Source organism: Pithys albifrons, chromosome 30 (assembly GCF_047495875.1).
Source record: "Pithys albifrons albifrons isolate INPA30051 chromosome 30, PitAlb_v1, whole genome shotgun sequence".
Taxonomy (NCBI): Eukaryota; Metazoa; Chordata; class Aves; order Passeriformes; family Thamnophilidae; genus Pithys; species Pithys albifrons.
The window spans coordinates 1,650,369-1,758,898 of NC_092487.1; the positions used below are offsets into that span (position 1 = coordinate 1,650,369).

General features: G+C 57.4%; 11 protein-coding genes across 39 annotated transcripts in view; 6 read left to right on the forward strand and 5 right to left on the reverse strand.

Annotated features, from left to right (window-relative positions):
* Window positions 1-1,668, reverse strand: part of TPM3 (tropomyosin 3) — a 16,047-nt gene extending 14,379 nt beyond the window's left edge. For all 12 annotated transcript variants that reach the window (XR_011699837.1, XR_011699838.1, XM_071579535.1 and 9 more), the window contains exon 1: window positions 1,468-1,668. Coding sequence is in view for 10 of the 12 variants with exons in the window: in XM_071579535.1 (XP_071435636.1) it covers window positions 1,468-1,599 (132 nt within the window). In the remaining 2 variants the exon portion in view is untranslated. The remainder of the gene's footprint in view (window positions 1-1,467) is intronic.
* A 6,302-nt stretch (window positions 1,669-7,970) lies between these two features.
* Window positions 7,971-12,390, reverse strand: C30H1orf43 (chromosome 30 C1orf43 homolog). 4 transcript variants are annotated; one of them, XM_071579530.1, is made up of 9 exons: window positions 12,224-12,390; window positions 11,716-11,817; window positions 11,423-11,531; window positions 11,204-11,257; window positions 10,753-10,919; window positions 10,572-10,630; window positions 9,985-10,179; window positions 8,297-8,429; window positions 7,971-8,135 (listed from the first exon to the last, which is right to left on the reverse strand). In XM_071579530.1, the coding sequence occupies exons 1-9, from the start codon at window positions 12,290-12,292 to the stop codon at window positions 8,034-8,036; spliced, it is 990 nt and encodes a 329-aa protein (XP_071435631.1). In that variant the 5' UTR covers window positions 12,293-12,390; the 3' UTR covers window positions 7,971-8,033. The 4 variants fall into 4 exon arrangements, with proteins under 4 accessions (XP_071435631.1, XP_071435632.1, XP_071435634.1 ...); XM_071579531.1 differs by lacking the exon at window positions 7,971-8,135 and adding an exon at window positions 8,553-8,593 and having other exon boundaries at window positions 8,263-8,429; window positions 12,224-12,389; XM_071579533.1 differs by lacking the exons at window positions 7,971-8,135; window positions 8,297-8,429; window positions 12,224-12,390 and adding an exon at window positions 12,067-12,209 and having other exon boundaries at window positions 9,895-10,179.
* A 24-nt stretch (window positions 12,391-12,414) lies between these two features.
* On the forward strand, window positions 12,415-43,103 carry UBAP2L (ubiquitin associated protein 2 like). 4 transcript variants are annotated; one of them, XM_071579525.1, is made up of 29 exons: window positions 12,415-12,477; window positions 16,297-16,426; window positions 17,002-17,079; window positions 18,238-18,348; window positions 20,783-20,951; window positions 21,227-21,322; window positions 22,030-22,075; window positions 22,353-22,465; window positions 23,991-24,050; window positions 27,787-27,839; window positions 29,225-29,310; window positions 29,756-29,927; window positions 30,794-30,995; window positions 32,180-32,457; window positions 32,736-32,908; window positions 33,907-34,096; window positions 34,687-34,741; window positions 35,188-35,362; window positions 35,542-35,614; window positions 36,254-36,449; window positions 36,553-36,641; window positions 37,303-37,356; window positions 37,966-38,047; window positions 39,195-39,412; window positions 39,502-39,607; window positions 40,675-40,742; window positions 41,027-41,224; window positions 41,667-41,717; window positions 42,219-43,103. In XM_071579525.1, the coding sequence occupies exons 2-29, from the start codon at window positions 16,337-16,339 to the stop codon at window positions 42,312-42,314; spliced, it is 3,378 nt and encodes a 1,125-aa protein (XP_071435626.1). In that variant the 5' UTR covers window positions 12,415-12,477; window positions 16,297-16,336; the 3' UTR covers window positions 42,315-43,103. The 4 variants fall into 4 exon arrangements, with proteins under 4 accessions (XP_071435626.1, XP_071435627.1, XP_071435628.1 ...); XM_071579526.1 differs by lacking the exon at window positions 41,667-41,717; XM_071579527.1 differs by lacking the exon at window positions 23,991-24,050.
* A 1,047-nt stretch (window positions 43,104-44,150) lies between these two features.
* Window positions 44,151-45,885, forward strand: HAX1 (HCLS1 associated protein X-1). Of its 2 annotated transcripts, none has more exons than XM_071579404.1 (8): window positions 44,151-44,261; window positions 44,347-44,549; window positions 44,637-44,755; window positions 44,890-44,935; window positions 45,033-45,148; window positions 45,244-45,394; window positions 45,467-45,616; window positions 45,756-45,885. In XM_071579404.1, exons 1-7 carry the CDS (start codon window positions 44,209-44,211, stop codon window positions 45,583-45,585), a joined length of 807 nt encoding a protein of 268 aa, XP_071435505.1. In that variant the 5' UTR covers window positions 44,151-44,208; the 3' UTR covers window positions 45,586-45,616; window positions 45,756-45,885. The 2 variants fall into 2 exon arrangements, with proteins under 2 accessions (XP_071435505.1, XP_071435504.1); XM_071579403.1 differs by having other exon boundaries at window positions 45,467-45,612.
* Window positions 45,886-46,525: 640 nt separating this feature from the next.
* Window positions 46,526-48,507, forward strand: AQP10 (aquaporin 10). Its single transcript, XM_071579356.1, has 6 exons — window positions 46,526-46,630; window positions 47,283-47,409; window positions 47,505-47,642; window positions 47,728-47,846; window positions 47,928-48,145; window positions 48,213-48,507. The coding sequence occupies exons 1-6, from the start codon at window positions 46,526-46,528 to the stop codon at window positions 48,505-48,507; spliced, it is 1,002 nt and encodes a 333-aa protein (XP_071435457.1).
* A 736-nt stretch (window positions 48,508-49,243) lies between these two features.
* ATP8B2 (ATPase phospholipid transporting 8B2) lies at window positions 49,244-60,299 on the forward strand. 9 transcript variants are annotated; one of them, XM_071579515.1, is made up of 27 exons: window positions 49,244-49,364; window positions 51,196-51,254; window positions 51,828-51,941; window positions 52,116-52,214; window positions 52,367-52,428; window positions 52,545-52,617; window positions 52,994-53,103; window positions 53,224-53,303; window positions 53,500-53,658; window positions 53,731-53,819; window positions 53,898-54,094; window positions 54,774-54,982; window positions 55,185-55,228; window positions 55,304-55,469; window positions 55,539-55,727; window positions 55,920-56,035; window positions 56,195-56,359; window positions 56,438-56,549; window positions 56,688-56,793; window positions 56,920-57,064; window positions 57,149-57,332; window positions 57,522-57,745; window positions 58,039-58,122; window positions 58,291-58,536; window positions 58,623-58,761; window positions 58,850-58,980; window positions 59,058-60,299. In XM_071579515.1, exons 1-27 carry the CDS (start codon window positions 49,334-49,336, stop codon window positions 59,343-59,345), a joined length of 3,621 nt encoding a protein of 1,206 aa, XP_071435616.1. In that variant the 5' UTR covers window positions 49,244-49,333; the 3' UTR covers window positions 59,346-60,299. The 9 variants fall into 9 exon arrangements, with proteins under 9 accessions (XP_071435616.1, XP_071435613.1, XP_071435617.1 ...); XM_071579512.1 differs by lacking the exon at window positions 49,244-49,364 and adding an exon at window positions 49,470-49,555; XM_071579516.1 differs by lacking the exon at window positions 49,244-49,364 and adding an exon at window positions 49,471-49,555 and having other exon boundaries at window positions 52,994-53,067.
* An 87-nt stretch (window positions 60,300-60,386) lies between these two features.
* IL6R (interleukin 6 receptor) lies at window positions 60,387-63,875 on the forward strand. Of its 2 annotated transcripts, none has more exons than XM_071579522.1 (10): window positions 60,387-60,544; window positions 61,234-61,485; window positions 61,550-61,691; window positions 61,976-62,160; window positions 62,240-62,400; window positions 62,477-62,621; window positions 62,704-62,747; window positions 62,865-62,934; window positions 63,025-63,133; window positions 63,207-63,875. In XM_071579522.1, the coding sequence occupies exons 1-10, from the start codon at window positions 60,454-60,456 to the stop codon at window positions 63,391-63,393; spliced, it is 1,386 nt and encodes a 461-aa protein (XP_071435623.1). In that variant the 5' UTR covers window positions 60,387-60,453; the 3' UTR covers window positions 63,394-63,875. The 2 variants fall into 2 exon arrangements, with proteins under 2 accessions (XP_071435623.1, XP_071435624.1); XM_071579523.1 differs by having other exon boundaries at window positions 61,568-61,691.
* Window positions 63,876-64,382: 507 nt separating this feature from the next.
* SHE (Src homology 2 domain containing E) lies at window positions 64,383-68,932 on the reverse strand. Its single transcript, XM_071579524.1, has 6 exons — window positions 67,930-68,932; window positions 67,195-67,321; window positions 66,077-66,385; window positions 65,487-65,637; window positions 65,263-65,382; window positions 64,383-64,851 (listed from the first exon to the last, which is right to left on the reverse strand). Exons 1-6 carry the CDS (start codon window positions 68,320-68,322, stop codon window positions 64,665-64,667), a joined length of 1,287 nt encoding a protein of 428 aa, XP_071435625.1. The 5' UTR covers window positions 68,323-68,932; the 3' UTR covers window positions 64,383-64,664.
* A 2,811-nt stretch (window positions 68,933-71,743) lies between these two features.
* On the reverse strand, window positions 71,744-78,860 carry UBE2Q1 (ubiquitin conjugating enzyme E2 Q1). The gene is made up of 13 exons (XM_071579471.1): window positions 78,477-78,860; window positions 77,693-77,797; window positions 77,406-77,510; window positions 77,063-77,113; window positions 75,177-75,317; window positions 74,561-74,645; window positions 74,082-74,142; window positions 73,464-73,554; window positions 73,315-73,373; window positions 73,015-73,063; window positions 72,770-72,865; window positions 72,581-72,647; window positions 71,744-72,166 (listed from the first exon to the last, which is right to left on the reverse strand). Exons 1-13 carry the CDS (start codon window positions 78,759-78,761, stop codon window positions 72,135-72,137), a joined length of 1,227 nt encoding a protein of 408 aa, XP_071435572.1. The 5' UTR covers window positions 78,762-78,860; the 3' UTR covers window positions 71,744-72,134.
* Window positions 78,861-79,153: 293 nt separating this feature from the next.
* On the forward strand, window positions 79,154-82,892 carry CHRNB2 (cholinergic receptor nicotinic beta 2 subunit). Of its 2 annotated transcripts, none has more exons than XM_071579362.1 (6): window positions 79,154-79,593; window positions 80,303-80,448; window positions 80,548-80,592; window positions 80,849-81,003; window positions 81,111-82,071; window positions 82,644-82,892. In XM_071579362.1, exons 1-6 carry the CDS (start codon window positions 79,551-79,553, stop codon window positions 82,812-82,814), a joined length of 1,521 nt encoding a protein of 506 aa, XP_071435463.1. In that variant the 5' UTR covers window positions 79,154-79,550; the 3' UTR covers window positions 82,815-82,892. The 2 variants fall into 2 exon arrangements, with proteins under 2 accessions (XP_071435463.1, XP_071435464.1); XM_071579363.1 differs by having other exon boundaries at window positions 80,894-81,003.
* A 1,948-nt stretch (window positions 82,893-84,840) lies between these two features.
* Window positions 84,841-97,714, reverse strand: ADAR (adenosine deaminase RNA specific). The gene is made up of 15 exons (XM_071579402.1): window positions 96,937-97,714; window positions 94,186-95,689; window positions 92,711-92,897; window positions 92,484-92,632; window positions 91,946-92,087; window positions 91,538-91,755; window positions 91,170-91,326; window positions 90,010-90,181; window positions 89,302-89,395; window positions 87,869-87,997; window positions 87,630-87,763; window positions 87,004-87,186; window positions 86,446-86,558; window positions 85,876-86,003; window positions 84,841-85,575 (listed from the first exon to the last, which is right to left on the reverse strand). Exons 2-15 carry the CDS (start codon window positions 95,631-95,633, stop codon window positions 85,335-85,337), a joined length of 3,495 nt encoding a protein of 1,164 aa, XP_071435503.1. The 5' UTR covers window positions 95,634-95,689; window positions 96,937-97,714; the 3' UTR covers window positions 84,841-85,334.
* Window positions 97,715-108,530: the final 10,816 nt, after the last annotated feature.

The following is a 108,530-nucleotide window of genomic DNA, read 5'->3' on the forward strand; positions in this document are numbered from 1 at the left end:
CTTAACCCACAGAGAAACCACCCTTGTTTTTGAGGAAGTGCCTCTTCCCTGCTGCAGAAGGCCCCTTACACCTCCCCTTCTGTTCTTCCTCCCTGGATGCAGCTGAAACTGTCAGGCTTCCCCAGAGCACAGGGTGACCCTCCCAGGCAGCCCTGCCGCAAGTGCCACATTCCAGTTACTCTGGGCTTCCTTCAGGAAGGTAGCCCTGAACCAAGGAGCACCCAGAGCCCTGCAAGCCAAGGGAGGAGCTCATTCTGGCCTTTGGGACTCATCATTGCTTCCCCAGGCCAGAGATCTAAGAGAACTCCCCAGGACCAGGCAAGTACTGGTTCGCTCCCCAGAGGAGTTTCAGGGCGCTGGGAGAAGCACGGGTGTTCCCATGACAACACTGCTATTACAAGGAGAATTCCTTACTGGCTGCGAAGACAGAGCCCAGCTGAGGCCCCCGAGTGTCAGAGGTTTGTGCCACGGGCTGGGCAGCAGAGTCCGATCCCTCCCCGGCAGCGCTTCAGCACCGTCAGAGCCGGGGCTCGGGCAGTGAGCGTGGAGGGCTCAGCCTTGGCAAAGTCACGGCAAATGCACCGAGAGCCACGCTCAGATTCAAGCCAGAACCTGCCCCGTGCCACCCCATCCCTGTTCCCACAACGATGCCAGCCTTGTCTGTGTCCTGGCCCAGGGGAGCCGGTCCTGCCCGTGCCACCCCATCCCCCTCCCCAGCCTCGCCGTGTCCCCCGCCCAGCTCAGACCCTGCCGGGGTTGCTCCGTCTTTCCTTCCTTGCAGGCAACCCCAGCCCAGGCGCTCTCTCTCCCCCGGTGCCGCGGGATGCGGGGGGATTCGGGGGGGATGCGGGAGGGGATGCAGGGGGGATTCGGGGGCATTCAAGGGGGATGCGACGGGGATGCAGGGGGGGATGCGGGGGGGGATGCGAAAGGGGGTGCGGGAAGGGGTGCGGGAAGGGATGCAGAGCGGGATGAGAGGGGGATGAGAGGGGGATGCGGGAGGGAATACGGGAAGGGGTGCGGCAGGAGATGCGGGAAGGGGTGCGGGAGGAGATGCGGGAGGGAATGCGAGAGGGAGATGCGGGAAGGGGTGCGGGAGGAGATGCGGGAGGGGATGCGGGCAGGGAGCGCTCCGGGGGCTCCCGCGCCGGCCGCGCCCCGAGAGAGCTCCCGCCGTCTCCTCCCGTCCATCTTCCCCGCGCAGCCCCGGGCTCGGGGCCGCACAAGATGGCCGGGCCTCCCCTTCCCCCTGCCGCGGTCAGCCCCGGGACACGGTAACAGCGACACAAGGACCGGCCGGTGCCCTCCGGCCCCGGCCCCTGCTCAGCACCACGGGCACGGCCATGGGGCGGGACCGCCGGGCCAGAGGACACCCGGGCCGGGCCGGGCTCCCGCCAGCGCTCTCGGGGCGACCCCCGGGCCCGCCGCCTGCCCGGCCGTGCCCCGGCGGGGCGGTCCCGGCGGTACCTGCTCGCGGTTGCGGCGCTCGGCCTCCACCTCCCGCTGCAGCCGCTCCGCCCGCTCCTCCGCATCGTCCGCCTGCTGCTGCAGCACCTGGATCTTGCGCTTCACCGCCTCGATGGTGGTGGCCCCGGCCATGCTCGGTGCCCCCGCTCCGGCCCCGCCGCCCGCACACACCGGGACCCCGCCCGGAACCCCCGCCCGGAACTGACGTCACTTCCGGCCCGCCCTGCGGGCGCGTTACCGGAGGGACGGGGCGGGGCCCTGGACCGGGCGGGCCCGCACACACCGGGACCGGCACTGGGACCGGGCGGGCCCACACACACCGGGATGGGCACCGGGACCGGCACTGGGACCGGGCGGGCCCACATACACCGGGATGGACACCGGGACCGGGCGGGCCCACACACACCGGGATGGGCACCGGGACCGGCACTGGGACCGGGCGGGCCCACATACACCGGGATGGGCACCGGAACCGGGCGGGCCCACACACACCGGGATTGGCACCGGAACCGGCACTGGGACCGGGCGGGCCCACATACACCGGGATGGGCACCGGGATTGGCACCGGGACCGGGCGGGAACGAGGATACCGGGGCCGGACAGGGGCACAGTAGATTCGGCACCGCGGGCTCCTGGGTCTATGGGGACCTGCCCCGTGTGGGCACCGGGACCGGCCCCGGCGTCGGGGGCCGCAGGGCCCGGGGGAGCCGGGGCTGCCCCACATGGACCCCCTTCCGTGAGCCGGACCAGCCGGTGCCGCCCGAGCGCCCTCGGCCGCGTTTGGGCACGGCCTGGCCACGGGGGCTGAGCTCGGGCTCTGTGCCCCGGCGCTCCCCCCGATCTCGCTCCACCTCCCACCCCGTGTGCCCGATCCGTGCTCCGGTCCGTTTGCCCGGTCCGTGCTCTGCCCCGTGTGCCCGATCCCGCGCTTCCTCCCGCTCCCTGTGCCCGATCCACACCCCGCTCCCTGTGCCCGGTCCGCGCCCTGCTCTCTGTGCCCGGTCCGCGCCCTGCTGCCTGTGCCCAGTCCGTGCTCCGCTCCCTGAGCCCAGTCCGTGCTCCGCTCCCTGAGCCCAGTCCGTGCTCCGCTCCCTGTGCCCGGTCCGCGCCCTGCTGCCTGTGGCCGGTCCGCGCCCTGCTCTCTGTGCCCGGTCCGCGCCCTGCTGCCTGTGGCCGGTCCGTGCTCCGCTCCCTGTGCCCGGTCCGTGCTCCGCTCCCTGTGCCCGGTCCGTGCTCCGCTCCCTGTGCCCAGTCCGTGCTCCGCTCCCTGTGCCCGGTCCGCGCCCTGCTCTCTGTGCCCGGTCCGTGCTCCGCTCCCTGTGCCCGGTCCGTGCTCCGCTCCCTGTGCCCGGTCTGTGCTCCGTTCCCTGTGGCCGCGGCGGGGCCGGAGCGCTGGGTGGACCCGCCGGGCTCGGGGCAGCCGGTGGTGCAGACGGTGCTGCCCAGCTCGGCGCTCCCGGAGCCGCGGCCGTGCCCCTCAGCGCCACCGGGCTTCGAGGAGCCCCGCAGGAACTCGACAAACGCATCCCCACGGAGCTCGTTCAGCAGCGCTTCGAGCACGTGGGTAGAAGGGAAAGGTTCGAGGCCGATGGCCGTGCTGCCTCCCGGAGTCCTCAGCAGCTGCAGGGCTGCATTTGCCTGCTTGGCACACGCAGCGTGCCGCGTTTCCAAGGACCAGGTGGGAACAGAAAGGGCTCCGAAGGGCTGCAGGCACTTAGGAGACAACTCTGCCCATCCAATCCCTCCACTTCCTGGAACTGGTAGGGATCTGGGGGAACCCTAAGGGCCACCCCGGGGGGCAGCAGGCAGGAAAAGGGGCTCCGGGTGCACAGAGAGGGATCCATGAGGAAGGAAGGGGGGAAGTGGTGGTGGCAGGGAAAATGCCAACAAGGAACAGAGAAAAGCAAGAAGGATGCAAGGGAGGGCAAGGGCTCCCAGAGCTGTGCATTGCTGCACTCGGCATGTGCTGACTCCAGTGCAGGGATGGCACTGCTGCACTGCCAGGATGGAGCCGCAAGCAAAGCTGCAGGGTGGAAAATGTCACAGGGTGCCAGGAGGGCTCCAGAGCTCCCAAAGACAGCCGAGCCCCCCAAGTGGAGTCAGAATGTGCCGGTGAGAGCAGCCCAGATGCTGTGCCAGGGCTCAGGCACCTCCCCGTGGTCACAGTGGCAGAGGATGGCTCCTTGCTGGGCCGTCGAGGGAGAGGAGCTGGGGGATTTCTCCTGGCTGCCACAGGAGGGAAAAGCTGCATTGCCGTGACACTGGACCCTTAGACATCCCAGCCCCACAGTGAGATGGCCCCTGACTGCCAGGTCCTGGCAAGTGATGAGTGGGGTCAGGTGCCTCGTGATGGCCGGAGAGCAGCCAGAGGGTGAAACCCTGCACCGTTGGTGCCATTGTTCTCCTGGAAACAGCAGCCAACAATAGCCAGGCTCCACAATCCTCACGCTGCCTACCCTCCTCCACCTGTCTTCCTCCTCCTCTGCCCACAACCATGACTCAGAGTTCCTGGGGACATGTGAGTCCCATGTCCCACCCTCAAGGGGCTGCCCAGCTCTGCCCTCAGGATGTGTCCTTCCCAGGGTCACTTTCTGCTCCCAGACACCCACACAGCTTTGTAGCTTTGCTAGGAATGCTCTGAGCCAGTCGGAGACCTTCCTGTGTCACCAAGGCATAGGGAAGGGCTGCAGTCCCACCAGACCAGGAAGGCAACGAGGGGAAGGGAGCCCTCAGCTTCCACCTTGCACCCCATACATACATCCGCCGCCTTCTTCTCTGCCAGCTCCAGCTTCTCCTGGGCGTCTTTCAGGGCCTCTGAGTATTTGTCCAGTTCATCCTCTGTCCCCTTTAGCTTCTTCTGCATGGCAGCGAGCTCATCTTCCAGCTGGAAGAGCAGCAGTGTCACCACAGGTGGACACCACTCTGGACCCCTGCAGTGTGAGAGACCCCTGCCTGCCCCATCCAAGGTTCAGCTCTGCCTCACAGCAACCCTCCTGCCCCATCCTTGTGACCAGCTCTGCCCCACAGTGTCTGTCCTTTTTCACCCCCCATCAACCAGCAGGGGCTGAGCCCTGGGAAGCCCTCAGGGTGCCCTTGAGCTGCGGGACAGTGGCATCCTCATGCCTCATCCAGAGTCAGTGCTGGGTATTGGGTCTGGGCTCAGCATGACCTGACACAGACTGAAGCCACTACTCAACACCCCTGGGCTGGGGGGCTGCTGCCACCCACCGTACCTGCTTGCTCCGCTCCTCTGCCTGCTTCTGCTCAGCCTCTGCCTGCTCTGCCCGGTCCAGGGCATTCTCCTTGTCCAGCTTCAGCATCTGCATCTTCTTCTTGATGGCCTCCATCTTCGGCAGGACACGGGCAGCGGGTGGCTGGATGCAGGACAGGCAAGGGGTGGGCAGCGCAGCTGTGCTGCCTGTGCCCCACTGTCCGTTTTTCAGCTCTGCCCGGCATGAGGGCTTTGCCTTTCTTGGGCTAAGCCACCTCCCCACCTTCCCAAAAAGACTGTGCTCGGGACCCATTGTCCGCCCCAGGGGGTCTGGATGGCCACAGCCTTATTTGGGCTCCTGAGGACAGCTGGTGTGTTATAAAAAGAAGTGGCAGGTCTGTAAGCAGGGGGTCCTGTATTGTCCCCATGCAACAGGACACCCTGGCTGGTGCCACGAGGACACTGTGCTCCCACCCAGCGCTCCCTCAGGATGTTCAGCTGGGTCTGCGCAGCACCGGTGTGAAGTCTTACCCTGCTGCATTTGCCCTCTGCCAGGGGCTTAGGGTGTTTTGGGGGCCCTGAGCTGACATTTACCCCTGCCTGGGGGTGGCATGGAAAAGGGCAAGCTCAGCCTGGCACTACTCTGGGAGTAGGGGTTTGGCAGCAGCCCCTGGCCCAGACTGAACTGAGCCCAGGACCAGGGCCAGAGCCCCCCAGGAGCAGGAGCCCACCGAGCCCAGAGCCCAGCTCCAGCCAGGCTGGTGCTTGGTGTTGAGGCCGAGGATGCTGTTGGCAGCTGGAGGAGCAGATTCCCAAGGTGCAGGGAAGAATAGTTAGAGCAAGAGGCAGCACTTCATCCGCAGCCATGAGATTCGCAGCCTCCTCATGCTGGCCCCAAGGTCCCATTGGCCCCATAAGCCAGGTTAGGATCTCCCATGGAAAAGTCTCACTGCTCCCACCCAAGGACAGATTTTGGGCACTGAGGGGGTCAGCACCCAGGGACCTGGTGGCAGCTCCTGGCACCCTGGGCAGGGTGCAGGGGGAAAAATGCCCACCAAGAGCCCCGAGCAGTGGCTGCAACTCCATAAATAACCCCCTGTGCTGGGGCAACAGAGCCAGCAGTGGGCACGGGGCCACGAGCCTTTGTATTGTCATCATCCCCAGCATGAGCGAGGAGACAGGTGGCGAATGCTGACCTTGCTGCCATCCCAAACCTCTGCCAGCCCCCTGGACAGCTCTGAGTTCCCCCTCTCAAGCCCACGGAGTCAGGCAGACAGGTTTTATTGCAGCAGCGAAAGGGCTGGCAGGGGGTGCAGGATGAGGTGCAGAGGGACCCCCCAGCGTGGGGCAGGGCACAGGTACCATCTGGCCAAGCTGGTGCTGGGCATCCCTGGCGCTGTAAGAATATGTTTGATATTTAGTTGGTTTTCTAATAAAACAACCTAATATCAAACATATCAGACAGAGGCAGGGGCAGATAGAGGCGAGAGGAACCAGAGCTCTGCTGCCTGCAAGAGAAAGAGAGAAGGAATGGCTGAGAACTGGGGTGCTGTGGTATCCAGGCATAACCCCTGGGGCACTGCAGAGGCAGCACCCGGCCTCACCACACTGCCTAGAGCCTACTGGGCAACTGCACCAGCACCAGGATGCTCAGGATGCAGTGCCAGAACAGGAGGCATCCTGCAGCTGGGACGAAGCCGGAGCAGGACAGTGCAGCCATGGTCTCTTGGCATGGCATGGCATGGCAGGGCAAGCCATGCCATAGACTGGCATGACACAGCATGCCATGGCAGGCAGCGCTGCCCACCCAGGGCCAAGGGAACCCCACATCCATCACCATCTTACCTGGGCTGGCGTGGGGACCTCCGCAGTGCTCTGGCTCGGGGGTCGCCTGGCCGCCGTTTATAAGCGTGCTCTGCTGCACCGGGCGGGGGGATGCGGCCAGAGAGCGCCCTGGCCCTGCACACGTGGCCTCGTTCCCATTAATTACCACCCATTGACATGCCCCTGCCCCCTCTGCAGACCCCCGCGCCCTTGCAGCCGAGCACTGCTGGTCGATGCGGTCGATGGCCCCGCGCCGCCTGCTCCTGCCCGCGGTCACACTCCCCATCATTAACAAGGCTGTCAATACCGGGGGGCCAGCCCCGGCCCGAGACACCGAGGGGCTACACATGACCCTGCCCAAGGACGAGCCCCATCAGCACCGGGGGCTGTGCCCCACATCCCCTTGCTTTGGGAGAGCTGCTGGGACCCAGAGGAGCATCTCCTCCATGGGGCAGCTGGAGTGACTGACTGCCTGGCCCCCTGCCCTACCCATGTTGGGGATGTGGCCCCTCTCATGCCGTACGACAGAGGCAGCACCCCACCCCAACACTGGGGTGGCCATTGGGACCCAGGGGGTGACAGCCAGCCACAAGGGCACATGGAGTTTCATGGGGTGCTGGGGGCATGTGTCTCCCCATGCCACAGTGGCACTTGGCTGCTGCAGGATACACCAACCTTAGGCGATGGCACTGGAATTTCCATGGGGGCCCAAGCTTTGGGGGATCAAAGGATGTGGGACAGCCAAAGCCCAGAGCATCACAGGGAGGACAGGGGCACAGCCTGGGCTGGGGGTTAGGGGTTTTGGCCCCATGGGTTGGCCCCACGGTGAGGTAGCAGTGGGGACAGCAGGGACACACGTGGCGACAGCAGTGCCAAGACCGGGGGTGCGTGTGCAGCAGTGGCTGATGTGATGCAGCCCGACAGCCGAGCTAATGAAGGGCTGTGGGTGGGGGCTGCCGGCCCAGCGGCCCCCAGCCCTGTCAATAAGCAGAGCCAGGGCAGACACTGATGGGCCCTGGGGCTGGGAGACACCAAGGTCGGGCACAGGCAGCACGGACAGGAGGCGAGGGACATGATCCCCCCTGACTGGGGAGCAGACAGGGGTCTGGGGGTGCCTGGATGGCAAGTGGGTACAGGGCGCATCACATCCAGCTCGGCCAGGCTCCTCTCCCTGCTGCTGCAGGGTTGTGCCATATGGTCAGGAGCACCGTGGCACACAGCACAGCACGGCAGGACCTGTGCTAGGAGTGAGATCCAGCGTGGAGCACCGGGGCTGGCAAGGCATGCTGGCCATGCTGCCATCTCCTGGTGCAGCCACGGATGGGAGCAAGAGTCCAGGATGCAGCACATGGAGGGTCGCAAGAGACATGTCTGGATCCCAGCCACAGGAATCGTGCTGGGCTGTCTTCCCCCCACCACTGCCCCAGGCTGTCCCACACCCCACATGCAGCAGACACAGCTCCTCCTGTCTTGCTCAACATGTTTTATTCTCATCCAGAAGCCAGGTGGTACCACATGCTGGGCCCAGCGGTCAGAGCCGCTCTATGTAGAAGGCTTTTCCCAACTGGCTCAGCTCCTGCTGGTGCTGCTGATGCTCATCCAGGACAAGCTGGCACAGGGCGACTTGGCGGACCTGCTGGGTACAAGGGCTGTGCTAAACCTCCACATCTCCCTGGTTCACCAGTGCTGGAAAACATTGTCCCCCAGGAGTTCGTGGAGCAGGCTGAGCTGGGCACCCATGCACAGCAGCACAGGGCTGGCAGTGCCCAGCTGCACCCCAACGCCCAGGCTCACCGCTGCCTGCTCCCTGCCTGCCAGCTGCAGCTCCAACGCCAGGCGCCGCTTCAGCCGCGACTCCATGATCCACTGCAGCACCCCGTGGGCTGAGGCCCAGCACTGGGGGTGTTCCCTGGCCCCCTGCCCACAGCTGTGGAGACAGAGTGGCCAGGTCAGGGATGTCCCCCCCAGACTGCCACATGCTGGGGCTCTCAATCACCCATGCACCCCCAGCATGATGAGTTTGGCCCCCAGGGCTCTTTGCCAACTCTACCTCTCCAGCAGCCTTGCACCAGCAGTCCCCTTCTGCCAGACCTGCAACCAAAGAGCATGTTTGTGGGGTCTAGGGTTTAACCTGCACCAGGGGACACTGCACCCCATTGTTCTACTTGCTCCCAGGAGCCCAAGGACAGCTCCCACCTTCCCAGCCCCTGCCCTGTCCAACCTTTTCCCCCTGCAGCAAGGAGCTCTGGCTGTTTGGCACTGCCATGGCCGGTGCCACAGGGACTCTGCGACCATCCTCTACATGGGCCACACCCGTTAACCCATAATACCGTGGCAGTAACGGCAGCCTGGTTACCATGGCAGTAACAGCACCCTGGTTACAGTAACAGCATTTCAGTTACTGCAATGGTGTCATCCTGGTTACCGTAACTGCATTCCCCTTACTGTAATGGCATCCCAATTACCATAGCTGTAATGGCAGCAACGTGGCTACCATTAACAGCATCCTGGTTACCTCTGTAGCCACACCTGCAGGGACACAGCCCCAGATCCGGCAGGGATGGGCCCCCGCAGTCAGACGCTGGTGGCACATATCCTGCTCGGGCTGAACTGTCATTTTATTAAACAGTAATTAAAAAGTGCCGAGGCCCATGCGAGATCTGTGCCCTCCACCCCGTGCCAACCGTGCCAGTGCCAGGGGAGCTGCCGGTGCTGCCCTGGGCCTGGCAGGACACACACTCAAGGTGGGGGCCACGAGCTTTCAGCCCTGGGGGCTCGGCAGCCGCTGGCACACGAGGCGCTGGTGAGAGTGGGAGCAAACACCCCCTTGGCAGTTCAGATGGGACATTTGATGCTGGTTTGTCCACTCGAGATGTCCCCAAATGCCCAGTTGCACAAGTAGCAGCTGCGGCCCAATGCAGCAGCTTGGCCACGGTGCTGAGAACAGGCACCAAGCTATTTACAGTCCGGCTGGGCACACAGGCAGGCTGGACACACAGGGCTGAGAGCAGGAACAACGGGAACATGGGGAAAACTGTTCACCCTTCAGAAAGGACAAGTGGCTCCAGAGCCCAAGACCCACACAGACAGGACGGACAGACATCAGTCCCTGCCAGCCGCTGTGGACAAGGATGGGCAGAGGGAGCGCTGGCTGGGGTCTGTGTCTTTATGAATAAGCTCAAGCTAATCAGTTTATTCACAGGGTCCAAGACGGTGCAGGACTCAAAGCCTGGAGTGTCACAAACCCGTGGCAGAGGAGATGGTGGGGCCAATCCCCTCGGCTGCAGGCAGGCACATGGCTCTGGAATGGGCTCCTGGCAAGGGCCGAGTTCCAGCAGTCAGAATGGAGCCCTCGCTGAGTGACCACCTCCAACATGGTGTGAGGAAGAGATCGGAGAGCGCAGCCACTTCCTCCCAGTGCTGTCTGCACCACGGCCCAGCCCCGCCCAGCACACCCTCTGCACCAGGCCCCCACAGCTCACAGGGTGCTCTCCAGTGTGTTGTAGTTGTCCTTGAAGCTCTTCAGCTCCAGGAAGTGTTTGGCACGTTTGCTCTTCTGGCTGGAAGGCAGGTAGGTGACCTGGATGGTGGTGGGGTTGGAGACTTCAGGGGACAGGGTGAGGTCCTTTGCTGCTGACTGGTGCTGCCGCTGGCTGCTGCCCCCACGGGCCTTGGTGCTGCGGGCAGAGAAGGGGCACCATCAGTGCTGCCACCACCCCACAGGAGCTGCTCCCCTGCACGTCTGTCTGTCTGTCTGACAGGAAGCAGTTCTGCCCTTGGGATGATGGCGCTCACTGAGATCTTGAAATCGAAGGGCAGGGGTTCTGTGCAAGCCCCTGGCTCAAAGTGGCTGGGGACAAGCAGCAACGTGGATTATGCCCATGGAACAAACCCAAAACTGCATTAACAGACAGGATGCAAGGAGGGAGTGAACCCAGAGGGATGGTCAGACACAAACTGCCCCCATCTCAGATGCTGGATATGCCCCAAAACCTGTCTCTGTTCATATCTCCCCCACAGGCTAATATGGCCCAGGAAGCTACACCTCCACCCAGGCAGCAGCACTTACATGTTTGCCAGCTCATTCAGAGCTTCCTGGTACTTCAGATATTCTGGTTTCCCAAACACCTGGATACAAACAGAAAAGACAACGAAAAACCCAGCTGAAGTTACAGTGTGCCTTCAGCCCTGGCAGTGGGCTGGAGCACAGGCACACCCCTCAGGGCCAGCAGTGCCACACCAGCACTCACCCCGGTGCCATAGCGGGCACTCTCGTACCCATCCAGCAGAGTGTCAATCAAGGCTTTGCGGATGCCTTTGAAGGAGGTGCTGGAATTCCGCAGTTCCAGAAGGTAGGCACAGAAGTTCTTCCCTACTAAAGACTTTGGGTACCGGCCCTCTGCTTGAAATGGGATTTCTGGAAAAAGGCACAACACAACTGGCTGACGCAGAAGTAGAAATGCTTGTGCTCACTTCCCCAGTCAGGAGCTGTTCTGTTGGCTGGATACACCTCCCTCCACACCTGCTGCCCTCATGCACAGGGCGGACTGACCCTCAGGCCACCAGCCCTGGGCAGGAAAAGTGCCCAGGAAAAGACTGCTACTCCTCAGCAAGGACCTGGAACCTCCCCACAGGGCTGTTGGCACCCTCATCAACCCCACTCAGGGTCTCTCTGCACCCTCCAGTGCCGAGCTTCCTTACCCGATGTTCTGATTGCATCCAGTGCCTTCATCCTGTACAGGTAGTTATAGCAACCTGGGAAAGAACAAACTGAGAGCTCTGCAAACCTTGGAGGGGGGGTGGGGAAAGGGAAAACAGGAGCAGAGACACCATCTGGTGTGACAGGACACCAACATGAGCAGCCAAAGCCAAGACTTGGCCCCAGGGGGACAGGTGGGGCGGGTGGCTCTGGGGCAGTACCTGGTGTCTCCAGCTGCAGCAGCCGGCCATCGTCCTCAGCCAGCAGCCGGGGCTCGTACCTGATGTCCTGCACCCTCGACAGCCGAATGTCGATCTCCTCCTTTAAATCCTGCACAGCAGCAAAACCCCCAACACGTTCACAGAGAGCTCGCTTTGTTTGTGGGATCGTAAGGGTAAGGACAGGCCTTACAGAACCCGTCCCGTCCCGTCCCTGATGCCCCTTGCCACTCCCGGGGGGCAGCTCTGGCGCTGGAGCAGCCCCTGCCTGTCCCTCGGGGGACGGAGGGACTCACCTTGGGCGCGTGTTGCCCCACGGGCACGTGGGGGCCGCGCCGGGACTTCATGGCGAAGCGCATGATCTGGCGTTTCACGAAGATGAAGAGCAACACGAAGACCTGCGGGCCCGCAGCGGGGCAGGGGCTCAGAGCCGGCCTCCTCAGCCCCAGACCCTCCGAGCACAAGGGTCAGCCCAGCAGGAGCCTCCCCGCCCCCCCAGCCCGGTCCCGCTGCCCCCGCTGGGGCTCCCACGGCGTCCTGTCCCCTCCCCATCGGCGCCAGGAGCCACGGCCGGGCCAGCGCAGCCCCTGAGGGCCCCGAGCGAGGTTTCGGGGGGTTCCCCACAGACACCCCGGGACCTGCCTCACCGGAGCGCTGTGGGCTCCTCGGGCCCGGCTCCACGGGAGTCCGACGGACAGGCCGGGAACGGGCTCACGGGGGCCCCACGGACACGCGTGGTCCGGCTCCGCGAACACCCCGGGCCGCGCTGACACGCCAGCCCCGCCCCGCCCCAGCGGCCCTCACCAGGCTGCCGTAGGCCATGACCAGCACCACGTTGACCCCCGAGAGCCAGTTGCTGCCGGCCCCCGCCATGCCCGGCCCGGCCCGGGGCCGCACAACATGGCGGCCGCGAAGCCGCCCTGCGCCCGCCCCACGTGACCGGGGCAGCGCGGCGGTCACGTGTCCCCGGCGGCGCCAGCGCAGCGCGCGCGGCCCCTCCCCGCGCGGTCACGTGCCGGGGGCGGGGCCGGGGGAGTTGTCAGTGCGGGCGGACCCAGGTAAAGTTGCGGCGGCGGCGGCGGCGGCTCCGGTACCGCGCGGCCCCCGAACCCACCCCCTCGGCCCCCGCCGCCGCCCCGAGCCCGCCCGGCCCCGCCGCCGCCCGCCCTCCCAACCGCCCGGCCCCGCCGTGCCCGCTTCCCCGGGGGCGGCTCCGTGCCCCGCCGCCGGGCCCCGCGCGGCCTAGTGGGCCGGGCCGCAGCCGGGGGCTGGCGTAGCGCGCGGCCGCCGCAGGTGAGGCGGGCGGGCGGGCCGGGTGCGGGCGGGGGGGTGAAATGGCGGCCGCGGCCATGAGGGCGGAAGCGGCCCGAACTCGCCCGCCTCCCTGGTGCGGGCCCTGCCTGACGCCGCCGCAGGGGCTCCCGTCCGGCCCCGCCGGCGCCCTCCGGTTCGCTCCGGCCGCTCGGCCCATTGTGTGCCGCGGGCTGGGTCGCGGGGTCGGGCGGCTCCGGCCCTGCCGCGCTCTCGGGGCCCGCCCGGCCCCGCCGCTGCCGGCGGTAACAATGGGAGCCGCGCTCCCGCCCCGCCGGGCTCCTCGCGAACCGCCGCGGCCGCTGCCGGCACCGCTCCTCGGCGGCGCTCCGGGGACCGGGGCCGGGGTGGGCCTCGCCGCGGGCCCCCGCGGCCCACGTGAGATTCCCGGGCAGCGCCGGTGCGGGGGTCCTGGAGGAGTCCCGGCCCGCGAGCGTGGCCTCCCTCCGGGTCCCTCCATCCCGGTCTTGGGGGCTCGGCCTGCGCCCTCCGACCAGGGAACCCCCCCGGTAAACCGCTGCCCATCGATGCCTAGACGGGATCTCTGATGGCATATCCTGGGGCCCATCCCCAAAAGTTCGTGCTCTGCACTCGTGGACTGCCTCGGTTTGCAGCTGCCATGGCTGTGTTGGGGGGAAAAATATTCTCCCACCAATAACTCTCTTTTGTGTGCTTGTTCTGCCTTACAGTGCAGGAAAATCTTTCCAAATGCTCTTTGCCCTTTCTGATCTCTTTCTTTGGGGCTTCAGAGTCTTCTGCGCTGGTTAATTAAGTTTTGTTGGAATGGGATGGAAATACCATTTTTTCTGTATTAACAGATAAGGGAAACTGAGGCTGGGATGTGCCAGCACTCGCCCAGCGGCTGCCAGCAGATCTGGCACAGCCATGGGACCCACAGATCCTGGTTCTGAAACTGTAACTTACCTTAATGTTTCTAATAAAATGAACAGTTTGTTACGTTTTTGTATCCCCTCTTCTTCTGGAGACTCAACACTTCACTTGTGTAGCTGAGACTCTCCTCCCTAGGCCTGGCAGGCGGGCAGTGCCGTGGTCTGAGAAGGAACCGGGGCAAGGGCAAAGCACCTCACGGTTTGGTGCAGCGTCTTTGACCAGAGGGTGTTGTAACCTGTGGCTTTGTTTTCCCTGAGCAACACTGGCCAGTTTACCTGTAGCATCAGTGCTGCCCCATTTAATGCTGGTGCTCTGGTGTGAATTGGCTTTTGCTTTTGAGAAGGACACCTTTGGAAACCTGAACTATCTGTGCAGCTGCAGGGCCAGCACAGGTGTCAGGGATAACCACGTTCTGTGATTTCAGTGCTGCCCATTAGTTGGGTTCAAGTTCCCCCACTGAGGAATAAATTACCACTAGCCAAGTTCTCTTTCCTCAGAGGAGCTGTGGGGTCTGCATGGTACTCCCTCACTGGGCAGCCTCAGCCAGGTCAGGTCCTGGCTGAGATTTCTATTGTAGATGTTTTTCTTCTGTATTTTTTGCATGTTAAAGGACAAATACTTGTGTTGCTGGTGGCAGCGATGCAGCTGGGCAGAGCAGAGTGTGGCAGCTGCTGAGCAATGCCTGGGTGCTGCCCAGGGTTTGGACTCAGCCTGCTGGACCTGCAGCCCGGGGAAGTTGCAGGTTGGGTTCCTGTGGACATGCAGGATTGATTCCCTCTGGGCCCATGGTTCTGCTGCCAGGTTGGTTTAATAGGATAAACTGTGCATGATACTTGGAACTGGAAGAGGCATAGCATTGGTGAGCAAAAATAAATGACATGGGGAAGAATCCTGCATGGAGGGGATGGCTGGAGGCTGCAGCTTCCCCCAGGCTTGGTGTGCTTCCCCCACACCTTGGGGTCTCCTGGTGGCTGCATAGGCAGCATGGATCGTTTCCTGATAAGAGATTTTGGCACTGTATAACTGGAAAGCTGTGATGTTAGGTTGCCATGAGGCGTGGGTGACCACAAAGGGGGAGCTTTGGAGGTTTTGTGGGAGCAGTTGCACAGAAACTTGCCTACAGAGGAAGGCTGGGCACTGGTGGGAGCAGCACGAGGGATGTGCATCTAGAACAGAGGCAATGTGAGGGTCTTTCTGCTCTGGGGAAGGATTTCCCACTCAGTTGAGTACTTGCAGTCTTCAACAGGAGATTCCCCAGTTTTTCCCAGGTTGTTTGCCAATGCTGCTGCTGAGCTTCCCTGCCTGGCACTGGGTTTTGCTCCGTGCTGCCCTGCTCGGGTCGTATCCTGCAGGGCACATTGTCTCACTCAGCTTTTCTCCTGCTCTCACGCTCTGTCCCCAACTCCTTCCCTTCCCCCAGGCCCTGCTGTTTTGGGGGAAAGCTTCACAGTCCTGGTAGTGAAATACAAAAATGTGAATTCTGCAATTGAGCTTTCAGGCGCTTGGAAGTTGTGAGTCCTCCCAAGTGCCATGGGATGTCTCTGGCATCCCTTGTGTCTGGAAGGCACTAGGCAGGGTAAAACTCAGTGCCAATCCCTTTCTAAACCACCTCCCCTCACCCCCAGCTTGGGCTCTGCCTGAGGCCTAGAGTGAGGTTAGGAAACTCCACTTGCTTTGGACATTTAGTGGCCTGAACTCTTCCTGGGATTTTTTTGCCTCAAGCAGTTATCTGATGATGTTACTGGCTGTTCTTTGTTGACATCTAGTTTACTTTTTTTGGTATGTATTTAATCCAGAAAACTCAGAACAAGAAATCTTTACATTTCCAATTTTGGGTAACAACTGAAGCAAGCAAAAATAGGCAGTTCTGAAAGGGCAGGTTTTCTTTAAAAAAAAAATTCCACAGACCTGTAGCACCACTTACTGCTGGAGTGTTTTTGCTTCCCCTGCTCTGCTTTGAAGACAAGAAAGGAGAAGAGGAAGTAGTTGATGTGTCTGAGGCTCTGAGATGCTCTGTTCTCCAAGTGAAGTTTCTTTGGAGCTTTTTTCAAGCATTCCATTTGAGGGCCAAAGCCTCAGTTTGGGCTTGTGGCAAATCCATGCCCATTCACACATATTTTCAACAGCAAGCTGTTAAACTTGTTGTCATAAGTCTGGGAAATGGCTTCAGATTGAGGGAGTCGATCTAATTAGCTAAGGAGGAGGTTTTTTTACAATGAGGGTGGTGAGGCCTTGGCAAGGGGTTGGTTGTCCAGAGACTCTCCCATCCCTGGAAGCATTCAAGGCCAGGCTGGATGGTGCTTGGAGCAACCTGGTCTAGTGGGAGGTGTCCCTGCCCATGGCAGGGGGTGGGACTGGATAAGCTTTAAAGTCCCTTTCAACCCAAACCACTCTGGCTCTGATTCTGCTTCTGTTCTTGGGGCCCGATTGCTCCCACCTGGATGCAGGTGGTGGTTCATTTGGAACACCCTGCCATGGAACTGGGAGAGAAACCTCAAGCAGTGCCAAGGGAGGACGTGGTGATGGCAGCATGGCCTGCCAGGGGTTTAGGGAAGTGGTGGGGAGCCTGTGAGGGTGTTCTCACTGTGTTGCCCATGCAGTTGTTCAGTCCTGGTGCTGCCTTTTGGTTTTGTTTTCTAACAGTCTGTTCTCTCTTCTCCCCTGACCTACCACAGAGTTCTACCTTGTAAATACTGTTATTTGTATATACTGTAAATGATGACATCGGTGGGCACTAACCGAACCCGGGGGAACTGGGAGCAGACACAGACACAGAGCCAGACGCAGCACAAGCAGCGGCCGCAGGTAAGGGCAGCGTCCATAGAAACCAGGTGGCTTGGAGGTGGAGACCTGACTGTCCTGCCTGGCCTGGTGCTGATGGCTGGGCTTGCCTAACAAACTCCCCGTGTGCCCCAAGGTGCTGCTGCCAGAGCCAGGTTAATTGGGCAGCCACTGATGGTGGTATTTCTGTGTCAGTGTCTCCCAAGTGGGACCTGGTGCTGAGGTTTGGGTTGGCTTCCATCTGACCATTCCCTCCTCACTTTAATGAACCCAAGTGGCTGAGAAGCTGCCTGCAGTGGGTCTTGGTTTGCTGGTGGTGGTAAGGTTTGCCTCAAAATAGAAGCGGTTTTGGTGGCTGCTGCTCACTTGGTGTTATAAAGCCATCCAGCAGTACCTCCCTTTCTTCCAAACTCCCCTTGCTTACTCCTTTTTAATCTCACTTTCCCCCTGGAGCTGTCCTTTTCTGACCCTTGTTTGCAGCTTCTCTTTGCCATACTGATTCCTTTTTGGAGATCTCAGGGGAGTGGAATGGCCTTTAGAGGAAGGTTTGGAAATTGCCCACTCTGACCATGCCCTCTCTCTCTCCATCTGATCTCTAGGCCACTGCAGAACAGATTCGACTTGCACAGATGATTTCGGACCACAACGATGCTGACTTTGAGGAGAAGGTGAAACAAGTGAGTGTGGAAAGTGCAGATGAACTCTGACAGGAAGGCAAGATCAATATTGGGAGTACTGTGAATAGTAGGGGTGGCAGGAGGGACACATCTATCTGGCTGCTGCCTCAGTTTCCTTGGACTGGCTTCATGGAGTTGTATCATACAGTAGTTTAGGTCAGAAGGGACCTTAAAGACTATCCAGTTCTACGTGTGTGCCATGGGGATGCCTTGACTAGACCATGTTGCTCCAAGCCCTGTCTAACCTGGCCCTGTAACACTTCCAGGAGTGGGGCAGCCACAGCTCCTTTGGGTAATCTGTACCAATGCATCACCACTCACAGGGAAGAATTTGTTCCCAGTACCCAACCAACCTCTGCCCTCTGTCAGTGGGAAGCCATTCCCCTTCGTTCTGTCACTTCAGGCTCTTGTGTAAAGTCCATCTTCAGCTCTCTCGTAGGCCCTTTAGGCACTGGAAGGGACATTAAGGTTTCCCTGGAGCCTTCTCTTTTCCAGGCTAAGCACCCCCAGCTCTACCACTCTGTGTCCAGAGCAGAGGGGCTCCAGCCCACAGGGCATCTCTGTGGCCTTCTCTGGACTTTCTCCAGCAGCTCCATGTCCTTGCTGTGTTGAGGGACCCCAGAGCTGGAGGCAGCACTTGTGATGGGGTCTCATCTGAGCAAAGCAGAGGAGCAGAATTCCCTACCTCAAGTGCTGTCCACACAGCGGGGTTGAGCCTGGGGCAGTGTTGGTTTTCTGGGCTCCCAGTGCACATGACTGGATCATGTTAGCCCACACCTCCAAGTCCTCCTCTGGGCTACTCTCCATATGTTCTTCCCCAGCTTGTGTTTCTGCTTAAGGTTGCCCTGATGCAGGTACAGCACCTTTTGCCTTGCTGAATTTCTAGTTTGTTCCTGCAGGTAACAGTGGTGTCCTGAGAAAAGGGGTTGTAGGCTGAGTCATGGTGAAGCAATGATATCTCAGAAAATCAAACCCTCAGTTACTTCTCATTGAGGGGCAAAGTTAAGCTGAGAAGGCTGGGGAGACTCCCAAGCCCTGAACATGTTTTTGAAAGATTCCTAGTTTGGGATTCAACATGCTTTGCCTCCTGAAAGACCCATAGGGATTTTGGTGCCATCTTGGTATGGAACATGCTGACTGTGGTTGTCTTCTGTACAGCTGATTGACATCACAGGCAAGAACCAGGACGAGTGTGTGATTGCTCTGCATGACTGCAATGGAGATGTCAACAGAGCCATCAACGTGCTGCTGGAGGGCAATCCAGACACGGTAGGATTGAGTCCTGTAAATCTGGTGAGGCCTAGCTCAGTGTAACTGCATATTTGCAGGTGAGGCATCCAGTAATGTCAAGATAAGGAGAGCCACGAAGACTGACTAGTTCCACAGGAACATACACAGTGTGACTGTGACCTGACTGCTGAACACTGCTCTGCATGGGCTGCAGGCATGGCCCTAGGCTCGAAGGAATAGAGGGGAAAATGTAATAAGTAATTTCCTTCCTATTCATTTTGAATCCAAGCAGTTTGGCAACAGTACAGTGGCATCTGTATGTGCTTTCACTCCACTGAGTATGAAGGAACTTATATTTCCCATCAGGGCTGAATGACCTGTGTTGAAAGGCAGGTATGTGTCAGCTGTGGTTCCTTTCTGTCAGAGTAATGTCTTTTTTTTTATCTCTGGCCCTAAACATTCACTTCTCAGTGATGCACTGACTGGTTTGTGTGCTGCTCCCTATACCACAGTTTTGAGGGTCTTTTTGCTGTTTTCTGTGGAGTTGGGCTTGGCTGCTGCCCTTCACACGGGTGCCTGTCTCAGGCAAGCCAAGGTCAGCTCTGAGAACAAGCAGGCACTTGTTTTGGAGGAACCTTCTGCCTGTGTCTGGGGTGTCATTCCTTTTGTGACAATGGTGGCAGATTTGCAAACTCTGTTACAGCCCAGGAAAAAGCCTGTAAATTTCAGATCCTTCCAAACTGCCACTGATGACAGGTATCCTTTCAGCACCCAGTTTGGCTGGAACGGACTCAACTCTTTGTAGAGGCTCTAAATATCACTGCACAATATTATTAGATTTTTTTTCTCCCGTGATGAGCCCTTGGGGTCAAGTGGGTGAGCTGGATGCCCCAGACTGTATTATGTGTATTGCAGCTGCTCCCCAGTGTCAGGTGCTCTGCCTGCCTTGGCACTGTCCAAGTTCAATACAGCACATGTACATGTTCCTCCTTGTCTTTAGAGAGCCCTTGCCATTGACAATTGATCAAAATAGCTGTTATAAAATCGTTTTAGAAAGGGGGATAACATGTATGTGCATTCTTGAGGCACAGTTCTGACATGACTGTATTTTCCTCCACATATCTTGTAACAAGTGACTTCTAGTCAGAGAACAAACCTCTGCTATCACAACAATTTAACTTCTAGAGAAACATTGCTCATGAGAGCACCATCCAGGACAGGGCACAGCACCTGGCATTGTGTAGGAACACTTCCTTTATGGGAGTATCTGAGAGGCCCAGCAGCACGTGATCTGCAGGCAGGGTATGGAGAGGCAGGTGGAAGAAGCCCCAGGCTGCCAGTGCTCCAGCCCCATGGCCCTGTGGCCACTGCAGTGCTGAGCACAGGCAGTATCTGCAGTGCCACTGGTTGAGTGTTTTGGAGCTGCTGCTGGTCTGGATTCAGCTTGTGCAGCAATCCTGGAAAGAGGATATTTTGATAGGAAGCAGACTTGCTAATTGTTTGGGTTCTCTGATGCAGACAGCTCACCTGCTGAGCCAGTTCCTGGTGATGTGCTGTATTTGCAAGAGTAAAGGAGCGGGTGTGATCTTAGCATGGGATGAGATTTGGTTTAAAATTACAGCATTCCAAGTAAACATTTCCCAAGTAAGCATTTTTGTAAGTTTTCTTTGAAGCCAGGTACATATGGCAAGAAACTTTGAAAGCCTTGAGTTTGATGGCAGTTTGTGCCACTGTGTTGTTGGGGTTTTTGTCATTGTCCCTGTATGCTGCCATACAAAACCAGCTGTTGACTTGCCTTCCAGTTGTGTTTTCAGGTGCTCATCAGTGACTTGTGTCTATTTTTGGTTGTTCTACCAACTTGCAGCATCAATTTAAGAGTATGAAACCTCTGCAGACTGTCATAAAGCAAATGGGTGCAGGCCCACGGCAGTGAGCTAGAGGCGTGCTTAACTTCTTGCAGTTGAACTCGCCTGTAGGATAAATTCTGAGATGCTTCTCTCCATCTGAGCTGCTGTTTAGGGAGGAGTTTTGTTAATCACTCTGCATGTGAGAGACGAACTTACCCCAAAATGTTGACTGTGGAGCACCATGGAACATTTACCTGAGTTATTCTGAGAGCTCTTGGTCATCTGTGTGAAATGGCAGCGTTTATTCCCCTAAATTTATCCATGCTTTGAACTCTGGAAGTATCATGCTCTCTCTGTTGAAGAATTTTAGTAGATCTTTGCAGAAATAGAACAAGTAATCTCCTTTTACTTCAAACTGCATGCCAGTCAGCTGAAAGAAAGCTTTTCTTGAAGGAAGAAGCTGTGCTGTGTGTAGACTGTTCAGACTCATCAAAAGAAAACCGATATGGAAACCATTTCTTCACAGACCCTTGTTATATTCTCTTTAGCCTGTTTGGATCTCTGTGTATTTGCATCGTGCATTGATCAAGCTATGATTGACTTCCTTTCCCTCTGTCATCCTTCAGCATTCCTGGGAAATGGTCGGGAAGAAGAAGAGTGTCTCAGGACAGAAGGAGAGTGGACAGACAGAACCCAGTGAAGAAAGCAAAGAAAACCGGGAGCGGGAGCGGGATTTCAGCAGACGGCGCGGGGGGCCGCCCAGGCGGGGGCGAGGTGCCAGCCGTGGAAGAGAGTGTATGCACCTGCCCTTTAGTAACACCTAAACCTCTTGCATGCTGGGTAACAGCTGTCTGCAAAGCTTGAGCAGACACATCAGCCCTGTGTGTGTGGATGTGATGCTCCCCTGCCTGAGATGTCCTCACTGTCGTCAAATTAAATCAGAAGTTCTGGGAGTGTGTGGTGACGTGGCCCCTGTGCAGCTGCCGCACTTTGGGGTTGTAGGTCTGGTCCTGTACTCCTCTAAAGCAGGATAAGTATTGAAATTGTCTTTGCATTGTTCTGTCTTTCAGTTCGGGGCCAGGAGAATGGACTAGATGGTAGTAAGAGTGGAGGATCTTCTGGAAGAGGCACGGAAAGAGGGAGGCGGGGACGTGGCCGAGGCCGAGGTACACACAGGCTTTGAAGTCTGAGGGGGTGGGAGGAGAAGAGTGACATCAGTGTATTAATCTCCCATGAGGTTCCAAAGAGTTTTTTTATGGGAGGGATTGCCAAACTGAAAATACACAGTTGATTTTTCTGTCCTCGTGCTTACCTTTAGTGTCTACATGTTACCTCCCCATCTTAAATGTGCTAGAAATAGCACCTAGTTCTTACATCCCATCTGCGAAGTTAGAACAAAAATTGAGCTTTCTTACAGAGGTGAGAAGTTAAAAAACCCGAGATGACTGTTTGGCAGGTGGGCCAATGGTTTGTTAGCAACAGAACCTGCATCCTCATTCTTACACGTGTCTGAGCACCATCGCTGGCTTGGGCAGTAAATACTCAGTGCAAAAATTAATTTTTTACTACTGCTTAGGAATTGTTGCTGAGTTCACACCCTGCAGAAATCAGGACCTGGGGTTCAGCACTTATGGTTTGTGCCAGCTGGAAACCTCATCTGAGCCTGGAATCATGCACTGCTAATCATGCTGCCAGCCAGCCGGGGTCATTCCCATATATCTAAAGATGCTGCTGGAAATCCCATCAGCTCAGGAAGATCCTCTCCACTTTCATATTCTGGCTGGGCATCAGAACTCCATGTATCGTTCAAGTGTTTCTTTTTCCAGTGACATAGAGCTGAGAAATGCTCAGCAGTCTGTGTGTGTATTTACAGGTGGCTCTGGACGGCGAGGGGGAAGATTTTCTGCCCAAGGCATGGGGTAAGTTTCTCTGGCACAAACCACAACAAAAATAATAATCTGTGCATTAATAGTACTGTTTGTGTCAGTCATTTGTGTTCCTACTTTCTTTTGTTAATAAGGCCCAAACTGCATCATGCTAACTTAAATTTGGGATGGCTGGTACAGCTGAAACATCCCTCTGCTGAAAGAACTGCCTTGTGAGAGACTGAGATGTGTCATGGACTGAACAAAATCAGTTGCTTTCCAAGTGTTTCACCAGAGAGAGTGAACATTTCCATCCTCGTATTTCTTACAGAACTTTCAACCCTGCTGACTATGCTGAGCCAGCCAGCACGGATGAGAACTATGGGAATAGCAACAACAACACGTGGAACAACACTGGGAGCTTTGAGCCAGACGATGGCACAAGTAAGTGTCTTGAAGCTCGTGTGTGCTGGTTTGTGTTGAGAGGGTTAGTGAGTTTTTGCATCTGTCCAATTGCACTGAGAAGGTTCTGGGCAGGTCTTCGGCTCAGGGAATGGATTGTTGGTTTAGAGGTGGATTTCAGTGATCCTGGTTCTTTGCACCATTTACCATGATTGCCCTGGTGTGAGCTTGTGGCTGCTGTTGCACAACAGAGGCACAGGAACACTCGCCTTCCTTTGTTTTCCAGTAGAAAACCATGCTACTGTTTGGAAAAGTGTTTTTTTATAAACCATAGTGTAATTAACAGGTCCAGGTGGTCCTGATGTTAGGTACATCCTCCATAGACTATTACTTGGAGTCAGACGTCTTGCTCTTGATTTTGATATTGGGAGCATTCTCTCTTTCATGGTCATCTTGCTCAAACTGTGATGAGACTTTATTATAGAAATGAGCCAAAAGGAATTCCTCCTTCTTCCCTTTTTGAAGCAAGCATGTGTTTGGTGGGTGGTTCTGAACACCCAGCAGCTCCTGCATATTCTTCTGCATTGGAAAACTGGTGCTCTGGGTTTTGTTTCACATACACACAGTATTGTGAGATACAGGTGAACTCGGATTTTGCAGTGTGAGAGTGGAGCAGTGGCAGGAGACAGTCCTTAACCATAAGTAGCCTCTTTGTGGGGATGGTTTCAAGAGTGGTGGTTTGGTTGTTTTTTTTATGGAGCGATCTTGCACCACTGTGAAGTCAAATAATTTTTCCCAAATTACTGAGTATTCAAGTAAATAAAAAATCTTGGGTGTAAGAAGAATTCATACCTGTGTTGATGGTGCTTTAGGCCACTTCCATATGTGCTGAAAAACTGCTTTAGAAAGAGAGAATTGTAAACTTGGATACTTTTTACTGAACCTTGTTAGTGTCAGAGAAGGGGGTTTTGTTTGGGTTTTGGTTTTTTGTTTGGTTGTTTTTTTTAACAAAACAAAGCTGTGGAAGGGGGTAAAAATAAGACTGTTTAGAACACAAGCAGATTGAGTGATATCTTCTTGGCAATTGAAGAAGGGTTTTAAATACTGGAGGGAATAGTGTGGGCATGTGTTAAGGGCAGTGGGTGTGTGTGGCTCTGGAGGAAAAGGGTTGGGAGTGGACAAGCTCTGTGTGCTGGCAGTTTAACTGTCTAGTGGGAACAGGCTTCTGTGTGGATGGCTATCTTTTTTTTGTGTTGGTGTTCTATGGAATTGTGGATCAAAGTGGATTAGAGCATGGTTGGGGGGAATAGAAGATTTTTTTGACAAAACAAGTAAAATTTGCTCTAGTGCTACAGTGCAGCTGTAAATTTTATTGTGCAATGCTGCTGGTCAGCTGTGTCACGCATGGTCATTTTGTTTCCAATTTAGTAGCCGCAGGCATCTCTTTAAATTAACAATATCCACAGGTACAATGTGACTGGTGTATATGGGGTCAATGAAACTCACCTTCACTTCTTTACGTCAAAATTTCACTGGTTGTCTTTCTTTTCTTTTTGTTTTGTTTCAGGACTTGATTTCATTGGGGGTGAGGGGTCAAATTATCCCCGAAAATTTGCCACTGCTCCTGGTACGATACATCCAGGCGCACTAACTGCCCCGGATACCTTCACTTTATAGCTTTTTAAAAAAACTGAAATATCTGTGGATATGTCATTCTTCTCTCTCTTAATTTGCTCATTTTAATGAATATTTGACATTTGTTCTGACTTTTTGCTTTTACTAATGCTGACACCTTGAATGTCATTGGGAGAGGCTAACCCCAGTTCCTGTGAATTGTGTAAATTGTAGCTTCAGCCACTGCTTCTTGGTGCCCCGAGCAGCTCTGTGGCCACAGCGCTGGTGACAGAGTATCCCACATGAGGGCAGGAGGCTTGAGGCAGCTCAGTCCTGTTCCCTTTGTCTTGCCCCCTGAAAGCTGTGACTTGCTGTTGCCTCCCTGCCATTTCTGCCGTGGTCCTGTGCTGGCTCCTGCTGTTCCTGCTCAGGGTCACGATGCTGCTGCAATGGGAGTGGGTCTGGCTGAGCTACCTGTGCTGTGCCTCTGCTTGTGGCTGCCCCTGGGCCAGCAGTGCCTGGTGGCTGCTCTGGCATGCTCCTGCTGCCTGGCTGCTCCCCTTCACCTCCCTGCAGTTGAAGATGATGGTGGATTTTGTGGTGACAGGGATGCTTGATGGCAAAGCTGCTCAGTGCCTGGCCGCTTTCAGAGAATCATAGAATGGAATGGGTTGGAAAAGACCTCTGAGATCAAGTCCAACCCTTGGTCCAACTCCAGTCCCTTTACCAGATCATGGCACTCAGTGCCATGTCCAATCTCAGTTGAAAAACCTCCAGGGATGGGGAATCCACCCCCTCTCTGGGCAGCCCATTCCAATGCCTGAGCACTCTCTCTGCAAAGAATTTCCTTCTGCTCTCCAACTTCAATTTCCCCTGTCAGAGCTTGAGCCCATCGTGCCCCCTTGTCCTATTGCTGAGTGCCTGGGAGAAGAGACCAACCCCCACCTGGCCAGAACTTCCCTTCAGGCAGTTCCAGACAGTGCTGAGGTCACCTCTGAGCCTCCTCTTCTCCAGGCTAAACACCCCCAGCTCCCTCAGCCTCTCCCCACAGCACTTGTGCTCCAGTCCCTTCACCAGAAGGGACTTTCTGTTCTTACACCCTTTTATGCCTTATGAAGCCAAGAGACACCCATGGGATCACCCAGTTTGCCAGATCCCATTGGTGTCCATAGCAAGGCCAACATCATGTTTGACTGTCTCCTCTGTCTAACCTGAGGTCTTGAAGTTGAGGCTAAGGAACCTTCCAGAGGAACTTGACTCTTGAAGGTCAGGGCAGGAGGAGTGTTGAGGCTGAAGAGTCTCTCTCGCAGGGGCCCAAACACAGGCAGACATATGCTGGAGTGTCTCTTGGTTCTCTCCTCAGGGTTAATCTTTAACTTCCACAGGCATCACAAGGTTATCTGCTCCAGAGCTGCCATTGTGGTTTTGCTGCCCTTTGGCTGTGTTTGGATTTACATTCCTTTGAGGTGTAGAGTGAGGGCCTTGGAGTCTGTTGCCCTTCCAGGCTGAGGCAACAGGCCTGGATCCAGTGGTAGACTGCCTGAGGGGCTGTAGGAGGAGCAAGTTGGGTGCTCAGTTTAAAATGAAGAGACTGTGTTTGAGGACGGATGTGGAAATCCTGGAGACACAATGAGATTTTTTTTTCCTTTACCATAGTCATATTTGCATGTGTTGTTGGCTTAATTGTATTTTTTCTTCTCTTCCTGATTTGAGAAGCTTAAAGACCAGCAACTCTTTAAAGGGCTTTCTGAGAGCAGAGAGAAGACAACCCTTCTGAGATGGTATTAGAAGGGTCAGAGTACTGGTTGTGATGTAGCTCTCCAGCTCAATGGAGAGCAGCAGTACATTTGGTTTCTTTAAAAAAAATTCCCACTCTTTGCTGGTTGGAGGCTTTCTGGAGCATTCCTGGTGAATGCCTGATCATACATTAGAGGTCTTTGTTTTTCCATCTGCTCCTCTGTGTGCAGGGAGCACAAGCCATGCTGAGTCAGTGTCCAGCACTCAAAGAGTGGACTTGCTGTGAAAGCCCCATCAATGGGTGCTCTTCATCTGCAGGGTTTCCTTCTGCTTTTTCATGCTGCTTTGCTTTTCTTCTCCTTTTCCCCAAACAAGCAAAACTTAAGAGCCCTGTACTGTGTTCCTGCATGCACAAGTAATTCTTGGGGCAACTCTTCTGGCTTCCTGCTCTCTGGGCCAGCTGCAGGTACATCCAGCTCCCATTCCACCTCTTGGGTAAGGATTGAGCTGGAAGGATCTTTCTGATCCGTGAAAATCTGGAAATCAACCTTCCTGCCTCTGCTATGAGGGCACAGAAAATCTGAGTAAATGGGGGAATCTGAGTTTTTAAACTCCAGATGTGTTTTGCATTGAATGTGTTGAACTCCTGATGCTTCTGGCTGGGAAGGAAGGGGTAGTGTGCCTTGAGATTCCTGGCAGTCTGGGAAGTCATGTTGTATTAATATCTGTATTTCAAACTTGAATATAAGAAAAATAAACCCTGGAAGACTTCTTGAATTGGTGCAACTTGTCAAGCAAAACAAAACAACAGTTTAAAAAGAATAATTCACTGATAAATATTTCTTGTGCTAAATTCCCCACTTCTGGACAGGCAGTTGTTTAGATACACAGCTAAAGCTTATATGGGGAGATTTGTGTCCTGCAGAACAATCCAGTGTTCTCCTTCCCCACATGCTATGTTTGATGTTGTAAAAGGCTTTCAGCTTATGAGAGGGCTGATGCCAACTTGTTCCATCCCTGTAAGTGTCTGCAAGATTAACCCCTGTTGGTACTGTCATGTTTTGTTGATCTGGTTTGTGTGGACTAAAAACAAGCTCTGCAAACCAGGCCTGGCATTATGCTCTGAGGTCTTTGCAGATGTGAAATCTCCTGCGCTCCTTCCAAACCAAATTTTAGTTGTTAAATGGATTCAGAAGTTGCCACATAATATTCAGAGTACTGTGATGAAAGTGAGGGTTGGAACAAGTTGAAGATGCAGCCAGGCAAAACTATTTTCAGGTAAATTTTGCTCTCTTAAATTGTGCTGTGGATTGTGCCTGAGGTCTCCAGCTTTCCTTCCCAGTACTTTGTGCTGCTTGCTTTGAGCATATCTCTGCAACTGCTCACAAAATGCAGGAATTCCTTAGTCCCTTAAACTTTCCTTTCTGAATCCCATTTGCCTGTGCACAGGAGGTCCTGGTATGCTGGGGTTTTCAAGACTTTTTTTTAGTGGGGGGGAGAAGATGAATCGTGGGAATGGCTCAGTTGTCCCCAGGTTTTACAGAAGCTTGAGGTTTACCTGGGTGGTGAGATCCTGTGCCAGAGCTGGCAGGAAACCTGTGAGGGAGGTGCTCTGTCCAAGCTGCTGGGGTAACACTGACTGCTTCCAGGTGCACAAACCTAGAGCTGCTGCAGTACAAGGGGAGGTCAGGAAAATGGTGCAAGGAGACTGGGGATGATGCCAGGGCTTCTTTGCTGGGCTCAGCTGCCCTGTTTGGTGTCAGGAGGTGTGTTGCCCTATCTGCCAGCCCAGCAGGCCCTCTCTTTCAGCCTAACCTATGCCAGCAAGGTGGAGGTGACCCTGTTGTGGTACCTTGCCCAGGAAGCATGGGTTGGGGTCAACAGCTTTACCCTGCTTGGTTGGCAAATAGAAATCCTCCTGGCTACCTGCAAAACTCCCCAGTGCTTCCGCAGCTCTTGGAGGCAGAGCTTTGATGAATGCATAACTTCTATACCTGTTGTTGTCCTTGTAGGTGCGTGGAGAGCAGCGACAGAAGAATGGGGCACGGAGGACTGGAATGAAGATGTAGGTACTCTCCAAACCCCTCTCCTCTGTGCATCTGCCAGCAGGCTGCTGTCCTGTCTGCACACACAGCTGTGAGGGGAACTCAAAGCTCATCCTTCCCAAAATATGGGTAGAACTCCAGCCAGGCTCCCAGTTGCCAGAGCTATGATGAATAAGTAATCATCCCAGCTTCTAAAGCTTATGTGTAGCACAGCTTGCCATGGGAGCCCAAGTCAGGAAGGGATCTCCTGGGACACTGAGGCTGGTCCACTCATTTCCTGTAACTGCATGATGGAATTCTTCCAAAAACTGGCCTGACTCCACACAGGACTCTTGCTCTGTTCCTCTGATGCAGTGGCAGTTGGGGAAGGTTTGCCTTTGATCACACCTCATGCCATGGAGGAGGCCGTAGTTGGTTCCATGTATGTCATGTGCCTCTGCTTGTCCTTGTGATTTGGATGGAACAGAAGCTCTTGACTTCACTTTCTGACATGCTCCTTGGCTGCCTTTCCTTCTCTATTTGAGGTCTTCTTCAGGGGCCAATGGGAGCTGTTGGCACTGGCTTTTAATGCCTCTGTCAGTTTCTTGGGAAATGGGCTTCCTCCAAATCAGGGGAGGACTTCTGTTACTGCAAATGGGTGCAGGGTTGGGCTTTTTTAGTACAATTGTTTGCTTTGCATGCTCATTTTGGCTCAGCCAACAGACTGGGCAGGAAGGAGAAGCGTTTGCTTTCCAGTCACCGTCTGAGGGAGCTGCTCCTGCTGAGTTTGGAGACAGGAGCAGTTCTCTCTGTTCAGTCAGGTCTCTGCTAGAAGAGGAGAGCCTTTGAGAGCCTTTCTTTCCTTCACTGTATGTGAGATGCTCCCAAGGGTTCCAGATTTAGTTTTAAACTCTGGCACTCGTTTTCTGGCTGTTCCTCAGCCTGGAATAGAAGCTGTTCATGTTCAGATATATTTTGGGCTAAATCACTAACCCTCTTTTTCATCCATTTTTGAGCAATGTCATTTTCCCTTCCACACTTGATCTGTTGGTCAGATCATCCAAGTGAGCCTGTATCTTTGGAAGCTTAGGTGTGGATCCAGAGTTTCTTCCTTTGGCTTCTCTACCAGTGCTTCCACCTACCTGTGCAGGGGCTTTTGCAGTTCCATCCTGTGTGCTGTCGACTTGCAGCACCAGCCCAGGGCCCCAGTGGGTTTGTGGACTATGGGAAATTTGTGGAAGGATTTGAGGGATTTGTGCACTTGCCTGAGAAAAACAAATGAAACAGAAGCTGATTCTAAACATTTGAATTTCTTCAGTTTTTCTGTGGCTCTTTTGTCTCAAATGTTCATGTGTTTTATGTCACAGGCACTGTTACAAAGCAGTGTTCTCACTTTTGAATTCTTTTTCCCTTTTTTATCTTTCAGCTGTCAGAGACAAAGATCTTCACTGCCTCCAACGTGTCTTCAGTGCCTCTGCCTGCTGAGAATGTGACAATCACAGCTGGACAAAGGTGAGCACCCATGGTGATGCAGTTTACCTGGGAAAAGTGGCATACAAGTTCTGGAGCAATTTGCCATCTTTGACTAAACCTTGACAGCTAACTAAAATGCAGCAGCTCTGAATGAGATGAGCTGGATTTAAATGGAAGAATTGAGTAAGGAGTTTCTGAATCCTGATGTTGGATTAGAGTTTTCCTAGGCTCTGCTGCTGGTTCTTCAGGTTTGGGGGCATTTTTCTGCATTATATTAATGAAAAACATGGTTTAAAATCAAAGGCTATGCAGGGTCTTGCTAATCCTTCTCTCCTTTTGAGGTTGCTACTGGCAGTAGCAGGTTAACTTTCTGTAGGTTCCTTCAATTTGTAAAGTTAAAGTTGTGAGTCTGGAGTGGGTTTACTGCTGTCATGGAAGTGAGAGCTCATGGTAACCTTGGTGGGTTATCCTCTTCTCTTCACAGAATCGATCTTGCAGTCCTGCTAGGAAAGACACCCTCTTCTATGGAGAATGAGTCAACAAACCTGGAGTCAACCCAGACTCCTTCTCTGGCCCAGCCACTGGTGTTCAGCAATTCCAAGCAGACTGCTCTGTCCCAGCCTGCCTCTGGAAACTCCTTCTCTCACCACAGCATGGTAAGGAAATGCTGGTCTCTGTCAGTGGAAGTTTGACTGGGGTTGCTCATCCCCTGACATTCTCTGTCTGTTTGGGTAGTATGGGAAATGCAGTCCTGACACCTTCTTGCTGCTTGGGACTGGCAGAGCAAGATAATTTGCCAGCCTGCTTCAAATGCAGAGGCCTGAAGTTCATTGCTCTGTTTGAAATAACTCGAATAATTCCCCCCTGTTGCCCTTGTCTGATTTGCAACACTTGTTCCTTTCCTGCTCAGTGGAAAGGAAAAACTCTTGTGGTCCAGGGCTTGCAATTTCAGCGATTTGAGAAGTGGAAGTGGTTGGGAACTTGTATGGAACTGGAGGGTGGAATGCTGTCATCTACTGGCAGGACAGGGAAGGAGGCACTGAGTAGTCAGAGTTGGGGATGTGCAGAGCTGGGCAGATGTTGCTTTGTGGAACTTTAGCAAAAAGAAAGAAAAATTGTGCAGTTAATGGTGAGATAGTCGAGAAAGGATTTTTAAAACCACCTTAACATAAAGGTGTTTCTTTTTTAGTGCACCCAAATGCATGAGAATAATTTAGTACATTTTTAAGATTCTGTCTGTTGACTTTCTTTGTAACCCTCCGTGGTACTGTACATGCTGTGGGCTGGGTAGAAGATGATCAAACCTGCACTCACACGTGATGAAGGCTGGGAGAGAAGCACCAGACCTCCCTGCCAGCAGTGTGCATGTGTTTGGAGCTCAGGGCTGTTAAGCTGATGCACCCAGTGAGAAGCAAGAGGGTACAGTGCATTCAGGCTTATGTTAAGAGATGTACTTGTCCTCTGAGCCAAGTTCCCAGTCATGGGAGGTGTTGACTTCGTTATCTCCTTGCTGAAATTGCAGGTGAGCATGCTGGGGAAAGGGTTTGGAGACGTCGGGGAGGCCAAAGGCAGCAGTACCACAGGGTCTCAGTTTCTGGAGCAGTTCAAGACAGCCCAGGCATTGGCTCAGCTGGCAGCTCAGCACACCCAGCCTGCTGGGAGCACCACTGCTGCTTCCTGGGACATGGGAACCACCACGCAGACCTCGTCTCTGGTGCAGTACGGTAAGGAAAAGCAGTGTGGCTCCCCAGAGTGGGGGGAGTGTGACCCCCCAGAACTGCAGAGGCACACTGGGAGCAGTAGGGAGAGGGGTGCAGCAGAAAGGCTGATCACAAGTTCTCAACCAAGCCAGCTGAGCTGGAGAAATTAAAAGAACTGTAGGTGCAATGTTGTGAGACCAAAATGTAGTAGAGTGTGTGAGTCTCTCCCTATTCATTCTATACTTTGAACAGTTGAATCCATCATTCCAACATGCTTCAAGGCCAGGGATCTTGCATTCCTGAGCCTCTCACAGTGTGCAGAGCTACATCCTGGTCTAAAGTTGTGCTAGAAAAAGGTCTGAAAGGGCACCTCTAGAGAATAGCTCCCAAATACCAACACTTGTCAGTCTCCTCTCCCTGCTGACCTGATGTTATCTTCTAAGGCAATGTGATTTGCTGTTAAATGCAAAAAGTAACTCTACCTCTGGGCTAGCAGGAGACAATAAATAGCGATTGAGAGGCTCTTTCCAGATGAGATGCTGAGCTCTGCTTTGGTCAAGTGCTAGTGCCATTTTCTTCATCTTGTGTTTCTTCCAGGGAAATGGCTCTGGTACAAATCTAAGCTGAATGAAAATTGAGCCCGCCCCAGTGACAGTGAGTGTTGGCAGCTTCTGATCTCAGACAAGAAGCCACAAAGGAGAGTTAGTGATAACAGAAGTTGGTTTTCAATAAGCTGGTGTTAAGGCTAAGTAGAAAGAGGAAGGTGGTGGAAAGACCTGAGGGTGGCAGCCCTGAGCAGTGATGTTGCTTGGGGGATACCCAGTTCTTGCAGAGGAAGCAGCAGGCAGTGGAATACTGAAATGTTGACAGAAACAGGAAGGAAGCTGCATCAGGCTGGTGCAGGACTCTGACATGCAGTGTCTTCACACAAGGGACTCTGGAGCCCGGCTTTTTTTGGAGAATGGAGGACTTCTGCCATGCAGGCTGGCTTCATCCTGTAGAGATGGGGAAAGGAGCTCAGGGGAAAAGGGCTTAAAAAGGCTCAGCCCTGATGGTGGTCAGAGGGCAAGGTGGTCAGAGTCTGATTTTAACAGGCTCCAGAACAACTCGTAGTATGAAACAAATTTATTTATCTTGATAAGTGCCAGAACTTGATTTAGTTTTAAGACAGCAAAACCTGCTAACTCACCTCTGTCTCTAACCCACAGATCTCAAGAACCCAACAGACTCTTCTGTGCATAGTCCCTTCACTAAGCGTCAGGCCTTCACATCAACTTCAACCATGATAGAAGTGTTCATGCAGGAGAAACAGCCTGTAGTGACTGCCTCCACAACCACGCCGGCACCCCCATCCTCTCCTCTGCCCAGCAAAACCAATCCTGTGCCCCAGATGTCCCCAGGGTCCTCAGATAACCAGTCCTCAAGTCCCCAGCCAGCACAGCAGAAGCTGAAGCAGCAAAAGAAAAAAGCATCGTTAACATCAAAGGTACAGATTGATGGTGGGCAAGGAGGTGTTGGACTGTGTTAGAGCTGCAGAAACATCCCTTTAGGCTATTGAGGGGAGGTCTGGGGTTGGCTTTCCTGCTGTTAGCACTGGGTGGTTTTGGAGGTGATGGAGTTGTGTGCCAGCTTGGGTTGAACAGTGTTAATTCAGAGGCTGCAAGCCTGTAACTGCCATCAAGTACTGGGAAACATGAGCACTGAAATAATTCTGTGTGCTGCTCCCAGGGAGTGATTGCCTGTTGTGTTGTTCATCCCTTGCAGATTCCTGCACTCGCAGTGGAAATGCCTGGCTCGGCGGATATCTCAGGGCTAAACCTGCAGTTTGGGGCGTTACAGTTTGGTTCGGAGCCTGTTCTTGCCGAGTACGAGTCGACGCCCACAACCAGCGCTGCCGTTAGCCAGTCTCAGAGCAGCCTGTACACCAGCACGGCCAGGTGAGGGCCAGGAACCGGCAATCTGAGCAGGCAGCTTTGGAAGGTCATTGGTCCCACGGACTTGAGTCGTGCTGCATACTAGTAGACCCTTTCTGACTCTGCTGTGGTCACCAAGGGGGGACAATGTATGCAATAGCAAAGCATAAGTTGCCAGCAGACTCATCAGGCAGCTCTGTGGCTGTTTTGGCCTGCGGTACTTCCACAGAAAGCAGAGTTTTCCTGCTGCCCTTCATCTGTGTTGCTGGAAACACAGGTGGGGAATACTCAGCGAAACTGTTCCATGTCCCTGGTGAACAGATTCTGAGTGCTCTGTCCTGCTTTTTGCCTGGTAAACTGGGTTACAGTGGGGTAGGTGTAGCTACGTAGGGTGATGGTCCCTTGATAAAGCAATGTCTTCTCTTGGACTGAACCTTAGTAACTGGCTGTCCCTTGAGTGCTAGGACCTGAGTAAGGCAGTTAAATGCCACTCTGATACCTGATCCCATCAGGTCTTGGAAGCTAAGCAGGGTCAGGCCTGGTTAGTACTTGGATGGGAGGGAAGACCTCCTGGGAATACTGGGTGCTGTAGGTTCTAGTCCTGAGGACTTCACTGTCACTGTCCAAGCTTGCTCAGCCATGGCAGGTGAACCTCAGGGTGAAAGGGTGGGGCCAATGTTGCACACATTGTGCCTCACCTAAAAAAAATCCACTGCCCTTCCCAAATCTTGGTTCACAAAGCCTAGCCATGATGAGGACCTGAGTGGTGGCAGCTCATGAAATGTTACCTAAGGCAGTGTGTGAGGCAAGCCTGTGGCTGGGTGCCAGCATCCTCCTGTGGCTGGGCTACCCCAGCTGTCTGGGCATGTTTCTTGGCTTGGCTGCTTCGTGTGGTGCCATTATGCTGATGGTTGGGGCCCTTTATCTTGAATATTTGAAATTAAGAGCCCAGTCTGGGTCAGCAGCTTACAACAGGGCTGTTTTGGAGGAACACTTACTTTTCTTTTTTTTTCACTTTGTAGTGAATCTTCATCCACGATTTCGTCCAATCAAAGCCAGGAGTCTGGTTACCAGAGCGGCACAATACAGACAGCAACATTTACCTCCCAGAACAGCGCTCAGGGACCACTGTATGAACAGAGATCCACCCAGACGAGGCGATACCCAAATTCCATCTCCTCGTCACCCCAGAAAGATCTGACCCAGGCTAAGGTAAAAGAAAAACCTGTTGTGCTGAGTGAGCTTTCTGTGTGAAGCAATGTCTCAGGGGAAGCTGAGTGGTTTATCAAGTGGTTCTCCAGCCTCACTGTGTGGCTTGTGGGCTCTCACGAGAGCTCTCATCTGGCTGTCCCCAGTGCCCTCAGCTGTGTTGTGTACTTGAGGCTGGGCCAGTGGCATAGACTTGATTGCAAGGTGTGTGTTGGGTCACATACAGTTACCCTGCTAGAGAGGGGCATGCTGGAGAAGGATTTCATTTCATCTTAAGGATTGGTTCTTGTATGCTGCCACCAGTTCACTAATGTCAGGTTTGAATAATGAACATGAGTTGAGGATGTTGAGGCAGTCAAACTACCAGCAGCAGAGAAACTTCTTGCACTGATTTCTCAAATATACACTTGGGGGCTGTACTGGCATGGGCTAATTGACCTTGGAATTGACCACAGCACAGTCTAGTGACCTGTGTTGGTAGAAGGACCTTTCCATAACTGAGGAGGGAGTTTGGGAGAGGGAGCTGACATAGCTTTGCCCCTAGAAATGCACAGCTGTAATGCCCAGTACTCCTTTTTTCTCTTCTTCCTCAGAATGGTTTCAGTTCTGTACAGCCCACGCCATTACAAACCACACAGGCTGTTGAAGGTAAGTGTCTGCCAGCACAGCAGGTGACCTGCATCTTTTGTACTGCTCATGTTCTCTCCTTTGGATGGAAAGCTTTATCTGTGCTAATAGCAAGTCCTTTTCCCACTGGACTAATTGCTGCCATTGAGATTATTTTCCTCGAAACATTCAGCTTTCTGCTGATGGATCCACAAGATCCTTGGTGGGTCACCAGTAACAATCATTTATTCTGCTTTGTTTGTGGAATGCACCTCATCTGTAAGTCTTGAAGCTCTTTGCTGAGTCAACGGCAATGTGTGGGTAAAGTGAGACATAGAACACAATCACAAGTGTGTAACTCGTTGACAGCAGTGAGGGAAGCCTCAGACCTCCTGACTCCTCTAGCTGAGCATTTGCTGATCCTTGTCCCTGAGTTGCCCTCTGTAAGTTGCCAGTAGCTGCCGATAACCCAAAGCTTTTGTTTGCAGGTGCTACAGGCCCCGCAGTGAAATCAGACTCCCCCTCTGCTCCCAGTATCACACCTCTCAATGATGGGGTGTCTGCATCATCCTTGCTGACAACAGCCAGCCAACACTCAACAGCTCTGAGCAGCCTGAGCCACAGCGAGGAGCTTCCCAGTACAACCACTGCCCAGCTCAGCAGGTGAGTGAGCATGGGGACTGCATTTCTGGAGAAGCAGAACGAGAAGAAATAGACTATAGTGGACATTAGAGACCGTCTCAGGCAGTGAGGAAGACAGACAATGCATCCCATTCAAGCAGATGGGGAATGAGATAGTGCTACCAATAGTGGTTCTTACCTTTTTATTTCTCCTCCTGCAGTGCATTACCCACGCAGCAGAACAGTCTGTCCTCATCCACATCCTCTGGGCGAACATCAACTTCAACTCTTCTGGTGAGTCTGGGTGTCCCTGCTCAGCTTGGCCAGGTTCACTGGGGTGCCTGACCATGGGGCTGTGGTTGTGACAGGAGCTGCCAGGCTGGCTGGCTTGTCCTGCTGGAGTTTGGATGCTTTGTGGAGATAACCCCCTGTCCTGTCTCAGAACGCTGTGTCCCTGTGGCTCGAGGCTGTTGACTCCCTGCTTGTCTCCAACTGAGCAGTGCTGCTTTTGAGCCTGTAGCAGCACTTGAAAGTGCTGCAGACCTGCAGCCACGTCAGAGCAAACTGGTAGTTGATGCTGTGTTACCAAATGTCTCTTCTGCTGGAGCTCTCATGTACAGAGTCCAGGGGTATCCACTTCTACAGCAGAATAGATCTTCCTGCTTAAGTGCACTGTCAAGCCCTGCTCCTCCCAGCAGGCAGATGTGTTGGGACACAGCCACAGGAGAGGCTTGAAAGCATTAGGGATTGGCTGCTGTCGCGATTTTGGACTTAAACCGGTGCAAAGCAGGTTTCTTTGTAGCCTGCAGCAGTTTGCTGCAGAAACATCCCTGTGCAGACAGAGTTGCACAGTGTTCTGCATAGTGTCCTGTGGTACCTGTTCACTCTGTTCCATGTGTCTGGTTCTCTGACTTTCCTCCCTTCCTTCCCTAGCACACAAGTGTGGAGAGTGAAGCAAGCCTCCATTCTTCTGCTAGCACTTTCTCCACCTCCTCCAGCACGGTGTCGGCTGCCCCACCTGTGGTCAGCGTCTCCTCCAGCCTCAGCAACGTCAGCAGCCTGGGCCTGAGCCTCAGCAGCAACTCCACGGTGACGGCCTCGACTCGCAGCTCTGTTGCAACAACATCAGGTACTTCTGCGTCCTCTGTACAGGGGTGAGGTGTGGGAGCTAAGAGAGTGAGCTTCTGCTGTTTGCTTCACTGTGGAACTTTTCCTTTCTCTCCCTTTTTCAGGAAAAGCCCCTCCCAATCTCCCTCCTGGAGTCCCACCATTGTTGCCTAATCCATATATCATGGCTCCAGGCTTGCTACACGCCTATCCAGTGAGTAGAACAGTCAGTTCTTTGCAGTTATGTCATGCCACCAAATCCCTCCCAGCTTCCTCTGCAGACAGGAGGGATGTAGCATAATGGGGAAACCAAAAACTGACATAGCCTGGCAGGGCTGCTTTGGACAGGTGGAGTTTGGACCTGCTGTTTTCTGTAAAATCCATGTGCCCATGGAGGTAAATGTCTCTCCTGGTGACCCTAGAACAGAGTCTGTGTGTCTGTTCTCTACAGCCTCCCCAGTCTTTGGGGAGCAGCAGCCCTTGGACAGAGCACAGCACATGGAGGTGTGAACCTGTGTTAGAAACATGATGTGACAAAGGGCAAACAGGGCAAGGGTGGTGACTGCCACAAAGTCTGGGGGTGTGTTACAGCCTTCTCTTGAAGGTGAGAACAGATTTCAGTCTTGGGATGATTTCCAGAGAAAAACTGTTCAGTGGCTGTGTGGTCTGGAGCACTCTCCTTTGGGCAGCTCCCAGGAACCTCCAGCAGCGTCAGCCTGTGTAGGGACTCAGGCTGCAGGTGCCTGGGGGATCATGTGGCTGTTGACCAGCTGTTTCTGGCTTTGTCTCATGTTTATCTAAATGTTTAATCTAAATTTAGGTAAGTGTTGTTATCTAGTCCATGACCCTGACATCGTTTCCTGCTCTTTTTCTAGCCACAGGTGTACGGATATGATGACTTGCAAATGCTCCAGACGAGATTCCCATTGGTGAGTACTGCAGAGTGACAGGGACACTCCATTTCTGCTGGCACTGAGTGTTGTGAGGGTACAGAGAGCTTGGGCTGGGGGTGGTCCTGAAGAGCTGGAAGAATGAAGTGCTGCATGGATGCACTGCTCTGTGGCAACCGTGAGGAGATAATCAGTTGCTCCTTGGCACTTGGGAAGCTGGGAGCATGAGTTACTAGTACAGCAGTGTCCCTGGTGGGGCCAGGAAGCATGAGAGTTGCATCAGCAGGGCTGTTGTAGAGACTCATGTCTCATCCTTGATAGAGTAAGTGATTAAATGAGAATGGGCTTTATTTAGCAATAGGATGCGTCCATTTTCTTGTGAAGCAGAGGGGAAAGTCCAGGCAGTTTAAGGACTGCATACCAGTAGACCTTATCTGGCTCTTCCTATAGCTAGATGAGGGGGATGGTCCATGCTACAAAAAACGTGGGGCTGCTGTAGCTTGTGATCAGTCTGGATGTGGCTGGTCGAACTGTGGCACCCTGACATACCTTGCAGCTGCAGTACAGAAATTCCTCTATCCCAAAAGAAACTGCTTTGCACCTTCAGACAGATCTGATAAAATATCTCCCTTTGTTTTTATTTGTCAGGATTACTACAGCATCCCATTCCCTACACCCACCACCCCGCTGACTGGAAGAGATGGCAGCCTGAGCAGCAATCCGTACTCTGGTAGGGAAAAAGACTGCTCTAAATCCCATCCCATCAGGGTTTGTGCTGCTGCTAGTAGTGTTCTGTGCCTTGGTCTGCTGGAGCTACATCTGTATCAGCCTCCTTCACTGCCTGTGGGGTTTGGACATATTTCTCACAGCTAAATTCTTATCTTCCTTTTGGGCATCTGGTTTTGTCAAGGCCTTCTGGGAAGAGGTGGGTGAGTTAGTGCAGCAGTTGGACAGGGAGTGAAGAAGAACTGAAAGATTCCACAAGGTGTGCAACTGAGGAGCTGCTTTCCAGGTGGTGGAGAGGCAGGTGGTAAGCAGTGCTTCTCAAGCACTGAGAGTAGAAAGAAACACAAAATACGGAGAAATTAAGAATTTTATCTATGGGACAGTCTCATCAAGAAGACAAGTGGGACATTTGGGCCCTGTCAAACTGAACTCAAGCACCCAGCAGATGCCTGATCTCTCCCTGACCTTGGTAGATGTGTTTTTGCACTGCTGACTTGCAGTGGGTAATGACTGTGCTGATTTTTCACATGCTTTAGGAATTGTTGCACTTTGGGGTTTGCTCTTTTTCCAGCACTGCTTCTCCACAGCTTTGTCAGGAGCCAGTTTATGTGGAAGTGTGTTTGCCCAGCTGAGGCTGAAATGCCAAGCTCAGAGCATGGCACTGTATGAGCTCTGAACTGGAGGGTGTTTGCATGGAAGAGCCAAGCAGGTGCTCACGAAGAGCAGAACAGGAAGCTTGCCCCAGCCCTGCACAGCCCAGGCAGGGAACTGGGTTGTGTTCAGTCCTGTTGCTGGTGCAGGAAGAGGGATGAGGGAGACCTCTAGCACAGGCTCTGCTGCACAGGCAGCCGGTGGCAGGTTTATCAGGTGCCAGACTGGGCTGACATCAGATGGTGCAGCACAGTAGATCAGGTACTGTGGGCTTCCCTTCCCCTCTGTAGTTCAGCTAGGGCGAAGAAGTAACTAACAGCTTTGTCTTATCAGTGTCCAAAGGTCTGAGAGCTTGTGAGGACTGCGGACCTTTGCTGTGGCAGGAGGCAGGGGGTGATTCAAGTCGCTGTTTATCAAAAGGCTTGGGTCACCTTTGGGCTGAGCTGGAGCAGGCCAGGATCTGGTATGTCTGTTCTTCACTCTCACCTTCTCTATTTCAGGTGACTTAACAAAATTTGGCCGAGGTGATGCCTCTTCCCCTGCTCCTGCAACAACTCTGGCACAGCCTCAGCAGAGCCAGACCCAGACTCATCACACCACACAGCAGACGTTCCTGAATCCGGCGCTGCCTCCTGGCTACAGTTACACCAGTCTGCCGTACTACACAGGGGTACCAGGGCTCCCAAGCACCTTCCAGTACGGGCCCGCCGTGTTCCCTGTGAGTTTCCTGGGGGCAAGGTGTAGGATTCAGGCAGGGTGGATGGCACAGCAAAGCCTCTCCTCACTCAGCTCATCTCCAATCTGCAGGTTGCTCCTACCTCTTCCAAGCAGCATGGTGTGAATGTCAGCGTCAACGCATCCGCGACCCCGTTCCAACAGCCCAGTGGCTATGGCTCTCATGGGTACAGCACTGGTAAGAGACCTGTCAGAGCACCTGCCATGGTAGCAGGACTTGCTCCCAGGCTCACTGGCTATGATGGGAACTGCTGTCCTACAGCAGTAAGGGAGGAAAACGTGTGTGGTGCCACTCTCAAGTCCTTCAATTATCTTTGGAAGAGCCCAGGATTGTTCTGCATCTGCAGCGGGTTTGGGAGGGATAGAGCACTTCATGCCCCACAGTCGGGTGGCTGGGGCCTTGGACCCATGCCAGAACCTTAAGCTGCTGAATTGTTTGTGTTTGATGTTTTTATAACCTGCCTCCACGTGATCAATGGAACAGCAGTTATTCCAGATGTGGACTCATTTCCCATCAGTGTTTTGCAGACACTTTCTATGAAAGTATCCTCGATTCAAAGATGCAGGAATGTTGTGAACCTGCCACCTGTCTTGGTACTGGTTTCACTGGTTGGTGTCCAGCTGACTTATGCAGACTACACATTTGGGTCCCTCTTCTGGTCTCTAAATTCTCCTTGTCCCTTTTCTCACTACATTAGAGCCTTTCAAGATACTATTTTCTCTTTGTGAAGGTGCTACAGCTTTGTACCAGGTCATCTGGTGCTGAGTCCTTCCAACCTCTTTAATTTCAGCACTTTTTTTGGGCCCTAAATGGTCTCTGAGTTATCCCTCTGGGCCATCATGTCTTACAGACAGCCCCATGTGGGTTCTGTTGGCAGTCACTGCACCAACTATCCCAGCCCACAGCTGAGTTCCCTTTACATGAAATTGCCTCCTTTACACAGCTCTGGGCTGCTGTTGCTGTGTCTCAGTCTAGGGATTTCCATGTCTGTGTGCTGTGTTCCCCAGCTCTCCTCAGACCTGCTGTTTTTTGTGTGTGTCACTGAGTAGCACCAGCCCCTCAGTTGGTTTCTGGACTCATGTTCAGAGCAGAAGACCTTAAACTCGTATGGCTGCTTTGCTTATGGCCATGCCAAGATGCTGCTCCCCAGGCTGATCTGTCTGCAGACCTTCCCTGGCCACCAGAGCTCTCCACTGAACCGGTGGCTGCTGCCTAACACTCATCTGCCTCTGCCTTCTCCCCAGGTGTATCCGTGACATCCAGTAATACAGGTGTGCCGGACATCTCGGGCTCTGTCTACTCCAAAACTCAGGTTAGTGTCTGTGAGTGCTCTCAGCATTGCTGAGGAGGGGGAGCTTAGCTCTGAGACAGCCTCCCTGTGCAGTAAGTCTCTTCCCCTTGGATTGGTCAGCTAGGGAGAGGGGAAATGCTTGACTTTTCCCAGTTTAGAGCAATTCCAAGCACAGAAGAAACCACACTCCATCCATTCCCTGCATCACACACCAACTCTGGGCCCATGACATGCAAGGCTGGCAAGGGGGCCCATTGCCAGCCTGGCTCCCAGCCCTTACTCCACTGTTGGCCTCTTCTCCTCAGCAATCCTTCGAGAAGCAGGGATTTCACACTGGAACCCCAGCAGCCTCCTTCAACCTGCCTTCGGCCCTGGGCAGCGGCGGCCCCATCAACCCCGCGACGGCCGCAGCGTATCCCCCCACTCCCTTCATGCACATCCTGACGCCGCATCAGCAGCCCCACTCGCAGATCCTCCACCACCACCTGCAGCAGGATGGGCAGGTAAGCCATGCCCCTGGCACTCTGGGCCCTTGCTGAGGTATCTCCTTAGGGCTCTGCCTCCCCTCCCCACCCCGGCCCCCTCTCCCTCCCTCCCTGCCTCACATCCTGCGGCGGACACACGCGATGACACGCACACACTCACACCTGCACATACACACAGGGCCGGTAAGAGGATGAGGTGAGGACGGCCTGGGGTCGCTCTGCTGAGGGTTACTTGGCACAACCCCCCTGCTGCCAGGCTGCACTGGGAATGGCCAGGTAGTGCTCCCTCACGCAGACACACCTGTCCCGATTTCCCTGTCCTCAGAGGGGCAGCTCTGCAGGCCAGCAGCAAAGGGCTTACTTGCCACAGCCACAACCCTGCTGGAGCTTTCAGGTCTAACCGTGGATTTCTATTGTCATAGTTTGTCCCTTTATTTTACATATCCTGGTACTGCAACAGCTTCCATATTTGCAGATGATACTGTGCTGCCAACGCCAGCAGGAAGATCAGGTAATGAACTCTCTGATAATGCATTGCAATTGCCCTGGGGTTTCCCCCTGCCCCTAAGGCTCCCCAGGCTCAAGTAGCCTCTTCCTTCTCCCCCGTGCCCACACAAGGTGAGGAGAGAGGCCCTCAGCCGGTATGTGCACACACACACACACACACACACACACACACACACACACACACACACGTGCAGACACACACTCCTGCGCTGCCCCTTCCCTGTCTCCCCACTCCCTGCTGTGTGGTGGCTGGGGCTGGAGCTGCCCCTGGCCCTGCTGCTGCTGGCCTGGAGGAAGGCACGGAGCAGAGGGAGGGTGCTGGGGCACAGGAGGGCAGCCCCTGCCCCAGCAAGCTTGGCCAGGCTGAGGTGGATCAGTGGACGCCGAGGAGCCGTGACCAGGGCCGTGCAGCAGGGCTGAGGCGTCCCGGTGTCGTCCTGCAGAGTAGGCTGGGGCTGGTTCCCCTGCACTCACCACCTGCTTCTCCTTCTGCTCCTTCCCACAGAGCGGCTCTGGGCAGCGCAGCCAAGGCAGCTCCATCCCCCAGAAATCGCAGGCCAACAAATCCGCCTATAACAGCTACAGCTGGGGCGCCAACTGAGGCCAGGGCCCCTCGCCACCACTTGCTTCTGGAAGAGAATCCCGGCTACCCCGACGATGCTGAAGGATCCCAGGGAGGAGAGAGCCCTGTGGTGGGGGGCACCCAGGCCCCCAACCCTGGCAGGGCCCTGCAGGACAGGCCGCAGGCGCCTCTGCGTTGTCTGTCTTCAGCCACTTTCCTGTTGTATGTAATATAGAATTTGTATTTTTTTCTTTTTTTTCCCTTTTTTTTTCTCTCTGCATTCAGATCTGAACCGTTTGCCGTAGGGGCCTTTTTTGGTTTTTACTCCTTTCTGTCCCCTCTCCCCTCCTGCCCCAGAACCTCTCAGATCCAAAGGAGTGGAAGCTGCAAGTCGCCTACAGCAAACCCCCTTATTATTAGAAATAAGACCAGTAATTGATATGAGCAGCATTGTAAGATTAATTAGTTGAAGTGTTTTTTTTGTACCGTGTTCTAAATTTAATGGATAAATGTGTCTTGTATATAAAAACAAAAACCCCATGCCGTCCTCTAGTTCTCTCATTTCCTCCCCCCCCTGCTCTCTGCCAGAGGGGCTCCCCCTATTTTACGTTCTCCATCTATGCCCCTTCCTGCTCAGGGCCAGTGCAGGCCCAGCCCCCCTTGCACGCTGTAAGTATCTTCTGCTTCTGGGTTGGGGTTTTTTCTTTTTTTTTTTTTGGTTGTTTTTTTTCTATGCAGTCCAGATCTTGTATTTTTCAGTTCCACCTGGTCCCTTCAGCTGCAGCCCCAAGCGGGAATTTACTGAAGAGAATAAAGATCACAAAGTGATGTGTGTATTTTTTCCACCTTCTCAGCCTGGTTCCCTGTTTTTGGTGCAGGGGATGGGAGGCCCCGGACAGGGGGCGGGGGGTAGCGCTTCCCCCACCTCTCCCCCCCTTCGTCCTCTTTCGTTTTTTTTTTGTCCCCGCTTTTGTGGATTTTTCTTCCTCCCAGCTGCAGCTCTGGGCAGCAGCGCCTCCCAGGCCAGGGACGCAGTTAGAGTCCTTCTCCCCCTGCCCTCCCTCAGCCCCTTCCCCTCCCCTCCCCTTGGGCCTCGCCCCCTGCCCGGCGGTCGGGGGTGCTCCCTTGGGCGCACTGGAGGGGAGTCCCAGGCGCTGGGAAAGGCAGTGGGACCGGGGCTGTCCCGGCTGTGGGGCTGCCCCTCCGCCCCCTCTGCAAGGGCCGGGGCCGAGGCTGGGGGGTCCCGGGCTCGGGGGTCGGCACGGCCGGCGCCCCCCGTGCTGCGGGCGCAGTGGGAGCCGGAGCGGGCTCGGAGCTCAGCCGGGAGGCCCCAGCAGGGGCTGCAGGACCCTCGGGCGAGGCGGGATGGACCCCGATGGGTCCCCGGCCCTTCCCTGACTGCCCCCGGCCTGCCCCGGCCCGGCAGCCCCTCGGCCACCCCTGCGCCCGCAGCACCGAGGGCTCCGGGACGCGGCTCTGCCTGTTCCCCTGCTCCTTCGGGATGGTGCGGCCGGGCCGCTCAGGCCGGGAGGGCCCCGGGAAGGCCCCGGGCCGCTCAGGCCGGGAGGGCTCCGGGAAGGCCCCGGGCCGCTCAGGCCGGGAGGGCCCCGGGAAGGCCCCGGGCCGCTCAGGCCGGGAGGGCCCCGGGAAGGCCCCGGGCCGCTCAGGCCGGGAGGGCCCCGGGAAGGCCCCGGGCCGCTCAGGCCGGGAGGGCCCCGGGAAGGCCCCGGGCCGCTCAGGCCGGGAGGGCCCCGGGAAGGCCCCGGGCCGCTCAGGCCGGGAGGGCCCCGGGAAGGCCCCGGGCCGCTCAGGCCGGGAAGACCTCGGGAAACACGGACCGGGCCTGCGGCGCCTCACGACACCCAGCGGCGTTTTGCGGCCGCGGCACTTTGCGGCAGCGCGGCCCGGACGGGGGGCGGTGGCACCGGGCGGGATGAGCTTCTTCGACGCGTTCCGCGGCTTCTTCGGGTTCCCGGGGAGCCGCAGGTACCGGACCCCGCCCGGCCCCGGTCGTGCCCTCAGCCCTGGCCGCACAGGGCTGTCCGTGTGTGACGGTGCCGCGCTCCCGCAGGCCCCGGGACCCGCTGTTCGGCGGCGCGGCGTGGGACGAGGAGGAGGAGGAGGAGGATGACGGCCCCTTCCCGGCGCAGCCCCCCCAGGACTTCGGCTTCAGCCTCGGCGCGTCCCGCGGCGCTTTCGAGGAGCTGTTCCGGGACATGGGCGAGCTCCTGGGAGTCCTCGGGGGCGCCTGGGCCGGACCCCCGCAGCGCTTCGGTGCGCACGGGAAGGGGCCGCGGCCGAGCGGGGCTCCGGGGGCCGCTCGGAGCCCCTTGGCCTGACCGATCTCCTCCTGCTCCGCAGAGCCTGCGCTGCCCGGGCCCGGAGAGGCCGGTGCGGGGCGACCGCTGCGGGACTCGATGCTGAAGCAGCCGGACAGCCCCCCCGGCAGCGCGGCCTGGCCCTGGAGACCCTTCCCGGGGGTGGGTGAGGGCCGTGGCTTTGCCTGCCGCGGGCCCGGCTGCGGCAGCCGCTGGCGCCGCTCAGTGCTGGCCAAGTGTCGCCCCAGTGTCGGCGTTTGCCTCCCGTCACTGGTGTCACTGGTTTTGTCTTGCAGCTGGAAGGGGCTCCCCCGGCTCCTCGCGGCCCTAAGGAGGACCAAGGTGGGTGCTGCGAGCGGGGCCCGGGCGGGTCTCTGCCCTCCCCGCCCCACCGGGGCGTGTCCCCACAGCGCGGCCACCGTGTCACATCTTCCCCTAGACCTGGACTCCCAGGTCTCCTCTGCGGGACTGGGGACCATCCTGAGACCCGACGAGCCCAAGTCGCGCTCCTACTTCCAGAGTGTGTCTGTCACCAAAGTGACTCTCCCTGATGGGGTGAGTGTCCCCGCGGGTGCGGCAGGGCCGGGGGTGGCCCTGGGGACGCGGTCCCCGGGCCGGGAGCGGCTCTCAGGGCTCGGCGCTCCCCGCAGGCGGTGGAGGAGCGCCGCACCGTGCAGGACAGCAGCGGCCGCAGGGAGACCACCGTGACTCGCCGCAAGGGCGACCAGGCCTTCATCACCACCACCAAGGAGGACGGGCAGAGCAAGGACTACCGCGAGGAGGTGGTCAACATGGATGACCGTGAGTGGCGCTCTGGGCAGGGCGCAGGGGGCGGGCAGGGCCCCGCTGAGGGAGTTCTCCCGGCCTTTCCAGGAGAGCTGGCACAGTTTGCAGGCACGTGGCCGCGGCAGGATGAGCTCCGTGCTCCCAACTTGAGCGACTCCTCATCTGCACTGGGCAGCTTCTTCCGACACTGGTTCTCGAGCTGGTAGCTGTGCCTGGCCCTGGCTGAGCGCCCCGTAGGTGTGACATGTGCAGGGTGAAGGAAGGACTCCAGGGCTCCCCAAGGCCGTGGGGATGGGTGCCGGCTCAGGGGCTGTGGCTGGCAGAGCAGGCAGTGGGCAGCAGCATTTTCTCATGTCAGCACCTGGTTTTGTTGTAGATGGGTCAGATCCTGCTGGGACTTGGCTCCTGGGCTGGGGCCTTTCTTCAGGAGTGCTGTGGAACCACAGGGACCCCTGTGGGGGCCAAGTGTGTATGTGTACAGAGCAATAAAGTCTATTTATGCTAAACAGTGACCTGCCATACTCCTTCAGGCTGGAATCTCATGGGTTTGGAGGCAGATCCACCCTGGCCACCAGGATGGCTCTTGATGGGGCTGCCTGAGTGATGCAGGTGGTTGCTGGGCACCTGTGCTGCTCCCTGCTCACCTCCCTCTCTCATTTCCCTGCCTGGTGCTGTGCTCATGCCTCTCCCAGGCCACTCTCGAGGGCTGGGGCTGGGCTGAGGGCCTTTCCAGGGCCTCTTCATCAGCGCCTACTGTGACTGCAGCTTGGGCAGGGATGTGGCAGGGAGAAGCAAGCAGGGTTCCTGGCTGGGAAATGCCTGTGCCTGCTCACCCGAGTCAGGTCTTGGCTCCCCATAGCTGCATGGGGATCTGGGAGCTCCCACCAGGCCTGGCCCTGCTGGGGTGCAGCATCGTCACAAGGTGTCCCCATCCCACGTGGGACTCTGGTCCCTGCCAGGCATCTCCCTTGGTGTGGCCCTGATTGGTTTAAAGTCTACACACTATCACCCACCTGGCCCCAGGGCTCATAAAATCCACGGGGACTGAGGCACCAACGCCACCGTCACTGCTGCCACAGCTGTCACTGCTGCCACAGCTGTCACTGCTGCCACAGCTGTCACTGCTGCCCCTTCCCAGCTGGCACCATGGGCACTGCTTCCTTCTTGACAAGGGCCCGGGGTCTGCTCCACATCCGGAACCAGCTGGTGCGGGAGTGTCTGGCTGAGCTGCTGTCCACCTTCATACTCATTGTGAGTGGGGCACGCAGGTGGGCTGGTGTTGGCTCTGCAGGGCAAGTGGGTGGGCTGGGGCTGATGGAGGGTCATCTGGGGGTGGCAGGGCTGGGCTGACTGTGGGGTGCTGGCAGGTGCCAGGGGTCTCCACTGCCTGCTTGCTGGGGTTGGGGGGGGGTTGAGCTGCACCAGTCTCAAATGTGCAACTCAGCACTGCCTGTCCTTCCACTTGGACCCTGTTCCCATGGCATGGTCCGCCCTGTGCCACGGCTCCGGTGCAATCAGGGTGTGGCACCGGCCAGTGTGTGCTTCAAAGCCTCCTGCCTTGGAGTAGGCAAAGGCTGGGGCTCTGGAGCTTCTCTTGACATTTGGGCTGTATCCCATGATGGCAAACAGTCCCCGTGTCTGTGCTGTGGCACCTCTTCTCCACCACCTCCCCAGGGAAGCAGTTTACTTATTTGCTAATGATTCAGTTGCTTCGCTGTCAAAACCACAAGTAAGAGCAGTAACCACCTCCCTGCCAGTCCCTGTCTGGTGTCCAAGGATGGTGAGGAAAACCACAGGGGCAGCACCAGCACAGCCCTTGCCTCACTGCCCTGTGGTGTCAGTGGAGGGGGTGTCTCGGCACAGGGCCAGTGGGGCTGAGGTGGGCCACGTCCCTCTACTCCAGATAATCACCCTGGGAAGCTCTGCACAGAAGGTCACCAGCCTCGAGACGAAGGGGAATCTCCTCACTGGCTACTTGGCGGGTGCCCTAGCTGTCATGGTGGGCATCTACACAGCTGGGGGAATCTCTGGTGAGGCTGAGGAGGGGGTCCCAGCTCCTGCCATCTCCCAGCTCTGAGTCCCCCAGGACCCTTCGCTCCCAGCCCCTCTCCTGACTCAATTGTAGGGGCCCACATGAACCCGGCGTTCTCCCTCGCCATGTGCCTGATGGAGCAATTTCCCTGGTGGAAGTTTCCCATCTTCGTGGTCATGCAGACCTTGGCATCTTTCTTATCTGCCGGAGCTGTTTACTTCCTCTACTATGGTATGGGGGGCAGCACTGGGTGGGGAACCCCAGGGTGGTGCCAGCGTGGCCAGGCTCACAGACAGGCTCTGCCTCTGCCCTGCAGATGCCATCTGGCACTACAGCAATGGCACCCTCACTGTGTCCGGCCCCCGGGAAACCGCCTCCATCTTCGCCACCTACCCAGCTGACTATGTCTCTGTCGCCAATGGCTTCTTGGACCAGGTGGGTGCCACTGTCAGCTCCCCCAGCCCTCTCTGACAGTGCCAGTCACTGTGACACTGAGCTGCCATGTCATCCCTGCAGGTGATTGGCACAGGGGTGCTGCTGGTGGGCGTCATGGGCATCATGGACACCCGCAACAAAGGTGTCCCCAAGGGCCTGGAACCAGTGGCTGTGGCCCTGCTGGTGCTCTCAATCGAATGCTCTATGGGCTCCAACTGCGGCTGCCCCCTGAACCCTGCACGGGACATCGGGCCCCGGCTCTTCACCTACGTGGCCGGTTGGGGCCCGGAGGTCTTCAGGTGGGAAAAGGGAAGGGGGTGAGGGGGGTGGCAAGGCTGAGCCCCTGCTCACCCTGCCCATCCACAGCAGGGGCAATGGGTGGTGGTGGGTGCCGCTGGTGGCACCGCTGCTGGGCGCCGCCGTGGGCACGTGCCTGTACCAGCTCTTCGTGGCTTTCCACTACCCGGAGGAGGAGGATGGTGATGTGCTGGAAGACAAGGGCTCCATCGTCCTGGTCAACACTGCCATCGACCCAGCCATGGAGAAGTCATCCAGGGAGAAGGACACTGGGGGGACAGAGCCTGCTGGGTACCCCCCACCACCCCACATGGGCAGCACGGCCCCCACTGGGGTCCCCACCATACCATTAAACGAGTCCTGAGGTCCATGGGCTGTCCTGGCTCCAGGCACGGGAGTGTGGGGGGTGTGGGGGCAGTGGGGCACAGCCCCCCGGGCAGGGGAGGGTGACCAGGCCTGGCTGGGGGGCACCTGAGCCTGGGGGACACGCACTGGAAGCAGCAGGGGCTGCACGCTGGGACCGGGGGCTGTACCTTGACAATGCGCCAGGCTGCGTGTGGGATCCCCAGGGCAGTACCTGGGACCCCTGGAACTGTGTCTGGGATCCCCGGAGCTGTTCCTGGGACCCCCAGAGCTGTCCTTGGGACCCCCAGGGCTGTGTCTGGGACCCCCTGGAGCTGTGTTGGGGACCCCCCAGGGTTGTATCTGGAACCCCCGAAACTGTCCCTTGGACCCCTGGAGCTGCCCCTGGGACCTGCTGGAGCTGTGTTAGGTACCCCCAGGCCTGCGTCTGGGACCCCCGGAGCTGTGTCTGGGACCCCCAGGGCTGTGTCTGGGACCCTCAGAGCTGTGTCCGAGACCCCCCCGGAGCTGTCCCTGGGACCCGCTGGGGCTGTACCTGAGACCCCCGGAACTGTGTCTGGGACCCCCCAAGGCTGTGTCTGAGACCCCCAAAACTCTCCCTGGGACCCCCGGAGCTGTCTGTGGGACCCGCTGGGGCTGTGTCTGCCCCCTCGGGGCCGCCCCTCCGGCCGGGACAGCGCGCGGTTCGCTCCGGGCCGCGCTCCGCCGCCTCCCCGCCCGCACTTCCGCCGCCGCCGCGGCCATGGGGAGCTGAGGCGGCGGCAGCGGCACCGGCCCGGCCCGGCCGCCCGCCCGCCCGCTCCCCATGGGCTGCGGGGCCGCGGGACATGGAGCGGTGCGCGGCCCGCCGGGCCCCGGGTGAGCGCGGCGGGGGCGCGAAGGGCCCGGGTGAGGCCGCGGCGGGCCCCGGGCGGGCCCCGTTAGGCCCCGGTGCGGCCGTTGCTGCGGAAACGCGGCGGGGCGGAACGGCCCGGGCCGGGGCTGGGCCATGACGGTGCCCCGGGACATGCCCGGGAAGTGGCCGCGGGTCCGGGCCCGCTGCGGGGCGGGTGGGTGCGGGAGTGGGGCCGAGGATGCGGGAATGGGGATTGGGGATGGGAGTGCGGGGATGGGGTGCGGGATGGGGATGCGGGAGTGGGGCCGGGGGTGGGGGACTGGGGTGCGGGGATGGGGGTGCGGGAGTGGGGCCGGGGGTGCGGGACTGGGGTGCGGGGATGGTGCCGGGGGTGGGGGGATGGGGTGCTGGGGTGCGGGGATTGGGTTGCGGGGATGGGATGGGGGGTTGGGGGTGCGGGGATGGGGCCGGGGGTGCGGGGATGGGATGCGGGGATGGGATGGGGGGATGCGGTGCGGGGATGGGGGTGCAGGGATGGGGTGCGGAATGAGGGTGCGGAGATGGGGCCGGGGATGCGAGGATGGGGATGGGGGTGCGGGGATGGGGCTGGGGGTGCGGGTTGGGGTGCGCGGCTGGGGGTGCGGGGATGGGGTGTGGGGATGGGGCTGGGGGTGCGGGGATGTGGTGCGGGATGGGGGTGCAGGGATGGGGGTGCAGGGATGGGGTGAGGGATGGGGTGTGGGGATGGGGATGGGGATGGGGGTATGGGGATGGGGGTGTGGGTGCGAGGATGGGGTACAGGGATGGGGGTACGGGGATGGGGGTGTGCGGATGGTGTGCGGGGATGGGGTACGGGGATGGGATGGGGGTGCGGGATGGGAGTGCGGGGATGGGGATGGGGTGCGGGAATGGGGGATGGGGGTGTGGGTGCGAGGATGGGGTACAGGGATGGGGGTACGGGGATGGGGGTGTGCGGATGGTGTGCGGGGATGGGGTACGGGGATGGGATGGGGGTGCGGGGATGGGGTACGGGGATGGGGTGCAGGAATGGGGGATGGGGGTGTGGGTGCGAGGATGGGGTACAGGGATGGGGGATGGGGATGGGGGGATGGGGATGGGGGTGTGGGTGCGAGGATGGGGTACAGGGATGGGGGATGGGGATGGGGGGATGGGGATGGGGGTGTGGGTGCGAGGATGGGGTACAGGGATGGGGGATGGGGATGGGGGTGTGGGGATGGTGTGCGGGGATGGGGATGGGGGTGCGGGGATGGGGTGCGGGATGGGGGTGCAGGGATGGGTGTGTGGGGATGCACCTCAGCATCACCAGCGCTGCAGAGCCTGCGGGTGCAGAACTGTAAGCCCAGGGGTGCAGCTCAGCAGGATGGGGGGCTGGGGGAGCAGAGATGTTGTCTGGGGAAGCAGAGATGTGGGTGTTCTGAGCTGAGGGTCTGGGGCTGCAGATAAGCCGGGCTGGGAGTGCAGGGCTGGGGCCTGGAGGTGCAGGGCTGGAGGGGTCTGGTGCTCTGGGGATGCTGAGCTGGGGGAGCAGAAGCAAGACATGTGGGGTGCAGAATCTGGGGCTCTGGGGATGCAGATAGGCAGGGCTGAGGATCTCGGAGTGCAGGCTTGGGAGACCTGGAGGTGCAAGATTTGGGGGCAGGAGGTGCAGATAAACAGGACGAGATTCTGCGTGTGCAAGGGCACAGGTCCTGTGTGGGAGAGCACAGGGCCACCGAACACAGCTGGGGAGGAGCCTCCCTGTTCCCTGGGACTGGCTTGGCAGGCCCTGAGGGTGCACAGGTGGTAGGGTTCAGGGGGGAGGGTGCAGAGGGCTGATGGGGTGCTGTGTTGCAGAGGAGGAGCGACGAGTGCGAGCCAACGCACGGGAGTACAATGAGAAGTTCCAGTACGCGGTGAGTGAGGGAGGACTGTGAACCCCCACCCAGGGGTGTTCGGGCAGGTTTGGGGACCTTGGACCTGAGCCACCCATGGATCAGTGAAGAGGGGTGAAAAATAGATATTTGTCCCTGAGAAAATTGCACTGATGACATTAATGCCGAGGGAATTGTGGGGGCAGGGGGTACAGTGTGCTCTGTATGGCAGATTCAGCCCCCCATCCCCATGGGCCAGCTTCAGAAGGTGCTGGGGGAGGAACAGTGCTCACCTTGGCCTCCCCCACACTGGAGGTTATTCCTGGCTGTTCCAGAGCCACCTGCAGAGAGGGAAGCAGGGGGTCTGGGTTGGGGTCACCCTTGCAGGGCACCACTGGAGGAGGCTGGTCCCTGGGTACCAGCTGGTGACTGAGGCAGAGGAATCAGCTTCCCAAGGAAGCTGCCAGAGGTGGTGCAGGGGCAGAAGCTGGGAGTTCAGGCTGCTGCCCAGAGCCCCCAAAAGAGCATGGTGAGCCATAGCCCCGTCCTCCAGAGCAAGGCTGGGGGTTATGGGGCCTTGGCAGCCTGTGAACCACCTCCTTACCCCATCCCCAGAGCAACTGCATCAAGACCTCAAAATACAACATTATCACCTTCCTGCCTGTCAACCTCTTTGAGCAGTTCCAGGAAGTAGCCAACACCTATTTCCTCTTCCTCCTCATCCTGCAGGTGAGTGCTGGGGGGCAGACAGAGCTCCCCATGCTCTCCTACACTGCCTAGGCATCCAGGAAGGCTACAGGCGCTCCCACCCCTTGGAATAGGGGAGGTGTGACACCCTTGAGCAGGGGCAACATGGGCCTGGGGCTGGCTGGTTCACCTGTAATTCCTGCTCCTTTTCCCCAGCTGATCCCGCAGATCTCTTCGCTCTCCTGGTTCACCACCATCGTGCCTTTAGTTCTTGTCTTAACCATCACAGCTGTCAAAGATGCCACTGATGACTATGTGAGTGGTTTGCCCTGTGCCACTCTGCCCACTGGGCAGGGAGTTGCGACCTGGTGTGGGGGTGCAGTGCCCAGGGCCGTGCCATTTGCAAGGGTGGGGGTGCTGTGGGACCCCAAGAAGCTGACACTGCTGTCTCTTTCTCCTCCTTCCAGTTCCGCCATAAAAGTGACAACCAGGTGAACAACCGACAGTCTCAGGTGCTGATTGGTAGAGTGTGAGTGTCACAGGGATGGGGCAGTGGCGAGGGGGCCAGGGGCCCTGCAGGTTATGGTATAGGGCAGTGGACAAGCCAGGGCTCCTGTCTGACCCCAGTCCACTGACTCTGCACAGCCTCCGGCAGGAGCAGTGGATGAATGTCCGTGTCGGAGATATCATCAAGTTGGAGAATAACCAATTTGTGGCGGTGAGTGCGACCTTGAGACAGGGAGGGTCCCAGCTGGGTGGTTCATAGTGACTGTGTGATTGTGTGGTGCTGCACCCACTCTGGTTTTATGCTCCTCCATCACCTACCAGGGTGGGGACATCAGGGACTTCTCATCCTGGAAGCTGCATTTAGGTTGGAGAGTTGGAGCCATGTTGGAGCCATGTTTGATCTCTGGGGGTTTGGGTGCTTGGGGCAATGCTGGGCAGGCCTGGGTGCAAAGGATGCACGGGGCTGGGAATGGCCTTTGTGGTGGTTGGTTCCAGGGACCCTGCTGACATCCAGGGGCCTGGAGCTTCCCTGGAGAAAGCATTGTGGAGTCCCAGTGTCGGCACAGCCCTTCACGTGTCTCTCCCAGCAGGCCGACCTCCTCCTCCTCTCCAGCAGTGAACCCCATGGGTTGTGCTACATAGAGACTTCAGAGCTGGATGGGTGGGTGCCCCCGCTCGCCTTGCAGGGCCAGGAAAGGTGGGAGGTGGGAGTGAGAATAGGCTGTGGGCAGGGTGGGAGCTGCCAGGCAGCACCTGTGAAGGCCCTTCCTGTCAGGCTATCCCTAACCTGTGTGTGGTGCTGCCTCCTTGCCTGCAGAGAGACCAACATGAAGGTGCGTCAGGCCATCCCCATCACCGCGGAGCTGGGGGACACCAGCAAGCTGGCTCGGTTTGATGGTGAGTGCCTGTGACCACAGGGCAGCCCCCACATTCCTTCCTCCATTACCCTGGAGAGACCAGGACTAGCCACATGGCATTGTCGTCTTGTGGCTCAAAGTGGATCTCAGGGACCCAGGGGTGGTGCTGGGAGCGCTGGGCTGGAGCTGGCCATGTGGTGAAGGCAAGGCCCATCTGAGCCATCCCCTGCACGCAGGTGAGGTGATCTGTGAACCCCCCAACAACAAGCTTGACAAGTTTGGTGGGACACTGTACTGGAAGGAGAACAAGTACCCCTTGAGCAACCAGAACATGCTGCTACGGGGCTGTGTCGTGCGCAACACAGAGTGGTGCTTTGGCCTCGTCATCTTTGCAGGTGGGCTGAGGCAGCAGCTGCGCTGCACAGAGGTGAGGGAGAGACCCCCCCTGATGCCTTCCTGCTCCCCAGGGCCTGACACAAAGCTGATGCAGAACAGCGGCCGGACCAAGTTTAAGCGCACGAGCATCGACCGGCTGATGAACACACTGGTGCTCTGGGTATGCAGAATGCAGATCCTGGGAGCCCTGGCTCTGGCCCAGTTGGGGCTCTGATGTCCTGTCCTATTCTATCCCCAGATCTTTGGGTTCCTGGTGTGCATGGGAGTGATCCTGGCCATTGGCAATGCCATCTGGGAGCACGAGGTGGGCGTCTGCTTCCAGATCTACTTGCCCTGGGACGAAGGAGTGCACAGTGCCTTCTTCTCTGGCTTTCTCTCCTTCTGGTCCTACATCATCATCCTCAACACTGTGGTGCCCATCTCACTCTACGTGAGGTAGGGCAGGGGCTGAGGGGCTGGGCTGTGGGTGTGTGAGGAATTAGAGATTCCCTCTGGTGGGTGGAGACAGGGATGGAGACCCACAGGCAGAGCTGTGTGTGTGGGGTGAGTGTGGGCTGCTGTCTTGGTGACAGGTCGTGTCTGCCTTCAGGGACACCCCAAGACCTGAGACCCCATGGGTCCCTCGGGGCCCTCCTGGCTGTGTGTCTGGCTGCTCGTCTCTCCCTACCCTGGCTGCACATTGGTTATTTTGCTCTGCCCTCCTGCAGCTCCCAGGCTTCTGTACTGTCCCCTTCTCTCTCTCTTTTAATTTCTCTCTCTTTTCGTTCCCCAGCATGGGTTCTGTCACCCTTAGCCCCGAGGTAAGAATGTGTCACCCCCACCCCTCCCACTAGTTCGTTGCTGTCTGCCCTGGGGGCTGGGGAGGGGATTCGGGGTGCGTAGGTATATGAAATGCCTGGGGAGCCCAGTGGGCTGCCCCCGTGGTGCCAGGCCCTGGCTTGGTGGTGGCTGTTTGTAGGACTGGGAAGGGCACAGGAGCTGGCAAGCAGTGGGGGGCATCCTGGGTGCCGGGGCACCCCGGGCACTAAGGGTCTGGGGTGGGTGTGTGTGCCAGTCGCTGGCTCAGCAAAGTGTGCTGCCCTGCCCCAGTGACACCTGGCCATGCCCCTCACAGCGTGGAGGTGATCCGGCTTGGGCACAGCTACTTCATCAACTGGGACAAGAAGATGTACTGTGCCAAGCGCTGGACGCCAGCCGAGGCCCGGACCACCACCCTCAACGAGGAGCTGGGGCAGGTGGAGTACATCTTCTCTGACAAGACTGGCACCCTCACCCAGAACATCATGGTCTTCAGCAAGTGCTCCGTGAATGGGCACAGCTACGGTGAGTGTCGGCTGCTGGGACCAGGCTGGGGCTGCCCTCAGGGTAGGGGTGCGCTGTCTCCCCTTCCTGCAGACATTTTGGGGCAGTTGTGGGACAAGAGAGCTCAGCTGGAGTGTTGTGGGGCAGCTGCTGCCCTGTGGGCCCCGTGGGTGTGCTTGCTGATGGGTCCTTGTCGTGGTTAACTCCATACCCTGGTTTGCAGGTGATGTGCAGGATGTGCTGGGTCACAAGGCGGAGCTTGGAGAGGTAGGAGTGCCACCGGGTTGGTGCCTGCCCATGCCACGTGCTGCAGGGGGGTAACCCTGTTTCTGCCCCCACCAGAGGCCGGAGCCAGTCAACTTCTCCTTCAACCCCCTGGCGGACCCGCGGTTCCAGTTCTGGGACCCCAGCCTGCTGGAAGCTGTCAAGCTGGGAGACCCCCACGTGCACGAGTTCTTCCGCCTGCTCTCGCTCTGCCACACTGTCATGTCAGAGGAGAAGAGCGAAGGTGGGTGTGGGGTGGGACCTGTCCCTGTGGGGTGCAGGACGCTGGCACTGACCCCCATGCTGTCCCCAGGGGAGCTGTTGTACAAGGCACAGTCCCCAGATGAGGGAGCACTGGTCACGGCTGCCAGAAACTTTGGCTTCGTGTTCCGGTTCCGCACGCCCAAGACCATCACGGTGCATGAGCTGGGTCAGGCCATCACCTACCAGCTGCTGGCCATCCTGGACTTCAACAACATCCGCAAGCGCATGTCTGTCATCGGTGAGGTCCTGGGCAGGCACAGGGGCTGTGGGACTGGGAAGGCCACGTGGGGCTGTGGCGCAGGGCTTGGTGTGGTGTGCTGGGACTAATCCCATGTTAATGGGGATGTGAATGGAGACATTGGCAGGGTGATGGCTCGGGGTCCTGCTCCTGCACCGCTCAGCCAGGCATCTTGTCTCCTGCACCCTGCAGTCCGCTGTCCCGAAGGCAAGATCCGGCTGTACTGCAAAGGTGCTGACACCATCCTGCTTGAGAGGCTGCACCCTGTCAACCAGGACCTGACCAGCATCACCACCGACCACCTCAATGTGTGTGGGGCAGGGTTCTGGGGGCAGGGTTCTGCAGGCAGGGTCGGGAGGGAAGAGGGGCTGCCTGGGAGTGCCAAGCCATGTTTGTACCTTGTCTGAGGAACACTATCTGGTGACACCTCAGGGTCTGCCAGCACACCCAGCTCTGATCACTTGCAGGAGTACGCTGGTGAGGGGCTGCGAACGCTGGTGCTGGCCTACAAAGACCTGGAGGAGAGCTACTACAAGGACTGGTCTGAGCGGCTGCGCCGAGCTGGCAGTGCCCCTGAGGCCCGTGAAGATCGCCTGGCTCGGCTCTACGACGAGGTGGAGCACGATATGATGGTAGGTGAGCTGGGAGCTGAGGAGTGGATGGTGGCTGGGCACAGCCCCTGCTCACTCCTGCCTGTTTGGGTTCCCCAGCTGCTTGGAGCGACAGCTATTGAGGACAAACTGCAGCAGGGAGTCCCTGAAACCATTGCCATTCTGACGCTGGCCAACATCAAGATCTGGGTGCTGACAGGGGACAAGCAGGGTGAGGCACAGCTAGAGTGAGGTCTGGGCTGGCTGGCGATGAGGATGTTTATGGTTGGATTTCACCTGCCTGGGGGGTGGTGGGGTGGACACTCTCTCCTGAGTGGACCCTGCTCAGCCCCTGGTTTCCTGTCCCCAGAAACAGCTGTGAATATCGGCTACTCCTGCAAGATGCTGACAGATGACATGACAGAGGTGTTCGTGGTCACAGGCCACACTGTGCTGGAGGTGCGAGAGGAGCTAAGGTGAGGGTTAGGGGGCAGAGGACATACGTGGGGTCAGTGTGGGGCACAGCTATGACTGGGGGAGCTGAAGATATGGAAGGTCCCTGAGCTGGGGCCCCAAGCCCCCAATGCCTTCTGTCTCCTCAGGAAAGCCCGGGAGAAGATGATGGATGCATCACGGTCTGTGGGCAACGGCTTCTCCTACCAGGAGAAAGTCTCTTCCTCCAAGCTCACCTCTGTGCTGGAAGCCATTGCAGGAGAATACGCTCTAGTCATCAATGGGCACAGCCTAGTAAGGCCCTGGGAGCACCAGGCAGGACAGGGCCCTGTGCCCAGATGCGGGCTGTGACCTCACTGTCCCCTGCTCTCTTTGCAGGCCCACGCACTGGAGGCAGACATGGAAGTGGAATTCCTGGAGACAGCGTGTGCCTGCAAGGCTGTCATCTGCTGCCGTGTCACACCGCTGCAGAAAGCCCAGGTGGTGGAGCTGGTGAAGAAGTACAAGAAAGCTGTGACCTTGGCCATTGGGGATGGGGCCAACGACGTCAGCATGATCAAGAGTAAGGCCTGGGGCCTGGGGGACCATGGGAGGGACAGGGCCACCCTTGCACCATCCTGGGGCCTATGGCAGCCTCTGTCCTCACCCCTCTGTGCCCCACAGGAACACAGGTCCTGTGCTGGGGGTACCACCCTTGCACCCTGTGCTCCTGGCAGCCCCCTCCTCACTCCAGTCTCTCTTTCCTCTGCAGCTGCCCACATCGGGGTGGGCATCAGCGGGCAGGAGGGCATCCAGGCCGTACTGGCCTCCGACTACTCCTTCTCCCAGTTCAAGTTCCTGCAGCGCCTGCTCCTGGTGCATGGGCGCTGGTCCTATCTGCGCATGTGCAAGTTCCTTTGCTACTTCTTCTACAAGAACTTTGCCTTCACCATGGTCCACTTCTGGTTTGGCTTCTTCTGCGGCTTCTCAGCGCAGGTGGGTTGGTGGGTCCTTGCGCTCAGAGCTGGAGGGGGTTTGCCTGCAGGACCCCTTGGTTTGAAAGCATGTTCTGGTCCTTGGGCTTCCCATGGGGACTTATCCTGAGCCAGCAGGCACAGCCTGAGATCCAGTGTGCAGTGGGTGCGAGGAGCCCATGTCAGGGTGGGCAACCCCAGGGGGCTGGAAGCAGCTCTCCTGTCCCTGCAGCTGTGAGCACATGGACTTGTGGGCTGGCTGGGGCACAGGGTGGGCAGGTATTGTGCCCACCCTGAAGGCTCTGTTCCATGCAGACTGTGTATGACCAGTACTTCATCACACTGTACAACATTGTCTACACGTCGCTGCCCGTGCTTGCCATGGGTGTCTTTGACCAGGTAAGGTGGGGGGCAGTGAGAGGGTCCCTGGGTGTGTGAGAAGCTGGCCCCCTCTCCCTCGTGCCCCCACTGTGGAAAGAAGGGCTGCCTGGGTGCCCAAGTCAGGCTGTCCTTGTTCCTCTGTGGACTGTAGCCTGCCTGGGGCTAAAGAGCATCCCATTCCCCCAGGATGTGCCAGAGCAGCGGAGCATGGAGTACCCCAAGCTCTACGAGCCTGGGCAGCTGAACCTGCTCTTCAACAAGCGGGAGTTCTTCATCTGCATTGCCCAGGGCATCTACACATCTATCCTCATGTTCTTCATCCCCTACGGCGTCTTCGCTGACGCCACCCGTGATGACGGCGCCCAGCTGGCTGACTACCAGTCCTTCGCCGTCACCGTCGCCACCTCCCTTGTGATTGTTGTCAGTGTGCAGGTAGGGATGGGGCTGCTGAGCCCCAGTTGCTTAGGGCACCTCAGGCATCCCCTGAGTCCTGCCTCCTCGTGCATCCCCCCCACTAGATAGGGCTGGACACGGGATTCTGGACGGCCATCAACCACTTCTTCATCTGGGGCAGCCTGGCTGCCTACTTCGCCATCCTCTTCACCATGCACAGTGATGGTCTCTTTCGAATGTTCCCCAACCAGTTTCGCTTTGTGGGTGAGTCCCTGGGGGGTTGCCCTATGCCCCCCAACCCAGCAGGGTGCTGCCCCAGTCTAGCTCTCACTGGACTCGTGCTCCACCCCAGGTAACGCACAGAACACCCTGGCCCAGCCCACGGTCTGGCTGACCATCGCACTCACCACTGTGGTCTGCATCATGCCCGTTGTGGCCTTTCGCTTCCTCAAGCTCGACCTCAAACCTGAACTCTCAGACACGGTGAGAGTGCGTGGCTGTGGGAGTGGATGTGTGGTCCTCTCCCTACCCCTGATTCTGACCCTGTCTCTGTGTCCCAGGTGCGCTACACTCAGCTGGTACGGAAGAAGCAGAAGACACAGCACCGGTGCATGCGGCGCGCGGGGCATGTGGGCTCACGCCGCTCCGGCTATGCCTTCTCCCACCAGGAGGGTTTTGGGGAGCTCATCATGTCTGGCAAGAACATGCGGCTGAGCTCCTTGGCACTCTCCAGCTTCGCCTCCCGCCCCAGCACCAGCTGGATCGAGACCCTGCGGAAGAAGAAGGGCTGTGAGGCCGGCGGTGCCGGCAGCCCTAGTGGTGCGGCTGACAAGACTTTCAAGGTGTGAAGCTGGAGGGTCACATCCCTTCTGGTGCAGCTGGGCCTGCTTCCTCTCCCCCTTCATTGTGGGGTCCCATGGTGGGAGCAGAGGTCATGCGAGAGGTGGTGCTGAGGTTTGAAGGAGTCTGGACTGACACACTGTAGCCAAAACTATACTCTCCCTCCTTGGGGCAGGCAGACAGACAGACTGACCTCGTCCTCAGCAGTCCCCATTTGCTCTTCCGTCAGTATTCACCTCCACCAAGCGCCCCATCACACACGAATGTATCATGCCAGAGGTGCAGGGGTCTGGGGGGCCTGTGGCCCCCTACCAACTCCTCACCCACGTGTCTTCTTTTTATACAAACAAAGGAAAAAAAGACCCGCAAAAAAATAGCAACCAGAAAAACGCAAAACCAAACAAAAAAAAAGGGAAGGAAAAACTCTCCGAGGTTACAGAGCGACTTGTTTCTTGCCGGGGTAAGGAGAGAGCGGGGTGGGGGAGGACGGTGGCCCTCCCTGTCCCCCCGCCTCGGGGTGCCCCAGGACGGCGGTGCCGGATGGGAAAGGGGAAGCGTCCCGCGCTGCAGGGACCGGGGTGTTGGCGACTGCCGTGATTCACTCCCACGCGGGCTCTTGCGCAATCCTTGGCCTCTGCTTCCTCCCTGCTCCTCGCCAGCTCCCGCGGGACGGAGCGCTGCTGGGCTGTGGATGGGCACGGGGGGACCCCCCGGTGTCTCGGAGTGTTTGGGGTCCCGGGACCGCGATACCAAAGAGGAGCCTGTTGAGGCGGGTGTTGGCGAGGGCTGGAAGGGGCTCGGGGGCTCTTTGGGGTCATTTCGGGGCGGGGGGCGCGGATCGGGGTGGATAATTTATTACGCGTTTCTGTGTGGCGGAATTGTATCATTTTATGGCTCCACTGAGAAAAAAGTAACCAAAACCAGCTCTTTTTTTTTAATTTAAAAAGAAAATACTGTTCTGAGCAGCTTCTGCCGTGTGCTGTGTCCGGGGGAAGTGGGAGGTGGGAGGGGGCGGGCCGGTGCCGCCCCCGCCCCCCGCGCACGTGCCGCCCCCGCCGGTTTCACAACCGCGGCACCGGCGGCTCCGCCGATGTTTTCCTGCACGGGACAGGGCGCATGGCGCGGTCGCTGGCGCCGCTGCTGCTCCTCCTCCTTCGCCTCCTCCTCCTCGGGTTCGCCGCCGCTGGACGGCCCTGCGGCCCCTCCGGTGAGTGCGACCTGCACAGGTCAGCGTGGGAGGAAAAGCAGGTGGGGACCCCCCGAGCCTCTCCCGGTACCGGGGCCCCGTGGGTCTGCGCACGAGGAGGAGATCCATGCGTTCCCTGCCTGCTCCGGGGGAGCCGGGGAGTGGGAATGCCGGGGGTGCTGGGGGGGGCGGTTAGGGTCGGGTACTGGGACTGGGGCCCGTGTCCCGAGGGCCGTGTCCTGGGTGGTGGATGGGTGCTGTGTCCTGGGTGCTGTGTCCTGGGTGCAGGGTGAGTTCCCAGCAGCCGCAGCCAAAGGGAACAGCAGGTCCATGCCGGCCGTTGACCTTTGGAGGGAGACCAGGCCTGAGCGGGGCCGGGAGCCAGCGCTGCGGCTTAACCCCTCCGGCACCAGGCACGCACGCAGCGACCCCCGGGGCCCCGCTCCCGCCTGCCACCCTCCCTGAGCCACACCTTCCACTGCCAGACCCCTCAATACACATCGTGTGCTCTGGTGCCCATCCCTGTGGCGGTGCTTGGGGTCTGGTGCCCCACTCCACGGGGAGCCGCTGCCACTCTCTCCAGCTCAGTGCCTTGACTCTGAGCAGTCATTGGATATGGGGAGCAGGTGGTGGGGTGTCCCCCTCGCCTGATGACACTCACTGTGCCTGAGCTCTCCTCTGCATCACCTGACCCCCTCTCGTCCCCACAGGACTGTCCCGGGACATGGTGTTGGGCCGCCTGGGAGCCAACATCACTCTGACCTGCCTGGATGAGGTGCCTGCCAACCTCACGGTGTCGTGGCAGGTGGAGGAGAGGGGAGCAGCAGTGCCGGGGAGCCGCGGGCGGCGGCTGCCAGAGGGCAACGTGTTGGTCCTGCGGTGGCTGCGCTACGAGGACTCGGGGCGCTACAGCTGCTCCGCGGGGAGCCGCCGGCTGCGCTCCCTGCGACTGCTGGTGGAAGGTGGGTCCACGCTGGGGTGGGGATGTCCCTGGGAGCATCACCCACCATGGCCCCTGTCCCCCAGCACATCCTTGCCTTGCAGAGCCCCTCGAAATGCCACGAGTCTCCTGCTACCGGCGGAGCCATGACAAGGATATCCTGTGTGAGTGGCCACAGCAGACAAAGCCATCCCCAGGGACACGGGCAATGCTCTGGGTGAAGCGGAGGTGAGCACTATCACTGCATCCACCATGGGCTGGGACCCCATGGCACAGAATGTGTCCCTCCACATGGACCCTTTCCCCAGGGCTACCTGGGATCCCATTGCTCAAGATGCTTCCCTCCCTGCAGACCCTTTTCCCTAGCAGCTACTGGGGCCTGAGACACCCACAGCATGGGATGTGTTCCTTCCCCATGGACCTTTCCCCGGTGGTGCCTGGGACCCCAGTGCATAGGCTGTCCCCCCTGGTCTGGTGTGTGCCACAGACCCCACTGAGCTGTGGCCCCACAGGTTTGTGGCTGAGAACGCCACAGAGCAGCGGTGCCGCTACTTCTCCAAGGCGCGGAAGTTTGTTTGCCGGTTGAAGGTGCCACCTGGCACCGAAGACACCAAACATCTCGTGGTGTCCACGTGTGTCAGCAACAGTGCCAGCGGGTTGGCTGGTGAAGACAAGATCATCACCCTCAGCAGTGTCTGTGAGTGCTGCCCCTCTTGCCAGGGGCCAGGGTGGCTGAGGGCAGAGTACCAGGCCCTGAGCCCCCCTTTCCCCATCAGTGAAGCCGGATCCCCCCCTCAATGTGACGGTGGAGGCACTGGACAATGCGCCCCAGTGGCTGCGGGTCAGCTGGTCCTACCCCTTGTCCTGGGACTCGCGTTTCTACTGGCTCCGCTTCCAGGTCCGCTACCGCCCTGAGCCTGCCCCAGCCTTCATGGAGGTGAGACCCCGCTCCCCAGAATGGAGCTGTGTCTGGTCCCTGGCCAGGCTGTCCCCTAGCCCTGTCTCCCCTCTAGGTGGTTCAGGTGATGACAACGCGGCTGGACATTCGTGATGCGTGGCAGGGGACAAGGCATGTGGTGCAGGTGAGGGCACAGGATGAGTTCGGCCACGGCGCATGGAGCGAGTGGAGTCAGGAGGCTGTGGGCACCCCCTGGACAGGTATGAGGGGGATGTGAGGCCCTGAGGCTGGAGGCTCTGCTTGGGGTCCCCCCACACCTCATACTCCCCCCTCATCTTGCAGATCCCAGAGACTTCACCTCTGAAATGGGACCTTTCACCTCACAGGTAGGGATGGCCTCAGCCTCTGGGGCTACAACATACTCCTGTCCCTGTGTGGGACAAGGGGACACCAGGGCATGGAGGCTGCCCTATCCCATTTTGCACCCCCACTTTCTTTTGCAGTTCCCTGTGGAAGATGGCAGCTCTGGGGTGACACTGCCCTCTGAGCTCTTCAGGGAGGACCGTGCTGGTGGTGAGAAGGGGCTCCTGGGTTGGGGGTGAGGGGCTGGGACACCCAGGTCCCTCATTCACGCAGTGAGCCCATCTGTTCTCTCTGTGGCAGGGTCTGTCATGGAACCCAGCACCCACCCCGTGGCATCCCCCTATGCCTTCCTGGTGGCCGGAGGCAGCCTACTCCTAGGCACTGCACTCTTTGTTGGCATCGTGGTGAGGTGAGCGCTGTGGGTGCCAGGCCCGGGGGGCTCTGTCTGTCCCCCCTGACCTGGAGCCTCTCTGCCCTTGCAGATACAGACAGACGTGGACAGGCAGGCAACAGGGGACCAAGCCTGAGAGTGAGGGGCAGCACATGCTGGTCCCCCTGGGCCTCCCCAGTCCCCCACGCAGTAACACACCCCTGCTCTCACACCCCACCCCCACAGCCCCAGGAATGCTCCACATCACCCATTCGGACTGTTCCTCCTCAGGGCAGTAGCCAGGGGTTGAATGTGCTGGCAGATGCTTGGGGATTGGATGGGGGTCACTTGGCCCAGGGTTCTCAGGGCTGTGATGTGGTTCTGGGAGCAGCTCCCCCCTACTATCCAGTGGCTCTGTGGCTGGGAGCAGCCTCTGAGGATGGGGATCAGTGCCACCCTCATGGAGAAGCAGCTTGGCGGGGGGCCCAAAGTGGGTCCTGAAGGGCACCTTCAGGGCCATGGCCAAGCTGGGGTGGCTGGTGGTGACGGCACTGGAAGCACGGCTGTGCCGGAGCGTGGGAACAGGCCCAGGGCCAGGTCTAGGGATCCCACAGGGAATGGCCTGGTCCCTGCAGTGCCACGGGGGTCGGGGAGGGGGGTGGTGGCCTGGCTGGATCAGCCCCATACCTCTGCTCTGGTTCCCCTGGGGCTCCTTTTTAAAGCATATCTTGGGGAAATAGGACAACGTGACTCCAATAAATGCTTTGGATTTGTACTGGAATGGGTGCTGGGATGGGCGTAATGGAGGTGTCGCTGCAGACCCCCCCTTGCCTGAGAGAGGCTTCAGCATGGGAGGGTGAGACTGGGCTATGTACCCCCAGTCCATGCACCTTCTGCCTTGCTGTGCCCCCTAACTGCATCTTGCCACCAGTGCCTCCCAGGCTGTCCCCCTTGTGCTGTGCACTGCCCCATGCTACAAATCCCACGCCACAAGCTCCCAGCCCATGCCTCCTCTGCTGTGCAGTGCCCACCCCACTCTGGGTTGTGCAACGCTCTGGGGAGCTGCAGCTGCACCCGGGCAGGAAACCACAGCGTAAGGGGAGCGGGTGCTCAGGCACCCTGGGGACAGCGTTCCCCTTCCCCTCCGCTGGCCCCCTGCTATAAAAAGCCTGGCAGGATGCAGATGTGTGGCTGGCGGAGCCCCAGTACCCCTGGCCCCCAAAACTATGGTGACTCCTGCTGGCACCAGCCCCATCCCAGCCCTCCTGGACCACTGGCCCTTCTCAGCCAACAGGTTTATTTTACTACATCGATACATGTCCCAGTCTTGCTGTGTTCGCTCACCCCAGGCGCCTGGGCAGCCCTGTGGCCTGTCAGCCCTGGCACAGGACAGTCAGGATTCATCCTGGCAAATGGCCGACAGTCCTGCTGGAGTCCAGGAGCAAGGTCCCTGCCAGACTGGGGACACGACAGAGGGCTTCTCCCTGGGCACATGACCAGCACTGTGGCCACACCCTGCCCCATGCGACGGGTTGGGGTCGCAGGCCAGTCTGGGGGACATCAGCAGGCACTAATGCAGCTTGCAGTGGACAGGGTGCAGCAGGGCCATGTGCTCGGCCCCCTTGAATGGCAGCTTCTCCGTCGAGTAGTAGTGCACAACCTCGGGGATGCTGGCGAAGACACCGCTGGCCTGGCTGAGTGTGTACTTGTTGTCCTTGGTCTGGGCCACGATGATATGGACGCAGCCCTGGCTGGTCCTGGGCAGCCAGCGGGCATCAGCGTTGCCGCCAGCCCCCCGGCGCCCGCCTGCCCCGCGGCCGCATCCACCCCTGTTTGTTCCCGTCCTGCTCTGATTGTTTCAGCTCCAGGGGCTCCACTTCCTCAGGAAGGAAACGCCACTGGTGCTCCTGACAATGTGCCGGGGAGGGGTACACGGCAACCCCCGCCCCCCCGCCCCAGTGCCACTGCAGGATGCCCGAGTCCCCCCGTGGACCTGGGGGTGCCGTCCCCTGGGATCTGGGTGCTCCCTCCCCATCAGGGCTCTGGTGTGAGCAACCGGGGAGGTTGCTGACACAGCATCTCCCAGCGTGGGACACCCCGCATCCCCCCAGGGTGGGCCCCCTCCGCGACCGGGCCCCCCTGCCGCTGTGTGGCACCCCGACACTCACTTGAGCGCAATGGAGTACTTGCCGCTGCCCGTCTCGCTGGTGCGCACCAGGTATCCCGCCTCCCGGCAGGGCTGCAGCCGGCTCTCCGCCTCCGCCCGCGTGATGGCCCCGTGGTACCAACTGTGGGGGGCACACCGGGAGCGGGATGCTGAGCCACGGCAAAGCCCTGGGCACCCACCCCCCTCGCTCCCGTTTCTCACACATGGCTTGGCCGCACAACTCACGGCTGTTTCTCCAGTGCCAGGGCAGGGTCCACCCGCTCCCCCTCGCTGTGCTCGGCCCCCGCCGGCTTCAGCATCTTGGGGGTCCAGCTCTTCTGACGCAGATGCTGCCGCAGTGTCTCTTCCTTGGGACGCTCTGAGCCCTCAAACTGGACTGGGGGGGATGAGATGTGAGCCTCCAAAACCCCTTTTAGGACACCTCCACTTCCAGTCCCCATTCCTTAGTTCTGTGCCTATCCTCAGCCCCATCCCCTTCCCCACCCCCAGTCCCATCCCCTTCCCCACGCCCAGTCCCATCCCCTTCTCCATCCATGTGCCTGTCTCCATCTGGTCCAACCCCATGAAAAGGGCTATTTTCAGCTACATCAGAAGATTGCTCAGAGCCCCATCCAACCTGACCTTGCAGGCGTCTACTACCCCTCCAGGCAACCTCACCACGCTCAGCACACAAAATTTTTTATATCTAATCTAAATTGCTCCTTATAGTTTAAAACCATCCCCTCTTGTCCTGTGGTGACAAGCCCTGCTAAAATGTCTGTCCCCATTCTTGCCTCTATTGCCATCCCCATTCCCATCCCGTGCCTGTCCCATACCTGACAGTGCTTTGACAATCTGCTCTTTCTTCCACTCCCAGGGCTGCTCGTACTCTCCTGCCGGGCGCTCGTCGTTCTCGGGCAGGCGCCCATCACCGGCCCTCGCCCTGCGCTCCGGGGTCCCCCCGGCCACCCCCTCCGCAGGCTCATAGGGGGTGTCGTAGAGCTGTGGGCCCTTCCCTGCCACCTCCTTGCCCCCCAGCCGCTTGGCCGGCTCCAGTTTGGCACCCCCCTCCCCGGACTCGCCAGGACCGTCCAGCAGCAGGATGGCTTTGACCAGGGGGTCCTTGGAGCCCCGCCGACGGATTTCTGTGGGGAAGAGGGATGGTGGGTCAGGAAGGAGACTGGGAGCCCCCTGAGACCCCCCCTACTCCCAGTACTAGCCCTTGGGGAGGGATGTGCACGGGGGACCCCATGCTGGGAACGCCCCACTGGGAACCAGCTTGGGAGGAGCAGGAGCAGGAAGGGGCCCATCCTCGTGGCGCCGGGGCTGCTGTCGCGGTCCCGAGGCCGCTGGCGCCACAGGCACGGACCAGCGGTGGGGCCAGCGGGGCTCGGCAGGGCAGGATGCTGTGCCCAGCTGGAGCTCGGCCGCGGGGAGACTGCCCTGGGGGCTCAGCCCTGCTGGCCCCCCAGTTCTCCCCACGGCGCCGGTCTCCGCCAAACAGCCTGGGCTGCCCCGCACGGAAAAAAACCATCAGCAGCAAATCTTTTATTTCCAGCTTCCGGCCCAGTCAGTTCCTGTTGTTGTGGCCAGCTGGACAGTCGCCATGCCGGCCGGGGGGTCGCTAGCTGGGGGGCACGGCCACGGGGGAATCCTGGGGGACGGTGCCCCCACCCTGGGATGGCTGGGGGGCACTGAGGGCTTTGCGCTGGCCATATGCGCCTGTCAGACGGTGGCAGCGGGTCATGGCAGCGGTCAAGGGGCTGGCGGGCACGGGTCAGTGTCCGGCCTTGCTCCCACTCCTTATCTGGCCCCGCGCAGTCGCAGGAAGCGGCGAGCAGCTTTCCTGTTCCCGGAGCCTCCCGTGCCGGGTGGCTCCGAGGGCTGCTGTGCACTCCCGGCTGGGGAGTGGTGCCAGCTGTGGTGCCGTGGCATGACTTGACCTGGCACGTACCTGTGATCATCTGCTGGGCATCGTAGGGCTCCATGTACCCATCATTCTCCCCCAGGCGCTCGGCGTCCCGCTGCCCCTTGGTGCGTTTGGCATCATAGGGGTCAGCGTAGTCCTCCAGGATGATGACCTGAGGAGGGGACGGGCACTGCTGGCCTCAGGGCGCCGGCAGGGATGCCACTGGCAGGGAGCCAGGCAGAGAACAGGGCCACTGGGCTCCCCAGGGGAGGATGGCGGCTCATCTGGATTAAACGGAGCCATGCCACAACTCCAGGAGGGTGCACCCAGTGGCACTTTTGAGTGGGGGTATTGTCCATCCCTGCGTGCCTCAGTGGTGGGGAGGACCCTTTTGTGTGACAGCAACGCGCCTCCCCCACCCCCAGCCCTGCGACTGCCTCCCTCTCCCCCAAAGGCTGTGCGGGGTGAAAGCTTCCCAGGAAAGCTTCACATCAGCCTTTTTTCCACCAGCAGCCGAGCGCTGGGGTCAGGGTAGGATGGGACGTGGGGGGCGAGATGAGGCAGTCCGGCCACCCCTCTCACCCTCACCCTCACCAGGCTGATGAAGGGCCGTTGGGATGAAGGCTGCTTTGAAGGGATTTGAACGTAGTGGAACCGAGCGGGATGAAAGGCCGGAGTCAGCGGGTTAATGAGTCCGAGCCCAACGCAGTTCAAGCTGCCAGCCCCGTGCGCTCCCCCAGCGCGCCGCCCCCCACGCCCCGCTCCCGGTCCCTGCCTTACCGTCTCTGTCTTGGGGGTCTTTCCCTTGTCCTGCTCGGGGCCGGGCAGGCCAGCGGGCGCGGGGCCAGGGTATCCCTTCCCGTTCTTCTCGGGAGCCTCCACTTTGATGAGGCGATTGATGTAGGTGCCGCAGGTTTTGGGGGGTCCCTCCGGCATCCCCCCCTCCGCTCGAGAGTTCTTCCGCATCTTCCCAGTGGCAGCTTGGAGCAGACCCTGCAGGTTGTCCCGGGACAGCCGGCTGCCCCCTTCCTTGCCACCCCCGGCCGCCCGGCAGCCCCCCAGCTCAGCGGTTGAATTCTTGCGGCTCTTCCCAAGGCTGCCGCTTCCCGGCCGAGCCCTTTCTGAAACCGTCTTCAGGTTGGATGGGAACTCCTTGAACCACTTGGCCGCCATGGGGCCGGGCAGGTGCAGGTGCCGCCGCCCTGCCGGGGCTCTCGCCACCCCCGCGGCCGCCCCGCCGGCTCAGGGCCGGCTCAGCCGGGGGCACCGGGCAGCTCGGCCACCTCCAGCCCCGGAAACGGGATCCTGTGCGGCCGGGGGCCAGCCCGGGAGGGGGGATGCGGGCCGGGGGGCCGGGGCCTTCGTGGGGGGCTCCAGGCGCCCTTCGCCCCCGCGGAGACAGCCGGTGGGTCCCCAGGGGTGCCGGCTGCCGGGGCCCGGGGAAGGGACCGCGGCCCCTCGGGGATTCCTCGCCCCTCGGAAGGCGGCCGGGGGGGCCGGACTGTCCGCTCCAGCAGCGGGTCGGGTCGGGGGGTCTCGCCCGGCGTCGGGGGGATCCGGCCGAGGCAGTCCCGGGGCGGCTCTGGGGGTCCCGCGCCCCCGGGGACGGGGCCCGGGGAGTCTCTCCGTGCTCCGGAGGGGTCGAGCAGCCGGGGGGTCCCGTCGCGACTCCTCGGCGGGGCCCGTCTCCGGGGGCGACGGGGCTGCGGCGGGGTCAGGCCGGCCCGGGGGGCCCCATGCGGCGGCGGCGGGACGGGCCGAGCCGGGCCGGGGCCGGAGGGGCCGGAGAGGTTGGTGGGGCCGGCTCTCCCCGCCCAGATCCGGAGGGGGCGGCCCCGGGGAACGGCGAGGCACCGGCCGGGCAGGCTGTCCCCCGGCCCCGACGGACTCGGGGAGCCGTGTGAGGACACGGCAGCGTTGGTGAGGGTTCCATCCCGATGGGGCTGGGGCATCTCAGGACCCTCTCCCGCTCATGGGATGACCCTGCACACGGAACCCACGGACGGGCTCTGCCTCTGGAGCCCCGCGCAGAGACGGCACGGACAGCACAGGATAGGCCCTGGGCATGGACTCTGAGTGCAGCCTGGGCATGGACCCAAAGGACCTTATGGATGGAATTAATGGACCTTATGGGTGGGATCTGAGCATGGGTATTATGGATTAAACTGGGCATCGACCCTATGGATGAAGACTGTGCACAGTCCCAACATGCACAGCCCCCCATGCCCAGCCTGCCGGGGCACAAGCACAGCGCCAGTGCCCTCTCAGCTGCCGCAGCCGTGGTTCACATCACACCAGCCAAGAGCTACTTCTGGCTGTGCTGGCACCTTGCCGGAAAAGCCTGGCTGAGTCCAGTGGTTTGGCTCCGTGCCTGGCTGCACAGCGCCGGCAAGGCGCTCACCCATCCTTTTGCAACAGCAGGGAGAGAGGAGAGGGCTTTACAGGTAAAATTGCTCCTCTAGTCCCCAGGATGGGAGTTTGAGCTCAGAACATAAGCTCCTCTTCTGTGCAGGAGCTGGAGAACATTCCCATGGATCATCCACCTCCTCCCACTCTGCCCTGGGGGATTCTGTTGCTTTGAGGGGTTGCTGGGAGAACAGACCCCAACCAGCAACGTGCTGCCCACATCCAAGTGCAGGGAGGTGCTGGGTGCTGACACTGCCATAGGAAGTGATGGCAATATCCTTGCTGGCACTGCTGGGCAGGATGTGCCTCACAGTGATGGGATGCCACTGGCAGGCTGGTGCCTGAACTGCTGGTGGGATCTCAGCTGGCTTCAGCTTCAGCTTCTCAAGGTCAAGGAAAACTCCTCTTGCCTACTGGTAAACATGGGTGCCAGTTCCTTTGCTTTCCTCATCAAACTTAAGTCTCCCTCAATCTTTATGGGCCTTCAACAGGACAGACATGCAGACAGCACCGTCTCAGTGTTTTGGTGCTGCATTGGCATTCCCGGTGACATGCCACCCACCAGCTCCCTTTGGGAAGTGTCTCCCCCATGCCCTCATCCTCTGCCAGCTCCTGCAGAGGAGGGCTTTGGGAGTGCCTTTGGCAGTGGTGACAGATGGCACCATGCACCTGCTTCCCCGAGAAGACAAAACAAGCGCTGAGCCAGAGCAGTGGCGGCGAGCGTCAAACCTGGCTTGAAGTGGAACAGGCCTTTGCTGTGGCAGGTGCGAACAACCAGGACTGGCAGACACCTGGCAGACACCGCCTCATGCTGCTCCTGCTGTGCTTCCAGCCTCGATGCCTGCCAGGTCAGCATTCCACTGACAGACTGTTCTGCAGGGCCCTCTTCGGTTCTGCTCATCTCAGCCTGGAAAGCTGCCAGGATTTGGAAGCATGAGCCCATGGGCTCTCCCAACCAACTCAGTGAACTCAATCCCAATCCAACACCATTGCTGGGCTCAGCAGAGCAGACCCCACCTCACCAAAGAGAAACCATCACAAATTTTAAACCTTCATTAAACTGGCTTAACACCCTCCCCAGCAGGTTCCTGAGCTAAAGAGGAGCAGAGAACAGCTACCTCCAGCCACTAGCCCAGGTACTGGAAACAGGGTTGGGGAGGGCCCAGATTTCTGAGAGGTCCTGGTCAGGGGTGAAGGACACAGGGCAGAGCTGCTCAGCACCACAAACCCCCTGGTCCTTCAGCAAAGCACCTAAAAATAGTCCCCAGCTGATGCCAGAGCTGCTCCCACAGCCATCAATAATCCCCCTCCTACAGCATCTTTTTTATTCCAAGGCACTGAGCAGGGCAGGGGACCAGCTGCTGAAGTAGATAATGGAGTTCTGAGGCTCTTTGATTTTCTAATAACTTTTATTCAAACACAGTGAATTAATACCCATCGTCTCAGCTTTGACACTAGTGCGTCAGCTCTGCCCTCCAGCCGAGGACATAGCCCAAGTTAGAGCAGCTCTGACACCCAGATCTCCTTCCAGCAGAATCAAGACAGAGCTGGGGGGATTCGAGGCAACAGGCCACAAATGCAGCAACACCATCCGCAGAGGGCTGGAGCACTGAGGGGAGCAGGAACCACAGCCTGAGCAAGGGAAGTAAAATAAACCACCACAGAACCAGGTGCTTGCTGCCATAGCAGGTCCTGGTCAGAGCAGTGCCCACACTCCCCTCCCTGCAGCAGTTTGCATTCACAGCACAGCAGGGACTGGGACGAGGGGCTCAGCCTCCACAAGTGGCTCGTGGGGAGAAAGAGGACAAAGGGCTACAGCTCCAAGCTGGGCATAGCTGGGCCTCTGCTCATCTCACTGCTTGGCAAGAGGACAGAGAGAAGTGGGGGGGAGGGGCTGGGCAGCACTGGGGTGCACCCACAACCCCCTCATATGGGAGAGGACAGCCCCACAGACCTTCCCCACTGCTTCAAGTTGTGAGTTTGCAGTTTATAAAGAGAAAAGCTGGGTTTGGCCAAGGGCAGACGGGGCAGAAACCCTGCTCCCTTACTGTCAAAAGAGAAAAGGGCTTTTCTTCTTCAAGGCAGCTGCTCTCATCCTTCCTGCAAGGCTTGGGCCCACTGTGGGCAGGGTTCACAGGGCACAACCCACCCAGCAGCAGCTTGGAAAAAATTAGTTAGACCAGCACTCTCAAATTAACAAACTGTAATTTTTCTCCAAAGATACATTTTCCATACACATCCATCATACACTGTAACAAAAAAAAGCAGTGTACATGAAATAAGAAAATAAATTAAATCCATAGCATAGGTAAGGAGGACGCTCTAGACTGGAGTAGAGTTGAAAGTTTCCAGCGATACAAGAGGCTTGAGTTTGTTTTAACAAGAATGCCTGCTAGCATGGGCCCAGCAAGTGTTCTGGGTCAGTCCAACTCCTTGAACAGTTTTATTTAGAGTTTTGAACAGCCAGTATTGTCCTGCAACAGGCAGAGCTATTACATCCTGGGAGAAAGCCAAAAGGCATCAGTAAGATCCAAGTAGAGCATCCAGAGGATAATCAGATTGGTCCTGCAGCATCCGCACTACCCATCCTCCTTGGGCGGTGTGTACCAGCCTGGAAAGGAGAGAGATCCATGAGGGAGGAAGCTGCATGGGCAGTGGGAATCTGTGTCTGGAAAAGCTGCCCAAAGCAGCCATGTCTCGCTTCCAAAGGGCCACATCTCCCTGATTACCAGGAGGCTTTCCCTCTGGGTTACTTCCTGTCACCACATGAACAATCACAGAATTGTTTAGGTTGGAAAAGACCTCTCGGATCCTCAAGTCCAAGCATTCAGTGAGGTGCAGCCTCTGGTGTCCAGCACTGGGCATCGGGGAGGGCAGCAGAACCCTGCAGCCACACTGCAGCATTACAGTGGCTGCCCCTGCCCCCAGGTCACCTCCACACTTGGAGCAGGATAAAGCTCAAGAAACTTGTTTGGGGAGCCCAAATGAGCAAAGGGAAATGCACACCCTCTCCCTCAGCCCTTACCATTCTTCTCATGGATCTGAACCAGGGACTTGTAGGACTGCTGTGCTCTTGTCAGGCTGTACTGGTTCTGTGATAGGAGGAAGAGAGACCATCAGTTCAGCAGGAACCTTGGGTGAGCCATCCCAAATGCCTTCCCTACGCAGCCAGAGCTCCCCCACCCACCATTCTCCTGTTCCAGCCAGGCCTCACCTTGTTGGCTCCGAATTGTACTCGTGCTTTCCCTTTCACCAGCGTCGCGCTGATCTGCATGATCACCGACTCGATGGAGTAGGCACTGCTCCAGCCCTGAGACAGAACACGTGGTGAGACTGGACCCACCCCAGGGGCTGTGCTCCCCAACACAACCAATGGCCTTCCCCAGCTGTGCCAGGCAGGGCTACAGCAGGAATACTGAGCATGGCAGGCAGAGCAGTTCCCCTGGTCCCTGTACCCACCTGTTTCGTAAGCAGCTCCATGCAGATGGCACCACCACCCAGAACATACCTGGGGAAACAATCAGACAAAATTATAGCAGAAACAGGTGCAGCCACACCCACCCACTGCTCCAGAAGTGAAACATCTCTGGTTAGATCTCGGATGATAAAAAGATACTAAAAAATCCACCATTCCTGTCTGTGCTTCCCTACAGCAAATCCACGTCAGCCAGGCCGTGGGACTGCACAGTGCTGGACAAACCCAGTGAAAGGTGCTGCAGGAAGCAGCTCTGCAGAGCAGAGAAGCACAAGGTTACTCACCCCCCTGACAGCACTGGGGACACGACTCTTACAAATGGTGGATCAAAAGGAAAGTTATCCTGGAATCAGAGAAGGAAAGCAAAGCCATTGAGAAGGTGTTCTCTGATGCCTCGCTGAGGCAGGTGTCTCTTGAGGAGGGGGAGCCTTACTTTAAAGGAGAAGTTGAGGAGGATGAAATCTGTTCCTTCTTTCTCTTTGAGGATCTGGAGATCATTGTGCAAAGCGCTGTCCTCGTCAACCCTGGGGCAGGGAAAGTGCAGGGGGTCAGAGCCAAGGCTGTGCCCTCAGGTCAGTGTGAGCCACTGCACCCAGAGCTGCCGTACCTGCACGGCTGGGCAGCCATGCTGGCCCTCGGGCTCTCACCGAGGGCAGTGTCAGCACAGGCTGCCAGCAATTCTGCTCCTGGTGTGCAGAGAAGACCATCAAACCCCTTTTGCATGCTGCCAGCTTAAAAATACACTGTCTGGCCCAAGGGAAAAGCAGCACTGGTGTCTGGAGGGTGTGTAAGCTCAGGGATTGCCTGATGCACCTCTTTCTGGACTCTTGGAACGGCAGAGACTTGCAGAGCCCTCAGATTATCTCGTCTTTCTCTGGCGGTATCATCTCCTTTCTGACGTGGAGACAGCAAGTCAGCTGCCTGAGAGAGGCTAACCCAAGGTCTGCTGGATGCTCCCCTGGCCTGCTCACATCTCCTCTGCTCACAGGGACCTTCTGGTCCCACCACCAAGACCCACCAGAACTGCACAATCCCAAGCTGGGCCACCTACTTCAGGAGTTTGACGTTCCAATCGTACAGGCTGTCATTCACTAGTTCAACTGCATAGTATCCTGCAAAGAACAGAGATGGGTCACTGGTGGAAAACTGAGAGGGGTCAAGCCATCACCCAGATTTCAAATCTCCTGGACCCTGCAGCACAACTTGGGTAGTGCCTCAAAGAAAAGCAGCACTAATCCAGGGCAGTCCTAGGGCAGCAGTTTCTTTCCCCGTGTACCTGGGCTCAGAAAAGGGATAGGAGCACCATCGCCCTCAAAGCCAGACAACCTTCCAACCCACAGCAAGGTCCTCACTTCCACCCAGGGGTGGCAGGGAACGGAGAGGACAAGGCAGTTTTGTTCACTCTGGACAGTACCACAGCCACTGAAGATCAGAGATCCTCTCCCCAGCTGAGCAGAACAGCTGCAAGGCCCATGGGGTGCCCCCAGAATGAGAGGAATGCCCATCCCTGGAACTCCCCACAGCACTCACCGCCCTTGAAACTTGGTGATCGGTAAATATCCCTGAGCTCCTTCATTAGCCGGTCGGTGGCCTGCACAGACCCAGACACTGCACCCTGCAGGAATGGGGAAGGGGGAAAGTTGCTTTGTTATTCTGCATCCACCATGGCCCTTGCTCTGTGAGGTCGACACCTGAGCTACAGCCCTGTCCAGCCTCCACACCAGACCACAGTCTGTCCCTTGCTTCAAATATGCCACACAGGCAGCAGAGCCACAGCAGAACTGCCTCCGTGTCCTCTCTACTGTCTAAAAATCTCAGCCCAGGGGTAGAAAAGCACAACCCAAAAGCTGCCTCCACAGCCTTGGGTGAGGCCCAGCTCCTGGGGGCAGAGGGGAGCCCCAAATCTCACCATGGCAGGGCCTCCCCACATGGCACAAATGACTTGTGGCACCCAAAGCCCTCCAGGAGCTGCAGAGAGTTCACAGACTTCTCTGCTTCAGCCCTACCAGCTCCTGAGAGCCACTGCTGTACCTCTGGCTGGGGATGGCCCCTGATTTAGGGCTGGAGAGCTGGCAGGTGACTCAATCACTCTTGCCCTTGGGTCCCTCTGCTTCCCCAACCCGCCAGCCCGCTGGGTGACACGTACATTTAAGTAATCTTGCCTCTGGTTCTTTTTTATTTTCTCTAAAATGGCCAGGTTTTCCTTCCCAATGCCTTCATCCTCTGTCTTCCTTCCATCTGCTGGCTCTTCCTCTTTCATCTCATAGTGGTCCAAGTCCTCAGTGTCCTGGAAAGAGGAGAGCTCAAAGAGATGTGCCTTCATTCCTCCATGCTCTGAGTACTGAGCTGCTCTGACCCAGGAAGGATTCCCACTGCAAGTCCCAAGTTCTGAACTGAGGCTTGGACATTCCAGTGCACACATGCAAGCTTTGTTTGCTGGATTCTTCCCTGCCAGTGCCTTATGCCTGTTTATAACAAGCCCTATGTGTGTGAGGGGCTCTGGATCTCGGCACAGCTGTGACTCCAGCGGGCCTGACCATGCTGCTGGATGGCTGGAGCAAAGTGCAGCCCCTCAGCACAGCCTGAGAGGCCACCTGACCCTTCACCAGCCAGACCCCTGCACAGGCACAGGTCACCAGCACCACAGAGACCCTTGCACACAAACCCCAGCTGTGTGGGAGGTTTTCCCCTCAACAAGAGGGGACATTTCACAGTGGCTGGGGGCTCTTCGTAGATCAGCTTAAGCACACCTCCAGTGTGGTACCTGACCCTGGCACAGCCTCTGCTCCTCACACCTTCCCACAACACTCATCAATGCAAGACCTCGATGTGAATAACCAGTAAAAACCAGTTTCAGTCATCTGGGCCCACTGCAGAGGCCTTTTTATGCATGATGGATTCAGCTGTGGGCATGCACAGCTCCAGCACTGGCACTAAATCCTCCCAACAAGTGTCTGCTCCAGCCTCTCTGGGCTGGCCACAGTTATTCTAGTTGAGCAGCATTTTTGGAAGGGCTTTGACATTTTTAGACTGCCACACAGGAGAACAGATCCTCCTAGAAAATCCTTCGAGTGGATTAGCCTGCATAATGAATCTCTGTGCCAGGGCACAGCTCTGCTGCCCTGCTCCTCCACACAGCCCCACAAATCCCACTGCTCAGCACGAAACCTTTGGTCTACGAGAGCATGTTCTCTCCCCACGATGATGCACAGCATTAGCAGGAGGCACAAGGGGGAATGCTCAACTCCTGGGGATTTGTTTTCCAGCCCACAGGAGTGTGAGGCCACGCACAGCAGGGATGTGCCACAAAAGCAGATCTGCAGACCTGTGAGCTTATGCTGGTGCCAGCTGAGCCCTCCTCCTGTTCCCTGGGCACCCTGGCAAATCCCAGCCTTGACTGAGCAAGCCCTGAACTTTGCTAAAGCCCCCCAGCTGCTCAGTGACCTGCCCCCGGGCTGCAAGCACTGCTGACTCAGTGCCCGTGCTGCTCACACCCCATAGAGGCGTGTGAGGCATCGCTAAACGTTACCATGGAGATTCAAGATTATTCCACCCACTTCTGGAGCTCTCTAAACTGCAAACCAAACAGCAGGAGCTGTGGGTTCTGCAGCACAGGCCCCTCAGCCTGCAGCGAGTGCGGCTGCCCCGGCACTCCCAGCAATCTGCTCACTCACCCAACCCCTCTGTGGGACCTCCCTGCCTGCAACACCAACCTGGAAATCCCTTCTCTCCTGAGGAAACCTCAGGCTCCAGAGAACAGCAAATGTCCATGCAGCTCTGCCCACGTGCCTTTGGAGGACACAGCTCGTCCTCTGCGCTCCCCCAGGGTTTGTGAACACGTGGCTTCCAGACATGGCTCAGCACCCTCAGCAACAAAGTGCTGAGAACTGCTCAGCCTCTGACCCAAAGGTCCCTGTCTGCACACCACGGGCTTCTCCCAGACACGATCCCTGTGCTCTCACAACTTTCACTGGGCACTTCCCAGTGCTTGCCTCTCTGGAGCATCTCCTCATCCAGCAAGGTGGCACCTACCTCTGGCATCTCTTCATCTTCCTCTTCAGAAGACACCTCTTCCTGTGTGCTCTGTAGGGACAGAGACAGAGCTGGCATGACCAGCACCCTGGGACAATGCTCTCTGGTCTTCCCAGGTGTTTCCAAGGTGAGGTCACACAGGGGTGTACAAGCAGACCCAAATGAAAAACGAGAAGCCAAAAGCCTTTATGGAGAACAGCACCGAGACCCAGCAGGGCTGGCTGGCGTCCCCCGGGACAGGAATCCGACCCCTCACCTGCTGTGGTAACCCCCAGAAAACTCCAGAGCAAACTCCAGGAAACTCGATTTCTGAGCTTCCAGAGTCTTCTCCTGAGCCACTCACCTGTTCTGCTGGCAGAGGCTGGTCCAGCATTTCAACATCTGGATGTTGGGGGAGGTTGTAGAGTTTGCAGAGGTCGGAGATTATTCGCTTCAGGTGCTGCAGAAGCTGCCGGGAGAGCAGAGGGTGAGGGGGGCACAGGGACCCCCGAAATCCCACCCCAGCAGCAACCCAAGTCAGAGCTGCTCGTGCCCAGTTTCTGGAATGTTTATGAGAGCAGAGGCACCCCCGTGCAGGGTGCTGGGACACAGGCAGGGCCTCCCTCCTGCCCCCAGGCAGCAGCCTCTCACCAGCGTGTTTCCTTTCCTGACTTCCACCAGCCTCTCCAGGATAGCTGCCAGGTTGGGATCGTCCGACTCCACAGACCAGATGGGTGGAACAGCTGGGTAAGACTCCTGGAGGGCAGGAGAAGGTGGTGTTGGTGGCACTGCAGGGTGGGGGCTGCAGTCCCGACCCCCCTGATGTGACTGACCCACCCTCCAGGATAATCCTGGGGCTGAGAGCAAAGCCAAGCCCTGCCCCGAGCCCGCCCTGCCCGGGGGGCACGTGGAGGGAGGGGGGGCGGTGTTGGGCCCGTGGGGGCTGAGGCAGAGCCCCCCTCGCTGCCCACGGGCCGCTCCAGCTGCGGGAGACCAGCCCGGCAGCACCGCGGGGGCCTCGGGCCGGGCAGGCCCCTCTGCAACACGCCGGTCACCGGCCCCGCTCAGAATCTGCACCAGGGGCTTTCCAGGCTCTGCCACTCCTCGCCCGGAGCCACAAAACAGCGGGAACCTGCGATGCGGGAGGGGATCTGCATCCCAGCGCCGACCCACGCGGCACCAGAGCCCCCAGCCCCCGGAGGGGATGAGCCAGAGCGGACGGGAAGCGCCGTGTCCGGGCGGGTCAAGCTCCCGGAGCCCCCGAACGGGCCCGAGGGCAGCAGGGGAGGCGGTCCCGGCCCCGCCTGGGACCGCGAGCACGGCGGGAGCGCCCCGGGGAGGCGGGGCCGGGTCCCGGCTGGCCCAGCGCCCCCACGGCGGCAGTCGCGGCCCCGCCAAAGGGCTGCGGTCGGTGCCGGGGCCCCCCGGGCCTCACCGTGATGTTGCAGTGGATGCGGACAGGGCCCGGCGGCGGCCCCCGGGAGGCGGAGGCGCCGGCGCGGGCTCCGGCCCCGGGGACGAACTCGCAGCTGATCTCGTCGGGGCAGGCGCTGCCGATGCGGAACCGCTCGTGGCCGCGGTGGAAGATGGACTCGAGCAGCCGCAGCTCCCTCCTCAGGAGCCGCCCGGCGGGGGCCGCCGCCACCTCGGCGCCGCTCCGCCCGGGCCCCCCCGCCGCCGCCTGCGCCCCCGCCGCCTCCTCCGGCCCCGCCCGCTGCATCTTCCCATGGAGGGACCCGCTCCGCCGCCGCCGCCGCCGCCGCAGCCCCGGAGCCGGCCCAAGATGGCGGCGGGACGGCCCCGCTCCCGGAAGTGCCGCCACCGGAACGGGCGGGGCCAATCCCGCCGGAAGCGCCTCGCGCGGAACGGAAGTGACGGCCGGCAGCGCCCAGACCGCGGAGGGGGCGGGGCCAACGGGGAGCTCCGCCCCGGGCGGGGTCACGGGGGGGCACCGGGAGTAACGGGGGGGGCACCGGGAGTAACGGGGGGGTCACCGGGAGTAACGGGGGGGGCACCGGGAGTAACGGGGGGGCACCGGGAGTAACGGGAGGGGCACCGGGAGTAACGGGGGGGGCACCGGGAGTAACGGGGGGGGGCACCGGGAGTAACGGGGGGGCACCGGGAGTAACGGGGGGTATCGCGGGAACAGCGGCAGTCCCGGGGCCTGAGCCCTTCTCCCACTGTCGGGCGGGCCCGAGGGGGACGCCGGTCCCCGGATCCACCCGCAGGCTCTCCCGCTGCTCCTCCCCCCTCTGGGTTTTCCCCGCAGGGCTCCGCCGGCTCCGTGCGGGGCCCCGGTGGGGCTGGAGCAGCGCGGGCCGCTCGGCCGTGCCCCGGGGGCGGGGGCGGTGACGGCGGAGCGAGCGCGGGGCGGCCCCGGCAGCGCCGGCACCGCCTCCCGCCCGGGGCCGCCCCTCCCGGGCCGCCGCCGCCGCCTGCAGCACCGCGGACAGCGCCGGGCAGCACCGCGGACAGCGCCGGGCAGCGGCGGCGGCACCGGGCCGGCCCCATGGCGCTGCTCCGCGTCCTCTGCCTGCTCGCCGCCCTCAGACGTGAGTGCCGGGGCCGGGGGGTGGGCGCCGACACCGGCACCGGCACCGGCACCGGCGGGGAGGGCTCCGGGCCGGGCCCGGGGCCGCGTTTGTTGTGCGGGGTCGCCCTGCACCGGCCCGGCGGAGCCCCCGAACCGGCCCCACTTCCACCCCTGCTGGGGCTCCCCGGGCCGCTCCGGCGGGGCCGTGCCGGGCGTGGGCAGGGACCGGCGGGGACGGGCAGGGGAGGGCAGAGGGGACCAGCCGCCCTGCCCGGGTCCCCCCCGAGCTGCTCCTCCCCCGACACTGCTGTCCCGGGGCCCCCCATCCCTCCGGCCATCCCTGCTCCAGGCCCGGCTGTGACACCCGCACCCAGCACCTTGTCACCCTGTCACCCTGTCACCCAGCAGCCTGTGCCCAGCACCCTGTCACCCAGCAGCCTGTGCCCGGCACCCTGTAACCCAACAGCCTGTGCCCAGCACCCTGTCACCCAGCAGCCTGTGCCCAGCACCCTGTCACCCAGCAGCCTGTGCCCAGCACCCTGTCATCCTATACCCAGCACCCGATCACTCAGCACCCTGTCACCCAGCACCCTGTCCCCCTGTCCCCTCGCCCCCGGAGCTGCCAGGCCCAGAGTCCCGGGCCGGGTACAGGCTGTGTGCCAGGGATCCTCGGCCCCTCGCAGTGGGCAGTGCCCTCTGCCGTGGGGCTCAGGCTGTGCCACGCACAGGGAGCCTGGGCACGGACACGGAGGAGCGGCTGGTGGAGTATCTGCTGGACCCCGCACGCTACAACAAGCTGATCCGGCCGGCGACCAACGGCTCCGAGCTGGTGACGGTGCAGCTCATGGTGTCGCTGGCACAGCTCATCAGTGTGGTGAGTTGGCCAGGGCTCTGCTCCCCCCTCTGCTGGGGAAGGGAGGGGACCCTGGACCCCCCAGCACCCCAAGTGACTGGCTCCCCTCTCTCTTTGCAGCATGAGCGGGAGCAGATCATGACCACGAACGTCTGGCTAACCCAGGTGGGCACCCTGGACCATGCGGTGGCCCTGGGGCCCCCATGTGCACTCTGCTCCAGGACCCTCCCTGCACTGGGACTCCCCCTGTGTCAACCCTGCCCCAAGACTTCCCATTCCCCTGCCCTGGGACCCACCCCTGTCATGGGGACCCCCCCATACACCCTGTGTGAGGCCCTAATGTTCACCCTGCCCTGCTCCAGCTCCCCATACGCCCTGTGTGGGATCCTTACGCCCCCCTGCCCTGTGCCCCCCACCCCAGGCCCCCATCCTGTGGCCGGGATGGGCTGACCACACCTGTCCCCAGGAGTGGGAGGACTATCGCCTCACCTGGAAGCCGGAGGAGTTTGATAACATGAAGAAGGTCCGCCTGCCCTCCAAGCACATCTGGCTGCCTGATGTGGTGCTCTACAACAAGTAGGTGTTTTCTGGGGCAGGCTGTGCATGCTCGCACCCCACACGGGGCCGGGGGCGGTGCCAGGGCCGACAACCCCAGAACTGACAGCACAATCTCTTCACCCCAGCGCTGATGGGATGTACGAGGTCTCCTTTTACTCCAACGCAGTGATCTCCTACGATGGCAGCATCTTCTGGCTGCCACCTGCCATCTACAAGAGCGCCTGCAAGATCGAGGTGAAGCACTTCCCCTTTGACCAGCAGAACTGCACCATGAAGTTCCGCTCCTGGACCTACGACCGCACCGAGATTGACCTGGTGCTGAAGAGCGAGGTGGCCAGCCTGGATGACTTCACGCCCAGTGGCGAGTGGGACATTGTGGCGCTGCCAGGGCGGCGCAACGAGAACCCCGATGACTCCACCTACGTGGACATCACCTATGACTTCATCATCCGGCGCAAGCCGCTCTTCTACACTATCAACCTCATCATCCCCTGCATCCTCATCACTTCCCTGGCCATCCTTGTCTTTTACCTCCCATCTGACTGTGGTGAGAAGATGACACTCTGCATCTCTGTCCTACTTGCCCTCACTGTCTTTCTTCTGCTCATCTCCAAGATCGTTCCGCCCACCTCGCTGGACGTGCCACTGGTGGGCAAGTATCTTATGTTCACCATGGTGCTGGTGACCTTCTCCATTGTCACCAGCGTCTGTGTCCTCAACGTGCACCACCGCTCGCCCACCACGCACACCATGCCCCCCTGGGTCCGCACCCTCTTCCTCCACAAGCTCCCGGCGCTGCTTTTCATGAAGCAGCCGCGGCAGAGCTGCGCCCGCCAGCGCCTGCGCCAGCGCCGGCACACCCAGGAGCGCGCCGCCGCCGCCACCCTCTTCCTCCACGCTGGCGCCCGCACCTGCGCCTGCTACGCCAACCCCGGTGCTGCCAAGGCCGAGGGGCTCAATGGCTACCGGGAGCGGCAGGGGCAGGCCCCGGCGCCCGCGTCCAGCTGCGGCTGTGGGCTGGAGGAGGCGGTGGATGGCGTGCGCTTCATTGCTGACCACATGCGCAGCGAGGACGACGACCAGAGCGTAAGTTGGGGTGGGTGGTGTGCATGTGGCATGGGCAGGGCTCAGGGGGACAGGCAGAGCCCCAGGATGCAGCTCTGTAGCTGTGGGGTGCAGACAGGGCCGTGGGCTGCAGGGCGTGTGCTGGCTCATAGCGGCACCACAGGAAGGCACGTGCACAAGCACCAAGGGAGTCCCTGCCTAGCCCTGTGCCTGGGGAACCCCCCAAAGCCCCCTGCTTGGGCAAGGGGTCCTGCACTGGTTCCTGACCCACCACTGCAGCCACAGCCTGAAGCAGCTGCTCTAGAAAACCAGGAGGGTGCCAGGAGGCTTGGCCCTGTACAGCACTGTGAGGCTGCAGATTTTGGCAGAGTCCCCTCTGACTCTGCTCACTGGGGAAATGAGATTCCTGGGCTCAGCAGTGCTGGTGGCAGCAGGGGGAGTGAGTGCCGTGGGGCCCGCAGTGGGCTTGCAGCCTCGGGAACTGCATTGCTGAGGGAGCAGATTCGGGGCTGCTGCCAAACTCCCAGTCCAGGCAGCCACGTGTGGTGCCCAAGGGCCCGGCCTGACCCAGCCTTTCTCCTGGCCCTGCGCAGGTGAGCGAGGACTGGAAGTATGTGGCCATGGTCATCGACCGCCTCTTCCTGTGGATCTTCGTCTTCGTCTGTGTCTTCGGCACTGTTGGCATGTTCCTCCAGCCCCTCTTCCAGAACTACGCCACCAACTCCCTGCTGCAGCTTGGCCAGGGCACCCCCACCTCCAAATAGCGCGGGGAATGGCCAGTCCCAGGGCCAGAGAGCCAGGTGCGGGGCTCAGGCAGCTCTGGCAAACCAATAAATACACAGGATGGAGCTGGTGCCATCTGGTGTCATTTCATACCATTCTGTGCTCTGTGGGCCAGAGGGAGCAGGATGCCCCTGGGGTCAGGGGGGCTCCGGCTGCCCATGACCAATATAAGAGGACAGGGAGAAATTGGCTCTGGAAGAGGGAAATCCCAATTGCTGAGGGAGGGAGAACAGCAGTGTGAAACCAGCTCCATGGGGACATGCCCAGCTCTTTCCTCAGCTCCTGGGAGCACCAGCCACTCACTGCATCTCCCCCCGCCAGGCCGTGTGGAGCCCCAGCCCCAGTGGGCAGCCCATCCCTGGCTCTGCTGCCCCCTTTGCCATCCCTGGGGCTCAGGAGATGGCAGAGCCTCACTGACAGAGCAGGAGCAGAGGCACAGGGAGGAGGATGGAGCTGCTCAGCTTTGGCTCCTCGAGGTGAGCACATGGACCAGGCAGAAGAGGCTATTTTTAGGTCCCACCTGCAGGCAGAGCCAAGGCAGCAAGTGCCAGGGGCTGCTCCAGTTCTGCCAGTGCCACTGTCCTCTGCTCCACTCCAGGCTCAGTGAGCTGGAGCCAAGAGCAGATACATGATGAGTTGTGCGAGGAAGGGGAAAATACAATTCATCAACCCAAGCTGGGAGCTGTTGGCAGCTGAGCCCTGCCGTGGGTCACTGGGCTGGCAGCCATGGCTGGTCCGGCACCGCTTCCTGCGCTCCCCTGGCTGGCAGGAATTGGCCTCATCGGGGAAAACTGAAACAGAGTGTTTGCTATAAATATCACTAATCCCCGGGGCTGGGGGGAGCAGTGCTGGCGGGGTCTGGCAGCACACAGGGCTGGGGGAAGCCGCACGCTAGACATTAATTTAAATCCCAGCACTTCACCCAGCCAGAGAAATCCCAGCTGCTCCAGCTGCTGCTTCTGGAGCTCCTGCTCTCAGGAGTGCACCCCAATACTTAAATGTTAAGAGTTTTGTCCCTAAAACAGCCCAGTAGCAGAGGTTTGTCCCACTTAATCCCACCTTTGTGTTCCTTCTGCTGTTGGTTGAATCTTGGCTCAGTGTAGCACAAGGGGGTCCTGCTGCACCCCAAGGGGGAATGGAAACCCACAAGTCCCAGGAGGGTGTGAGGGGCACAACAGCTGCCCAAATAGCCACAGGCACAGCACCCTGAGCAGCTGTCGATGGAAGAGCCTCCAGCTCTGTCCTTGTGCTGTTGCTGCCCTTCTGTGTTCCCACCCCTCACAGCTCTGTGTTGGAGGGGGTGCCCGAGGGCAGTTGCAGGCAGGCTGAGCCTATGACAGCCAGACTTCCAGCATTGACTCTGCTTGGCCCCAGCCCAGCTGCCTCCAGGTATCCTCTGAAGATCCACAGCCAGAGGTGGGGCCCCACTCCCAGTCCCAGGGTTTCTCCTCCTCCTTTTTTGGGCTGCACTTCCATCCTAACAGCTCTTTGGTCCCTCCCCAGTATTACTAGTGTCAACTCTTATTCCAGGCAAAGCTGGCACATGCCATGAACAGGGAAAGGGGTTGTTCCAACAGCTGGCTGCTTATCAACACCCAATAAACTTGCTGTTGCATGGCAACACCACTGTTACTGCTCACCTTCCATCTGCACATCTGGCACGAGGTTTAGCTCAGACACAAGCAGACATACAACAGGGCCTGTAGCCACCACTGGCCTCCTGAGACCAGCAAAGAGACACTCCGTCCTAGAGCCAGCAGTGGGGGAAGGAGTTGGGAGAACCCTGCTCCACCATTTCTAGGTAGGCCCAAGCCCCCTTGGAGGGCTCAGCTCTGCCTGATGAGACCCTTGCTTGAGGTAAGAGGCTCAATTCCCAACTGCCACAGCTCTACCCAGCCCCCTTGACAATTTAGCAAATGCTAACTCACCTCTGTCCCTCTCCAAACCCCATCACAGGTCCCCCTTCTCCTCAGTAGAAATTAACACACCCACAGCCAATAATACAGAAATTTTCTTTTTGTAATTAATGCAGAATGTTATGCTGGCCCTGCTGTGCCTTGCAGAGGTCAATGCCATGCCCCAGTTTGGCCAGGCTGACAGTCACCTTCCAAGAGAGACAGATAAAACCAACCAGGCAGCTTGTTTGGGCTTTTTTCCTCAAAAGAGAAAATTTGCCTCAAAAACTGCCAGAGGGATCTGCAATGCACGGTCCAAAGGTTTCAAGCTCATAGTCTGAGAATCCTTCTGGTTTCTTGTACCTTCTTTTAAAAAGGGGAGACAAAAACTATAAAAGCAAATGGGGACTCAGCCTGCCCTCATTTTAGAAAAAGGAGAATCATTTACATGCACATTGTAAAAAGGCAGGGTCTGAGCGTCAGGGAAGAGGCTGCTGGGCCTGTGGGGAAACTGCTGCACTCCGAAAAGGAGGTGGTGAAAGAAGGATGAGCACAGCCACGCACATGCCTGTACACATTCACCTCCCACCCCTGCAGGGCGCTTCGTTATGCATCAAGGACAGAGAAATTGTCCTCCTCTTGGGGTTTGCGGATCCACCTGCCATAGCCCAGCTCTTCCAGTGTGCTGAAGAGCCACTGCTTGGCTGCCTGGTACGCCGTGGCCGCCTCCTTGGCATCCGAGTACACAGAGAGGCTCAGCAGATCTTTGCGATTGTTCTTGGCACAAAGCTGCTGGAACAGGGTGAACATTTTCCTTTTGGACACACGAGACATCTCCAGCTTTGGGCTGAGAAGGAAGACAAAGGCAGCAGTAAGGGATGTGACACTCAGAAGAGCAAAGAGGAACACAGGGCTCAGGGAGAATCCCATGATAGGGGAGCTTTGGGCTCAGCAGGGCTCTGTGGTGGGGTCCAGGATGGGCAATGCTTTGTTTTCCTTCAGGAGCACTTGCTCAAGTCCATTTGAAATTGCCCCCTCCAGCCCTCCCCCACGTACACAGTGCTGTAACAGCACAGTGCACTCCCCACCTCAGAGCTGCCCCCCTTTCCCCAGGAAGAAAAGCAGTGTCAGGAAAGGCTCTTCTTACCCATCTACTTTCCCTTTGGTGCCATCCAAGACTTCAACTTCACCTGCATCAGCAAGGCACCAATTCACTGACGACTCCTTCGTCTTGCCTGTCTGCCTCGCAGAGTCGTACACGCTGACTCGCCCAACCTGTGGAAGAGCAAGAAGGTTCCTTAACTTGGTCCTGCTGCATGAGCCTCTTTGCCCGTTCCATCCCTCACAGGTTCAGCTCATCCTAAACTTTTGAGAGTGGCAAGGATGAGGTTCTTACTAAGCTGAAGGCTACAGAGGCGACTCCAGTGTTCTTTTTCCCAGATCAAGCCACTGCCAGTAACCACCAAACTATGGGGTGACAAAGAGGGCAGGTTCTTGGGGCTGTCCTGTGCAGGGCCAGGAGCTGGACTTGATGAGACATGATGGGTCCCTTCCAACACAAGATATCCCATGATTCTGTGTTTCTGGTCACTAATTCCTGCCCCTGGCTAGAGGGCTGCTGCCCAGTGAACCCCTTGCAGAGCACCTTGGGGACTCCAGAACCCACAGGCAGAGGAATGGGGGACAGAAAGATGAAGAGGTGCCACAGCCACAGCACCTCAGGATGGTTAATGTGATATGGAGCCTGGAGAGTTTCCTTCAGAGTGTTCCCATCTCTCGCCACACGGCAGCAGATGGCACGGGTCAAGTGACCCTGACTGTACAAGTAACCTGTGGAGACAGAGGTGAAGGTGTTAGGAAACAGGATGGCACAGGTGACAGTGGCCAGACTCTGAGAACCACAGCATTGCTCACAGGCTCCTGAAAGCCCACGGTATGTGGACCTGCACAGCTACATGTGGTCTGGGCATGTAAGATGAAGGTTTACAGACTACAACATTTCTCACTGAAGACACAAACATGCAGTTTTTGTCTCACCCTCCTAGATCACATGGGCCTCCTAAAAATCCAGAACCTTGGAGAGAAACCTACTCCACCCACAGCATAAAATCCACAGACTCCCTTTTCACTTCCAAACAGCTCTGCCAAGAATGACGTTTCAGTCTGTTACTCCTACAGCCTCCACAAACACTTTGCCTTCACACGGAGGAGGGAGGTGTTGTCTCTGCAGCCCAGTTTTACCACCCCAGCCCCAAAAGGACAGAGGGACTCGCACCAAGTGTGAGAGAGCTGAGGTACACTGGCTCCAGGAAGTGTGACAGCAAAGCTCCTTGCAGGCCAAGTATATTCCAGCGCAGGATTTTGTCACTGCAGGACATAGTTCGTAACCGCTCCCCATGCTGGATCCCATCCCACGTGGGCACAATGTCACTTGACTCCACGGGAATGGTACCTTCCCCTGCACGAGAGAAAAGAAAGCTTTTTTGTACAGAGTCAGATATTCAATAAATCAAAACCCCACCAGCAACTGCACAAGAAATTTCTGGATATCCACAGTGACCTCTGAGTCAGGTTCAGAGACCAATCTGATATTCAGTACTGAACACAGATGAGCAGTTTTCAACATGGCTGAAGCAGAAAGGACAAGAAAGGAAAGAAAGGACAAGAGACAGGCATTTTGCAGAAAACTTCAGCTGCAACTTTCACTAGTGAGGCAGTTCCAACAGGCAGAGCTGGGAAAGGGAAAGGACTCTAATGCCCTTTCACCCACCTCCTTTGGTTCCTGAATGCTTCAAATCCCACAACAGCAGATAGAGAGGAGCAAGGAAGCTCTGGAGCACCAGAAAGGCTCAGGGGAGAGGACGGGAGCCACCCCACCATGCACTGAGCAATTGCACTCACCGTTCTCCACCTTGGTCCTCAGCTTGCCTTGCTTGGGGTTCTCAAAGAGGGGCTGGTGCTGGGGTTGCCCCACCATGCTTGCCTGATCACTGCAGGATTTATCAAAGAGTGCTCCATCTCCACACGGTGCTGTGCTAGAAAACAAGCCCTCTCTGGTCAGCACTGACTGCCAGGCAGCAGCCAGGGCCAGGGGTATGACAGTGCTGCTGACACCCGTCACTCAAGCCCTTCCCACAAACCTGACATAGAGGTGAAAGGTAACACTGCTCTTTATTCTGAGTCTCTTTCCTCCTGCTGGCTCAAAAATGCTCTCTTCTGCAGAGGAAGGATTAGATGGGTCATACTTCATCAGCTCACTGTAGAGAAACCTGAAAGTAACACCATCCTGTCAAAGGGCTGCTTTGGTCCTCAGACAAGGGACAGGCAGGGTCCCACATCACCTGCTCCTGCTGCATGGCAGAGTGGACACTAGGAGCTGTAGCTGAGGATGTTTGGGGAGCAACAAAACAGTGCTTGATGCACAGAAAGGTCAACTCAGCAGATTTTCTGCCATGTAGAGAACAAGTGGTAGAAAAGCAGTATCCTGTCCAGGGAGCAGGAGAGGAAGGAGCCTGGTTGGCTGCTGCTTGTGTGCATCTGTTCCCATTGTGAAGACTTCAAGGTTGTTAACCAGCACCTTTGATCAGCACCAAGTTTGCACTCAGAGTGGCCCTGTGGGCAGCTGAACTCAAGTAGTATCAGCATAAGCCCGTGAACTGTTTAAAATGACAGGGGCTTTTATGGCTGTTTCTGGACAGGGAAAAACCTTGAGGTCCCCAACACAGAGTCAAGGACTAAATTAAAACTGCATCTTCCCAGAGAGTCCTTGAGCAGTGCCTGTGCAGGGACTGATTTTGCAAGGAGAGGAGGAGCTTGCTGACAGGCGCTGCTACGCCAGAGCAGCTGCCGCTGTCAAGATGAACAGCTGAGACAGACAGTAAGCAAGACACAACCCTGATTCATCACTTCCCAGGGACCTGCCCTCAACACCTTCCCTTGCTGAGGAATGCAGAGCACAGCAGCAGCATGCAAAGGCTTGAAGGAAGCAGCTGACTCTGCTGTTCATAACTGAAGTACAGACATTGAACAGGCAGTCCAGCTTCATCTCACTTTAGTTTTTAAACATCAGAAAGTGCCACAGCGAATGCTTATGCAAATAAGAGAACAATTGTGCAGTTTAGTTACGAAAACACTTTTCAACATCTGAAAAAGGATTGTTGACTTATCAAGGCAAACACATGCAGTTTGTTTTCCTGAATCCTTCTACAGCCAGACCCAGAAAGGCCAGAAGAGGCCCCAATCTGCAGTGCCTGGTGGGGTGGGAGCGGTGCTTAGGCTGGAGAGCCCCCTGCATGCTGGCCCAGCAGCCTCAGCAAGAAGCTTTAAGTACCTCAGATGCAGCCCTTGAGCTCCTGGTGATTCTCCCATTCAGTACTAATTGGGGCACCATTCAGGCATGGCCCCTTCTCATCAGAAATAATTTCCCTCTATTTAACAGCACATGGGTAAACAGTGTCAGAGGACCAGAGCAATATTCAGTGCAGCAAGGAAGTTTCAGCTACACCCCTCCAGAATGGGTCAGCACCTCCTGGCAGGCTCTTCTCCCTTTCCTTTGGGTTTCCCCTTTTCTCACCTCACAAAACCTCTTCGAGAAATGATTTCTGCATGACAGTCATTTACTGTCTCCCCCTTCAGGCTCAGCTCTTCTCCTTTCACGCAACGATTACCTGAAATCAATCAATCAATCAATCAATCAATCAATCAATCAATCAATCACAGGGCAAGTGTCAAAGTCAATACACAGCTTCAGACACAGGAGGAGCTCATCTTGCTCAGGCCTTACTTTGCGCTTCTGAGCAGCAGCAGCAACACGGCAATTACATTATTATTCTGATCCAAGCAGTCAAAAAAATTAAAGGGACAAAAAGTACACACCACTTCAGGGACAGACAGACTTAAATTGCCATGAGTTTAGGAGCTCTGTCACTTCATGGGGGTTTTTCAGCCCACCACTCCTGGTAGGAGCCTGGCAGCTAAGTAGGGAGGGAGATAAGGTACACACAGCTGGGGGATCGTGTGCTGTACCACACGAGGAACCCACGCTCTGATGCACAGACTAGCATGCAGCAATGCAAGCAGAGATTAAGAGCAACATAGCTGCAGGCACAGTCACTTTGTTCTCTGTCTCTAACCAGATCACTTCTGACACCACTCGAGCCCTGGGAACGCTCTGTGCCCTCTCTGAAGAGGCCTGTGCCAACAGCCATTTCTGAGCCGTGCCTGACAGGGAATCTAGCATGGAAATGAGAGTTCAGAGTGTGCCAGAGGAAGCTGTTCATACCCGTTCCGATGCTGACCACCACTCCCAAGCCCTTGTTTCCCCTCCTCATGATGATGGCAGCGAGGATCTTGCGCCCGAGCAGGCTGTGCTGGATGCGAGCGGTGAGGCTGTTGAAGCGCTGGTGGCTCAGCATGGCCATCTGATCGTGCAGGGTGCTGCCACTCACAGGGAGCTGGGATGGGGACACAACACCACAGACCACGGGCAGGTCACAAAACCACACAGCTCAAGAAGTAACTAATCTGAAGTGCAGCATTCCAAGCAGAAGACAGAATACAGAAAACACGAGCTTTGGGTGGTGCAATTTGGAGTTCACTCACAGAGAGCTGTGTGGCAAGGGATGGGTGAAGTTCTTTTAGGTATTTCTGGGAAAACCTTGTCCAAGGCTTTGAGTCCTGCTTTGTCCACATCAGAGACAGCAGCAAGTGACACAGGCTGAGGAACAGCCTCCTGAGAACACCAGGGAAACCCCCCAGCTCAAAGGAACAAACCCATCCTGACTGTTCCCAGAGACTCAGCCAAGGAAATCTGTTTCTGGCTTTGGAAGAATTCCTACTCTGTCTGTCTGAGAGGAGAGTGCTCAGTCACTCCCACTGCAGACCGACTCAGCTCCTCCAGCACTGCTGACTGACAAAATCCTCCCTGATGGCTTTGCTATTTAGAGCCCCAGCTGCTGTGCTCAGCTGTGCTGCCTGAAATGCGGCTTTTCAGAGATCACAATGCTCTAAGTGTGATTTACAGCAGCCCAGGTTGTTTGGGACAGCCACCCTGACACAACAGACAGCTTTGCTCTTATCTGATGCGTGAGTGTTTTGAGCTGACACACCATTTTTAATGCAACATGAAGGAATTTGAAAGAAGCAATAAAAAAAAAGTCACATAATTAAAAATGAGCATGCTCCTACTCTACCACAGGAACGCATTTCAGTAGCTTGTGGAAGAATCTGATGATAATTTAGCCCCAAAGCAGAGGCCAGCAGGACAGAAGGGTTCACCTGAGGAAACATCTAACCCACTTCAGGCAAACCATGTCAGGTTATCTACAGCTGCAGAGAACAAAGATATCACAGTTGATTTTGAAGGCACTTTTCTGATGGACTGAAAAGAGAAGGACAGGCAGGGCTACAAACACAGTCCCACCTTTGGCAAAGAAGATTTACCTCAGCACTGTTCATCCCTTCCATGCGCTCCATCTTCTCCGATTCCCCGATGAGGACTCGCAGTGCTGCGTCGGCCGCCTCCTGCCTGCCCTGCTTTTTGCTGTGTGCAGTTACAGCTGGGAACCAGCGGCCTCCCACCTTTGCCTGATAGACAAATCTATAAAGAAACCAAGAACCCTGTGTATTTCAGCCTGGTTTTTAACTTTGCTCAGTGGAGAGAGGAGAGAGCTTATTGTCATCCAGACATAAGGTTTGGCAGAGGCAGCAGCTTGCCCTGTTGCCATCTCAGTAATTTTGAGCTTTCTGCCCTTTCTCCAGGACAACAGCAACAGCACAAAATTCCCTCCTAGCCAGATGCAGCTACTTACTTGGGGTCATGTGGAGGTCCTGACTGGTCAATGAGTTTGAACTCTGCAGCAAACCCATTGGAGCGAGCATATTCCAGCAGTCCACTGACAGGATTGACATTAAGATACTTGATGAGCTCCCCAACACCCTTTTCTTTCACCACCTTGGATTCATCTGGAGTGGCAATCCATGGCCCAGAGCTGTGCATGGACTGGTCACCATGGGGCTTCACAACAGGCTAGAGTGGAGTTAGACAGGACAAGGTTGTTAAATACTGAGTAGATGGATTTACTGCAGGCTAAGAGCAGCAAGAAACCTCTGCTAGAGCCAGCATGTGACCTTGTGGGGTGAAATCCAGTGGAATAGGAAATAAAAGGGGGTAACATCCAACTCAAAACACCTGGGTCTTATAAAGAAGCTCTTTGTACCTGTTCAGGCAAGACATGGGGTACAGACTCTCCAGAAAGAATCTTCACAGCAACTTCTGCTGCCATTTGCTTTGCTCCCTTCTTGCTGTTTCCTACCACAGCAGGGAAAATTTGGTCACCCATTTTCACACAGTAGCTGAACCTGACAGGACATTACAGCACATGACAAGTGTTAACCATAGGTGTCTCGATCTGGTTATTATCCCCATCTCCCAGTTAAATTCTTCTGGGTTATCTCCCATTGAAATCTACCATTATGGCCCTAAACACTCCCAGCAAAGCACCACCAGGTAGGGTACAGGACTGGAACCTGCTCCTGCTCTGGCAGAAGGAACAGCATTCTTTTTCTGAGAAAGGGCATTGCTCTGGGTCTCTTTCAGGAGGTAGGTGCCTTGGAGAAGCCATACCCAGAATCCTTGGATAAGAGGAGCACTCAGCTAGGTCAGTGACGAGTCCAGGAATGTGGGTAAGCAGGCTGAAGGGGAAGGTCAGTGAAGAGTTTCCATCCTCCCCCAAAGCTGACAAGAATAAGCCATACCTAGGGTCATGAGGTGGGCCCTCCTGAGACAGCAGCTGGAACTCAATTATGTTCCCTGACTTCTGTCCATACTCCATTAATATGCTGATAGGGTGCTTCCCAGGAAGCAGGCTGAGGGGAGCTGCTGCAGGTGATAGCTCTGGCTCCAGCTGCAAATAAGAAAGGGGAAACCAGTGTCAGACTACACAGTGTTGAGCAGACTCACAAGTGAAGAAAACAGGACTCACCAATTCCTGTTGGGAGCTGTCTGAGGAAAACGGCTCCTCGCATTTAATTCCACTGTGCTCTCCATTCTCTGCTTCGCTCATCAGGACCTTCATTGCATTGGCTGCTGCCTCCTGTTTAGCCAGTTTTTTGCTCCCTGCTTCTGCTGGTGGGAACTGGCGCCCATTGATCACTGCCTGGAACTTAAACCTTTGAAAGAGAAAACCACAGAAGTAAATCGAGAGGAAAAATTGTGGTCTTCTCAGAGCATGCCATTAGGCTGCCCTTGGAATTCAAGAGAGCAGGAACAGCCAGCTCCGGGGCTGGAAGAGTAAAGCCAGACTGCCATGTGCAGAAGACACACACCAAGGGTACCCCAACAGCACTGCATCTGGGCCTCATTTTATTGCAGTTCCAGGGCTGTCCATGACAGAGGAGCAGCTCCAGGTTTTGTTTTGGAGGGAACAGGATGAATTGCCTTGTTCCACAAACGCCAGGAACAGGTAATGGCTGTATGCAGACAGCAGCTCTGTTGTGGCTCCAGCCCAGTAATAAGAAAGCTCAAAAGCAGCCTGTACTGTTTCATCTACACTTGGTCATTCAGGGTCACTCCTCCCTCTGGCATTCTCCCTGGCTACCCAGGGCATTCACACCATCTCAGAGAGATGCTGCCTCACATAAACCTCTTGCCTTTGACATTTCCGTCCCTCTCAGTCCTGTGAACTCTAATGAAGTTTATCTTCCATCCTCCAGCCCTGGAAACCTGCTTCCAAGGAGAATGGGTCAAACCAGACCTGAGAGGGATTATGGGGCTGAATCCATTCAGATCCCTCCTTAAAACCAAAACAACAAAACCCTGGGACTCTGTCTTTAGAAATTAGGCCAATTTTCCTGTCCAGCGGATCTATTGACATATTCCAGCATGGCACATATGGTGCTTTTCACCATCTCACTGGTGCTCAAGAACAGCCACGATTCTGCAAGGGGAAAGACTTCAGAAACTGACTCCACAAATGTAGTGTCATGGTACGTGCTTGGCTCATGGAATCTGCTCTGACCTGATACACCACAGAAACATTCAGAGCAGGGTCACCTCATCTAACCCAAGACACCTGCATCCACACAGTTTGTCCTGGGCTCTCTTTACACAATTTCCAGGGTGAGAGCATCTTGAGAAGCAGCTTAGAAATACCAGTTTCCCTCTATACAATCAAATTGAAGACAAGTAATTAAATCAGACAGACTTAGGGAAGAGACGAATCTCATTTTCACTGCTCAGAATGAGGTGCAGGGCTAGCTAAAACCAGGCTACCTGGGCTTAAATTTTAGCCTTGTTTTATTTTTTAAGTTGATGCAAGGAATCAACTAGGCTAATCCTTCTGAAATGAAAGAAAAATTAAGGAGCAGACCCTTCAGGACAGAGCTGAGAGCATGAACTTAGTTGAAGTCAGACCATTTTAAGGAAAAAGAGCTCAGAAAAGGTAGGATATTTTCTTACCGTGGCTCATGAGAGGGCCCACTCTGCTCCAGCATGATGAACTCACAGTGCTGCGACGTGTACTGGGAATATTCGGTAAGGCCACTCACTGGGTTCTTCTCCTGACAAGCCATCAGTTTCTCTACAGGTGTACATGGGAGAGCAGTTTCAAACTGGGCAGCGTAGCTGGGGGAAGACTGAGAATTCATGATGCCTTTTGACTGATCAGGCTGCTTGCTGATAGTGTTCAGATTATCTGGGATATCATCCGAGGTCCACTTGCCGTTTTCTGAGTTATCATAATTACTCAAACTGGAGAATTCAGGCTTAATGTGCTCAGATGTGTCCCCCTCCGCGTTGCTGCCATTGCCCTGACCAGGCTGCCCCAAAGGCTGCTGTCCATTTTCTACACTTTCTTCTTCCAATACCACCACTGCTGGCAGAGCTGCAGTCACCTCCTGGGGACACACAGGGACAGAGGAAGAAGGAAGACCCGGCTCAGGAGATGTGAGATCCACCACCGGCATTAACGTGCTGGCCTTCAGCCTCATCTGCATCCTCTCACGTTTCCTATCTGTCAGAGACCACAGTGGGGGGGTTGTGTTCTGCTTGTGGACATCTCCCAGCTTTTCCAGAGCGCTAAGAAATGCATTAACGTCCTTGGCCCTGGAAAACCCGATGTTTCTGGCAAGATTGAGGGCTGTTGTTTCTGCCACGCTGAACAAGTAGTTGCAAATTTTTTCCTTTGTCTCAGCCATCGCTGCTTCTCCTGAGTCAAGTGTGCTCCTCTCTCCTCCTCTGCTCTCACAAACTGGATCTGTACAACTGGCACAGTGGTCAGCAGGGCTTCTTTCTCTCCCTGAGCTGGGGCTGGCAATCCCCCACAGTGGTGGTGTCTCTCCCACTTTGTGCAAAATGCCTTCTTTGAGGAGTTTATACAAAACACGGTTGACCTCTTTCTTTTGAGTTTTAAGTTTACGTGCGAGGACATGAACTGTGCAAGTCCTCCCCTCCCCGAGCTGCCTGAAAATGGTCAGAACTTCTTGCTCGCAGTCTCGCCCAGCAAGAGACAGTCTCTGGAAATTCAGCCTGATGGTGTCAGAATCTCTCCCCAAGTTCTCCTGAGGACAGTACTGTGGAAGGCGATACCAGTGCTCAGTCTGAGCCCAGGGGCCCTGGCTGGAGAACCTGCCCGTTCCGGCGCTGCCGCGGCTCGGCCGATGCCGCTGTGCGGGCGCCGGTGCCGCAGCCCGCCCGCCCCCGGGGCGCGGCTCCCCGTGCGCTCCCTGCCCCTGCCGCGGGCTCCCTTCAGTGTCTCGCTCTGTTAAGAACTGCTGGTGTAAAAAGGTTTCCTGATTAGTTTCTTGTGGGGTACGAGGGTGGTTAAAAACGCCTCGACTGGTGCGGGGGTAGTTACGTCCTGAGCGGGTCGGGTACGAGCCTCTACCTCGCCCGGCACCTCTGCTCATAGCGGGACACACGGGGGAGCTGCGCTGCCGGCACGCCACGAGGGGAGCTGCCTGTCCTGGGGAGAGAAAACAGCAATTCAGAAAGAAGTTGCACAACCACAGCCATTCCTGAAATGCACCTTCCCTGATACTGAGGCATTTCAAGCATCTTCTCCTTATCAAGCCTGTTTTCTGCTTCTCTAGGAGTCTAAATTATTGCCTGAGATCAGCTCAGTTGATTAAAACTTGGTTGTAATAATGTCAAGATCAAGGGTTCAATCCCCTATGCGGGCCACTGACTTAAGAGTTGGACTCGATGATCTTTGTGGGTCCCTTCCAACTCAGAATAGTCTGTGATTCTGTGAGTCCTGTAAGCACGAACAGCAAACTCAATCTGTGCAAACAGAACCAGCAGCTCCAACCGCGGCTGAGTCAGCCCAGAGAAGCAGCTCTGACAAAACGAGCCTCTGCTCTTGCTGGACTCAATTCCAGGTCAGAGCCAGGCAGCCCGTTCAGGATGTGCTTCCAAAACAGAGAGAGTTCCACTCCACTGCCCCGAGGGAGAAAAGAATCTCAGACCTACTTCGCAATCTGAGAAACGGGGGCAGGAGGAGGTGAAGGAGCACCTCGAGGGCTGGAGCAGCTCACATGGTCAGATCATGTGGCCAAACCAGTCTGAAACCCCAGGAGTCATTTTCTCCTTGGACACTACATGCCCTTTAGAGCATCACACCACATGCAGATAACACACAGAGAAAACTGGACAGGTTGGCAAGAGTATGACAAGTTTTTTTGAACTGTAGCCCAAGTTCGCTCCTATCACATATGGCTGCGCCGCCCCCTGGGGGTACAAGACATAAGACTAAACTTTTAATGTGTTTTTTAAAAGGAAGGAATCCAGCACAGTATATGTTCTAATTCTTTGACAACGGCTGGCTGTGAAACTGAGTGGACGAAGCCACGGAACACGATACACACTGCGGGCCCTGTCCTGCCTCCTCCCTCGTGGCCTCCTTAAGGCACCCAGTGCCACAAACACAGATCTTCCAGTGCAAGTCTTATTTTTATAAAGCTCCCCATCTTCACCAAACACAACCCAAGGCAAGCTTAAACTTCCCTTTTCCTACACAACTACACGCGGCTGTCACCACCAGGACTTACAGTACAATAAATCCCGAAGGCTGCGCGGCGGGTTCCCCCCTGCCCAGCTCCGAGCGCCCCACGGCCCCTGCCCAGTGACCTCGTTTTAAAAGTGCTCTCTGAGCCAAGGGCAGGACAGAAATCCTGGCAGGCAGGAAGTGCGGGCTGCGAAAAACGCTCTTACCTCAGTCTCATCCGTACGCCGAATTACTTGATGAAAAAATAAAGGGAAAAAAGAAAGCCCGACCCGCAGCAGGAGTCCAGGCGAGGGGAGGCGGCGCCGGGCAGACCCCGAGATGGCTGCGAACTCCGTTTCGGTTTCGTTTCCCGCAGCCGCTCCGCCCCGGGAGCTCAGCGGGGGCTGGCCACGTTCGGGGCTTTCCCGGACACGCCTCGCTTTGGGAGCGCTCAAGGGGTTCCTTCCACCGGCGGAACCTGGGGCGGAACAGCGAGCCCCGTCGGGCAGCTCCTTCCCCCAGTGCCCGCGGAGAGGCAGCCCCGGCCCTCAGCGGCACCGGCACCGGCGGGGTTGCGGGAACACGAGTCGCCCAACGCCGCGGCCCAGAGGAGGCCCAGGGAGCGCGGCAGGAGCGGTGCCACCGCACTCGGGTCACGCCACGGCCCCGCCGGGCGCGAGGGGCTCGCCCGAGCCCAGAGGGCACCACGCGGGGCGGGGCGGGAACACCGAACGCCGGGGTTCGAGAGGAACGATTTATTCCACGCGTTCCGCCCTACGGAGCCCGGCCCCGACAGGACCCCCGCGCAGCCGGGACACGGCCTGGCCTGGCCTCGTCTCGTCCCGGAGCCCGCGAAGCTGTCGCGCTGGCGGCTGCCCCGCGGCCTGCGCGGCCCAGTCCCACCGCGTCACCGGGCCCCGGGGCCGCTGCAGGACCCCGCGGGCCGGGAGGGGGCCGGGAGGGGGCCGGGATGGAGACGGGATGGCCTGGCCTGCCCTCCCCCCGCGCCCCTTACCACGCCGCTACCGCCGCGGGCGCCCCGGCCGGCGCATGGTGATGACGTACCCGGACCACCGCGCCTGCGCACGATGCGAGGAGCGGCGCAACCGCCATCTTTCCTCGGGGCAAAGCGGGGCCGCCATGTTTGGCTATGGCAGGGCCTGGCTGTGCCGGCGCTGCGGGCCCGGTGGGACTTTGCTTGGCCGCTCCGCTGCGGGGAGGCGGCACAGCCGCACCCCTCGCCCCGCTGGGAGGCAGTGCCGCCCCGGCTGTGTCCCGCGGCATCGCCCGCCGCAGCTGCAGCGCCAGCCCGAGACGGCGGCACGCGTGGCCGCCACGGCGCATGCGCCGCAGGTGTGGCGGCCCCGCCGGTTCCCCCGGTGGGCTCCGCCGTCCCGTCCGGGCCCCCCACCCCGCCGGTTCCCCCGGTGGGCTCCGCCGTCCCGTCCGGGTCCCCCACCCCGCCGGTTCCCCCGGTGGGCTCCGCCGTCCCGTCCGGACCCCCCACCCCGCCGGTTCCCCCGGTGGGCTCCGCCGTCCCGTCCGGACCCCCCACCCCGCCGGTTCCCCCGGTGGGCTCCGCCGTCCCGTCCGGGCCCCCCACCCCGGTGGGCTCCGCCGTCCCGTCCGGGCCCCCCACCCCGGTGGGCTCCGCCGTCCCGTCCGGGCCCCTCTTCTCCCTCGGGGGTGCCCCCCCTCCCTTCCTCCCCCAGTCTCTTCTTTCACAGCGGGGCTCCTCTTTTCCCACAGGCTCCCCGTTTCCTGCAGGGCTGTCCGTCACGCCTCTTCATTCACGGCGTTTTAATTCTAGAGGTGCCCGAGTCACGTTCCGCCCGGTCCCAGGTTCTTCCCGCGCGGACATTCCCTTCCCCAGTCCCAAACTCGGCATGGGTTCTGCTGCGGTGGATCCTCCCTTTCCCAGGCAAACACACTCCCTGTTTGCTTCGGATCCCTCCGGATCGTGTGAGTGAGAAAACGCCCATCGGAGCACGGGTTGCTCCTGTCCGTGCTCAGGATTCGGGTGTCACCACCTGGCACCGCTGGTCCCTCTGGCTCGGGGGCTGCCAGGGCTGGGGCAGCACCTGTTGGGCAGTGGGCACAGTGTGAGTGTGGATGTGGGTGTGGATCATTCATAACCAGGAGGTTTGGGAGCACCTCTGGACCAGCCGTGGGCATTTGGGTTCTTCTCCCAGGTAACAAGTGACAGGACATGAGGAAACAGCCTCAAAACATTTAGACTGGATATTAGGGAAAAATTCTTCATGGAAGGAATGTTCAGGTACTGGAATAGGCTGCCCAAGGCAGTGGTAGAGCCACCATTCCTGGAAGTGTTCAGAAAAGGTGTGGATGTGGCACTTGGGGACATGGTTTAGTGGTGGCCTTGGCAGTGCTGGAGTAACAGCTGGACTGAACTTAAAGGGGTTTGCCAACCTCAACAATTGTGTGATTCTACAATTCTGTTGCTGTGGTTCAACCAATGGGCAATTGTCACATCTGGGACCATCATCTGTGAGTCCCCAGACCCTCCTCTGCCAGGGCTGTGTGTGCAGGGGAGCTGGCAGGGATGGGCTTGGGGTCTGGATGAATTTTAGGCATCCATCTGCCTACACTTCCCCATAAATGGGCAAAACACATGAAGACAAGATGCTCAGAGTACACTTGAAATCCCAGTGGAATAGAAACTCTGTGTGCCTTCAGGTGGGGACCCTGCACTCACCGTGGCCTCTTCCCTGGGGTTTTCTGAAGGTGTTTCCATCAATCTGGAGTCACAGGAACGTGACGCTTTTTGCAGCTGAGGTTGTAGATTGTTGAGGGTTTGGGAGTTGTTTTTCAAATGATTTTTGGATTTAGAGATTTTGGGGCTTGTGTTTCTCAGTGTAGTTTTGGTGTGGGTTTTTTCCTGTGATGGGGAGACTCCTTGCCTAAAAAGAGACCCCCCCCCATGGTCACTGGAGTTGTCACTCATTGTTGCCTGCAGGATCTGGGAGCACAAACCCTCCTGCCTGGGATGAGCCTCAGGATACACTGTCAGATGTGGGGTCACAGTCCATGTAAGTGTCTCCCTCCCACTTGGCCAAAGCACAAATTACTCCACACAACAACCGATTCCTCAACCTGCTCTTTTTCTCTTAATTGCTGGTGGTCACTCCCAAGCTTTCCCCCAACCTTGGTGGATGTGATTCATCCTGGCCTGTCTGAGGGCAGAATGGGAAGGTTTCAGCTCTGCTCTCTACCATGTTGGTGTGGCAGAGGCTGCCTGGGAAGTTGTGGGGCCAAGTATCCTCTTGGATTGCAACACCCCCAATGTGACAAACAGCTGCTTCATCTGTATGAGCTCGTTCTCTGTTCTCATTCTTTGTGGAAAATTGGGCAGACTCCCAACCTCTTTGCATAGGAAAGGGCTGGGAGACAGGGAGACCTCGTGCTGCTGAAGGCCCAGCATTAACACAGCCACAGCATCTGCCTGGCTGTGACAGAAGCTCCAGCAGCCTCGGCAACGGGAAAACCAGGCAGTTTGTGGAGGACATCAGGAGCTGATAACCAGCTTGCATGAGGCTGCTCCACTGATTTGGGCAGAGGATGGAGAAAGCTCCATTGCATGTTCTGGGATGCAGAGGCTCATCCTGTCCTCCTGCTTCCCTGGGGGCTCCCCCAAGCCCCCCACTTCGCAGGGCTAAGCAGAGGCTTCTCCGCAGGATGGCAGCATTCACCAAATCTGCAGTGTCAGCCAGAGATGCCTCAGGTGTCTGCTTTATTTTGCTTCCCTCTTATGAAATGAAAGAAGAGGAAATAAATTGTTGCACAGCTCCCCCACCTGACTTTCTGCTCTGATGCCAGTTCTCAGCTCAGGCTATTGTTCCACAGAGTTTCATTTTAAACTCTTTTATTAGATGCTCTAAAATATCACGTCCTCACTCTTGGAGGCAGCCTGTTCCTACACAAGAGATTTGCAGCCCTTAATCAGCTGACAGTGGTTTCTGGGGGATGGCAGCCCTGGGAATGGTGGTGTATCACCCACCGTGTAGATGCCTGTTCTCCTCTGCCCCAGGACTAAGCTCTGCTCTCACACTGCAGGCAGGAGGTGCAATTAGGGCTTGGCCTTCTTGCAGAAGTGCCCATCAAGTGCTCCAGGTTTCTTGTTTGTCGAGTGAGGAATTGGGCTGAGCCCGTTCCCACATCCTCCCAAGCATTGCACTTTCTCCTGTCTGGCTGCAGACACAGCTGGGAACTGATGTGGAAAATCTCCATAACTCCAGAGCACCAGCTCCTGTTGAAGGGAAAAAAAAAAGCTTTATTTTCTTCCAACGGATTTTTATGGTAGCTATAAACATGGAGCAGGTAATGCACGGGAGATGCTGCCCCATCCTGAGCCTGCAACCTCCATCTGTGCACCACAGAAAGGAGCTGCTTCCCAGAAAGGGATTTCTCCCCCTGCTTTGCCCTCTCTTGCTCCCAGCAGTCAGGTTCCTGCTGGGGAAGCAGCAGAACTATCCAGGGAATTGCACAAGCTTTTGCCTCGCCGTTCAGTGAAGGAGTGAACCTGAGCTTTGGTACAGCCCCAGCAGCTGCCATGTCTGTGCTCTCGAGATGTCAGCAGGGATTACTCATCCTGAGAGCTCCCAGTGCAGAGCAGAGGGGAAGAGGAAATTCCTGGCACCTCTGTCTATTGGATGCTTATCCCCGTCGGGCATTCGTGTGCTCCAGGGATGGACAGTGTGCTCCCGCGGCCTTTGTCTTTTGCTTGGAGCTGCAGCGGAGCCCAGCAGGGGAAGGCAGGTGGGGCTGACACAGCTGCAGCAGGAGAAGGAGCCGGCACGCTCACTCCCACGGCAGCTGCAGCGGTGGGAAGCAGCACAGTTTTATTCTGGCTGGTACAAAATGTACCCTCGAAAAAAGGCAGGAGAAGGCAGACTGCGGCGCAGCCACCTCTGTGGCAGGATATGCCTCATGAGCACAGCCTTCACTCTTGGATGCTCAGGGACTCTTTCCATGTGGTCTTAGAACCATGACAGCATCTGTGTGGCCAAATCCACCCTCTGGGGGGCTCCTCCCTTTCAGTGCCACGATGGCCAGTGGCTCCTCCTGCTCAGAGAGGAGCTGTGGGAAGATTGGCCACTCAGGGCACACTTCGGACCCGTGTCTTTGACTTGGCTCCAGCCTCTCCCTTACCCAGGAGTCAACTCTGGGGTGATGGCCAAAGCATCACTGCAAGGGGTCAGACGGGGACCCAGGGCAGACTGCGAGCCACACAGCACCTCTGAGAGCTTGTTCTTGGAGGGGGACCAGTGAGGAGAAGGGGGCTCCTGTCACTGCTCTGAGTTGGCAGATCTGATGTGGTGGTTCTCAGAGAGTGAATCAGTTGAATTAATGAATTCTCCCTAAAGCCAGAATTCAAAGATCTTCCTAATATGTGTCAGTTGACATGGCATTAATACTCCCTTCTGTGACCTTTACTTTGCCATCCAAGCTCAGGTTCCCCTTTTTGCCCTTTCATATTTAATATTAAATCTGATTTATCTGCAAGAGGGCTTTATTGTGTGCTCAGACAAATCAAAAGAATTTCATAATCCATCCCTGAGGCAGAGCCAGGGATGGGAAAAACATTGACCTGAGGGTAAGAGTGTCCCGTGCACTCCGGACAGAGCTCTCCCCCCCTGCTCCCCTGCCACTCATCACCACACCAGTGTCTAGTTTTCACCTGTGTCATTTGCAGCACTTGCTGACCACTCCATTTTCTTCAAGGTCAGCATTTGGCCAACTCCAGAGGCTGCCTGAGGCAGCAGCCACTGCTCTCTGCTCCTCTTGATTTATGTGTTATTGAGCACAGAGAGACTCTAATGGACCGTCTCACTGGGGAAAGCCTGGCACAGCTGGGTCTCTGAAGGGCTTCCTCGCATGTAGGACTCCTTCATGCCTCCCACGGGATCCCATTACACCTCCTTCGCTGCTTTTTCTTTAGTCGCTGCACATTTTTTTTCACTCAGCACAAAGTGAGTGCTGCCAGAGCCAGCACTACATGCTGGTGGAGATGCAGGAGGGTGGCTGGAGGGAGTGATGGATGACAGAGGAGGTGCCGGTTGTAGATCACAGGGACATGTACAGCCCTGTAATTGGTCAGCCTGCACCGATTTCCTCCCAAACAGCATTTTTTAATCTAAAAGAAAGCAAGAAACTGGAATGTGTCTTGCTTCTTTCATGGCTTCCCTGGAGGCAGCAGCAGCACATTAAGGAAAAAAGAGAAGGAGCAGGAAGAAATAGTCAGAAGCACCAGGTGGCTGAATATCTTGCAGCCTAATTGATTCCTCTTTAATTAGTACAAAACCTGTTGCTCTCAACCAACATTCAGTGCCAGCTTTGGAGCAAGCAGCATCCTCTCTGGCCCTGCGCCAGCACAGCTTGGCATGGAGGGAGGAGAGGAGCCACAGGGAATCATGTGAGGCTGAGAGTGCCTCTTCTGCACCTGGGAACAGACAGGGGCAACCTCCAGCTCCTACTGCTTTCTTTGAGGCAGCATGAGCAGGATGGAGTTATGTCAGTGTCTGTTGCACACCAAGCTGCAACGAAGGACTTGGGTGGGATTATCTGGGGTAACTGAGGGATTTCTGTGCCTAAACTCCCTTGGGAACTGCTCCCTGCTTCTCACCCAAATCCAGTTATTTTTCAAATGGAAAAGAACTCAACTTCATTTGCAGTGAAATGACTTCGCTTTTTGCCTCGTAAGTTTTGAATGGAGGTCTAAAACCTTGCATGGGTTGGAGACCATCCCTGCAGGTCTGTTTCCAGCTCTGGGGCCCCAACATAAGGACATGGAGCTGCTGGAGAGAATCCAGAGGAAGCCATAGAGATGCTCCCAGGGCTGGAGCCCCTCTGCTATGGAGACAGGCTGGGAGTTCAAGCTGGAGAAGAGAAGGCTCTGGGGAGACCTGAGCGCCCCTTCCAGTGAGATGGAGAGGGACTTCAGACAAAGGCCTGGAGTGACAGGGCAAGAGGGAATGGCTTCCCCCTGCCAGAAGGCAGGGTTAGATGGGATATTGGGAAAAAATAGCTACCTGTGAGAGTGGTGAAACACTGGCACAGGTTGCTTAGAGAAGTTGTGGCTGCCTCATCCCTGGAAGTGTTTAAGGCCAGGTTGGACAGGGCTTGGAGAAACCTGGGCTGGTGGAAGGTGTCCCTGCCCATAGCAGGGAGGTGAAATGAAATGAGCTTTAAGGTCCCTTCCAGCCCAAACCAGTTAGTGATTCCATGAAACCAGGCTCTGCACTGACTGCTCCAGGTTAAATGGTGATGTCAATCCTTATCCCCTGCAGCGCCTGACCACATCTCAAATCCTTCTGACAGTGCCACCTTATGGTTTTAATTCTTTGGTCCTTGTGACATGTGTGAGGGCTTCTTCTCATGCAGGGTGACCTTGGGGGCTCTCCTGTCCTCCACACTTTCCCCCCAGAAGACCAAGGAGTTGTACTCCACTCCTGGCCTTGGGTTGCTGGTTAGGGAAATATCATCATGGATGAAGTGACAACTTGTCTACAGGACTTGCAGCAAAGCCACCACCATGAGCTGGCTTATGATGGCTGCTGTTGCTCTGGCACAGCTGCTGCTCCCCAGCAGGAAACCCTGAAATATCCAAAATGTCATTTCTTAGCCAGTCCCTGCTAAGAAACCTTTCTTAAGGTGCAAGCACTAGGCCAGCAGTTGTGGGAAGCGGAGATGGCTTCTGCCATGCCATTAACACACAAAGGGACACAAATCCCATTAACAGTAGCCTGGCATCTCATTAGGCAGCTGCATCCTTCATGGGTGTTCCCAGAAATTACAGGGAGAGAAGAGGAAGCTGACATGCAAACATCAGGGCTGAGCAGGAAGCTCACAGGGTGAAATGCTTCCTACCAGCCCTCACACACAGCTCTGCTGTCACCGCTGGGCAGGGGACCAGAGTGGCACCACCACAGGCTCCAGCGATCAATGATTCCCATTGGGATGGCTTGGAGCAGGAGCCAGAGCATCCCTCTGGGCTCATGAGGACTCAGGAGCTGTTTCTGTGGTGCCAAGCTGTTTGGTTGATGTTACCCAGACCACTTGGAAGGCGTGATCAGGTTTGCAGACCTCACACCACTACACCCATAATTAACAGTAACAAATGAGCCTGTTGGTGCCTGGAATCCCAGGGCTGGTGAGATGAATTAGCAGTGGAGCAGCCTGGATTTTACCTTGAAAAAGAAATGCCTCTGAGATGGAAGTAGCTGCCCAACAGGTCCCCAGCTCATTTTATCTCTGCAGCAAGCACACGAGGGGGTTTCCTGGAGGTTTTTCTTCCTGGGTTCAGGACCAGATCTGGGTTGCCCAGCTGGAAGCCACATCTCCTCACTCACCACCCACCCCATTCCCTCTGGAGCAAAAGCTTCTCCACAGGGTGTGAGACTCCCAGCTCCTGACTGGGGAAATGCTGGCATGCAGAGGCCATAGCTCAGCTCCAGAGCAGTTTTCCTGCCTGCCTGAAAAGGCAGAGTCTGATCCAAAGCCTCGGTTCCCTGCCTGCCCCTCCCTCGTCCCCGAGACCTGCCTCCCATATCCTGCTCACCCCCAGCAGGCAGATGCTGATTCAAACCGTTGCCTTGTGGCACTGTTTGCTCATGGTTTTCCCCTCCCTTGTGGGAGGCCAGTAGCTCCCCACCGTTTATAAAAAATTCTATCCATAAGGAACTGTTGAGTAAAACAATAGCTATTTTCTTTTCTTTTTTCCTTTCCCCCCTTCTTTTCCTCCAAAGTGAGCTTCTCCTGGTGCTGCACATCCTGGAGCTGCTGCAGACACGTTGCACTGGGCCGGGTGAAGATGTCCAGAATTTCACACCTCTTTCTTCCCCCTCCTTCTCACTCCTGGGACTGGGAAAGCGAAGGGCAAATGGACGTGGGGAGGTGGAGATGCACCTTATGATCATGCTTCTCTTTCTTTTTGGAGAAGGCTTAATCTTGAGCCATTAATAAAAACAGATTTCATGCTGCACACAAAGACTGAATGCATTTTGCCTTGCCTTCGTGGGCAGTATCAGAACTACAGCTGCCTTTATACAGTGGGGCTCTGCTGCACTAAGCCATTAATACTGGAAATGAAGCTCCAGGGGCTTAATCACCTATCAGAGTCTCCTGGACTGCTGGAGGTATTTTTAGGATTTAGAGGTATTAGCTCAAAACCAAAAAAGTCCAATTTACCAATTCATCATGATTCAATTACTGCACACTACCTTCCCCCTCCTCCTCCTCCTCTGCTGGCTCCATAACACTTGTAGCCATGTTTAGCCACAGGAGTTGCTCCTTTTGGCACCCTCCTGGCCCAGATATGGGGATGGATTTTGGGGCACCGGTGCCTGCCAGTGGTGCTGCATTGCCAGGCTCTGAGCAAGGCTTTTTAATTGTTGCCTGGATTATTGGTGCTCAGTTGGAAAAGATCCAGCTCCCCATTATCTCTACCAATGCATTCTCTTTGGGAAAGTTGTTTTTGTGCTCTTTGCACTCCAGATAATTTTATCCTCATTTCTTTATAGGTGAGGGATGAACTGGAGGGAGAAGCCCAGCACTGATATTTGGGCAGAGTTGCATGAGCATGGGGAGCCTCAATGCAGAACCAGGGGAAAGAGCATCTGCCATGCCATCAACTTCCTATGCTCCCCACTTTAGGCACAGTCCAGGCACAACAAGAACCAAAACTCCCTTTTGCGAGCAGGTCACTTGGAAAGCCCCTCACTGCTCCCATCAAAAAAGGCTTCTGACAATTTCCTGTGGTTTTACAAAGTGCTCAGCAGCTCCTGGCATGGAAAGTCCAGAGACATGTCCTCAGCGTCAGTATCCCTCTGCACAAGGGGATGGGGATGTATCCCCCTCACTGGGGTCTTTCCAAAGCGCACAGATGGTGATGCACAAGGTCGATCAGTGCCATTGGGGGGAACAACTGCACCCAGCACAACCCTCATGGCATGAGGTTTCCCTTTGGCAGGGGAACCCTGTGGCAGGAACGCCTCTGGCATCACTCCACTGCCAGCCCTGGCAGCGGAAAGAAGAGCTCCCACAGCAGGCGGAACAGAGGCACAGACAGCTGTATGTATAGATCATATATTTCTGTGTGTAATTCTGCACAGAGAACTGCATCCTTACACACCTGCACAGGTAAATACTTATAGATACTGACCTCTTCAGATTAAAGTCCAAGGCACTTTTTACAGTGAACAGGTTAAAGCCATAGTTTAAAACATGCCTGTTTCTGGGTACAGCTCAGGTTTATGGCAATGCTGTGGGGATGGGCTGTTGTCACACGGGCCAAGTCCCCGCTCCTGTCCCCCAGTCAAGAGACTGGCCCTGAAGGAGGGATGTAAGCCCAGGGCCAGATCCTGACCACAGAGACATGCAAGCAGCTCCCATTGGCAGGTGTGTCGGCAGTGCCGAGACCCCAGCGGGGGGAAGAACACTTTGGGCAGAAGAAGGAGCAAAGGTGGGTGCACAGTTTGCAGCACCTGGAGCATCGGAGCCCCTGGCCAAAGGCACCCACCAGGCAGGTGGTGCTGGAGCCCTGCCTGGTGCCCCACAGGACTGAGGTGGCTCATCCCACAGGGAAATAACTAATACCATGGAGAAGCTTTTTCTCTCTCCTGCAAAAGTCCCACTCTAGAACCCTGAGCCCTTTGGATACCTTTCCGGGGAGCTTGGAGTCAAGCAAGGAGAAGCCGGGACCAGTGCAGAGCCTGGCAGCAGCACCTTCCCTTCTCAAACTCCTGAGGAATCTCCTCCCACCCAGCAAACATCCCTGGTGCCCATGGCACGAGGCTCTGAGCTGGCTGGGAGATGCTGGGCAGGAGAAGCCCAAGGGAGAGTGGTGCAGAGGGCCAAGAACTCCAGAAATCCCCCAGCACCCCTAGACCCAGCTGGCAGCAGCAGAGGCTTAACCCTGGTCTCTCAGATGAACCAGCCTTTCTCCTTCATCAGAGCAGGTTTCTGCAGGGGGTTTTTAGGTCTGGGGTCCAGGAAGGAGCCTCCAGAACTCACAGTAGCTCATTGCTGCTGGAGCCCTACTGGGTTTGACTGGGCTGGGAGAGTCAGGCCAGCATAGCTGTGACAGTGACAATGGTGACAGCACGGCAGTGACTGCAGCTCTGATCAGGAAGGGCCAATGTACGGGCTTTTAGGCTTTGTCTGGACAAAAGCAGCAGAAATTGGTCCTGTAGGCACTGCTCATTCCTGGACATGTCATGCTTCATGTGCAAGGACTGTCCAGGAAGTGTTAGGGCTGCCAAAGAACAGTTTAAGACTTATAATCCAATGAGGATCGGGTCCAGCAGCTCAGGGCCTGGAGATAAGGAAGAGGTGTTCTCTGAGGCTCAAGGAGTCCATAGAATCACAGATTAATGGAATCACAGAATAGTTTGGGTTGGAAGGGACTTTAAACTCACCTTGTTCCAACCTCCTGCCATGGGCAGGGACACTTTTCACTAGAGCAGGTTGCTCCAGGCCCTGTCCAACCTGGCCTTGGACACCTGTAGGGAATGGGGCAGCCACAACTCAGGGCAGCCTGTTCCCAGCTGGAAGGCTGAGGTGGAGCAATCCCTGCAATCTCGTTGTATTTTTCTTTCATACTCAGGGTTTCATCCTCCTGCACCATCACAGCCTGAGGCTGAGCAAAAGCTGCTGCTCCCCAGGGCAAGCTGTGAAGCCTGAACTGAACATGTCCCAGTCTTTTCTCCCAGATAACAAGTGAAAGGGTAAGAGGAAATGGCTTTAAGTTTTGCCAGGTTTAGGTTGAATATTGGGAAAAATTCTACCCTGTAAGAAAGGTCAG

Excerpts from the sequence above, each read along its gene's own strand:
- C30H1orf43 (XM_071579530.1), bottom strand. The coding sequence starts at position 12,292 with ATGGCGGGGGCCGGCAGCAACTGGCTCTCGGGGGTCAACGTGGTGCTG. Across the intron at positions 10,631-10,752 it reads GTGCCCGCTATGGCACCGGG|GTGTTTGGGAAACCAGAATA; the intron begins GTGAGTGCTGGT and ends GTTTGTATCCAG. Across the intron at positions 8,136-8,296 it reads CAGGCAGGGAGCAGGCAGCG|GTCCGCCAAGTCGCCCTGTG; the intron begins GTGAGCCTGGGC and ends TGTACCCAGCAG.
- UBAP2L (XM_071579525.1), top strand. The coding sequence starts at position 16,337 with ATGATGACATCGGTGGGCACTAACCGAACCCGGGGGAACTGGGAGCAG. Across the intron at positions 16,427-17,001 it reads AGCACAAGCAGCGGCCGCAG|GCCACTGCAGAACAGATTCG; the intron begins GTAAGGGCAGCG and ends TCTGATCTCTAG. Across the intron at positions 37,357-37,965 it reads TCCAGACGAGATTCCCATTG|GATTACTACAGCATCCCATT; the intron begins GTGAGTACTGCA and ends TTTATTTGTCAG.
- HAX1 (XM_071579404.1), top strand. The coding sequence starts at position 44,209 with ATGAGCTTCTTCGACGCGTTCCGCGGCTTCTTCGGGTTCCCGGGGAGC. Across the intron at positions 45,149-45,243 it reads AAGTGACTCTCCCTGATGGG|GCGGTGGAGGAGCGCCGCAC; the intron begins GTGAGTGTCCCC and ends CGCTCCCCGCAG. Across the intron at positions 45,395-45,466 it reads GGTGGTCAACATGGATGACC|GAGAGCTGGCACAGTTTGCA; the intron begins GTGAGTGGCGCT and ends CGGCCTTTCCAG.
- AQP10 (XM_071579356.1), top strand. The coding sequence starts at position 46,526 with ATGGGCACTGCTTCCTTCTTGACAAGGGCCCGGGGTCTGCTCCACATC. Across the intron at positions 46,631-47,282 it reads TGTCCACCTTCATACTCATT|ATAATCACCCTGGGAAGCTC; the intron begins GTGAGTGGGGCA and ends CCTCTACTCCAG. Across the intron at positions 47,847-47,927 it reads CCAATGGCTTCTTGGACCAG|GTGATTGGCACAGGGGTGCT; the intron begins GTGGGTGCCACT and ends TCATCCCTGCAG.
- ATP8B2 (XM_071579512.1), top strand. The coding sequence starts at position 49,495 with ATGACGGTGCCCCGGGACATGCCCGGGAAGTGGCCGCGGGTCCGGGCC. Across the intron at positions 53,304-53,499 it reads CAAGCTGGCTCGGTTTGATG|GTGAGGTGATCTGTGAACCC; the intron begins GTGAGTGCCTGT and ends CCCTGCACGCAG. Across the intron at positions 56,360-56,437 it reads AGGTGGAGCACGATATGATG|CTGCTTGGAGCGACAGCTAT; the intron begins GTAGGTGAGCTG and ends TGGGTTCCCCAG.
- IL6R (XM_071579522.1), top strand. The coding sequence starts at position 60,454 with ATGGCGCGGTCGCTGGCGCCGCTGCTGCTCCTCCTCCTTCGCCTCCTC. Across the intron at positions 60,545-61,233 it reads ACGGCCCTGCGGCCCCTCCG|GACTGTCCCGGGACATGGTG; the intron begins GTGAGTGCGACC and ends TCGTCCCCACAG. Across the intron at positions 62,622-62,703 it reads TGTGGGCACCCCCTGGACAG|ATCCCAGAGACTTCACCTCT; the intron begins GTATGAGGGGGA and ends CTCATCTTGCAG.
- SHE (XM_071579524.1), bottom strand. The coding sequence starts at position 68,322 with ATGGCGGCCAAGTGGTTCAAGGAGTTCCCATCCAACCTGAAGACGGTT. Across the intron at positions 66,386-67,194 it reads TGCCCAGCAGATGATCACAG|AAATCCGTCGGCGGGGCTCC; the intron begins GTACGTGCCAGG and ends TCTTCCCCACAG. Across the intron at positions 65,638-66,076 it reads GATTGTCAAAGCACTGTCAG|TCCAGTTTGAGGGCTCAGAG; the intron begins GTATGGGACAGG and ends CATCCCCCCCAG.
- UBE2Q1 (XM_071579471.1), bottom strand. The coding sequence starts at position 78,761 with ATGCAGCGGGCGGGGCCGGAGGAGGCGGCGGGGGCGCAGGCGGCGGCG. Across the intron at positions 72,648-72,769 it reads TACAATTCGGAGCCAACAAG|AACCAGTACAGCCTGACAAG; the intron begins GTGAGGCCTGGC and ends CTCCTATCACAG. Across the intron at positions 72,167-72,580 it reads TCAGATCCATGAGAAGAATG|GCTGGTACACACCGCCCAAG; the intron begins GTAAGGGCTGAG and ends TCTCCTTTCCAG.
- CHRNB2 (XM_071579362.1), top strand. The coding sequence starts at position 79,551 with ATGGCGCTGCTCCGCGTCCTCTGCCTGCTCGCCGCCCTCAGAC. Across the intron at positions 80,449-80,547 it reads TGGCACAGCTCATCAGTGTG|CATGAGCGGGAGCAGATCAT; the intron begins GTGAGTTGGCCA and ends CTCTCTTTGCAG. Across the intron at positions 81,004-81,110 it reads GATGTGGTGCTCTACAACAA|CGCTGATGGGATGTACGAGG; the intron begins GTAGGTGTTTTC and ends TCTTCACCCCAG.
- ADAR (XM_071579402.1), bottom strand. The coding sequence starts at position 95,633 with ATGAGCAGAGGTGCCGGGCGAGGTAGAGGCTCGTACCCGACCCGCTCA. Across the intron at positions 92,633-92,710 it reads ACAGCTCCCAACAGGAATTG|CTGGAGCCAGAGCTATCACC; the intron begins GTGAGTCCTGTT and ends TCTTATTTGCAG. Across the intron at positions 87,998-89,301 it reads TCTCGAAGAGGTTTTGTGAG|GTTTCTCTACAGTGAGCTGA; the intron begins GTGAGAAAAGGG and ends TGTTACTTTCAG.